The 144179-nt window shown below is 33.5% G+C and overlaps 1 protein-coding gene and 1 long non-coding RNA gene across 4 annotated transcripts; one reads left to right on the top strand and one right to left on the bottom strand.

The window, feature by feature from the left end:
• Window positions 1–32751: 32751 nt before the first annotated feature.
• On the bottom strand, window positions 32752–41634 carry LOC143237078 (uncharacterized). The gene is made up of 2 exons (XR_013019862.1): window positions 40518–41634; window positions 32752–33348 (listed from the first exon to the last, which is right to left on the bottom strand). It is a non-coding gene; the product is annotated as an uncharacterized LOC143237078 (long non-coding RNA).
• A 349-nt stretch (window positions 41635–41983) lies between these two features.
• On the top strand, window positions 41984–107002 carry LOC143237076 (protein Wnt-5b-like). Of its 3 annotated transcripts, none has more exons than XM_076475923.1 (4): window positions 41984–42645; window positions 72229–72485; window positions 79727–80019; window positions 105641–107002. In XM_076475923.1, the coding sequence occupies exons 1-4, from the start codon at window positions 42518–42520 to the stop codon at window positions 106097–106099; spliced, it is 1137 nt and encodes a 378-aa protein (XP_076332038.1). In that variant the 5' UTR covers window positions 41984–42517; the 3' UTR covers window positions 106100–107002. The 3 variants fall into 3 exon arrangements, with proteins under 3 accessions (XP_076332038.1, XP_076332039.1, XP_076332040.1); XM_076475924.1 differs by lacking the exon at window positions 41984–42645 and adding an exon at window positions 45384–45436; XM_076475925.1 differs by lacking the exon at window positions 41984–42645 and adding an exon at window positions 66070–66101.
• Window positions 107003–144179: the final 37177 nt, after the last annotated feature.

The raw sequence follows: 144179 nt of genomic DNA, 5'->3' as shown, positions 1-144179 counted from the left end.
GTAAGCAACTAGGAAGACGATTCTTCTGCCATTTCTATTGTGTAAATAGTAATTGATATTGAGTTGTGTCTGGAAGTTTAAGAAAATGTTTCTCACGAAATAAAGCCATCCGTGCTGGCACCATACTATCAAATGATAGGAAATTTGTTGCAAACCAAATACATAATCATAAAAATGCGCCTGTGGCAACGAACCACAAACCATCCTCTGTATACCACATTTTAACCAAAGGTTAAAGGTTATCTCTCATTAACTTACTTCATCTTATACATCTATCTTTCTAGAGAAAAGAAATACTATTTCTAATCTTACTGATTTACTACATACATTTTACCAGAAATTGCAAAATATTATAACAAATACATAACATACCTAAAACATGCTGCTTAAGAATCCATGACTGCCAAACCTTATTAAAGGTATTCTTGATGTACTTTTGTTTTTTGTTTTCGGACATTTGTACAAAACTACAAAAGGGTTATAAGAATAAGCCGTCCCTAATTTCAAGCTCATAAGGCCCGTCATGGCCAGGTGGGTTAAGGCGTTCGATTCATAATCCGAGGGTCGCAGGTTTCGATCCCAGTCACACCAAACATGTTTACCCTTTCTGCTGTAGGGGTTTTATAACGTGAAGGTCACTCCAACTATTCATTGGTAAAAGAGTAACCCAAGAGTTGGCGGTGGGTTGTCATGACTAGTTGCCTTTCCTCTAGTCGTACACTACTAAATTAGGGACGGCTAGCACAGATAGCCCTCGAGTAGCTTTGTGCGAAATTCAAAAACAAACAAACAAACAAACGTCACTGAAGAGCTATACACACACATACGGGGGATTCATTTTTGTGTTATCACTTGTGGAACTGCGAACAACGTGCTTTGGTATATCAACCGTTATAATGCTGTAGTGTAGATTTTTAGATGAATATTTGTTATATATAAATTAAACGTACATGTTTAATCTATTTCTCAACTGTAATTAAATAGTAAACATTCAAGTATTATGTGCACAGCAGATAAACACACAGGTTCGATTTCTTTATTTCGATATTCAAAATTTGAGACATTCCCTCCTATTTAGTTTATTATTTGTTTATTTGAAATTTAGTACAAAGCTACACAGAAGGCTAGTTGTGCTCTGCCCACCACAGGTATCGAAACCCAGTTTCTAGCGTTGTTTGTTTATTTTGAATTATGCGTAAAGCTACACAAGACCTATCTCCGCTATCAATCCCTAATTTATCAGTGCAAGGCTAGAGAGAAGGTAACTAGTTATCACTACTCACCGCCAACTCTTGGGCTAATCTCTAATCAACGAATAATAGAACTGACCGTCACATTATAACACCCCCTCGGTTGAAAGGGCGAACATGTTTGGTGTGACTGGGATTCGAACTCGCGTCGCTCAGATTATGAGTCGATCACCTGGCCATACAGTGTCATCTAGCGTTGTAAGTCCGCAAACGCGACCGCTGTGCCACTGGGCGACTTTGCTTGTTAAACCGCTTTTATTGGTCTGTATTTTGACCGTGGTAGTCAGTCTTCTATCTCTTAATTTTTAAGAAAACATAGTGTTACAATATGACCAATGACTTTCACGGATTCTACATATGGCTTAAAAGTTTACAAACGTTTTTTACAAACAGTTGATATCGACATTTTAGTGACTAGTATCGTTATTTTGTTTTTTCTTAAACACAAAGCTAAAGAATGGGTTACTTGTGTTCTTCACCACAAATTCCAAAACCAGAATAGTAGCGTTATAAGCTCTAATACTTATCGCTGAAAGGTTCAACTGTGTTATCAATAATTTCTTTAAATACGCACTTTTTATACTGCATTTTCGTATATCTAAATTATCTGCACATTTAGTAGATTCGTTTTAAGTTTACTGACTGGTTAACTATAGTTTATTACAAGTTACAGTACGTGTGTACTTATGAATAATCGAACCAGTGATGGAAACGTTGTATTTGTTTTAGAAACAAATTTTACTTACTGTAAAATCTGTAATTTGTAATAAAATATATGTGCATTTTACAGGGATTCACAACTTTCATTTATGGAAAAACGTAAACAAATTTTATATCCACAAGTGTTGTTAAAAATTATGTTGAAATCGAAGTTTCTTCACTGAACATATAGTAGTATATATCTTTGTACATTTCAACGGAGACGTTTTGTTTATTATTTCATTGTTATTGAAGTCTGAGACGGGATCGTTAGACAGCTGTTATTTTGACAGGTATAAGAAAACAATGTTTAGCCTGATCTAATGAATCCCTCTCACACTTGTCACCATGTTTAAAGCGTGGCATATTTTAACACTTATTATTCTACATCTGAAGCAGATTTTGTAGCTCTTTCATACAGAGATAGAAGTATTTTACGTTTCTCAAATCGTATATACAAAATCATTTGTTTCGAACTAGTTATAAAACTTTACACTAGATGGCAATGCGTCATTAGCTTGTTCTCCATTGAAGTGGTCGGCTCTTTATCAATTTGAATGGCAATATTTAATTTTTTTTTTCTTTTCCTCCTTTTAATTTTATCTTGATAATACGTGGCTTTAGAGACGACTGCTTGAATTAAAATCTCTGGTACCTTACATATGATATCAACTAGAAATAAAAAAACATTTCGTGGGTTTAAATAAAAGTCTTCTGGGCGAAAAATCGCTTGAAAGATAAATAATAGTATAGTAATGACGTGATAGATGACGCTGCGTACTCGTACCACATAAACCTCTAGATCTCTGAAATCATAAAAACAATTGTGAGAATAGTTACAGAATAATTGAGCACACTTTCTGAAAGGGTTCATATTTGCCGGATGTTACAGTATTTGTCTAAGTTATGACAAAGAAGGAAAGTTTATAGTAGAGTAGGTTGTGATATTATTATAAAATAATAAATAAATAAATATTCCTCTAATAAATAGGTTTAATTATAGTTGACTAATAATTCTTAATTATCATTTGTAACAAATACTTAGTTGTTTATTGTTATTTTAGTCAAAAGTTTTTGTTTAGCAATACTGAAGAGACGTTCACGATAAGATACTATTATAGTAACTACAAAACTATTTACAAGGCTAGCTAGGCCTATATTCTCTTGTTTTAGCAAAAGGGCTGACAGAGAACATTTTATTCTTCAATACTTTCTCGCACATCCGCCATCGAGAAATTTAAATTATCCTTTGTTCTTTGAATCTCAGTAGTGCGCACAGTTGTATTTGTGCGGAATTACAACGCTAGAAACCGGCTTTCGACACCCGTGGTGGACAGAGCACAGATAGTCCCTTGTGTAGCTTTGTACTTAACTATCAAACAATCTTCCGCGGCCAGGTTGTTAAGGCACTCGACTCGTTATCCGAAGGTCGCGGATTCGAATCCCCGTCACACCAAACATTTCAGCCGTGGGGGCGTTATGATGTGACGGTCAATCTCACTATTTGTTGGTAAAAGAGCAGCCCAAGAGTTGGCGGTTAGTCTCACACTACTAAATTAGGGATGGCTAACGCAAATAGCCCTCGTGTAGCTTTGCGCGAAATTCAAAAACAAAAAAACAAACTACAACCTTTTCTCTTCAGTAAATCGTAGATTCCTGCTGTTAAGTTTTTGTAAAGTGCTAGCCTACACTGTTGTCACTCCTGCCATACGTTAATCTGCTTGTCATTTCTAAATATTAAACTTATGTCCTCAATATTTTAATAATACAACAGAAACAAATCAGAGACCTGCAACTTATCTGGTCACTGTTTTTTTTTTTTAATTCAGTTTTGGTAAAGAAAATCATATTTCTAATTAAACGTTTTTTATTATTTGAACTTAATAACGAAACTATCGAAATCCAGTTTCTAGCGTTGTAAGCCCACACACATAACGCTATGACACTGTGTGGCTATATGCTTTTCTGGAACAAAATGACCGTGCTTTGATACACTGACAGACTTGTAGACAAATCGATATATTTTTCGTCCATTACAGTAAGCTACAGAAAAACACTAAACAGAATTAAATCTGTTATTTGCTACTGACTTTTCTACATTTCATTAATTTTGAATTATACTTTATCATATTCTAACTTACTAATTCATCAGAAACTTCGTTGGCTTATGTTAGTAGTTAATGTGTTAAACATAGATCAAGAAATAGCTATGTTGGTGTACGAGTTAAAACATTCAATAAGTAGGGGTCACGTGCAAGAAATAGTAAAAACAAATTCAATTCACTTATAAGCAACTCAGAAACAATATTAATGGTATAAAAACTGTCTATGAAAATATCGTAGACTGCTGCCTTTTAATTCGTATCATAACAATGTAAGTCTGGTAAGGCTGGAGTTTATTTTAAATGTGGTGAACCTTTCATATTCAGTACAACAATACAGAAGGCTGAGTATAAATACACTGAGCTATATCCCACGTATTACATTGCTGGGCAGCAAGCATCCTGATTATCACGTGAATGAGCTGTATGTCCTAAATTATTATTATTTATACTAAGACTGAATTATGTCCTGATTATAACGTGACTGAGCTACATCCTGAATATAATAAGGTTGAGTTGTGTCCTGATTATAACGTGACTGAGCTACATCCTGAATATAATAAGATTAAATTATGTCCTGATTATAACGTGACTGAGCTACATCCTGAATATAATGAGGTTGAGTTGTGTCCTGATTATAACGTGACTGAGCTACATCCTGAATATAATAAGATTGAATTATGTTCTGATTATAACGTGACTGAGCTACATCCTGAACATAATAAGGTTGAGTTGTGTCCTGATTATAACGTGACTGAGCTACATCCTGAACATAATAAGGTTGAGTTGTGTCCTGATTATAACGTGACTGAGCTACATCCTGAATATAATAAGATTAAATTATGTCCTGATTATAACATGACTGAGCTACATCCTGAACATAATAAGGTTGAGTTGTGTCCTGATTATAACGTGACTGAGCTACATCCTGAACATAATAAGGTTGAGTTGTGTCCTGATTATAACGTGACTGAGCTACATCCTGAATATAATAAGGTTGAGTTGTGTCCTGATTATAACGTGACTGAACTACATCCTGAACATAATAAGGTTGAGTTGTGTCCTGATTATAACGTGACTGAGCTACATCCTGAATATAATAAGGTTGAGTTGTGTCCTGATTATAACGTGACTGAGCTACATCCTGAATATAATAAGATTGAGTTGTGTTCTGTTTCTTATCATATCTAGTAATGTTGAGTCGTATTCTTAACCTGAAGATGGCCTAGAAAGGTCGAAACGCTGTTCTCTACTTTTCAATAAAAGTGTTAATACCCACACCAGCCATTCTGAGATGCATTTTTATTCCAAGTGGGTTCCTCGTTATCAAGAAAATATCGAATACATATGAAACTTCGCATACATAACTTAATAATGTAAACTAATTCTCATGCGGAATGGTTTTTCTATATCGATTAGGCCTGTCATAGCTAGGTGGTTAGGGTGCTCGACTTGTAATCTGAGGATCGCCTGTTCGAATCCCCGTCCCACCATACATGTTCGTCCTTTCAGCCGTGGTGGCGTTATAATGTAACTGCCAGTCCTGATGTTCGTTCGTAAAAGAGTAGCCCAACAGTTGGCGGTAGATGGTGATGATTAGTTGTTTTCCCTTTTGTCTTATACTGCTAAATTAGGTACGGCTAGCGCAGGTAACCCTCGTGTAACTTTTCGCGAAATTAAAAAAAAAAAGTAGATTGGTCTTTGACAGAATTTTTCGTAATTTTCAATAAGCTGTGTATTAAGAAACGTTCCTGTCGTAAAATCTCGAAACATTTAGCAGTTATTACTCACACTGTATGAGTAATTACACTTCGAAAGTAAAACAACGTTGTTGAGAAATGTATATTCTACGTGAAATATACATTAGACATATGATTAAACCAAACTGTCACCTTGAAACAGAGGCCTGATATCAGTTCAACATAAACATTACTCCCCGCTTTCTAATTACTGCACAATTTGTTAAATGTTTAAATCTTATCAATGGCATACTATACTTACAACGATCTTCTTTACCTTATTACGATGCTGCTTGTGTAAACCATATCAATATGATAATAGGCCTACAACGATTTTCCTTACCCAATAACAACGTTACTTGTTTAAACCATATCAATGGCATACTAGACCTACAACGATTTTCTTTACTCTATTACGATGTTGTTTGTTTAAACCATATCAATATATTCTAGATATTCCACTGTTTTCTTCACCCTATCATGGTGTTGCTTGTTTCAATCATATCAATATGATACAAGACCTACAACTATTTGTTTACCCTAGTTTAAACCTTATCAATGTTATGTTAGGCCTACAAAGATTTTCTTTCTCTAGTATGGTGTTCTACGTTTAAATGATATTAATATGATAATAGACCTGCAACTATTTTCTACACATTAATATGTTAATGGTACATATATTTGTGTGTGTGCAGAGAGAGAGAATGTGTGGTGTTTGAGTGAGTAATTAGAGATATAGGTGGGGCCGTTTCGTCAGTTAGTTTGTAGAAGACATGGGTGCGGCTGTAAAAGAAACTTTATGATAAAAGGACCCTTTACTTGGTTCCTGTTTCACTATTTTAATCATAAGACTGATTTCCTTACATTAAGCTTTAACACTACCATTACATTGTATCATTTTCCAATCCCTTGTTCTGTCTGGCCTTCTTTATCATCGTGACTTGTAATATACGTAACTGATAACTGTTTTAAAATGTAATAGTGTTCATCTTACCAATTACAGTAGGAAAACAATTCCGATTGGTTTAATGTTTTAACAGATCATTGTAATGTGTTTTAGGCTTACCGATATATGAATGTTGTTGTTTACCTCTATTTCTTTTCATCGTATCACACGTTCAAAGTAACTGTTACTGTAACCTTTAGAGACAGCGAAAATAGTGTCTGTCTCTCCTGTCTCTTCCAGCAGGCACGAGTCTTTTCTGTAGCATGTATGTATAAAAATATCTGCATTTATTTTTCGTAAATAACGTAGAAACTGTGTGATATCATATAAAACATACACAGTCCTTATGCCTAAATCATATATATAAAAGGTAATAAGAAAAGACAAGAAGAAGATATGTAAATATACAGGTTTTGTTTGAAGATTTCAGTCTGTCAATTACAGATTTAAAACGCATAAAACCTAAACCGCTTAACAAGGTTATATAAGAATCAAGGGGTGAGAGGCTTTACTTTCAAAACATGCACCTCTATTGAAAGTCGTTAGTGAGATAAAAAACCATGAATGGATATCCTAAAAGCTGACAAATACGGGTCGAAGAACCCTCCTCACTTAACGTATATACGCTCTTTTTTTTTGCTTTTTACCTGTGGCAGAGTTTTTTCAGTATCGACATTACGACGCCCAGCAAAGGCGCCAAGCCTGAGTAAAATCTATAAACCATGACTGACTCATATTGGCTATGAGAAATTATCTCAGTGTTGTACATCATCTGTAAAACATTATAGTATCTACTTATTGGAGAAGCTTTGCCTTCTTCTGTCGGACGCTGCGTGTGTGTGTGTGTGCTATTATTTGTTCACACAGATCCCCAACGCTAGGGCTTTTGTTGATTAAAAACGATTAATCAATATGCCAGCTCTGGTATTCTCCGCAATTCATTCTCCCCGCTCAATTCATTCTCTACATTTCTTCGAGTTCCTCAAACGTAAAAATGTTACATAAAAAAAATGAAAAAGAGAGAGAGAGAGACAGATCAAGTTTTGACATATTTGACCAATGCTTTGTTGTGTCAGAACACATTCAACTACAGTCTGATATAAAATATCAAATTTCTTTCTTGCAAGCCAAGCGATTTGAGTAATATTGCTTGCTTACAACAATCAATAAACTGACGAAACCCTGATTTGTGGTCTAAACCCGATTGGAATCTGTTTTACATTCTTGTTTCGTGTGCGTTGTTAAAGTACAACTTGTTTGTGGCGGAAGATACGAAAGGAATATATCTTTTACTGTACGATTCACTCAACAATTAGCGTCAAGTTTTAAAACAACTGATTGTATGGTCTTTCTTCAGCTTTCCAAAACATTGTTCGCTGCTGCGTCCTGCATCGCTTATCATACTTTAGTGTTTCACCTCACCAGAGCCGGTTGAGGGTCTTGTGTTACCTGCTTGTTTTACTAACTGAGACCTGCGAAACATTTGTGATTAAATTAGTATCTATAATACAACAGTATTTCTTTAAATACAGGATTGATAGAATAATACAAAATAATTCTAATAACAGATACTGTTATCTATAAACCAACTTCTCTTAGGCCAAACATTAATTAAGTCTTTATTAAGTACAGCCTATATTCGATAACGTTTAATTGACACTGTAACTTGTGAACGTTTCTTGCTTCAGTTTAATCTACAGTAAACTATACTGTAGTTACTACTACCGATGAATAATCGTATTATGTTATTATACGACCTGACGTTAGACCTTTTTGAAAACTTTCACAAACTTTTAATACGTTTTTATACAGAATATTTTCTAAAGTATATTAAATCTGCCTTTTATTCACGTCCATTGAAATAAAGTTTACGCGAATTTTCAGGACAGAGAGCAACGGAGTGTTATTATAATACATTGTTATGTATTTGTTATTCCACATGTATTTTTAACTAAGTATTGAACAACATAGCTCTTGGAGCTCAATTACTCAGTATTACACTGTTAATCGCACGTTTCACTAATCTTCAAAATAAAATTATGTGTAGGTTTTTCTTACTGCTAATAAATTTCTATAGGGGCGCTGCAATTACATATTATACTGAACTTTGTACCGTAGAGTTATTTTTTTATTTGCTGTTTAATATTCTGCTGTTATTACAGGTGTGTGTATCTTATGGAATATTATAACATGAAACTCTTTTATAACTATTGCTGTACGTTATTGAACTGAAAGCTAGAACTGGCTCTAATTAGTTCTTTGTCAAATTCTAAATAATTTTAACACATACAATAAGGTTCTATCTTTGACACCCATTATCAATATGACCCACAGCTAAAGGAGTTATAATTTTAGTTCTTGAATTAATATATTATGTGAGTTACATCATTTTCTGAATCCTATTTCAAACAGTTCTTCAGAAGAAAAAAAAAAACACTTCATGTCGTCAAAGAAAGTAGAACATGCACGTTTCTTAACTTAAACAGAAAACTGAGTGACGTTATGATCATAAGAGTCACTGAACTTCTATAAGGTGCTATAAACTGAAAACTTCATGTTGTACCCACTTTTAAAATGTTCTACAGATTTAACTGTACAAGATAAAAATACAGAGGAAGTGAGAATCATTCTGGAACGAATTCTTTGCCAAGAACAACACAACTGCTAAACATTCACTGTTCAGAGAGACTGGTTGACCTTAGAAATGATACAGAAAACATATGTGTATACTTTTTATGTTTATAAGTATCAATATTTTTAAGTGGTCCTCGTGAAGATGCCAAAACCAGCTTTTACTGTCAGGGTTTCGGCGAGAGGCAAAATCATTCCTTCTTTACTTGGATGAGAGTTTAACAAAATAAAACAGTATGGTTTTAATCCATAAATCGTACATTTGTAGTACTTAGGAGAGGCTATCTAGACGTAGTGTGCCTGTAATTTGATTATACAAATAATAGTGAACGATTATCACAAGCTAATTTAAAGGCCACCCAAAGGTTTTATTCACAGTGTGTCTTCTTCGTAAGAGGAGGGTGGGCTAGTTTGTTAAATCGGGTAACGGTGTTTCATCTTTATCTAAGGACTGTATTCTGATGTGTTAAATCAGATAACACTTTGATCTTTATCTAAGGACTGTATTCTGGTGTGTTAAATCAAATGACACTTTGATCTTTATCTAAGGACTGTATTCTGGTGTGTTAAATCAGATGACACTTTGATCTTTATCTTAGGACTGTATTCTGGTGTGTTAAATCAAATGACACTTTGATCTTTATCTATGGACTGTATTCTGGTGTGTTAAATCAGATGACTCTCTTTCATCTTTATGTAAGGACTGTATGCTGGTGTGTTAAATCAAATGACACTTTGATCTTTATCTAAAGACTGTATTCTGATATGTTAAATCAGATGACTCTGTTTCATCTTTATGTAAGGACTGTATGCTGGTGTGTTAAATCAGATGACACTGTTTCATCTTTGTTGATTAATAAATGATATCATACGTCTTACAATCTGGAAAGAGTAAGAGATTCTCCATAGAAGAATATTACTATAAATAACTGTTAACTTACCTAAGTAACGCTCTCCATGTTCGAAGTACTCAACAATAAGTTTTTACTTAATTACTTCGTTCATCCACTATTAACATTATTTATTTGAAAGTGATAATTTGTGTTTCACTAATGTGCTGATTTCCATTCGTAGAGCAGTAAAAATTATGTAATTTGCACACTGAAATAATTAATTCAGGAGATGTTACTTCTAACTCTCTGAAAGCCAGATTCTGAAATTCAGATATATTTATATTTTCATTTTTGTGAAACTCTGTTCGCTCTTTCACTATCGGACGAACCTGTACTTGGAAAGTAAAACTGTCTTCGTTATTCGATTTATGCATTTCTTACATGAAGAATTAATAATCTAGTTTTAATATCAATTATAATTTAGACAAATAATTGGTGTATACACAGAGCACTGGTAAAATTATTTGGGCCATATTTATAACACAGCTATGGGTTTCAACAATTTATAACACAGCTATGGGTTTCAACAATTTATAACACAGCTATGGGTTTCAACAATTTATAACACAGCTATGGGTTTCAACAATTTATAACACAGCTATGGGTTTCAACAATTTATAACACAGCTATGGGTTTCAACAATTTATAACACAGCTATGGGTTTCAACAATTTATAACACAGCTATGGGTTTCAACAATTTATAACACAGCTATGGGTTTCAACAACCAAACGCATAACATCCCAAGTTTAAAACTTCCATTCAGTGTTGATTCTAGAGATTCAACAATCAAACACATAACGTCCTCAATTTAAAACTTCTATTCAGTGTTGATTGTAGGGATTCAACAACCAAACACATAATGTTCTAAGCTTACAACTTTCATTCAGTGTCTACAGTTGATTGTAGGGGTTCAACTACCAAACACATAATGTCCTAAGTTTAAAACTTGCATTCAGTGTCTACAATTGATTGTAGGGGTTCAACAACCAAACACATAATGTCCTAAGTTTAAAATTTCCATTCACTGTCCACAGTCTGTAAGCTGCTCTTTTTTGGGATGGAAGGTAAAATTATTATGTTCTGAAGTTTACGTTTCGGGTCACTTAATATTTAACTATATGTATGAACTTTATAATAATATCGTAATATATACTAATAATTGAAGAAATCAAACTCACATCTACCCTTCACGTCCAGCAATTTTGTGTTTTCTTCCCTTTATTTTTTCATGATCAGTATACGGTTGTATTGATGCACATTTGAGTGAATGATCTTAACTGATCTGTGGTTCCAACTCAAGTTAGTTTAAGTGGGAATTAAAGTGTGAAATATGTTTAGTTCATACATATTTTACTTAACTGATTATTGATAATAATTATACGTAACTTCTCTCTTTATCTCCAAATAAAATCGTGCTATTACGTAAAACGTTATCGATTGTGGTTAGGACCCCTGGTTCGTCGTTCGTCATTATTCGAGATAATGCGTTATATTGTGGTTTAAAATATCTGATTTGTCATTATTTCGCATTTGATTTGTTACGTAATACTTTATCGATCGTGGTTAAGATCCCTGGTTCGTGAATTTTAAAAGTTCCATTCCAATATACTCGTTTAAATTATTTTAATATAATATTTCAAGCAAGTTATGCCATGTTTAGGCTTACTCGCGTTATTCTATGGGACCTTATTTCGAAACGCTTGCCCCTCAGTCTCAACCTACAGCTCTTTCCAGTTGTAAACAAGAAAGGTAATAATTAGTAACTGTAGTATTCATTGATTATCAGTTAGTAATTCACAGCTAGAAGTGTGATCTCAGTGAAGCCAATTAAAGCTAATAAAGTTGATTAAATATAAACATTGTATGTTCTAGCTAAGTTATCTTAGTATATAACATTGTATGTTCTAGCTACGTTATCTTAGTATATAACATTGTATGTTCTACCTAAGTTATCTTAGTATATAACATTGTATGTTCTAGCTACGTTATCTTAGTATATAACATTGTATGTTCTAGCTACGTTATCTTAGTATATAACATTGTATGTTCTACCTAAGTTATCTTAGTATATAACATTGTATGTTCTACCTAAGCTATCTTAACTTGTAACGTTGCATGTCCTCAGTAACACAACTCCTTCGAGCACGTGTTCTATTAACATGTTACATTTCGTCATTTTGAAGTAATTCCCATTTCTTTTGGGGTGAGGGGGCATGACTGAGGGCTTCGTTTACTTTGACCCAACAGTTCCTGGTTTTAATGGTTTTGTTTAACTTCCAACTAATGTTTTTTCTTTAGGTTTAACTATATGTTGTACCGCATGTAACAATTGAAAACACACGTTAAAATGTCACATGTACTGTAATGTTCTCCTTAGTTCTTCAGAACTTACCTAAAGAAGATGGAAAGCTATAACCTGAAGTTACACAACAGTTAGATGTCCTCAACTTATCGATGTAGTTTAAAACTTATAATAATATGTAGTAGGTCAGATGTTAAAGAAGCCCCGCCAAATCCTGCCTAAGAATGACGAAGAAAGCCAACTGCACTCCAAAACTCAAAGTACGCCTGTGTGAGAAAACAATAAGTCTAGTCTGTTATTAGATTCTGTACGGTGTTTAATTAATTGGTGGACTCATATTTATTGGGAGTAATGAATTTTCAGTAAAATCACGGCGAACTAAAACTTAACAATGAAGGTATTGTTTTGTGCCATCACTAATGAAATATGGTGAAATTTTAATTACCGAAATATATGATCTCATTTAGACAGTGTGTACAATGCAACTATTATTTAAGAATGTATGATACAGCATTATAATATATGATTTTACATAAAGCTATATTATCAGAGAGTGGATATAAAGCCATCACTGAGGAAGGAGAAGGTATTTCCTTCATTTGGAGTGGTTCTTTATTATTCTACTCAGAAGCATACAATGAATACATAAGAACTTTACAAATAGAGAACGTGCGTGTACCGTAATTAATTTCATAACGTGGTTTATTCAGTGATGGCGGTACGACACAGTTTTCGAGTCTTCTGGTATTCAATTTGCGTTTTTAGAGACAGGCTCATTTATCACAAGTAGAATATTAAATTAAAGTTTCTATAAAGAAGGAAACCCGTCTGAGATTATGGAGCCTGTCAGATAAAAAGTTTTTTTCCTTAATGAAACGTCTAGCACACTCTGTTCTAATAAGACAATACCTACGAGTGAATATGAAACTCTCAAAACCAGATATGAAGACGTAAAAGTATTACATAAACATTTATTCCACTGGCATTCCTTTTAGACGTAAAAGTGTTGAGTGAACTGTAAGGTTAGTAAATAAGTCATATGTCCACGCCTACTTGTGTAAATCCAGTATGGCTGCAATGCTAGTTATTATATTAATATCGTGTGTAGGTTCGTATCAACTTGAATAAAGATCACGAGATTTCTAAAGAATTGAATCACCGCAACTCAGATGCTACTATTCTATTGGTTTTTATACAAAACACAGGAAAACGGGAATTTTTAGAACTGTTGAAGGCAAGTCGTAGCCTCATTAGTACATAGCCTGAAGCAAGCACACTGTATTTAGCAGACAAGAAGACAACGATCACACAGGCCGAGCCTGTTATTTCGCGTATACAACATATAATCCGCTATCCTCTGGAGAACCGAAAGGTCGACCGTCCCGCCCTCTTCACCATCAAAACTGCTTTTCGCTGGTTTGCACCAATCGTTATTAGCGATACTCTGCTCTGTACTGATTGCTTTAGGCCTGAACATTTCTATATATGGTTGGAGAGGAGAAACTTTTCAAAAGTTAAATTGTTGTATGACTAATATGTTCCCCACTAGAGACACAGCGGATGTCTGTATACTAATATCGCTAGAAACCAGGTTTCGATACTCGTGGTGAGCAAAGATAGCACTTTGTGAAGCTTTGAGCTTAATTCCAAACAGTCAATCAATAAACCAGATATCTACATTATGTATTGTGTTATAATTTTACTATAAATAAACTTAATAATTTTCGTGGAAAGTGTCAAACAGTTTAAAATTATGTTGGTTTGCTTTTTGAATTTCGCGCAAAGCTGCACGAGGACTATCTGCGCTAGCCGTCCCTAATTTAGTAGTGTGAGACTAGAGGGAAGGCAGCTAATCATCACCACCCACCGCCAACTCTTGGGCTTCTCTTTTACCAACCAATAATAGGATTGACCGTCACATTATAACGGCTGAAAGGGTAAGCATGTTTGTTGTGACTGGGATTGAGTAACAAGAAACAAAGAAATGTTAACCAGTTCAATGTGTGTGGTATATCTATCTGTATGGATAGTTATTGTAATCTTCAACACAAATATATGGTGTTATGAAGTGTACTTATCGTTATCAGTACATGGAAATAATTAATAGTAATATCTAATTTAGTTTAAGTTCTATCTTTAGTTTAAACATTTTAAAATGAAAAAAAAAAAATGTTCTGATCAATAGAAGCTAAAATTCCTGCTAGTTATTGTTGTCATGTGCTCGCAACGGATCGATTGTAGAAAGCCTTGATTGATTATACACACCAAATGAATGTCAAATTTATAATAAAAACATCATTCTTCAATTAAGATAGTACTTATGAAGTACTAACAAAAAAACGGGTAACCATTCTGAAGCACCCTACCACCCAGCATTCACACTAAGACATTGACATTCACTATTATAACTCAAATTGGAAAAGACATTTTTTAGCAAAATAAATAAAGAGAAACAATTGTGTGAAAACAAACCTTAAAGAGGGTTCTCAGTTAGGGAAAGAGATGTGCTCTGAATGTAAATGTTGTAAGACAGATACAATATGAGTACATCACGTGTATCTGCTTATTTGGTATTGGAAGTGTCAGGGATATGCCAGATGGAACACGAATATATCAAGCACATGCGGTTCATGTGATATTGGAAGAGGCAAGGATATGTTCCAGATATCAGTGCTCTGGTTAGCTATACCAGATGCAACGTAAGAACACCAACCAACCTTGAGCACGAACGACAATGGAAATACGATACACGTATCATACCAACAGCTCGTGTTGTGTCACATAGATGTCTTGTAAGAAAGAAACCTCTAAGGTCACGTAGTGACTGAAGTTTTATCAGAAGATGGACCTCACCTACTTGAGCTGATGAAGAACATTGATTAAACTTAGACCTAGGAGGGTATGAGAAAGTGAAACAAGTCGCACGCAGCCATACAGTCCCTTTCTGGATGCACGTGCTGCTGGCAACAGAACAAGAGCTATCTGAGAAATTATATACCCTCAACCCGCCACTTCTTTTCGATATTGCATACATTTATATCAGATAACATTGAATTTCACCACCGAAAATTTGCAAAATCCTTCTCATATCCAGAATGATGAACTATCCAGGTCATTTTATGTAGCGAGATTTGGAGTTTTATCCTTAATGTTTCCATGACATTTGATTCAAATACATTCACACTTCACAGAAAAACACGAAAATGTACCATCTTTCCTTTATAAAAGATGCTTCATAGTAATCCAAATCCGGATCTGGATTTGGCGGACTGTCCCATACCGGTTTCCCATCGTGTGTTAAAGTTTAAGTTTGTGAGATTCGAAATAGGCGCGCTGAAACACAGACAAATGGGCACACACACACGAACCCGATTGCAATACCGTCGTCCCCTGAGGGGAGACAGTAATTATTCAGGTTATTAACAATAGCTTAACTTGCAGCCACAGATAACAGGGGAATTATTCCTGAATTTAATTAGTAAGAACGAATTATTAGGTTAAGCGACGAATTTAAAACTGCAAACCAGATATGAAATGCACTTTGTTTGTTTTAAAAATTTTGTACAAAACAGTTACGCAACGGCCATCCGCTATAACCATTTTGAGCTTATAAACTATAGATAAGTTAACTAGTGAACGCCGTTCTTGGGTTACTGTTATCTAACTAAACGGTAGGATATGGATTTAACATTACATTATGCAACAAAATTTTTACTTTTTCTTGTTCCTGGGCAGAAACTGTTATTTCCCAATTGCTTATGCCTAAAGTAAATGGAAAAGACCTATTTTTCTCTTCAAACTTAGCTTTTGTGACCTGCAAGCGTATAACGAAAACATGATGGAAGACTGTATTTGGGGGCTGATACGTGAAAGTGATTTACATTACAGTCGCAAAACCTTGAAAAACTACTCACTTTTAAACATTTTTGTTCATTTTTGGATAACTTAAGTATAAATACATTTCAATCTCGATTCATATGTTGTTTTATTCAGACCTTATGTAAATGAAAATGTGCAAATTTGTCCGCTTTTGCATAGAAAATAGGTTGATTTCTACATTTCATTATCCAGGTCACAAAAGCAAAGTTTGAAGGGAATAATGGCCATTTTCTGTACTTTTACAACATAAGCAATTAAGAAATAACACATGCTATCCAAGAACAAAATTTGTATTACATGGTGTTATAGCACACCTATATCACCAAAGTGCAGAGTAAACTTTTTATTACAATGAGATAAGGACCACAAATCCACAGATTGACAATTTGGGTATACCAATTAATAGGCCATATTATGCCAAATATACAATTTTAAAATATTTTTTTCAACACCTTAATGCCACGAATGGCGACTCGATGGACGAGAAAGTCGGTTACAAAATACATAAAGCCAACACCAAATAAAGTGAAATTAACTACCTCACTTAACTCGGTTACCGTTGCATCGAAAGAATGGTCCGTGTGTTACGACTCAAAGTAGTTACAGGGACGGCCCAAGCCCTTCTTTATAACCTCAATGTTAAAGCCTCGCATTGCGGGGTACCTTTGATAGTTAGGTAAAAAAATAAAAATAAATTTAAAGCCTAAAACTTTAAAAAGAATGTTAAAAGTACGCCTGAAAACGTAAATGATGCTTATCTGACCGTAAGACGAGAAAAACCTTATAAAACATTTTTGGTTGTAATGTTCATGATAAAGGTATAACAAAAGATAACACAGAATCAACAACAAAAGCTAGAGGTTTATTATTGACCAATTGTTTAAGAAGGTCTGAGAATCACACCATCTCTCCACTTGCTTGCAAAAACTGAATGACGGGTGGACATCAAAGGATGAATACATCCTATAGAAGAAACCCAGGAGGTCTCGAGAAAACATTTGAATGGTAGTCACCATAAAACCTTTCAACTTATGAAGGCTGTTCACATATTTGTAACAGATGTACATGTTCCCACGATAGAAACAGGAAGCAAAACAGAAAAGCTCAAGGAAGTATTTGAAATAATTATGGAACCACACAGGTGATACACATACAGGCATGAAAGAACAATCAGTACTGAAACTAAATGGCCAATTTATCATTACAATAATTTGATTTTATATAAAATATGAAAGAATGTTGAATTGTAGTAGAGTGTATTTTTAACTTGTATCTGTTTTAATCTAGACAGTACATTCTGTTACTGTGTTACCATAAGAGCATTAATTTATGGTTGTTAAACATTGTAACAAACGTTGTGTTTTATTCCCCCCGGTTTAGCCCGGTTATTTGGCTACCATTTGGATTTCCATAAAAGTCTATACAACCTTTAATGTTCATAACTGGACTTTGTAGAGGACAATCGTTGGGGAGGTGTTGTTGACATGTTTTTGTTCGAGGTATCTTTTCACCACAACTGCTACATGCATGGGACACTATCTTACTGGAAGATAAATTATTTCCTAACATGTATTGTTTCTGGAGGAAATGACCTGATGCGTAAGAACTAACTTGCACCAACCATCAGTGAGGTTTTCATCAGCCTTATGTAGGTCTCCAATACCATTGGCTGAGATCTAGCCCACATGTACGTTGGTTCACAGGTATAATTCACTGAACATGCCATACGAGGACTGTTATGTCTCTTTTCTGCCAACATTCATCTATAAATAACACATTCCTCTAACGTTGTTTATCCATTTGTTGGAAGTTCGATACCCATTTCAACCTTTCAGTTTGGTTATCTCTGCTAAGCAGTGGTTTTTGTGCAACAACTATACGTTCAATGAGGTTACTTCATTATAACGTGCATCTTGTGTTACATACAGAACGTCTGAATTTCTACTTTGATGGCTTGTATTACTAACAGTACTAATTTCTTCAGAGTTTCTTTACCGATCCTACTGGTACATACAATTTCGTCTCAACCTGCTGGATAGAGTAGCTTTTACGAGCCAAAAATGTGGTTTTTAACATATTTGTCAAATGGGTTCTGGGAGCTTCTAGTGCAGCCACACCACAGTACTACTGGGATAGTATAACTGTCGTAATTTTAATGTTTGTTTGATTGGTTAGATGACAGCTACTCATAGGGTACTCTCTGGTCTAATTCATTGTCACACAACAGATGGGGGAGGAGTCATTTCATAATATTTGTATTTTACGCCATTTTAATCACAGTTTATATAATTATTTCCAGATATATTAAATATGCTGAAGTTATGCAGATAAGGTACTGACATTATTCTCCATGTGGCACAACCTTTTACTTCTTTTCATGGGACAGTTTGTTTACTGTAGAACATCGTCACATTGGCCTATCTGAGGTGTCGACCACGAGGAATCGAACCCTCGATTTTAGCTTTCTAAGTCCGGAGTTTCACCGCTGTCCCTTTATATGTCAGAGAATATGTTCTATATCAGCAGATGAAACAATTTCCATCTTCCACCCCTCTTTTATCATTTCAAACCCATCCTTTGTGTGTGTGTGTTTTTCTTACACCAAAGCCACAACTGGTTATCTGTTGTATCCACTGACGGGAATCGAACCCCTGATTTTAGCGTTTTAAATCCGAAGATTTACCACTGTTACAGCGGGGGATCCCTTCCTTTGTACTAGGCCCGTCGTGGCCAGGTGGGTTAAGGCGTTCGGCTCGTAATCCGAGGTTCGCTAGTTCGAATCCCCATCACACCAAACATGTACGCCTTTCAGCCATGGGAGCGTTATAAGTGATAGTCAATCCCACTATTCGTTGGTAAAAGAGTATCCCAAGAGTTGGCAGTGGGTGGTGATGACTAGCTGCCTTCCCTCTAGTCTTACACTGCTAAATTAGGGACGGCTAGCACAGATAGCTCTCGTGTAGCTTTGTGCGAAATTCAAAACACACCAATTCTATCTACTAACATTTTAGTGACAAAAAAATTTTCAGTGACAAAAATGTTAATCATGTTCACAACATAATTATTTATCAATTGAAACACATTCATCATCTTGTATGACAGATATTAATGATGCGTATTTTTATTTCACACTAATTATTACACCTAATTTTCAGTTGTGATAGATGTCGCCAGAATTACTTAAAATATCTTAAGAAAAACTCATTTTGTCCTGAATATTTTATGCAGTACTCAGAGCTGACCTTACATAAAATCCAATTTAATTCATATTCAACAGCGAAACACCACGTGCTCTGTCTTAAGTCTTAAGAAAGTCTTTTATTTATGTTGTTTTGTAATATAAACGTGTAGATTAAGACCTATTAGCCTTAATTTTTGTGTTTACTAAGCACGGTAAATGAGTGTGTGAGTTTAGGTCCGTTAGACTTAAATGTTTTTCTTACCACTACAGTAAATGAAAGTAAGGTCTGTTTCGTATTAAGCTACACATTTGGCTATCTGTGCTCTGTCCACCACGGGTATCAAAACCCGGTTTTAAAGGTGTGAGTACGCATACATGCTGCTGTGCCACTGGGAGGCAGGTTAAGGTCTATTAGCCTTAAATGTTGTTGTTGCCATACATACATAATAAATGCAATTAAAATATTGTGCTTTATATAACCTCACAATAATGTATTGATATAAGTAGTTGTTTTATATATACTTAAGTTACCCTATAAGGTTAAGAACCTAACAGAACAATTTAAAATTTAATATTATAGAATATATATACAGATAGATTCAGGTCTGCTCTGTAGCCTAAAGTAACCTTAAAAATATTAAACCTATCAAACATGACTGTGGAAGCTTGTATGTTGTCTTACTTGTAAGGGCAAAATTTTGAAGGCGTGTCCATTCCTTTCAATTTGACTTTCACAGCCCGAAAAAAATTTCTGTCGACGCCGTCGTGTGCTTATTATGTGTTATTAACACAACTAGTGTCGTTGTTTTGAGTTTTCTCATTATTCGTCTAAAACATTTTCGCACAATATGAACCGTTAGAATAAAACTCTCAAAATGTATTTTGTAATGTAACTATAAGATGTTTTTTTTTTCCCTAAATCAAATATTCCATGTGATTAATGTATACTCTTGTCAGAAAATAATTTACAAGGCTTGCGTTAAACCCGCAATTGTCTGGAGTAAGGAGAATGCACCGAAGTCCTTCCTGAACATTTCTACATCTTGTTTACTAGAGCCCCTCATTGGCACGGCGGCAAGTTCGCAGACTTGTAACGCTCGAAACCAGGGTTCGGTATTTGTAGTGGGTACAGCGCAGACAGCCATTGTGTTTAACTAGAAACGAACTAACACTTAGAGTACAACATTTACTGGGAAATAACCAAGTTCTGAGCTTTGACCTTGCCCCTAATAGCCATTAAGATAATTAGAATACAGTTTTGGTGTTCGTTGATGATGTAAACGAAGACACTGTTTTCTTTGTTCCACTGAGATGGCGATACACATAGGTAGGTAATTTTAACACTTTGTGAAGAGCTAGGCCTACAGAAGTACAACTCGGCTACGATTTATTAACCTAACCATTCACTACGAATCTACTATCACAACGTTCTCTGTTCGGTCCTCCTACTGGCTGATGTCATATAACTTCAGAAATATATGAATAAATTATTGACTCTTGTTTATAATATCGTTTATTTAGTAATTTATACATCACACACACACAGCATTCTATAGTTTTAGTGGAATAAAATCTAAAGATTTTGTATTTTGAAAGGTGATTTAAATCTCATTAATAGTTGAACGTTTTAGTAAGCAACGGTTATCCTTCCTATTTCATTTTAGCCCTAACACGCAAGTTCTTTTCTCATAAATTTGAGCCCCAAAAGAAACCTTACACTGTTTGTATTTACTGATCGCTTCTTTCTTAGGCTTGTAAAGATTTATAGTGAAGTCAAATATTTTAAGAATAATTAAAACATTTTATTCTCAAGTTCAACTAGAAATGTCATTTAAATCTCCATTTAAAGTACAAAATATATTCACATCTAAAATGTTTGAAATTATTCTCGAACCTGACATGACCTCGCAGGCCGTGGGTTATAACCTCTGTCATCGAACATGCTCGCTCTTTCAGCCTTGAATGTATTGTTATGTAACGATCAATGCCATTATTGTTTGGTAAAATAATAGCCCTAGAAATGGTTATCACTGCTAAATTAGGGACAGCTAACGCAGACGTCTCTCGAGTAGCTTTATGAGAAATTCAAGAATAAACAAACAATCTAAATGCCTCTTTTTAGCAAGGCTAAAAACGTTGTGTCAAGAATCTGTATGCTTTATCTTATAAATACAGAAGTTTTTTATTTGCGTTTCGAAACGTCGAAGTTTCGGTTTGCGATATGCTGCTGAACGCGTTCTGCGCTTCTAGCTTAGTTCAGGTTATAAAAGTGACAGTCAGTTCGGTTATTTGGTTAAGGGCAGCCAACCGTACAAGCCGTATTTGTTGTTAATTACAATTTCATATTTAATTAGTAAATCGAAGTTATATTAACATCTATTCCAGGGTTGGGGTCAATTTTAACCTATTATTTTAAAAGCGGGTCTGGGAAAACTCTTAATTTAGTATAATGGTGAGTACCAAATGTGAAGTCAACAATTACATGGTTTTAAACTCACGCGCTACATTTTGTTCTCGGTATTTTTACAATGGTAAACTTTGTCGGGTAAACTGAACAAATAACAAATAAACAATGGTAATTATGAGCCTCTAGAAACAAGAATACGGCAGAATAAAATTATAGCAAAATAATGACAATCGCTTCAGGGCATAATATAGTCTGATTACGTTTTCTCTTTGGGTTGATTTATATATTCAGAAATCTGTAAATTATATGTATGCGTGACGTGCGTTATTGAAAACTATTGATGAGAGAACCTGTAAGTTACTAAACGTTAGAAGGTTTAGTATATTTCGTTATCTTTTTATGATGGTTCTCTTGTTAACTAATCTTTGTAAACCGCGTACACGGAATTTTTTGTTACATCAAAAGACACCGCCAAAAACGTTCTTTTATATTTCGTATCAATCCGAATTTCCTACGACAACAAGTAGATTAGATCAAAGGCGCCGCATATAAGAATCTATAACATTTCTGTTAATTTCACATGCATGTTATTTGGCTGTCTGAATAAACAGAAACCAGAAACACTGTGTGTGTGTGTTTGTAAGCTTTACTTTGTTCTCACCCATTCATTTCATTGTGTAATATAACGACCACATTTTTCTTTTTTCTGATAAGTCGGGCTTATCTCAGAGGTTGATATGCCGAACTGTGAATCCAAGGATATGTGATTTGCGCTTCACACACTGGAACCTTTGCGTTATAAGAGTGACGGTAAAATCTCACTTGTCTGTTGGTTCAAAATTAGACGTGACTATAGCAACTACCTGCTGTGTAGCTAGCTTTGCATGAATATCCAAAACAAACACAATTTTCTCATACTTCAGAAGTTTCTTGATATTATTATCACTCGCAGAACTCAAGACCTTTGGTTAACAAAGACAGTGATAGAAAGACGAAAAAAAAACTCCGGAAGTAAGGCTTGAACCTAAGACTTGTGGTTAACAGGAACAATGATCTATCGATTTAGTTTCATAATCATGTCAGAAAGCAAATAACATTTACCTTATAGGTAATTGTAAGAGGACTTGTATCTTAGCCGGCGTTCGAAACGTTGGATTGCTGAGTTAGATAGAGCATTGATTTTCTTACTCAAACGTCCTATATTAAAGCCTCACTTTAGGAATGTATTTTTACCTTATCGTCTTATTCGATTACATTGTTTGCTTTTGTGGTTTGTTATGAATTTCGCGCAAGTTTACACCAGGGCTATTTGCGGTAACCGTCCCTTCTTTTGCAGTGAAAGACACCTTGTCAATACTACCCACCACCAACACTTGGGTTACTCTTTTTCCAACGAATAGTGAAATTGGTCGTCACATTATAATGCCTCACCGGCTGAAAGGGTGAGCATGTACGGGGATTCGAACTCGCAATTTTTTAGACTGCGAGTCGAGTGCCCTAACCTCGTGACAATGTAGCACTTTTTCGGTTACAATAATGTTCTTGAGAAAGCGCACTTTCGCTGATTCGTGATATGAATTTCATATAGTAATAATATTATTATATTAATTTTGTCTGAATTTTATTCATAGTCTAACTGAAGTTGACAACAACATCTAAGATATTTATTCCAGTTTTAGCCAGAGGGTCTAACTTAGTCATAGCTTTACTCAAGTTGACAAAAACCTTTGGTTTGGTTTGTTTGTGTTTGATTTTACACAAGATTACACGAGAGCTATTTGCGTTAGCCGCCCCTAATTTAACAGTGTAAGACTAGAAGGAAGGCAGCTAGTCACCACCCATTGTCAACTTTTCGGCTACTATCTTACCAGCGAATAATGGAACTGACCGTAACATTATAACGCTTCTACGGCTGAAAGAGTGAACATGTTTGATGTGACAGGGATTCGAACACGCAACCCTCAGATTATGAGTCGAGTGTCTTAACCGCCTCTTCTAGTCTTAGTCAGGGGGGGTCTAACTTATTGAGTCGTAATCTTACTCTGCCCCACCTGTGGTACAGCGGCATGTCTGCGGACTTACAACTCTAGAATGCGGGTTTTGATACCCGTGGTGGGCACAGAACAGATTGCCCTTTGTGTAGCTTTGTGCTTAAGTTCAAACAAGCAAAAAACTCTTACTTTACTTGATAACAACCATTTAGAAGTTTATTTTAGTCTTAATCAAGTGGTCTAATTTGGTCATAGTTTTAGTTTATTCGATTAAAATGATCAATCATTTAGTCTTGTCTTAGTCCACTGATGTTGTTTTCGTCAGGGTCATCGTCAAGTCGACTGAATGGTTAAACATTTCAGCCCTGTCTTAGTTTTCTGTATGTTATTTAAAGGTAGAGTCCGTAAATTAAGGTAATGTAATTCTTTCAAAACAAACAAACTGTCACATGAATTGTTAACTCATAAAGATTAAGTTTTGTTGGAGCTACACTCCAGCCTTTAGCTTACTTTGTACTTACCAAGAGTTTGTCTCTCATAGGGAATGTTACATTTTCTACAGCTTATATTTACAGTTTTCTCTTAAACTGTGATAACACATAACCTGACATTTATTCTTCCAACGTGTGATAACCCATAACCTGACACAGTGTTATATCTTCTACAGCTGGTATTTCCAGTTATTTTGCCAAATAATTTATAACCCTATCGTGTATTTAATAATGTATATGAATAATCTACCTTCAGGTATATGAATCTATATGAGAATATATACATGTTTTTATTTAAATTTGTAAGGTTTTGTTTTTCATCAATACATTTAGTCGTCACTTTCCTAAAAATAATTCTAATAGAATACTAAAACTTCTGTAATCCCAATAAAATACTAAAAACTTCTATATTTCCAATAGGGTACTAAAAACTTCTGTAATTCTAATAGAATATTCTCTGTCGCAGCTTGTAGCTGTTCAGGTTGTTTATTCCATTTCTTCTCTACTTTCCCCAAAAGCATTATGTGACGTCATGTACACATAAAAATTATCCATACTTTCTCGTCTTTCTAGCCATCTATTGGTATCATAGCTGAACTAATGGTTAACAACGAAAGTTTCATCTCGTTATTGTCATTGTATTCGTTATCGCTAGACTATAAGTTGTTTATTTTGCTGCTAAACCATTAATATTTTATTCTTTGAATATTATTATTATAGGTCGTTACACTAATTAGAAATAATTAAAGCGAAACGTATTTTCTAGTTGTTGTTTAGTTTTCTAAAAAAAATTATAATGTAAACCTGGGAAATTTTAATTTCTGTAAATTTAAATTATTCAGTTTTATGAAACACCAACAACAATATCAGCTATTGTGATTAAATTATTCGCTACCTAATTACTTAATTTTTAATATATCTTATATATTTTAATATATAAGAATGGTCCCCATTTAATAAACTAACCTTTCGCCGTCAGTTTAATTATTTAGATAGCCATTTATCATCGATGTAGTGGTCGCATTTCGGTTTCTTCCATTATGATAATTTCTCTTTTTTAAGCTTTTCGGTATTTACTTCAAATACTTCAACCCATCACCTTTAATTTCATGGCCGCTAATACCGTCTCTTTCGTATCAATTTCAAAACTTTTTTCGCATATTCAGTATCATACGTATTTTTCGTTCAAGCACGAAGTAGATTTTAACTCAGTCGAATAAACGAATCTTTTTTTTTAATAAATTAGTTACGACTGAGCTGGAGAATCTGGACGATGCTTCAATATAATTCTGTTACTTTTTAATTTCAACTTTGCTCGTGAAAGAATTTTTTTTGTTCTGCGTAAGTTTGAACAGATTTTGATTTCAGCATGGTTTTCTCGTCTTTAAAATGACCCCTTGTTGGATTTCCTTTGTTTTTATTTCCACGACCTTTTGATACTTTCAATTTTTCACGTGTAATCCATGCAACACGCATGATAGCAAAATACTTTTAACACAATTTTTTTTGCATGTCGAATGAGGTTTTTCCAGACTTCGCCCAGGTGAACGTTCATAGTGGATTATTAATGGTAACACAAGTTTACGTTTATGGTTTAGACTAAACCAACTTTTTTACTTTGTGCGTTTGTTAGTTCTGGTTAATTACAGTTCCCAGATATCGAAACATTTTGAAATTGTTTCGAAGACGGTAATAAAGAAAGATGTGACTTCTTCCAAACCCATCTTTGTCAGGTAAAAGGTTTCACTTCTTATATGTCTTACAAGTGTGAACGAATAAACGAATCAAATAGAAGTTATAGACTAGAGGTAAAATAGGTAGTCAACAACTATTTCTTGGGCTATTATAATTGAATGGTGGAATTTGAGTGTCACACTTATAACGTACGTGGCACCAAAGTGTGAATCTAGGTTTTGTATGCGTGTGTGTGTGTTTATACGTGCCAACGGAACACGAGCCATTCGATGTCAGATAACTGATTTTTCTCTAGCATATCAGTTCAAAATTAGGGACGGTCACACTTATAACGCATCCATGGCACCAGTTTATAAATCTTTGTTTTTCACATGTGTGTGTGTGTGTAGTAACGAGAGTGGTGTTAAACAACTACTTTTCCTCTAGTCTATCAACTCAACGGTCATGTGCAGATACAACACTTTGTAATATCGCATTAAAATGTTGAACAAGCTCTTTCATTGACCTCTGTAACCCATTAGCCTGGAAAACATCCTTCGTGAACATATCTCTTTAAACACTATAAACGCCAGTGTTTCGTTTACTTTTATGTGGCAACAGTTTTTTTTACCCGCCCCGAGGCCATTTTTGTAACGGAAGATTTGTAGGTACAACTTAATTTGACCTTATGTCCCCTCTCTTGTTAAATTTTGATATTTTTACGAGTTAATGTGTTAGAATCTTTTCTACATTCATTAGATTGTGAATTCTGTAGTTTTCTGTTTTGTTTTTATTTAACTGTATGTCGTAAAGATTATGCAACACATATTTGTTTTTTGTGTTTCTGAGAAACCTTTACTTTTTTGTTTTTAAATATATTATAGTAAAAGTTTCGAATGTGTCTTTCTACATTTCAGTACCATTGTTGCATAACAAACATCATTTTTTGACGGTGAGGGGCGACTAGCTGCCATTCCTCTAGTCTTACACTGATAAGTTAGGGATAGCTAGCGCAGATAGCCCTCATATAGCTTTCCACGAAATTCAAAAACAAACAAACAAAAGAATCCTAACTTTTTCTTTCATTCAGTACTCCTACTGAAACGAACTAGTTTCACTAACTTTACGGTATTTAATGTTATTGGTGTAAAGTACTATACATCTCATATATAAAAAATCTCAATGAAAAACTTTGTGTTGCATTTTAAGCTGATCTAATGAGTTTTCTGGTATTGAGCTAAAGACCTCTTCGGTGGTAGAGTGAATCACATACAGTGTATAGTTGAGCCGTGTTTACGTTTCATCTTTGTATTGGAAGTCCTTTGGTGAGACAGCGGTAAATCTTCGGATTTACAGCGCTAAAACCGAGTTTCGATTCCCTGAGATAGACAGAGCAGATGACCCGTTGTTGCTTTGATATAATGAAGCACACACACACGTTTACTCCAACAGATAAAAAACACTGAATTTTACCATAGTATTGTGTCTTTAATGAGTATTAGTTGATATACACACGTGACACGTATGGCACCAACAGCTAACACACAGACTGGAATATGTTACACGCTTCAAAGCTGCATGAAATCATTCTGTTTACAGATATGGACTAAAGTCCCGTTGCTGTGGCGGGCCTTGTTATCCTGATAAATATCTTCTACAACACTTATCCAATCAAGTTAAACCCTCGGCACAGTTATTAATTACAGCCGAGTACAACTTTAATAAGTGAGGTAAGATCTCAAACTACTGATTAGCGAAGTGGCTTCCAGCTAATTGACTGTGTATAATTCAGTCTCTCTCGATTTCCTGATCCTTAACTAGAAAATGACTTATTAGCAACTCAAATAGTGAACCCTAGTTTGACATTAATTTAATTTAACATGACATACGGAGGCGGAATGGAAACCTTTTGATTCATTTAATTTTTTCATCAGAATTTTTAGATAAAAAACCAGATCAGTACGACCCTCACAAATCCTCACAGATTTATTTGAACAAATTCCGTCTACTTCAACCTAGTTGAGGGTCTATAGCTAATGAAAAGTTACTACGGATGGTTGAACAAATGCCCCTAATTACAGTTCTATGTTTTTTGTTGTTGTACTTTTGTTGTTTTTAGAACTTTCACGTAAAGCTGCATGAGAGCTATCTGCGAACAGTGAACCCTAGTTTTGGAATGACAGACGATAGAAAAGGAAGCAAAAAACAAAACAAAAACAAAACCATATTCTTACTGCTTTGATTGGTATGTTTGTTTTTCTTGTTAAATGTTTGTTGGATTTGACTGTTACTTGCTCTAACCTATATCATGTTCCTGTACCTAAACACAGAGACCACAAATACATTTATTACACTTTTGTTTGTTCGATATAGGTTAGAATGGTTTTACAGTTTGCTTCATACAGTTTAGAATGGTTCTGTAAGTTGTTCTACATAATTTAGGATGGTTCTGTAGGTTGTTTCACATAGGTAAGAATGGTTGTATTAGTTGTTTCATGTAGGTTAGGATGATTCTGTAGGTTGTTTCACATAGATTAGGATTGTTTTATAGGTTGTTTCACATAGGTTAGGATGGTTCTGTGTGAAGACTTATAAAGTGTAACAGCCACAATGTATATATTTTTTTCAAAACATTTAGAACTAACTAGGTGTATATAAGTGTCGATTAATTTTATTAAATTGGTTTGAAAATAAATATTTTAATCCTTTTAAGGTGTTTGACATTTATTTCTGTGCAAACATGTTTTGTGGAAAAAAAAACTTTAGCAGTGGACAAAAAAGCATTAGTTGCGAATCAGTTTACTAGGTGGCTGTGTTAAAATGTTTACTTGACATCTGTTACTCTAGAGTATGTAACCCAGGCACGAATGACCAAGAACGATGGTTTTTTTTTTCTAATGTTAAAGGGGGGGCAATGGGGTTATTCAGCCAGCTATTTTGTTAGCCACGCGGCTGAACGCATTCACTGTCCGCGTCTTCCAAATTTCTTCCGCCTTATTAGACCCAAGGCCATCACTCGTTTACCTTTGTTACATGTGCGTCTCTTGCAGACGTAGGAGTTTTAGCAAAGGAGGGGACGCCAACAGAATGGGTTTCTAGGGTTGAGCAAGAGTCAACCTGTGTTTAAAAAAAATATATTCGAATCAATCACACGAGATCAAATTTCTACCCGAAACTATAAAATTGATGGAACTGAAATAAATTTCTGAGGAACAGTTTGCTGCCGAAATTGATGGCTTTTCTTATATTGGCTCGAAAACAACGTCGTGTATAAAATTCAGTGTTTAATATTAGACCTGACACGAGAGGATCTGAGCTGTTATTGTGTAGGCATCAACCAGACTTTACTGTACTGTAAAGCGCCAGTAAAGAAACTGATGTGGTTGTTATAAAGATAAGACATATTTTTATGTTATAACTAGCAGAAACCTGCAAAAAATTTGCGGTCAAATTAGTTCAGCCTTTAATAAGTTTGGTTTGTTTTGAATTTTTCGCGAAGCTACACGAGGGCTATCTGCGCTAGCCGTCCCTAATTTAGCAGTGTAAGACTAGAGGGAAGGCAGCTAGTTATCATCACTCACCGCCAACTCTTGAACTACTCTTTTACCAACGAATAGGGGGATTGACCGTCACATTATAATGCCCCCACAGCTGAAAGGGCGAACATGTTTGGTGTGAAGGGGATTCGAACCCGCGACCTTCGGATTACGAGTCGAGTGCCTTAACCACCTAGACGTGTCGGGCCCCTTTATTAAGTACGGCCTATGTTCGATAACGAGATAAATTAACATTAACTTGTATACGTTTTTGTTTTTTTTTGCTTCAGTTCAGTTAGGGCTAAACTGTACCGAACTTAACATCATCAATAAATAAATTTATAATGTTATTTATTCTACGTTAGATAGTTTTAAAAACTTTGATAAGCTTTCAATATGCTATTGCACAAAATGTATACTGGGATATATTTACATCTATCTTTTGTTATAGCCAGATAGTTAAGGCGCTCGACTCGTAATCCGAAGGTCGCGGGTTCGAATCTCCGTCACACCAAACATGCTTGCCATTTCAGCCGTGGGGGCGTTATAATGTGATGGTCAATTCCACTATTCGTTAGTAAAAGAGTTGGCGGTGGGTGGTGATAACTAACTGCGTTCCCTCTAGACTTACACTGCAAAATTAGGGACGGCTAGCGCAGATAAACATCGTGTAGTTTTGCGGGAAATTCAAAACAAACAAACAAATCGCCTTTTGTTTTTTCCAATGGAATGAAACGCACGCGCACGCGCATTTAAATAGTATGGAAGCGTACGCATTTTGAGGAGAGACAAAACCCGAGCATTGTTATAATGGATGTTTTCTTCAGAACTAATGTACATCACATTTTGGTTAATACACCTGTTTTATACTCGGCTTAAGAATGGAACTTTTACAATATAATCAGCAGTGATTTATCAGCATTTTCAAAAGTGTTCTGTCTCCCTCTTCCACAGCGAATAAACCTAATTTATCACTGTCTCAGTGCTTGCTCGTGCCTGCTTCAGTACCTGAATTTTCAAGTCAACATTTGAAAGAAAACATTTCTCATACTAAAATAAAATTTATTCTTGACACTTCAGTTTAAACTGAAACGTTTTTTTGGTGTAAATTAACCATGTTTCTACGATGAATCATTCGTCTAATTCAGTATAAGAATGCAGAAATGTTACTATAGCAGTAACATTGCACGTTCCTTACCACGTTTAATGTCACTAATTCCACCTTAGCTTATCTGTTACTAGAGTATTGCTGTTGGTGGAAGACAAGAATCACACATATCTGCAAATTGCACAACTTAACTTGTCTAAATTACACTATATATTCTACACGTTTAATGTATGTTCAATAATTTTTCTAGTCAAACACTAAACATTTCATGTCGTAGGCGTCGCTCGGTGCTTTACTTAAAAGATTCAGGACTCAGGCCCATAAGCGCGGGAATTTTTGGCAGTTCTATATAATATCGATCGCGATTTTCCATTGTGATTTTTCAAGATACCAAGTGGGGATTCCTGGCACTGTCAAGAGCTCTTTATGCTAGTATCTAGCGGCGACCACTGGTGGTGGTATTTACCATAGTTTATATGAGTTTCCAAAGGATACAACAAGTCATAGAAAGTAACCCAAACCCTAAAAGGATTCGGAGGTTGACAAAACAAACACATCTTTTCAGGAGGACAGAGTATTATCTGGTCAGGAAGATATTTTCTACGATTTGTAGAAAGAAACTCATTACAGATTACATACCTGACAAAACGTATTCAGAACATGATAGAATTGAATATTTTGGCATGTTGTACGTCTGAAATATAGAAAAGAGAACGTAGTCCAAACTAAACATTAATAGACCTCCTTACTACTTTATATACTAACAAAGAAACGTACACCTAACAAGACACAAATGGATCTTGTCAGTATAATATACGTCTGAGAAAACAAACTTCAGTCTAAAGAAGATATCAATGGATCTTATTAACATATTGCACTTCTAACAGAAATACGTGGTCTAAAGAAGGGAATCAATATCTTCTTTAACTAATTACACACTAGATATTTATAATAGAAAACACAATAGGCAAACATGTAACATACTATTTATAATATTGGTGATATTAATAACTATATCGAACGTAATTACTTTTATTTTATTTTAATTTACCGATCATTATTATAATTTTATTATAAATATTGATTTCCATTATTGACTTAGAATTTGTGACTAACCTTTAAACTGGCCAAACCTTGTGAGATATTATTGGGTTTATGGCCGAAAATATCATTAACAGTGAGGTTGCACAACTGACGAAACAAAGCATTATAATTGTTATAAGTAGATACGTAAACTATACTGATGGCCAGGCTTATTTTTAGTCTCGATGTACGTACATAGTGTACTCTGATTGAATGTGTTATATTTTATTTGTTACGTCTAAACCAAATACATAAAGCACATCACTCCGATAAAATAACACACAACATATTTAGAAACAACAACAAGAACGGTATATAATACATTAGTTGTCTCCTCCAAACTCTTTTAGTCTGAGGCCTCCTTTATATGAATAAAAACTTTGAACTCTCCTCTCCCACCCTCTATAAAAATGCGATTTTATTAGTTTACACAACCTTATCATAGTGATTGAAAAACAGTGTCAGTAAAAACAATAACATCTCCATTAGACTAATGTATCATGTAGTTAACACAACATAATTTTTCGGCTTATTGTTTATTTAGAATTAGAAGTAATTCAACATCTTTGTTTTAGGCCCCTTGTTTGGCAACTCCCACTTTAGGAAACAGTATAATACAAAACGGATACGAAATTAAGTTTTTAGCAAAATCTTCACTTGCTGAAGACATTTTTAATAATAATAAAACACAGCTATGAATATATCACACATATATAAAGAACATTTTTATACAGTGTAAAAGAAAATGAAACATGTAACACATAATGCTGTAGTCACTGGACTCTTATAAACTACAAAATATACCTTAAATAAGAGAATAACTCACGAAACATCGAACAGAGGCATAAATATTTATTTCAAAGCATGAGATGGATAAATAAATATATACATATATAACACACACACACACATGTGTATGTGTAATGTGAATCTCTACGTCTAAGGTATATCACATGACACTTTAAAGATACACATAACACATCTAGCTCTTATATGGCTTATCACTAATCACATTAACAGTTGATTTTCAACAGGTAAAACAACGACAGGTCACGTAAAAACTATAATTCCCAGCATGCCCATTAGGCAAAAATGTGTTTAATACAATATAACACATTAGACATACACAGTTGGGTCGCAAAACACGGTTCCCGGAGACATTTATCAGCATAGTATCTCTATGGTGCAAAGTTCCTTGTAGTAATGTGTGCCGCCTTGCGGGTGGTGAATATATTATTGGGGAGTGCATCTGTTTCATGGGAATGTGCGACAGTCAAGAGTTAAACCTTGTACGGCCTTCCTCAAGTGGAAAGAAGTAGGATTAGTTGTGGTAGCTCCACCGGATGGTCGCAGTGATGGAATGTATAGCTTTGAAAATAGTATATTCGAAAACCACGACACAGGTGCGATTACAACGCTTCAAGACTCGTTTTCCTGGAACGACAGTGCGTTTGTTAGTTGTATTTTTACTTCTATAAAGCAAAATCAAATAGGACTTTCAGACAAATATGACTGCAACAGTTACAGCTGTTACAATTAGATTATAACAAAATGTCAGTATGACTGTAACAGATGCAATTGTTATAATGATATTATAATAAATAGACCCGGCATGGCCAGGTGGTTAAGGCGCTCGACTTGTAAGCTAAGTGTCGCGGGTTCGAATCACCGTCACACCAAACATGTTCGCCCTCTCAGCCATGTGGACATTATTTAGTTACGGTCAATCCCACTATTCCTTGGTAAAAGAGTAGCCCAAAAGTTAGCGGTGGGTGGTGATGACTAGGTGCCTATCCTCTAGTCTTACACTGCTAAATTAGGGACGGCTAGCGCAGATAGCCCTCGTGTAGCTTTGCGCGAAATTCAAAAATAAACCAAACCAAACTAATTATAATAAATATGAGTATGACTTTAACAGATGCAGTTGTTAAAATGATATTATAATAAATGTCAGTATGACTGTAACAAATGCAGTTCTTACGATGGTATTTTAATAAATGTCAGTATGACTGTAACAGATGCAGTTATAATATTATGATAAATGTCAGTATGACTGTAACAAACGCAGTTCTTACGATGATATTTTAATAAATGTCAGTATGACTGTAACAGATGCAGTTGTTAAAATGATATTATAATAAATGTCAGTATGATTGTAACAAATGCAGTTCTTACGATGATATTTTAATAAATGTCAGTATGACTGTAACAGATGCAGCTATTAAAATGATATTATAATAAATGTTAGTATGACTGTAACAGATGCAGTTGTTAAAATGATAGTATAATAAATGTCAGTATGACTGTAACAGATGCAGTTGTTAAAATGATATTATAATAATTGTCACTATGACTGTACCACATGCAGTTGTTATAATGATATTATGATAAATGTCAGTATGACTGTAACAAACGCAGTTCTTACGATGATATTTTAATAAATGTAAGTATGACTGTAACAGATGCAGTTGTTAAAATGATATTATAATAAATGTCAGTATGACTGTAACAAATGCAGTTCTTACGATGATATTTTAATAAATGTCAGTATGACTGTAACAGATGCAGCTATTAAAATGATATTATAATAAATGTTAGTATGACTGTAACAGATGCAGTTGTTAAAATGATAGTATAATAAATGTCAGTATGACTGTAACAGATGCAGTTGTTAAAATGATATTATAATAATTGTCACTATGACTGTACCACATGCAGTTGTTATAATGATATTATGATAAATGTCAGTATGACTGTAACAAACGCAGTTCTTACGATGATATTTTAATAAATGTCAGTATGACTGTAACAGATGCAGTTGTTAAAATGATATTATAATAAATGTCAGTATGACTTTAACAGATGCAGTTGTTATTATGATATTATAATAAATGTCAGTATGACTTTAACAATTGCAGTTGTTACAATGAGACAGTAATGAAAAGTTTGAGTTGAAATTATTTTTAGTAAAAGATTGTAATTAATATTAAGAAACAAACACTATACATAAAGGTATCTATATTTCTTTCTCCTATCTAAAGGATTGAAGCTTTCATTATAAAAATGTGTATTCAGATGCGTGATACGTTTGATTGATTGCATAACACAAAAAATATATTCAAATGTGCGATTCGTATATGTGTTTGAAAAATACGTACAATGTATTCCAAGGCATTATACGTGTGTTAAATGTTAGATTGTTGCACATGTGAAATGTATTTAAATATGTTATACATTAGTTAAGCTGTAAATAATAGTAAAAATGTGTTCAAGTAGGTGTCAGATTGCATAATACCTAAAATATTTTAAAATACGTATATTGGATTCAAATACACAATACACGTGAGAAATTGTTGAAATAAACTGGAAATAGTTCCACAACCTGATCTTCTTCAGTATCTATAAAGAAACGTACGGTACTGATCGCCTTCAGAAAGAACACATGGTTAGGGCGTTGAACGCATTGTAACAATGCTGTTTAGACTTTTCATAACATTCTTATTCAACTGCCAGCACTCGTTTAATGATCATTAGTTGTCAAGAAATCGTCGCATCAAGTTCCACGTATATGTTTTAATGTTTAATGTCTTTGGGTAAAAGCTGCAGTGAGGTAAAGATGAAGATAAGAAACGAGTCCTAGAATTTAACAGGAAATATTTGATGTGCACACGTTCCCTGACGAATATCTTGACTGAAGAATATGTTACGCTGTGAATGGTAAAACTATTAATTTAAGTATCTGGTAAGTTTATATATTGTATTTGTTCTATACGTGTATGCGAACAACACTGAAACTGGTTGATGTGTTCTATAGTTAGGGCCCGGCATGGCCAGGTGGGTTAAGGTGTTCCAGTCGTAATCTTATGGTTGCAAGTTGGAATCCCCGTCGCACCAAACATGCTCGCCCTTTCAGCCGTGGGGGCGTTATAATGTAACAGTCAATCCCACTATTCGTCGGTTAAAGAGTAGCCCAAGAGTTGGCGGTAGGTGGTGATGATTAGCTGTCTTCCCTCTAGTCTTACACTGCTAAATTAGCGACGGCTAGCGTAGATAACCTCGTGTAGCTTTGCGCGAAATTCAAAAACAAATAATCTATAGTTAGTTACTCTTGACTGCGATAACTTAACATAAACTTGGTCAGGTTTCGCCAAGTGTTTCTAATGTATTGAAAACGCTAATTTTGGTTTGGTTTGAATTTTGCCCAAAGCTACACAAGAGCTATCTGCGCTAGCCGTCCCTAATTTAGCAGTGTACGACTAGAGGGAAGGCAGCTAATCATCACCACCCACCGCCAACTCTTGGGCTACTCTTTTACCAACAACTAGTGAGATTGACCGTCACATTAAACGCCTTCACTGCTGAAAGGGCGAGCATGTTTAGTGTGACAGAAATTCGAACCCGTAACCCTCAGATTAAGAGTCGAGTGCCTTAACCTCCTGTTAACGATAAGTCTCGCCACGTGTTTCTAATGTATTGAGAACGTTAAATGGGCTAATTTGTTTGTCAGATATGACGTTGTTGTTGAAAAAACAGTCATATCTCTGAATATATCCGCTAAAGTTGATTATTAGCGTCGTGTTCATTTTTTGTTTTTTTCCGCCACTCGCTTTCTTCTGTATCTTTATTTGCATGAAGTGTAAGTAATTATTAATTATACGTTATCGATCAAGGGCTCTTTTTTCCTTCACTTCGAACACTTGTCTAACAAGATACCTCTGCTATAGATGTGCCTCAAGGTATAGTTTCCTTTTGTTTGTATATCAGCCAAAGCACAAAGGCCAGAAATAAATACTTGGGTCTTGTTACGCTTTCATGTTCTCGACTTAAGGTTCTCACATTCTGTGTTCTATGTGAGGTGGGTAAATTGGTCATCGCCGAAGCTAGGACGGCCTCAGTACATGAAGTGTCAGCCCTATGGCTCAGAGACCGTGACTTTTCTGTCTCAATAGATTAATGATTGCCCTTCCCACCGCATCGTTCATCCTTAGAGCCTAACACGGGCTCTGGTCGATCCACACGCCCTTTTTGTTTCAAAACTAAGAAAAAAGGAAACATCAGGGCAAACAAAAGAAGGCAGACAGTTGGTGGTACTTTGAAAAATTGTATTCTTTGAAGGAAAGTACAATTAAACACATGTTTAATACATTTGTTCGATGTCAACGAAAAATTATCTAGTCGCAGTTCTAAAAACAGTCAAAATATGAGGTTAAAAAGAAACTCCAAACATATTAATTCGAACGATTTTCTTCAATCATAGAGTAACCAAAGGTTATCTATTGTCTGCTTCTAAAGGTTACCAAAATATAGATTAACTAAAGGTTATCTATTATGTGCTCCTGAAGGGTACCAACAATATAGAGTGACTAGAGGTTATCTGTTCTGTGCTCCTAAAGGATACCAACAGTATAGAATGACTATAGGTTATCTGTTCTGTGCTCCTAAAGGATACCAACAGTATAGAGTGACTAAAGGTTATCTGTTCTGTTCTCCTAAAGGATACCAACAGTATAGAGTGACTATAGGTTATCTATTCTGTGCTCCTAAAGGGTGCTCTCCTGTTAGACTAAAGGGTATTAGCAGTATACAGATGAGAAACATTATCTATTGTGTACTTCTAAATGGTGCCAACAGTACAGAATAATTAAACGTTGTATACTGTGTACACTTAACGGGTTCCAACTGTGTAGAATAACTAAATGTTGTTTACTCTGTACATTTAACGGGTTCGAACTGTGTAGAATAACTAAATGTTATCTGTTGTGTGCTTCTAAATGGTGCCAACAGTACAGAATAACTAAATGTTGTATACTGTGTACACTTAACGGGTTTCAACTGTGTAGAATAACTAAACGTTGTATACTGTGTACACTTAACGGGTTCCAACTGTGTAGAATAACTAAATGTTGTTTACTCTGTACATTTAACGGGTTCCAACTGTGTAGAATAACTAAATGTTGTCTGGTGTGTGCTTCTAAATGGTTCCAACAGTACAGAATAACTAAATGTTGTACACTGTGTACACTTAACGGGTTCCAACTGTGTAGAATAACTAAATGTCTGTTGTGTGCTTCTAAATGGTGCCAACATTTATGAACTTGTTTTGCCTGTCAATTAAAACTACAGTTTATCTTCCTTCATAAAATTTTGTACACATGATAATCTCACCTTCAGGAACGATTCACTTTTGGTGGTGTATCTAGTTATGTTTACATAGTTGCGTTTATTTAAATAATACACCTAAGAAAACGTTTGCTTCCGTCTGTCTCACATCTGATATCAAACAATAATCAACATTGTACTGGAGATTTTCATAGACACTTTCCCTGTGACTGTATTGTTGTTGTTTGTAATCAAACACAAAGCTACACACAGGCTCGCTCTTTCATCCGTCTAGAGGGGCGTTATAATTTCACGGCCAATCCCACTATTCATTGTTAAAAGAGTATTCCAAGAGCTGGTTGTGGGTGGCATTGACTAACTGCTGCCTTCCCTGTAGTCTATCACTTCTAAGTTATGAACGACCAACGCAGACAATTCTCGTTGCAGTCTTGCGCGAAATTCTAAAACAAATTATAAATATTTGGGTTTTCTCCCTTTTTGTTTTCCTCTTTTCTTTCAGAAAATACTAGATGTTAAATGATCATTTTATTTTTTTAATATTTAGGCTAAAAGGAGAAAACGTAAATGAGTTTGTTTGTTTTGTTCTTGAAATTCGCACAAAGCTACTCGAGGGCTATCTGTGCTAGCCGTCCCTAGTAAGACTAGAGGGAAGGCAGCTAGTCATCACCATCCACCGCCAACTCTTGGGTTAATCTTTTACCAACGAATAGTGGGAGTGACTGTAACATTATAACGCCCCCACGGCTGAAAGGGCGAGCATGTTTGGTGCAACCAGGATTCGAACTCGCGACCTTCGGATTACGAGTCGAACTCCTTAACACGCTTGACCATGCCTGGCCCGTAAATAAGTTACTGATAACAGTGCACTTTCATAAAACTTTGATTACATCAATAAAATGAGTATCATACAAAGATTCTTGTGTTAAGAGTAACGAATTAGTTTTTTTTTTCTATATGTTTAAACTGTTTCGGCGAATTTGAATTGCTTCAAATTTGAGAATTAGAAAATTCCAAATATTGACTGACGTCAAGCTATAACTTAAGGTAAAAAGCAAGAAAACAAGTACTAATTGATCAATTTTCTCGTGCATTCTCTCGTGCGTTGTGCAGTAAATAGAATCTTGACCACCTCTTCCAACCGGTTGTAAGATGTCTGTAATATACACTTCAAAATGAAATTCTTTGGAACTTTTCCAGGAAGATGCATTATCCTTGGTCTTAGTTTTTCTTGTATATTGTTTCAACATTTTTTAGGAAGCATTTTAAATGCAAATTCCAGAATACAAGGAAAGTTATAGTACGATATTTAAGAGCGATATAAAATTTATATTCGATTGTCTTTATGACAAACACGCACAGCAAGTATTTGCGGTGCCTAAATGGTAAATACTTCAAAGTTCTGTACTTACGATACCCATACAATAGGTAAACATTTCATATTTTGAACATTAACTGCACTATATCAGTTCGTGAAAATATTGTGTTTATTTTACGTAACGTTTTTGTTTTGTTTTTAGTTTATACCTGAACAGTTTTGAAAGTTCTGACATCGAAATGCTATCATGCCTTCATGACCTATAATACCTGGTTTTCAATCCCGCCACACAGAGAGAAGAGGAAAGGTTTAATTGATAGACACAAGATTAGAGACCGGCTGCTCTATACGTTTCTTATAAAAAGCGATTCTAGGAACTAAGTACTAATATAATGAATTTCATTGGTCCAACCGTTTTGAAAGTAGTGACAATATTTGTCAATAAGCATACGAATTACAATAACTCAGTCTTACGAAACAAAATAGAATCACAGGGTAAAGCCCATGGTCTGACAGCTAGACGTTATTCTTGTCTGTTTATGTTCATTATATCTTACTTTACACACTATATATGTATTTATGATTATTATATCTTATCTTACATACTGTATATATTTATTATTATATGTTATCTTACACACTATATATATTTATTATTATTATATGTTATCTTACACTATATATATTTATTATTATTATTATGTGTTATGTTACACACTATATATATTCATTATTACTATTATATGTCATGTTGCATACTATATATATTTATTATTATTATGACATGTTATCTTACATACTATATACATTTATTATTATAATTATTATATATTATCTTACATACTGTATATATTTATTATTGTTATTATATGTTACCTTACATACTATATGTATTTATGACCATTATACATAATGTTTTAAATTACATTTTAGGTTTTAAAATTATCAAGTGGATATCGGATAAGAAAATGTTTCATTTAAAAAACACGTATATTTAAACTCAACCAATGAATTAAATCAAAATCAAAATAAAACAAAATATCATTAGTTTCAGCCGGTCAGGACGCCAGAGGTCCTCTTGAGGTGCTAGTGGTACGTTACAGTGGAACTATATTCGTGAAGTTATAAGAAGAATACAAAAAAGAATAAACTACACTATTTCACTTACTCAGAGAACACTTTATAGTCCGCTGTTCCATTTCTTCAGATAAACATTGCATGGAATTACTGAATCAGTTCCACGTTTTAGGTAAAATACATGAGGTACATTATAAGAACACTGTTCTGTTCTGATTCTGTTGGTGAAGTACATTGTACGTAACATTGTTCTGTTCTAATTCTGTAAATGAAGTATGATAAAAAACAATAGAGGATACACGATTCCCGGTCTTGTTTTGTTGTCACTTCATTAATGTTAAACAAAACCTGAACACATGATTTTAAAGATATATGACGATCATAACTTTATCATAGAATTTTTATGAATATTCTTGCGTTATATTGCGTGATGTACCTCTCAGAATCCAACACCCACTGCTATTTGGTACCGAAGAAATAGGCTCTTTTAAAATGTTTGAATTGCAGTAAACTAAAAAAAATAAAGGAACAACATTAAATCACTTCGTTAGTTTCTAATAGTTCTCAACTTTACAAGAGGGTGGTTTGTTTGGAAGCCAGGTGAACGTTAACAAATATGTTTTGGAGAAGTGTTCATCAAAAAATAGAAAATAAGGTACTATCAACAAAGTGAGTATATCTCAGGTGATCTCTAATGGATGACACGGTTTTTGTTATTCCCGAGTTGAACGTCCAAACTCTGCTAATCCGCTAATTTTCGGTGCCTCGACAGAGTTGCTTATCCGATTGGCGTTTCTCGCTGTATGCCAACAAAAGAAAATGCCTTTGGTAGTGTTGACAGACCTTCGTGTTTGCAGTATGGTTTCATAATACATCGAGGTCTTTCCAAAGTTTGTTTTGTAGCCCGTGAGGGCTCGGGTGACGGCGCCTTTGTCGTTCTGGAGCCGCACTGTGTACATGTGAACTAGGATGCATAGCATCGGTATCAAATAGAAAGGGGGGAAAACACACTAAAGATTATATACAATTAAATGTTATCATGTACGTTAAATTCGTTTTAAACTGTGCTTACTTTCTGGAAAATAAATGAAATTACATAACTCCTGTTATCTCGCGTTGTTATGTGCGTTCATTGTTGGTACATAAGTGGTTAATCCCGCAGGCTAGTAGTTTGTGTCAGCCAATCAGCACAACGGGTGATCTGAACTCTCCGCTATTCGCTGCAGCGACATTCCGAGACAGCAGTTTCTGTTAACGGACTGATTCAGGCTATTTTGATATTTCGATTCCTGATAGATCCTGATTAACTGAATCCTTTATAGTCTGTGTTGCGTTGAGAGAAATACTCATCATAATATTCATACTTTGATATAAGGCTGCGCCCTGTGGTTTGACAAAGGCTTCGCCTTACGTTAAGCAGGTCAACTAACTCGGTTTTTCACAAAGGGCGTCTTCCTTCTACTGCCGGCAGAGCGACCACTAGTCGTGCTACTGAGGATTTAGGAAGAGCTAATAATTAGTTCTTTGAAAGTGGTAGCGGCGTAGTTTTTTGTGTAACTCAAGTGTACTGTACGGCCCGAGGTCGGGGGGGAAGTTACACAAACCATCTTCCATTTCTTCGAACGTTTTAGTAAGTCAGTACTGTGCGGTTAGGTAGACCCACGTGTCTCTCAGACTTCAAACAAACCTCCTCGGTGTGTTCAGGGACATAGTACTTTAGAATCAGGAGCTTTAACATGCGTGTGCCACAGTAGTGAAGAACTAGCTAGCACACGGCTGCTCTAGTTAATACAACCCAATGTCAGACGAGATTCGAATAGCTGTGTATGGCGACAGAGTGACTTATGACTTCCCAAATCTAGTTGCATTTTCATGACTACCTGTTCAATCGATACACCGTGTAAAATATTCCTTTGTCTCTTGCTGTCATAATTTTGGAAACTGTTTTATAGGTAAAGGGTTTCTATGGTCACTATGAAGAGACAGAGAAGACCAACTGTACTTCTGTGTAGCTCTGTGAGAAGCGAAGGATCGATATAAAGTCATTCAGAACTTCGGTGTAACAGAAAGTTTCTAATCGTCTACTCGGTAATGTGGCAAGACTGGATCCTGCAGAAGACTTCAGGATATCAGAAGAAAGTCATGACGAAGCTTGTTTGTGTGACAGTATTAACTGTTGTGCAGTTATGGACTTACGTTTCTCCACTTGGAACCTGGATGTGAGTAGATTAGTTTCTTAACGGAATAGTAATATAAAGATACAGGTTCCTGTTATTATGTTTGTTAAACTTAGCTTAAGCGTAACACCGCGATAGTTGTAAGATCAATATAACTATGAATTACACAGAAATACAAAAAACAAGTTTGACTTTCTTTGTTCTTAGTGAAGTTAAATGTACTAACACAGTACGATAAGTGTAAATCTTATATGACTATGAATTACACATGTACAGAAAAAATTTTGACTTTCTTTGTTCTTACTAAAGCTAACTGTAGTAACGCACAACAATAACCGTACATATAATGGGTAGTCTCAACTAAAAGAAACAGAGTTACAGTTTATTGTATTTTGTATTTTTATGGAGTAGTCCAATGCACTGTGTATAAATATGTAGTTTTAGGAAACAAATGTTTACAAAAATATATATTTTTAACATTTCTATTTATTGTGTTTGATGTTGTATTTGGAGGAACGAAGTTGTGTAAAACTGTTATCCAATTAAAAAACAACAACAAAAAGGGACATGTATTAAATATTAGAGCCTTAATTGTTGCTAAAGCAATTATTCTACCATATCACGATTTAGTATTGAACCATGATATTATTATGTTTAATGTGAAGTTCCACTTTGGATACTTACACGGCTCTGTGATAACTCTGAAACACTGTTATGTCTTTTATATTCATATCAGAGCAAATATGTCGTTGTTGGTATATAATTTATACACTAATAATAACGTTTACTTTGAAGTTATTATTAAAACTAATAATTTTAAAATAAAAGTATATATTTCTTTTCTTTCTTTATATTTGATCTTCTGACATTTGTCATTTCGTAGCTAATATATTCACGCTCGATATTTATGTCTGTTTTCTGACGCAATGTTTCTTAGGTTTGTTGAAAAACAGGTTAATAATCACGGACTGGACGCTGTGTTCCTACTTTCCGTTTGTTTTTGATTTTCATAAATAAATACCACGTTGTAAGACTAATCTGAGAAATAGTTGAGTTATAAATACAAAGGTTTTATAAATAAAACTCAGACATTTCACTGATAATATTATGAGCCTAAAGATAGCGATTATTTATTTAGTTGTTACACAAGTTTATGGATGATGATTTAAAATAAAACATATTACAATTGAACCTGTGTCTGAAGGACATGTAGCATATTCCTCTGTATTGAACCTGTGTCTGAAGGACATGTAGCATATTCCTCTGTATTGAACCTGTGTCTGAAGGACATGTAGCATATTCCTCTGTTCACAACTTATCACACCGTCTTACGATTTATGGAAAGCAAATGAATATTGAACCACAAATAGTGAATTATAGCCGGACAGTATTATAGTTACAGACTGTAGTAAAATTGAAATATTAATGTAATGTTAATATCTTAACTCTCCTAATGGAAGAATGTGATATATATAATTATTTTTCCAATTGTTCCGACCCATGGAATTCTGGAATTGTTTAAGGACTTTAAGCCAACCATGCTTAAAGTAAACCAGTCTTCTTCGCACGCGTGCTTATATTTTCTTTATTAAATAGTTTGTTTAGTTACATGAAACCAAAAGTTCATTTCACGATTTGTTTGTTTTTCTTTGTTAACGTTTGAAGTTAATTTAAGTACGTAAGACTGTAATAATAAAAAGCCTGTCGTCATCGGATCTGTAGCAACTGAAAGAGGAATACCTCATGAAATTGACGAGTTTTAAGGACAAATGTGCTACGTAAATAGAAAGCGCTGTTAAACTCATTGTAAATACCATATTCGTGACACAGCAAATGGCTTAGCTGGCAATGTTTTAGCAAAACGTGTTTTTACGATGTCATTAATGTGTCGATATATTATGGGCAAATTAAGATTGCAATGCTTTTAAACAACGTATTTAGCAATCGTTTTGGGGAAAAAAAATTGTTCTTTTTTCAAATATTAGTCTGATTAGGTCCTATATTTCTATGGTCATTTTCTAAAGTACTCCAATGTTTCTATTGTACTCCCTATACAGCTAGTATTAAAAACGTTCATTTGTTTTGAACGACCTTTCTAAAATACTGACGTCCGAATAATAGATGCTTTTGCGCTTACAAAATTACTTCTAATGGTCACTAGGCATAGAAAAATATATTAGGTAATGTCATTACCCTCATGAATAACCATTTCTATTTCCATCTTTAATGATGTTGGAGTACAAAAACGTTTGGGATTTATCTATCGTATCCTAAAAACCATATATGTTTTTTTTCGTTGCAAGATGAAGCGTTTATCTATTTCTTGAATTTCGAAACAAAGCTGCGATAGCTGTTGTACCATAATTTTGAAGTAATAGATTAGGGGGTAAAGCAGCCGATTAACACTGTTCGCCAACTCTTGGACTACTCTATACCAAAGAATCATGGGGTTGACTGCATATTATAACGCCCCCGCAACTCAAAGGGCGAGCTTGTCGGGTAACTTTTGAAATATTCTCAAGCTCGGATATCTACGTCACAATTCTTAGTCATGTGAGGTCTGTTCAAGGAACGGTGTATCTACAACTGGCTTGAAACATTTTTCCTGCATTTTATAAAAGCAGTTCATAAGAGAAACTTTGAGAAATTGGTTTTGAATATTATACTTTAACTGAGAATGTTACGGAAAGTTAAAATGTATATAAATTTTATTTTATTTTATAAAATATAAAAGGTATATTATAAATAAAGAAAGAACCCGTTCGACCTAAATTTGTGACAAAGTATTCCTCTGAATGTATTTTCTGTTCTTTTCTCTCAAGGACAGCCGAAGGTGAGTTACGTTTCTACGAGTTCTTCAGTTGACAATTCTAGTGTGTGTATTTCTGTTTGCTACTTTACAACCGTATTATGAAGTTGTCGCAGCACCAAGGACGCTACAGTTCGTTTTACATCTTCAAACAAATAGCTATAATCCATCTTATCAAGAGTATCGTTATTTGAACAAGGAGTAACCTAACTTCTTTTTAATGGCTGTCTGGGGGTTAAATTACGACGAGGTTTAGCGTTATCACTTTCCTTGGCGTCAATGTGACTTAAGTATAGGGCTTTAAAACTAGCGGAGCCAAATTTTGTTTGTATATAAAATGGAATATGTATACTGTGTCAGTCGAAAGGATCGAGCCCCAAGTTTTAGCCTCATAAATTTCCTAGCTTGCTGCTGAACCACCAGGGGTATAACTGATGTTGAGTTGGTAATACGAACACTCTATAGTTCTTTGCAGACAATGCATTAAAGATTCTATGCATTTTAGATTCATTTAATAAGTGGTAAACGGGTTTGCTACTTATCCAGTAAGTGGGTTGCTTTATAATGTCAGATCACTACTGAAACTCTTTTAAATAACTTCTTTATGAAACAGTTCCGGATTTTAAATACAGTTTAAAAATATATGCTAGGTTGGAAGTCATTATTCAATTACGCCTTACATAGTAGTATATTATAAAATGTGTTAACTAACAGCCCACCGTTTGTATCTTCTGTACTGTCAATTATAACGTGAATTGTCACTCTTGGTAATATCTTGTGGTAGTTAAGTTCGAATACCTACTGTTATATGATATTTTGTAGATTGCATACTGTGGGATATATCTTATATTGTTAGATATGCCTTCTATTTCTTATTGTTAGATGCAAGTTAAATTGCTTATTGTTGGATGTATCTTATATTGTTAGATATGCCTTTATTTCTTATTGTTGGACACAAGTTAAGTTGCTTATTGTTGGATATATCGTTGGATCTTTATTCCATAGAATAGGCCTGTGAATCAGTCGTAGTTATATTATAATAAAAAGGGGTAAAAATATAACTGAATCTTCACTACACATTAAAAAAGACAGAATAGTCTCAGTTAATCAAAACTGGAGTTCACAAGAGGCCCCATTATGTCTTCACTTCATAAAATACCACTACTAAGTAAGCTATACATATATTAATTACATATTATATTGCGGTCATTTAAATTAAACGTACTCTTTAATTAAGATTAAAGTATACCGAACACCACCATTTAACATATGCTTGATGAGCTAAGTAACCATTAATAATATCTGATCAAAATAAGGTCATTATAAAAGCTAACTTTCTGTGTTCGTTTACTCAGAATATAGACCTACTGCAAAGCGTTAACAACAGAGAACTGTAAACGCAATTGTTAACAGTTTTTAATAACTGCTGTTAAGCATCTTTTAAAAAATATAAATACTTTCTCAATCACATCTACATCTGTTGTATTCCATCCCGTTTGAAGAGTCCTGGCATTTGCGAAAGACCCCGTCGGCACTGGATATATCAAAAATAGTATAGCTGATGTATTACTGTGGTCTCCTCTTTAGTTTCACTCATAATTCCTTATTAACAGTTCCGTATAGTAAGTTTAGCCTGACAGGAGAACAGTAGAATGAGTATATACATAATACTGGACTGGTTCTCTGCATCTCATTGGATGTTTAAAACAGTACGTCATATAAGACAAGCTTGCCTTTTATCTTAAACCCCCTTTCACGGTGAGTTTCTTACCGCTGTCGTTCGGGGACGATCTCCTCATAATTTACTTCAAACAGCCTTTTTTTTATTTTTTTGCTTGACTCTTATACGTGGTCGGGAACATCTAAAGGAGTTGCATGCGTCACAAAACACATCGCCTTAAGAGCAGGCACCTTAAAATTACTTCCATTTAGCTGTTAACAATAATTATTGGCTATCACATCTAGCCAGCGTAAAAAATTTGACCAAATAGACTAAAGGTAGGCAATCACTGACGTTGGCACCATTGGATGCAGCTCTTTAGTAGCAGATAAATGTATACTTTAACGCCTGATCTACAGGAGATATAAGTGTTCCAAGTCTGGACTAATCGAAAATGATGGCATCACTGTTAATGTCACTTATGTAAGGGTAAAAGTGTCTTCCTGGTTCATGCAATGTATAATACGCGTGGTCTGTTTATTCATACAACAAAAAAACTCGAGCCTATTTGGGTTCCACTTAAACTAACAACATTTTGTATATGATACGATCTGTCACTTCACCAACTGGCTTAGTTGAAAACTAACTTCAGAAACTATTGTTGCCTTTTTAAACATTCAACTTTAAAAACTATCACTGCCTTACTAAACATTTAACTTCAGAAAATACTGTTGTCTTACTAAACATTCAACTTTAAAAATTATCACTGTCTTACTAAACATTCAACTTCAATAAATATTGTTGTCTTACTAAACATTCAACTTCAAAAAATATTGTTGTCTTACTAAACATTTAACTTCAATAAATATTGTTGTCTTACTAAACATTCAGCTTCAGGAACTATCAATGTCTTACTAAACATTCAACTTCAGGAACAATCATTTTCTTACTAAATATTCAACTTTAAAAACTATCACTGCCTTACTAAACATTTAACTTCAGAAAATACTGTTGTCTTACTAAACATTCAACTTTAAAAATTATCACTGTCTTACTAAACATTCAACTTCAGGAGCTATCGTTGTTTTACTGAACATTCAGTTTCAATAAATATTGTTGTCTTACTAAACATTCAACTTTACGAACTATCAATGTCTTAAAACATTGAACTTCAATAACTATTGTCATCTTGCTCAGTGTCAAACTTCGGGAAACATAGCTGTCTTACTAACTGTGTAAAGTATATTTGGGTTGCATAACATTTAAGTATCGAAAATAGTGTTCTCTTTTCAGTACCAGAAAAAGTTTTAAAAAGTTTTGTTCTAACCACAATCTGAATGATTTGAAGTAACACTTTTTTTCTTATATTGCATTTAGCCTCGTATTATTATTTTACTTATTACTTATTATTTTGTTTTGTTTGTTTTTGAATTTCGCGCAAAGCTACTCGAGGGCTATCTGCGCCAGCCGTCCCTAATTTAGCAGTGTAAGACTAGAGGGAAGGTAGCTAGTCATCACCACCCGCCACCACCTCTTGGGTTACTCTTTTACCAATGAATAGTGGGATTGAACGTCACATTATAATGCCCCCATGACTGAAAGGGCGAGCATGTTTGGTGCGACCGGGATTCGAACCCGCAACCCTCGGATTACGAGTCGAACGTCTTAACACACTTGGCCATGCCGGGCCCAATTAAAAGTATATATAACGTTTTACCTTTCTGAAACTTAAATAGAAACAAAAACTATAGAAGGTTAATGGGCACGTTTTCACTATAGTGCATTTCGATATATGATTTAGTCCAGGAATTAAGTAAGCTATTTCAAAGTATAACAATTAGGATACAAACATTTGGTAAGCAACGAAATAAAAGGGGTATCAATATATTTTATTGCCACATACTTAGACATATATATATTTTATTATGAGAAGATTTTCAATTTATTCGGTAAAGGAATACTACTTTCGCGCATTTTCTATGATTATGAGCAGTAAATCGAATGTATAGTACCGCTTTATAAAAGTACTCATCCATTAAGGGGCCTAGCTGTCACAAAGAAGAAAGAGATAAAACAAAGCTGCCGACACGTTTTAAACAACATGAAATGGCTGTTAAAGTTTAATTGAGCTGAGTTTCTATGCACTAAAAACTGCACCGTTCTTCTGTTAACATGCACATCTTCGTGATGGATTCACATCTCTTTTTATTGTCCCTCACGGGCTGAAGTTCACCATCCTTCCAATGTCTAATTGATCTGCGGGTTGTTATTACGTTTTCGAGGCTGCGCCTTCCCTTACGTCACGTGTATACGTGTGGAAAGCCTCCAGAAACATGAATTTATACGAGTTAAGGGGTGGGGACTTAGAAGTTATGCTCATTGTTTGATTGAAAGTACATCTGAGCGTGTAATGTATATAATATCTAAATTAACAGTCCAGTAATTCTTTCCTAACGGATGGTTTACTTGTTCCAGAAACTTGTGTTTTGAAGTTTGTACTGACCTGTAAACTGGTCAAAGTACGAAACGAATAAATATACGTAAATTAAACGATGTGGTAGATTTTGTCACGAACTGAGAAAGGGCGTATTACACTACGTTGAAAATACATACGTGTGTTTACAGTTTAAATCTCAAAGCTTTATTAAGCCTAGTTTGTTTTGTTTTTTCAAATGCACACTAACTGCCAGTATGAATGATTCGATGCTTACGAAACCCCTAAAAACAAGAAGTGAGAACCATTATATCATGTATTATGTCATTTATTCGTTTCGTGTTCTCTTTAAAATGTTGTTTTGTAAATGCGAAGATTAAAATGGATATTTGCAAAGTCTGGAAAACCTAAAAGGATAATACGTTGCTTAGAAGAATGGACGTATAACTAACGAGGTTCAATTTGCAACTTGGTAAGTATAAACCTTTCTAGAGATTCCTCGTTACTACCTTTGTTGAACCAATAGCCATTATGATATCTGAGACCGGTAGAACATACTGGTAAGAACTAACAAACAGGCATCCACTGGAAGTGGTTTTGCACTCCTGAAAGCTCGCTATTCACTAACACTTGTAAAAAGCTTCAGGCCTTTACATACCCCTATTTTGTTGTCCCGGGAGTTTGGAGTATTGTGAAGGTGACGACAACTATCCAGTCCAAGACAAAATGCCATGGTGAGGCCTCTCCCCATTTTTTATGACCTCACTACTACCTGAACCGACATGACTTTGATGTCTCTATGCGACATCTAAGCGACGGCATTTGTATGGATAATTGTGAAATCAGGCTACTGTCACTTACGTAACTTATTGCCACAAGAGGGAGCTGATAACATCTGAGCTACATCGGGGTCTTCTTAATTTGTTCACGTGAACGTAAGCGACAATTATAAGACAGTATTTCTTTGTTGTTAAATCGAAGTAACCTGTTTTGTTACTATTAAAAATGCTCAGCATGGCCAGGTGGTTAAGGCGCTCGACTCGTAATCTGAGGATCGTGGGTTCGAATCACCGTCACACCAAACATGCTAGCCCTCTCAGTCGTATGGGCGTTATAAAGTTATAGTCAATCCCACTGTTCATTTGCAAAAGAGTATCCCAAGAGCTAGCTGTGGGTGGTGATGACTAGCTGCCTTCCCTCTAGTCTTATACTGCTAAATTAGAGACGGCTAGCGCAGATAGCCCTCGTGTAGCTTTGTGCAAAATTCAAAAACAAACAATTATTAAAATTTATATCATTAAAAAAGTATCCAAAGTAGCAATATCACATTGTTAGAATACTACGATAAAGAGTTAACATTGTTAGGAATTTTGATAAGTTAGTCGTAAGATATATAATTTCTTGCGCAGTAAGAATGTGTATAGTCATAGAGAAATCCGTTTGCCTCAAGCACAGCACAGTGAGCATGGTCAGTTTAAGCCAAGTCGAGTGTAAAACAACCAACCCTTTTGATGGGCACAGAAAAATGTATGTAACTGATGAATAGGTAATAATAATAATACAGTTTGTTTACAATAACGTTTGATGGTGAAATATAAACTGTATTATGAAACTTTTTAAACATAGAGGCGTCAACCAGAATTCTTAAAACACGTTGGCCTGACATGGTCTGGTAGTTGAAGAGCTCGACTCGAAATTCGAGGGTCGCAGGTTCGAACCGCCTCCACTAAACGTGCTAGCCCTTTCAGACGTGAGAGTGTTGTTATGTGACTGTCAATCCCTTTATTCGTTAGTAAAAGTGCAGGCAAATATCTGACGGAAGATAGTGGTAACTAGCTGTCTTCTCTCTAATCTATTAATTCTAAATTAATGAAGGCTACTGCAGATAAAACGCAAGTGATATCGCTCAAACTCAAAACTTAAGATCATTTTTTCATTGGTAGTTTTCTACATAGGTCGTTTCGGATGTCATTGTTTGTTCAAGAACATAAATCATTGTGTTTGTGTTCGGAAACTTTTAAGCCAATATTCTATCGGTTGTTTTAACTACTTCATGGGAAGGAAGAAACGAAAGATAATATTAAACACTTTATGCAAGTTACACAACACACATGTATATATAGTTACATATATACAGTTATATATAGTTACATGTACATATACATATGTTAACCAAGACAGTATCCTTCATCTGTTTCTTAGCGCAATTAGCGCATTTACTAGTGTTTACTGCCAGACTCTCGTTTTGTAATTAATTTTATCGTTCGTTAATACGCTTTGTGACTATGATAACTGTCAGTTGAAAAGACCTGAACTACAAAGACGTGTTTCAGGAAAACCGGATTTTACATTGATGTTTCACGCAAAGCAACCTTGGCAGAACACGAGCTAACGTAAGGTTTTGTGACGGATTAGAAGTATCAGCAGAAGCCAGCGCTGGTGAAGTACATTCTCAAGAAGTGTTTTTTTTTCCTTTTTGTACAGAGAAAATTCAATCATGATGAATGGTGGTGTGTACAGATACGACAGAGACTGAATAACGATGCACAGTTTAGTACAAGGTATTCTAATATAGGGAAGCACAGATACAAATAATAACTACTTATGTAGAGAAGTACAAACGCAAACTAAAACTCTTTATATAGAGAATTACATAATTAAACTAGAACACCTTACATAGAGAATTACAGGATTAAACTAGAATACCTTCATAGAGAATTACAGGATTAAACTAGAATCCCTTATATAGAGAATTACAGGGTGAAACTAGAATTCCTTATATAGAGAATTACAGGATGAAACAAGAATTCCTTATATAGAGAACCGCAGAATGAAACTGAAATCCCTTATATAGAGAATTACAGGATGAAACTAGAATCCCTCATATAAAGAATTACAGAGTGAAACTAGAACTCTTTATATTGAGAATTACAGGCTGAAATAAGAGCCCCTACTCTAAATAAGCAAAATTTAAACAATAATTCCTTATATAAAGGAGCAAAGACTCGAACAAGAACTTATATATACATAAACATAGGCTTAAGTTAAAGCTCCTTACTGAAGTTCAGATTGAGAAAAGAATTATTTAGTATAATACAGGCACATACACTAATTTCTTAATGACATTATATAGGCTCAAGTAAGAGCTCCTTCGTGAGATATAAACTCAAACAATAGTTTCTTTATGAAGTTTAGGCCCAGGTTCAAGATTTAGGGATTCTTTGATTTCTATTTTTATGAAGATCCGATGCCAAGGTACTCATGGAGAAATAACCTAACTTCAGTGAAATATCTTTGTAAAGTACGAAACACTAAAATGAATAAATATTAATGGCGTTAACTAAGTTCCTAAATGTTAACTGAAAGTTAAGAGTCACTCCCAACTGGAATAGTAATCGGATCTCTTCGTCAGTTATTTACCTAATGATACGCTGGAAGAACTATTTTTTTATTGAGGAAGATAATGTTCGTCAAACGTATAATCAGAACAGAAAAAGAAAAGTAGTAAGTAAGACATCACTGACACGAAATCTATTTTTTCACGAATTTTTCTTTTTTCAGATTACAATATTTATACAGTATAGCTAGTGTGAGAAAATAGAAATGATTGATATCTATTAACCTGATTGATTAATTACTCAAATAATTATCACACGAAAAATGTACAAACTAAATTAGTTAAAATAATAGAAATATAATATAATAGAAATAATAAACTTTGAGAAAAAATCTTATTTGCCTTTTCAATAAGTTGGTTTGTTTTGAATTTTGCGCAAAGCTACAAGAGGACTATCTACTCTAGCCATCCCTAATTTAGCAGTGCAATACTAGAGAGAAGGCAGCTAGGCATCACCACCCACAGCCAACTCTTGGGATACTCTTTTACCAATGAATGGTGGGATTAACTGCCACATTATAACGTGTCCAGGACTGAAAGGGCGAGCATGTTTGGTGTGACGGGGATTAAACCCCGCGACCCTCAGATGATGAGTCGAATGCCTTATCTACCTGGCCATGCCGGGCCTTTTCAATAAATAATAGCAAAGAATAATTTATTATTTTCGGCTACACAGTTAACATAATTAATTACTTGCTAAACCTTTCCTATTTAACTATGCTTGAAAACTATTGCTATAAAAGCAAACGTAACTGTGTGACACTTATCATCAAGACAAGAAAACTTGAACGAAAAATTATAAATTGTGTACAAAAAAGTGATGGAGGGGTGTCGTTTAGAGAGGTTTATAATATTTCATTATAAGAATAAAAGTATTAACACGTCCTTTTCATCCTATGTCACATTAAAAGCAAGTCTTTAGTTGTTACGTAATATGTATGCACTGTGATATGTTGTTTTTTTTAAGTTTTTTTCTCTGGCAGGAAAATTAATGAACTCCGTATCAAGTAATCACCACGTTTACGTTTATGGCAACTTGGCCGCGAACTCCAACAAGGTGAATCGAGTCTATTTCCATTCAGTGACGTTGTCACCAATGTTTGCACGGTTTAAAAGCTATTTCTTCTTTCTGTTGTTTTTATTGTTATTTTTCAATTTGCATTCAAACCGCTTTCTCGCGAAACATATAAAATGCTGTTAAGGTATCAGACTTTGTTTTTATCTCTATTTTCTTTCTGAACGTATGGAGATTTCCAGAAAAGTAAAACGTGATTCGAAAAGAAAACTTGTTTTTGTTCAGTTTATTTAACTATCTGGTAGTTTCTCACAAGGCTTGATGTACAATAAAATACATCATATATCAAAGGATAATTTTTTCTTGCACAATTAACGTTTCAGTTTCTCCAAGAAATTTTAATATTTAATTAAAATCACTTAGTTGACAGTAAGATGTAATTATTTTACTAAGCCTAAAATGTTATTTAAAAAACTACCAGCTCCATTTGACTCAGCTGTGTGTGTCTGAAGATTTATAATGCTAATAACTGGGTTTCAATACCATAGTACAGGTAGTTCATTTCGTAGTTTATTTTTTAATAATAAATAAAAAGAATATAATTGCTATTTCTTATAATAGTCTCAGGCGTATAGAAGCAACATGCTAGGATTGAAAAAGCTAAGAAGTCTCCAGTGACTTCTTAACATTTGATAATAACTCATTTCAAGCAAACAAACCTTGTTTTTGCTTGCGTAAAACTACAAGATCATGACTACATTAGTCATGACAGAAATTGTTACGTCATAAAATTGTTGCTAATCTCTGTTTATTCGTAACTTGACCCCCCTCCCAGTAACCCAGAAGCATATCTGCGGAGTTACAATTTCGATACTGCTTGCGGGTAGAGCGCGAATAGCCCAATGTGTAACTTTGTATTTAATTGATCCATTTCTGTTACTGTAAACACATTTTAAAGATAAATAAAAAAAAGGAACAGCTGGATTGTTTCTAATAATCTGGTGAAGCTTTAAACGTATCTATTTATCTGAAAAAAATAAGTTATGTTTCAGATGAGAGATATGATAGATGTTCAGGCTTAACTTTTTACATTTGGAAACTGTTTACGTCTCGAGATTCTAAATGTTACTGTTTATACAATTTCCATTTGAAAGTGGTACTTCTGCCTCAAGTTAGTTCTTCTTAGATATGTAACTGCTAATATATGAAGTTGAGTAATGTAAACATTCTTAGAAAATAGCGAACACTTAGAACATAAAGCACCTTTCCCTTCTAAATTTAGTGCTAGTCTAAATAAGTCTACATGAAGTTTACAGCCAGTTAAATATCAGTCTTGCCAGTTTCTATCACTGACCTGAAGAGCATGTGAGAGGTCAGCACGTGATGCTAACGTCCTCCTCGTGCTTTAGTATAAGCAGAGAAATTAATAAAACTTAATTTAAATGTTGTTCATTCAGAGGAAGGGCGATCATTAAACATGGCATCGTTGTTGTGTTTGACAGCCTTCATTTTAATCCTTGAAACAGTTACACAAAATCCAAACAATCTGCAAGAGATCATTCTTTGAAACAGTAACACAAAATTCAAACAATCTGCAATAGGTCATTCTTTGAAACAGTAACACAAAATCCAAACAATCTGCAAGAGATCATTCTTTGAAACAGTAACACAAAATTCAAACAATCTGCAATAGGTCATTCTTTGAAACAGTAACACAAACTCCAAATAATCTGCAAGAGGTCATTCGTATTGCATTTCTTCACGTTACTACTCTAGCGTTATGGTACCCAAATATTATTTGACAAAATGCGCGTTTACTTGCGCTTATAACTGACGAACTATTGGACCAATTATCTATTTGCATTTCTTTGTTATGAATTTTGCGCAAAGCTATACGAGGGCTATCTGCGCTAACTGTAGCTAATTTGGCAGTGTAAGACTAGAGAGAAGGCGGCGAGCTATTCATCACTACCCACCACCAATTTTTGGAATACTCTTTTACCAATGAATAGTGGAATTGACTGCCACATTATAATGTCCCCAGGACTGAAAGAGAGAGCATGTTTGGTGTGGCGGGGATTCGAACCTGCGACCTTCGAATTACGAGTCAAGCGCCTTAACCACGTGATCATACATGATCCAGGACCGATTGCCACTAAATCTGGTATATACTCTTGGGACTTTAAGGGAGACTTCGTTTGCATTTTATCCCTTTTTGTCATCCCCAAGGGTCCTGTAATTTATCTGTGTTTTGTGTCCTTTTATAAGTAGTGAAACTCTGTACCAATTGAAATAAAATATGGTACGTATCATCAGAGTCCCCATAGGAGTAACATAGGAGTGACAGCGCTCTGATATGATCAGTCTTCCTCATGCATTGAATTGGTTCGTCAGATAGAAATAAATATTCTATTTCAGAATACGTGACTGGGGAGTTACTTAATAAGTATCACCATTCTGGACGTTTATCTTATAATCCTGAATTCACACAACTGATTTTTTTCCTCTTAGTTTTGAGTTATCACAGTTAAATAAAACCCTACTTACAGCCTGTGCAAATATGTGCTACAAACTAAACAACGACTGCAATCGACGATATAACGAAATATTCAATGATATCGTTATTATTAGCGCCACGGTATTGTGCATTGTTTAACCATCTTAGTTAGTGTCTAAGATTTATTTTAATGAAAACGCCTCTCACTCTCTTTTAGAACTCAATTTCTTTTACTTCAGAATCTTGGAGATTACTTTTGGTGTAGGCCTACAGTCGACACAATGTGTACGTCTTTCATTCTTTAACTGGCGATTTGGGCAGTATGTTCACGATCATGACGAAAAAGTGACAATGGACGCCAACTACCTTACAAATGTAGCAAAAGTTAATGTTTTCCATTCGTTACTCGATGTGTTTAGAAGGGTATATGTGTAATTGGTGCTGCGTTGTCTTATGCAACACATGTCTCTAGTATGGTAATAATCGAAAGTCCTCGTCGGCGCTTGATATAGCTTATGTAGTGTGGTTGGCATATTGTTATACATACTTCATGACTCTCGCTCGTACGTTCCTAGAAATAAATATATATATGTACTCATTTGAACGAATCTCTTATATGTAAGTTTACTAGAGAGTACTTATACATAAATATCTTTCTTGAAATTTTACGTGACGCAATATAAAAACTCGAGACTGCAGTAGTTGAGTAACACTTCATCCCACACGCCTAGTTCCTGTTCAATCTGTTGAACTGTTAGAACAATAGTGTAGGACTCTTAACGGAACACTTCGATAGTGTTGGCTTGTTTTTTCAGATGGAAAGACCGTAAGATATTTTATGTGCAGTGATTTCAATTTCCAACAAAGAAAGCAGAGAAAACAACTCTTACGTAACCCTATAGCCAAAGGAACCATGATTTGCTTGGGCTACTGTGGTACTTCCAACCCGAGTTGTTCGGTACGTGTTTCAAAAAGAACCCAACCTCAGACCGTGGTGGGATCTCTGCGGGGGGGTTTAGTGGAACGGCTGGTGCTGTTGTTAAGTTTACTATCAAACATCGGACGAGCAGGAGATGGTCGAGAACCAAAAATGGCATTTTGGAAAGATTTTATTAGCAGGAACATTTGTATTTTATGGTTAAAGGCTGGTGTAAAATTTAAGTCGGAGAGAGAGAGAAATCGACCCGGGAGAGGACTAATTAACAGCACAGAAAAAGAGAAGAGGAAAACCAGTCATGTCCTGACTTGAGGCATAAATAACGTATATATTGCTGAATAAATATGTTTATTGGGAGAACTTTAGTTGGCTATTAAACCTAAAGACTATGGAGAAGTCGAAGTCGCATAATTTAGAGCAATCAAGGTTGAAAACGCTGTTTGAAGCCAAGTTTTTATTTTACTGGGTGACGTTTTTACATGTAGTAAATAAATAATACATTTAACAACGGTATATAAAAAGGTATTAAAATTTCAATTAAGATTTCCAATTAAAGTGTGGTTCTGTTAGTTTTTTTTTGTGCTCAACGACAAACAAAGCGACCACATTCATAACTGATTTTACTTTATTTAATATTGCATAATTCATTGTTGTGAGCCACCAATACGACGAAGCTAATAAAGCAGTGCTGAAAATATTTACAAAGTTATTGAAGACATGTTTATTTTGTTGGTTTGTTTGCTTTAGGACCAAGCCACTTAATTCGCTAACTGCATTTTATCCATCACGAGAAATCGTACCACAAATTTTAGCACTATAAATAAGTCCGTCAAGTTATTGCTAGTTATCTCCGTCATACCACATATGCTCGTCCTTTCGGCCGTGGGGGTGTTATAATGTGACGGCCAGTTCCATTATTCGTCGGTAAAAGAGTAGCCAAAGCGTTGGCAGTGGGTGGCGATGACTAGCTGCCTTCCCTCTAGTCTTACACTGCTAAATTAGGGACGGCTAGCGCAGATAACCCTAGTGTAACTTTGCGCGAAATTCAAAACAAACCAAACCAAACCTATTGCTAGTTATTCAATCACTTACTATTTGCGGGATTTCTAATTTTATATTTTTAATCATTAAAGCATGTTCGTGGAGTGTCTTACTACATATTTGATGTGAGTGCTTGTGTTTCCAAAAGGAGTCATACATATATGCGTGTTTGCTTCTTTCATGTAAACTTTCATTTCGATACGTATGAGAACAAAGAAAGATAACCTTCATAAAGGTTATAATGCTTTTTTAGCAGAGTTAAAAGTGTTTTGAGAATGGTCTTTCAAGCTCACAGCAGAGACCAGTATATTTCAAATAATGTTTGTATATTGAAGCATAAATGGTTCCCATTCACCTTTACAAGGGTTCTGGATAGAGGCTGTCACGTCTTAAAACAGAGATAGAGGACTTCAAGAATGTGTTTTACATAGTAGAACTTTGAACAGGGGTCGAGAACCGGGGGGACTCCAAAATAGTTTACTTGATTTAGGGCAAATATTGAACACTTTAAATATTGTTCCAATGTCTTAGAATAATTAGATTGTCGAAGCGAAACTTTACATGATGGCTGTGATACGTTAGAACAACAATTATGGAAAAACCTTAAAGCACTTTCTTGTCTAAAACAGAAGTTGATAATTTTTGGAATGCCACTCGTGTCTTTGTGTGTAGAACAAGGGATTAAGTTGGTTTTTATACTTTAGGCATAGACTGTGAGTCTAAAAATTATATTGTGGCCCTTATAAGGAGGCTAAGAATATCTCACATAATTCTTATACTTTAGAACATTTAAGGGAATTTGATAGCCAGAAACTTTCTGTTTTCGATCTTTGTTCTCAAAACAGTGGAACGGTCTTATTGTATCTGATTACAGAGATCGAAGATATACAGCAAGGACAACATGTCTTAAAACAAGGAACGGAATTTATTGGCCATTAGAATGATTTTATTGCATCGAAGAACAAAGATAGAAGACCTCTATAAGAACATAGAACAGTGTTTGATATTTACTAAGTTAGTTTTATTGTATCAGGGAACAAAGGCAGAAGACCTCCAGATGAACACGTAACAGGGTTGGATAGCTGCTACATTAGTTTTATTGTATCAGAGAAAAAATGTTGAGGACTTCCACGGTGGTTTCAAGGAACACAGTTTGATCGCCACTACTAGAATGGTTTTGATGTCTGTGAGAATACATACAGAAGACTTCGAAAAATAGCTCATATAGTTTAAAACAGTGACCAAGAGCGAAATCGTTACTTTTCCTTAAACGTATATGAACTTCCCACATAATTTAATTAATGCTTAATTGCATAGCTCAAGGGCTTTCAAAGTGATTCTCGTATCTTATGCCATAAATAATGTTCATGCCTTGGAACAGAGAGGTCTTCAAAATTTTTCAGTTGAAATATTATCCTCTAGTAATAACATAGCTTTGAAGTAGACAGTACAGAAGCTGTATTATCCTCTAGTAATAACATAGCTTTGAAGTAGACAGCACAGAAGCCGTATTATGTACGTTTAGTGACATTTTACTGGAAGAAAAATGTCTAGAAAGATAACGACAAAGACAACTTTACAAGAAACGAGGAAAACAACAACTGATCACTTCATGTATGAAATGCATCTTGTCTCTAACACGTCAATTTTTTTAATTATCGTATGTAGTGAGTGACCAGCATTAGTGATAAGAGTAAACTGATTTTAAACCCCTTCCTCTAGCACGATCGTCACTTGTTCCACAATTTAAACAAACGTAACAAGTTACGATTAAACTTTTTTCGTACTGTAGTTAACAAATAAATTATAATATATTTGTCTTTTTTATCCTTTTCATCGCTACCCCGTCCCGGGACAAGGAAAGATTATTTGGTTATGATGTTAAAATATTATTAAATGGCTTTATGGTTTAGCTACCGTATTTTGTTGGTTTTGAATACGAATAGTACTGTAAAAAAGAGTGATGTGTGATAAACTCCCGCACTTTACTTATCGCGTAAAATGTAAAGTGAATAAAAAATCTTTTGTAATTTATTCCGGAAGATGTTACAATAAGATGTTTCAAGTCGTTTTTTGTGTACTGGGGTTTAAAAATATAAGTAATTTTTAAATGAATTTTGATTTAAAAATAAGTATCATAATTGTCATTATACTGAGTAACTTAAGTTTGTTGGAATCGAAGTTTACTGAAGCCCGGCATGGCCAGGTGGTTAAGGCACTCGACTCGTAATCCGAAGATCAAATCCCCGTCACACCAAACAGGCTCTCTCTTTCAGTCGTGGGGGCGTTATAATGTGATGATCAATCCCACTATTCATTGGTAAAAGAGTAGCCCAAGAGTTGACGGTGGGTGGTGATGACTAGCTGCCTTCTCTCTAGTCTTACACTGCTAAATTAGGGACGGCTAGCACAGATATGCCTCGTGTGACTTTGCGCGAAATTTAAAAAAAACAAACCAGGTTCACCGAATTCCCTAGTGAAAATAATTAGAAACGTCATTTAACTGCAAATTTTTAAAAAGGTATAACTCGTTATGTTGTTGTTTTTTCCTGAGAGAAAGAAGGATACATTTTACAGATTTATTTATTTTTTTCAAAATGATCTAATTTTTTTTTTAAAGTTTCAACTGCATTACCGGAGAATACAGAGTAGCTCTAGGAAAGATGTAATTACATTACGAACGAAAGCGTCATCTAGTGAATAATTTGCTTTACCTGCTTCTATGCTTGAGGAGATAGAATTCTGTTTTAAATATATAGGAGAGTGTGCTTGACGGGAAGTCATCAATTCATCATCAGATTACAACTGAACCTGACTGTTATTTAGGCCTCACTGATCATCACATATCGTATAAAGTTTCATGGTAGCTTAGCCACTATAACATGATGTCATCATCGCGTGACTGATTCAGTTTATTTTCTCATTTTCAACTTTACTCCTAAATCTATTTCTTAGATTAAATAACATAATTTATTTTCCGTACAACAACAAACCAGTGCTATTTGTGTATATTCTAAAAAAAAAGAAAGAAAAAATAATAATTTGTTAAAAGTTGCTTTTATATTTGGACTTGCAGTTTATTGTGTTCCTTAACAAAATCTAGTCGACAATAATTTAACTTCCTTAATAAAAATCTAGTCAACAATAACTTTACTTCTTTATCAGATCTAGTCAACAATTACTTAATGTTTTAAACAAAATCTAGTCAACAATAGCTCAACTTTCTTAAGAAAATCAATTTCACAATAACGTATCTTTTTACCAAAATCTAGTCAACAATCTAATTTGTTTCAAACTACTTGATATGCAGTTGAGTTTTGACTTTCATAACAAAGCAAGAACATTAGCGTTATTAGATATTACTCAGTGGCGGTTTGCTTGTACTGTCTTGTGTACATAAGGATGTCAGTTAAGACATTTTATCGCGAACTTCCTAATAATATCACCTAATATTACGTAAAACGTAAGCTGTTGCCAATAACGTGAACGTATGTAAGACATATATCACGTATGTAGTCAGGTTGTTTTGTCTGACTTATGCCTGACAAGGCCTGGCATGGCCAAGCGCGTAAGGCGTGCGACTCGTAATCTGAGGGTCGCGGGTTCGCGCCCGCGTCGCGCTAAACATGCTCGCCCTCCCAGCCGTGGGGGTGTATAATGTGACGGTCAATCCCACTATTCGTTGGTAAAAGAGCAGCCCAAGAGTTGGCGGTGGGTGGTGATGACTAGCTGCCTTCCCTCTAGTCTTACACTGCTAAATTAGGGACGGCTAGCACAGATAGCCCTCGAGTAGCTTTGTGCGAAATTCCAAAACAAACAAATAAACAAAACAAAATATGCCTGACAACACAGTTATTTATACTACATGTACTTCCGCAGAGTCCCCGAAAATGTGTTGATTTAATAGTAAATAAAACCAAAACTAAACGGTACAAATATTTTTATTTCTTCCTTTTGAAGTTCATATGTCATGCGGTATTGTAGCCTACAGAGTGCGTAATTCTTCTCGTGATTCGTGACATATGAACGTTTTACTGACGTTACGGCAGTACAAATTGCAACATCAAGCGTCCATTATGTGACGTAATTTTAGTGTCTACTGACTGACTGATAAACAACGCACTACTGTATTGTGGTACGAGTGGTTAAAAGAGGCGGTCTCTTCCCGGTAGATCTCGGCCCCCTTTTGGGAAGATTACAACTTAAATTAAATAAACATGTTTTAAAGGTGATTGTTTAACGATTATGTTAGATTCTCTTGTATTATATGTGTGGGTAATAGAGAGCTTTTTTAATTTTTGTAATATAACCGTACAAATTAAAAAAATAATAAGTTATTTATTACTGGTAGTGGTAGGGTGAATGTCTTACATTTAATCGTGCTCTGTATTGAGGGGTTGAATTATGTTATTTTATGTTCTTGCAATTCTGAAATGAAAGACTTACACATATGAAACAATAGGCTGAGGACAATTAATAGTAATCGAATTCCAGGGCTTGTGGCTTCAGGCAACTAGGCTTTACTCCTTATTCGACTGTTTTTGTTCTTGTTTTTTCGTAACTAGTTTCTCACCCTCGTTTGTAAAACAAACTGAAAGACGAAATATTCCCAACAATTTATGGACACTATCACATTTTTCTAGAATTACAACAATTACAATTAGTATCAGTTTTATAGGATTTTCACTCCGTTTAAAACAAACGGACTCAAAATTCCATAGGTATTTTGTACACACCGCCGTTATAAGATGCCTAATGGCTTTTCTATGATTTGCTGACCCAAGCTGTACTGATGAGCCTTTAAGGGATGAAACAGCAAGTCACAGCAGAGGATATGACCAATCAAATAATTCACTGGGTTTCTACGTCACAATTTTTTTTCTTCAGTTTTATCTCTGAGGAAAAAGAAACCTTTAATATACATATATAACCATTAAACAACTGGTATACTTTCTGTTATCTACGCAATTTAATTCTAGTTTGTTATATATATCCGTAAAGCATCTTAGGACTTAATGTTTTGAATGGTTCGTTTCTCTTAATGATTTGAAGTCAAACACGTATTGAACAGATTACACGTTCAACAGTCACGAGACTCGCGAATTCAGAAGAACCATGCGCTATGCTTCAGTTTGATACAATAACTGAAAATACGAATATTTATACTTAGTTAATTCTTACTTACCTTTATCTCTTCTCTTTCAAAGTATTTTAATTTTTAATAAATTGGATAAACAGGCTTGTCTTCAGTCGCCAACCTGAAGTTATTTCCCACGTATTATTTATAAAACAAGATTACATTCGAGTCAGCACGTGACATTTAATGTTCTTCAAAAAAGAAAAAAGAGAGAAAAAGTGGATGATAGCAGAAGAAGCAAATAATAAGAAATTAAAAAACATAACATAATCACGACATTCTTGAATGGATCATCACGCTGGTTCATGTTACATGCAGTGTGTTGATAATGGGGAAGACATCTCCAGTGACAACACGTGGACCATGTTCAACATGAATCTGAACAAAAGATAAGGAAGGTTTCGTACGTGTTTTTTGTTTGTTTCATTCTGGCGTTAATTAATCACAACAAACTACAGCGCACACCGAGATTCAGTTTTAAAAACAACTCGGACCACGGCATGTTTTTATGTTACAGAAGTAGTCTATGTCCGTATTTCATTGTTTTATGAAGTTCACCAATCTGTTTTATTCAAAGTTTTGTAGGAGGGTGGAGGTGGGGTATTCGAAGATTTGTAAAGCAGATATCTGAAGTTTATCCTTAAGTTATGTTGGTCGAAACAGTGGGAAAATAATCATATTAATAAACCAGGATAAACCCAAGGGAAGTATTATTATTAGCCTCAGTTCGTCTGTATAAATTACTTATCATGGTAATGATAGATACAACTCGTCTTTTTCTGATGGTACAAATGAAAGCATGTTGGCACGTCTGACTTATAAAAATAAAACTTTATGTGAGTAATACGAACGTATACTTTCAAGGTAAAGTTAAAAGTATATATATATTTTCTACGTGTTTATACATATATAAAAAGAAGGGTTACAGACTATCTTAGTTCTGATATCTTGTTTTGGACTCATAATCAACATTCTTTATAAAATATTTAAAAATCCTAACTTACGAAGATTTTATTGTATTATGAATTTCTAACAAAACTGTTCAATGGCTATCCGTATTAGCCGTCCCTACTTTAACAGTAACAGTCTAGAAGGAAAGTAGCTAAACAACATCACCCACCGCCAACTCTTGGACTACTTTTACCTAGGATTAGTGGAATTGGCCGTAACATAATAACGCTCTCACGGCTGAAAGGGCGAGTAAAACACCTTAACTACCAGGCTTCAGGAGGTTATGTATAACCTTCTAACAGACATTTTTATTGATTCCTGCAGGGGGAGATAACATCTCGGGTTTTGTTTGTTTTTGAGGTGTAATGTCTTATATGGCGCCAAATTGTGGAAAAACTCTGAAATGTGGTTTCCTCAGAATCGCTTACGTTGAAACGACAGAAGCGCAGCATCTCAAAGATTTTACTTAATTAATTAATGAGTTTGAAACGATTAATATTTAGGTGCAAACATTAAAAAACTATTTTTAGGCTGTCAAAGGCCCCATCACCAACATTCTAATGTGTTCGACGTATATTCACGTCGTCCTTTAAAGTCTTATATCATAAATAAAGCGTTTAACTGTTTACCTAAAAATGTTGTTTGTTCGACCGTTTTAGTTATTTATTTACACAATTCTTTGTATTCAAATGCTTTGAAACATAGTCTTACCAACTTATACATACCCAACTACTTATTTGTTTTTGTTATTTTAGTTGACTTTCGCTATGAACGGTACAAATTTTGTACAAAATACAGTCTCATACCATTGAAGACATATTGGTAGAAGAACAGTTATGACACCTCCTAGAATAATGGCCCCAGCATGGTCAAATGATTGAGGTACTTGACTCCTAATACAAGGGTCATGGGTTGTTATATTTAAACTTTCTGGCCCGGCATGGCCAGGTGGTTAAGGCACTCGATTCGTAATTCGAGGGTCGCGGGTTCGAATTCCCGTTACACCAAATATGCTCGCCCTTTTAGCTGTGGGAGCGTTATAGTGTTACGGTCAATCCCACTATTCTGTTAAGGAATTTGTAAGATGTTGTTGATTAGTCAAAGATAATATGTCGTTTAAACTTAAAGAATTTACAAGATGTTTGGTGATGGCTAAGTTTATGCCCTCTAGTCTTACACTGCTGAACTAGGGATGCGTAGCGCAGATAACCTTCCTATGTCTTTGTGCGAAATTCAAAAACAAGCCAAACCTAGAATAATGGTGTAAGTATGACGTCACATCCTTGTAGCTGTTCACCAAAATAAAAAAAATCTTTATCTTAATTGAAAATTTCATCAAACTTCCTGTTAACATTTCCTGGATAATTGTAGTCCAATGAAAAGGGATTTTTTATATCTACAAAATGTGTTGTATAAAAAAGCAGTATTTTACATATATGTATATAATTATCAGATTCTTCTTTTTAAATAAAACGAGCCATTTTTTAAAATTTCTGATTTAAATGTTAACAAATTAGACCGTATTGGCGCTCACCTAATTTCAAACCATGAAAACTGACACGAACTGCTTGAAAGAGAAAATAAGAAATCATCTGGGTTGATGATGAAAAGTTTACAAAGGTATTTTATAACTAAAACATATGTAAGAGAAGCTGATTATAGTCAAGAGTAGCATGTTATTTAAAGTTTGTACCTGTGTTACTTAATTAAAGAAGATGTTGTTGATTAGTGAAAGGTAATATGTTGTTTAAAGTTAAGGGATTTACAAGATGTTGTTGATTAGTCAAAGGTAATATGTCATTTACAGTTAAGGGAATTACAAGATGTTGTTGATTAGTCAAAGGTAATATGTCATTTACAGTTAAGGGAATTACAAGATGTTGTTGATTAGTGAAAGGTAATATGTCGTTTAAAGTTAAGGAACTCATAAGATATTGCCGTCCCTAATTTAGCAATGTAAGACTAGAGGGAAAGCAGCTAGTCATCACTATCCATCGCTGATTCTTGGGTTACTCTTTTACCAACGAATAGTGAGTGACCATCACATAACAACACCCCCACGGTTGAAGGGGCGAGCATATTTGTGTGAGGGGAATTTGAACCCGCGACATTCGGATTACGAGTAGATTGCCTTAACCACCTGGCTATGCCTGGCACTTAAATTCAAGGCAGCCGATGTATTCTCACGTGCATTTGAAAATACAATCTTTAATTATACTTATATAGAATCTCAGCACTACACCCTTTAGAAGTTCATTTTGTCACTTCCATTATTCTCACTAAGTAAGACAGAAATTATTGTAACTTTTCATAATATAGAGCAATGATTAAAAAGCCCCAAAAAACAACACTTTCTTTGAAATTCAAGCATAAATGTTTCCTTTTATCTGAAGCAAACGAAATCAGGAATGCTTTTACAAAATATACACACATAACATCACATCGAGATGAAGAAACAAGAGATGGACAACATTCCTTCCTGCAAATTAACGAGGTAGTGTTCAGAGATTTCAATAACGTGAGTTAGTCGTGAGGTAGAGCTGGTAACGTGGATTCGAATCTGCAGGATGCCACAAAATGTTTCCCATAATCCAAGCTGTGGGTCCATTGTAAGAGTGGATTTTAACTTGGATGGTGGGTGCTAGAATATTACTGTTCACTCACTGCCTTTTCACTTCTCAGTAGTTTAAAGTTAGGGACGGCGGCGTATAACCTTAACCACCTTGCCGTAACTACACAGGACAAATACAAAAACATTTGCGTTGACTGATTTATTTTTTTCATATTTTGCGGAGTGGCTTTTCATCCCTACTATTTTGAACTTTCATGTCCACCCTAAAGATTAGTTAGCCTTAAAAGGAACCATCCGTAATTACATAATGCCTGTAGAGACACCTATTGGCTGCGGATATCACCTAACTTGTAAACAGAAACGCCTGTTTTTCTAAAGGGTGTTATTACTAAGGGATGGATGTTATAACTTCAGAGCCTCATCATTTATATTGTGCCCTAAAGCTTCGTTGTCCGTGAGAATTCTTTAGTTAAACCAAGCCGGGATGATCACGGACAATAAGTCGACAATTGAAGGGCGAGGTTTATACTTAGAAAACTTTAATGCGGGCCTTACCTGAATGGGTAGGTAACCCTACAGATCTCTCTCCTTCCTTCAGAGAAGAGGGCGGATTTCCTCCCATCGCTCGTGAGTTTAAACCGACTGATGTGTAGCACGATTATTCAGGATAAGGATCAAAAATATCCTCAAAATGAAACTTTCCTTGTAGGTTGTTCAGGGATCAGAAAAGCCCAGTCGGTGAACCAAGCCTCAGTGATGGTATCAACCCGAAGTGTGGTCTGTGCTATTTTTCTTTCTAATTAAATTGTTGACATATACGCCCTTTTGCATACACAGGAATGTAACAGGTTGAAACTTTATGAGTAAATGACAATATTTTATTAATTAATATGATGTATGAGGCGCTGTATTACCTTCTGCAACTTAATTACATTCTGACGAATAACCGTGGAAGAGGGGAGGTTTAGTTCCTCTAGTTAACACACGTGTTGTCAGTTGTTTGATTAGATAAAACCTTAACTGATTTGTTGTGCTCTTCTTTGGTAGCCATAAACTGTGGAAAGTTTATGTGTATTAACGTTAGTCCCTATTACACGATGTAAGTCAAATGAGGAAACCTTATAGTTCATTTATCCAGTGGCTGTTTTTGTAGAAAGGTTTCTTTGTAACTTGAACTGGTAATGGTAACCCTTGGTGACTGTAGAAATTGTACAACTGACGTGTGTGGTAGAGCAGATATCTATCGGAAATGTTCAAGTTATAAGGACACTAATAACCTGTAGATAGTTTTAGCTTTCCAGTCACCGAACAACGACAGTAGGAAAACATTTTATGTAAGGTTTTGATTTTATAATGGCGTCGAAAACTGTATAATAGAAATGTTTCAAAGCAATGTTCCCCGTCTTGTAATCTGCCATATATTATTAAAATGTAACTTTTAATTATTTGTAAAGGTGTATGTGTCCATAATTATATTAAAACATTTACCTACATAATTTAATAATTCGAATATTATATATTACATATAATATATTATATATTCCAGACCCCTTGTAATTCACACCTTTCCTCTTAACTACTACCTGATCAACAACAGAGGTATATCACTATTTCTGATCATTAATATAGTTATACCATTATTTCTGATAGTTAATACAGGCATATTATTATTTATTCTTATCAACAGGGGTATATCACTATTGATTTTCATTTTCAAAGTTTTAATATATAATCTGTATTTTTAATAAAAACATTCATGTCTTTACTACAAAAACTCCTTCCTGTAACAAAATTGAATTTTTTAGACATTTCTCTGATATGTTTTACTACATCTAGGGATTTTCTCCACACTTTTTGTGACCCTAAATGTAGCATGCAGACTATAGGTTTGTTTAGAACAATCGAGCTTCACTACAATAACAAGCTGTTGATCTAAGAGTGCTTGTAGTATGTATGAAATAGATTCACACATGAGTATTATAACCTGAGAGTGCTTGTACTTATGTATGAAATAGAATCACACATGAGTATTATAACCTGAGAGTGATTGTACTTATGTATGAAATAGATTCACACATGAGTATTATAAACTGAGAGTGCTTGTACTTACGTATGAAATAAAATCACACATGAGTATCAACCTGAGAGTGCTTGCATTACGTTTAAATAAGATGTAATTACATTCTCAGTGCAACAAACTGAGGCTGTTAGTAACAGTTCAGTCTTAGAAAAGCTACAACATTTTAAGATTTATCTTGGAGAATCAGTGTTCGCTTATAATCATTACTTTTAAAAATAGTGGTTGATTTGTTTAGTGTTTTTTGGCACAAAGCAACTCGGTTGTTTGTTTCTTGTATCTAAGACCACCAAAGAAACGCTATGTCTAAGTTTTGGCAGGAGCAGATGAAATTACACATGGGTGAGCGGATGGTTGTTTTTTTTTTTTTTGTGGTTAAACACAGTGCTACACAATAGGCTACCTGGTGCCTACCACGGTTATCGAAACCCAGTTTCTAGCGTCATAAGTCCGCAAATATGGCGTTGTGCCAGTGGAGAACTAAGTAGATTGATTGGTCATCCAGGGCGATGCCTTGCCAAATTTTTACGTGATCTATTGATTGTAAATAATTTATCCACCTCTATTTTAATCAATAGAAAAGTTTTCGGGAATAACTTTAAACAAAGTTGTGAGAAAAGTTTTAAAAAATTCCAGAGACAAAAGTTAAGTTTCAAGTATGCCACCAGGGGTTGAAAGAAAGTCACATAGGACTATCTGCCGTGTCCCCGAGGGGAAACGAATCCCTGATTTTAGCGTTGTAAATCGGTAGATTTACCGCTATACCAATGGGGGACATACATCGTGTAGATTCGCGCTTAAAAAATGAAAGCCAGTGATTAAACTTATTCTCTCCACACAAATAACTTATGACTACAGTTTTTGAAATAGTTTTCAACGTCGTTAACACGAATGACAATGTATCCAGTGGCTCAACAGTACGTTTATAGGCTTAAAACGCTAAGAATCAAGTTCCGATACTTATGATTGGCACAGCACAGACAGACTATTAGCTTTTCGATTAATAACAAGAAGTGACGAAAATATGTAAAGTTACCATATTACTATTATTTCATCAGTTCCATGGAATACACAATCTTCGATCGTAAATAGAACCCAAAGAACCATGACGAAGATATTAGATATTTCCTATTCTGCTTACGTCACAAGCTTTTGTCACTTCCAGAACATTCAAGATTGATCGTTTCAGATCGTTGAAACATGATAGACATAAATAGGTTCTCATGCCAACGTTTACTGAGATATCGTGGATATAGCCTTCATATAGCCCTCATGTTACCAGTTATTGAAACGTAGTGGATATAGCCCTCATGCCCTATATAATTATTGAAGTTGGATATAGCCCTCGTGCTACCAGTTATTGAAACGTAGTGGATATAGCATGCTAGTAGTTATTCAAACATAGGATATAGCCCATGTTACCAGTTATTGAAACGTAGTGGATATAGCCCTCATGCTAGTAGTTATTCAAACATAATGGATATAGCCCTCGTGCTACCAGTTATTGAAACGTAGTGGTTATAGCCCTCATGCTAGTAGTTATTCAAACATAATGGATATAGCCCTCGTGCTACCAGTTATTGAAACGTAGTGGTTATAGCCCTCATGCTAGTAGTTATTCAAACATAGTGGATATAGCCCTCATTCTAGTAGTTATTCAAACATGGTGGATATAGCCCTCGTGCTACCAGTTATTGAAACGTAGTGGATATAGCCCTCATGCTAGTAGTTATTCAAACATAATGGATATAGCCCTCGTGCTACCAGTTATTGAAACGTAGTGGTTATAGCCCTCATGCTAGTAGTTATTCAAACATAGTGGATATAACTATCAAATCAGTGGTTATTGTAACATCAAGTATTGAAACATTATGTATATAGCTGTCATACATGTACTTGAAATCTACTACTTATACCGCTTTGAAGAGATGCTGTTTATTTTTGGTAAGCTGCCCAATAGGCTGGTTATATATGCTGTGCCCATCAGGAGTATCGAAACCCGGTTTTTAGCGGTACTAGTTTTCAGACGTTTCAGCGAACCTCTGACGGGTGCATAGCTTATGTCCTTATATATCCTTCTGTGTTCTACTGAAAGGTTATTATTGGTTAATGGTGATCAAGAGGTTCCAACACATCTTCCACAGCTGTATATGATGTAAGCTACTCCTTCAGGTCCAACGTAAACGTTGTAAAAATCCTTCATGGACTCCAACCTTACCCAAGATTATACCGAATCATGTTGTCGCCTTGTCTTAACTGAACTTATCATTTCTATGTACTAACTATGAGTTGAAAGGTTACAGCAAACTCTGTTAACGTGCCACTTATTTTTACTGCTTTAAACACAAACTGGGTAATCGATTCTAGATAATCAGTTTTTCCTATAAAATTGAGAATGATGCAAATTCTTAAGTTATAAACTTAAAGTTTTCTATCCATCCTTTTGATAGGCACAACAATGTGTATGTTGGTTCATTCTGTCGGCAGTTGTCTTCTGACTCGATGTTTGTAAACGAGAAAGCATTTAGTGTCAAATGTTGACACAAAATGTGCAGTAAACCAATATACTGATTATTTAAACTCTTGCACTCCCAACCCACATTTAACAAATTCTACTCAATTAACTGGTTTTGATACTATAGCTTGGTGGAAATATTGATCCTGTGTTCAGATCATTTATAATTTTATACATGTCAGAGCTACTACTATAGCTTGGTGGAAATATTGGTCCTGAGTTCAAATAATTCATAATTTTATATAAGAGCTACTATTTCCGGTGGAAATATCGATCCTAATTTCAGATCATTTATAATTTTTTCATGTTAGAGTTTATTTTGCAAGAAAACTGATATTTATGTCTGGTTGGTTATATGTTTTAACATACGAGTGATAGACTTCATCATATTTCTTAGTACACTGTACTAAGAATTCTGAACTGATGGGATACGATATGTATTTGTTGGTCTGTTGAATTATGCAGTGTTTTCAAATCCAGAAAATAAATATCTCTTGCGTATGCTTAATCCTCTGTAACTATTTAAATTTTTAATTGAGAAGCCTATTCACACAGTCCAGTTACTCTTTGTTTTTCTCAACAGGAACCTGGGTTTTCAAGCTATCGATATTCTTCGGAATCCCCAGGCTTATCTTCTCGGAACACGGCCGCTCTGCACACAACTCGCAGGGCTGTCTCGTGGACAGACCAAGCTCTGCTACCTCTATAGGGACCACATCCCGCACGTGGGCCACGGAGCTCAGCTGGGTATAGCTGAATGTCAGTGGCAGTTCAGATATCGTCGCTGGAACTGTTCCACAGTTGACGACTCGAGCGTTTTCGGTCCCGTCTTAAACATAGGTAAGTTTTTTGAAATGCTGAAAATCTTAGGGTAACAACTATCACAATATGTATACCATGTATCTGTATTCCCCAAAACGAAAGAAAAAAAAAGTAATATATATTCCCTCTTTTACAAAATCTCGCTAAAATTACCGTCACACGCATCTTACACTTGTGGCATTTCAACGATAAATCCTGTTTAATAATCAAGGAAAACGCGCCCTGTATAGAACGTCACATTCATTCACTTGAAAAACGTGTTTCAGAAGAGAGATACGCATTAAGTGTTTCTGATATTCGTGATTAATACCATGTATGTTGGACTGTGTCGTGCTCAGTCATTGTGTGTGAACATTTTTGTTTTGTAGGTGTGCACTCTTTTATCAAGATCACGTATCCAAGTGCCCTAAGAAATAATAATAATAATAAAAAGATCACGTGATGGTAGCTTACAATCTTATTAATGTTCAAGCAGTTTCATTATTAATCACTCCGAGGATTCCTAAGCCTTGAAGTCTCGTGCTCTGTGATATATGTATTTCGTAAAAGTGTTTCGTTTTGTCTCGTTTATAAATGAGTTCAGTACAATATACAATATTTTCTTGTGATGTACTGCCCATGAATTATTTATAACTTGTGAAAACACACACACACGCACACAAAACTAGAAGTGAAACTTCAAGCTCAAAGTAAGCTTCACTGAACATACAGTAGCTCAAATATATCCTCTTTATTTAAATTCAGTATGTCCGGAGCCTACTCATGCTCTCTCCTATTAGTCACAACCAAACTCTAACTAAACACGTTACCACATATCTTCGAACGGCGGCACACCGTGATTTGGAACGAGTAATTCATTCATATCAAGACAGCCTGCTAGTGACACTTCTATGTTCCAAGTGGGAGCCAGCTAAGTGCACATGGGATGAAGGGCAAAACTTTAGTAGAATCATCATATTCTCATTCCTCATCAGCCACGCTTGACTGACAAAAACTCTTTTTGTCTCCGAAAGATGTAATCAGATTATCTTCTGTATCACGCGGCGTCGCTTCACAACGAAGTAGATATTAAATTAACGTGTTTCAAAGTTGATTAATATTAGCATGGGGAGACTTGGAGAAGACAGCTTTATTCCAGTTGTGCTAAATGTATCAAAGAGCCAAAGCTACAAAAAAGCGATGCCTCATTTCATGTAATATACGGGAAGTCAAGAAGTTCGGTTTTGGAAAATTCTATAGAAAGGAATTGAAAAAAGTTAAACGAAGTTTGAAGATGGGTGAAATTTTATATGTAAACAGAGGGCAAACAGAGACTACTGACATATGTAAACAGAGGGCAAACAGAGACTACTGATATATGTAAACAGAGGGCAAACAGAGACTACTGACTGACGAAACAATCGCTACACTCACTCACTAATCGTGAAATAAACACCCTAAATTCATGTGGAGATGTAGTTTCTGTCTTTAAAGATAATCTCGAGAAGTCGGTAAGTTGATGATTTCTGGGTCCCACATGATAAGACACTGATATTGTTAAGTTCTTTAGTCCTGGTAAGAAACTATGTGTACTTTGATGCCCTGCAGCCATGAAAACATTTTACGGGGGTGAACCAAGATGAACAGCTTTAAGATATAGAAGGAATTACCTAGATTCATAATATAGTCTTGGCAGCTCTGGATCCTTCATGTGGACATGAAATTTAAGCTCAAGTATTTGTGGGTAATTAAAAAAAAATTAAGTTTAAGTAATATTTGAAGAGACTGGGTTGTTTTGGTCCTCAAGAACTTCATCTCACGAAAGGCTTAAGGAGGTTTTAGTTTGTTTTAAATTTTGCGCAAAGCTACACGAGGGCTATCTATGCCAGCCGTCCCTGATTTAGCAGTGTAAGACTAGAGAGAAGGCAGCTAGTCATTACCACTCACCGTGCACTTTTGGGTTACTCTTTTACCAACGAATAGTGGGATTGACCATCATATTGTTGGTGAAAGGACGAGCATGTTTTGTGCGACAGGGATTCGAACCCGCGACTCTCACATTACAAATCGAGTGCCTCAACCACCTGGCCATGCCGGGCCTACTTATGGAGGTAAAAGAAGATTGATCTCACATGCCCTTTCCTCCCATATTAGTCGAGGGCTCTGTGCTATGGCATAATTTGTATGTGTGTTAATCCGATTTCACTAGAAATGTGTTAGAGAGATTAACATTTAGTGACTCTCCTCTACCCCTGTACGAAAGGGGACTACTCCCTGATCTTCCTCTATACTTTTATGTTTGTAATTTTCAGCAGAATGTTTTATGTTCACTTGTTGTTCAAAGTAGTTTATGAAATTAACTTTACTTCAGTTATATAAAGAATCACGTGCACCTGACACCCAATAACAGCAGGTCAACCACCCTTACCAGCCCTTTCATGTAACACACTGACGGCTTGTTGCAGTATGCAAATATTAGAGCTCATGTGGCTTCGTGTGCGGTAGAAACTGGATGTGGGTTGGCAGATGTTTTAACTTCTACTTCTTCCAGAGTACGGATGCAGTGTGGTCAGGCTTTGAAACTTACCATGTCTATAAATTACTACTGGTAATGAAGACATCTAATTTTGCATTATACTACGATCAATCACGAAATCTGATGTTATGTTGGCACGTGAAGTTCGTTTACAAGCAGAATGTATCTTAAAGAAGGACTGGCCTGCCTCAAGCAACCTTGTGTATAGTACTGGTTCACCGTTAAATTACAGGGCCCAGTATTTTACAAACGGTTTAAAGATTTATTTGTTCCGCTAACAGAGACGGGCGCCATCAAACTCCCACTAACGAAATCATTCAGATGAGAATACGAAAAATAACTCCATTACAATAACTGTGGAACTCACCACAGTTAGTAAACACGTGCATAAGAGACGTATCTAAACAACAGCGCTTGAATATCGCAATTAATAAAAACAATGGGTTTGAAGTAGGCTTTTTGTTTTTACAAATTCGTGAATATCTTGCATAGTTATTAACCCTAGGGTTGTTATGGAAACAGGTTAGGAACTTCCAAAATAATCATTAACCCAGCTGGAAGTGGATCACACTGGTAGCGACAATGGTTGTTCCTGAACAGAACCACGGGTTATTGCTTCTATTACTAAAGTGTATTTCATTCGATCACAAAGTAGGCCGACACTACAATATTTCAATGTATTTGAAGGTTACAAATGGTATTTTGTTCAGGGGAACTACTGAGGCGGTTTTTGTTTGGAGATATTTGATTCCAGCATGAACATCATCTACTCACTGTACGCATCCTTCTCTGACTCTGAATCATCATATTTTATTAAGAAAACACAATAAAAGGCCTAATATTCGTAATGAAAATCACGGTAGACCGCAGATGTTTCCATTCCTTTTCGTTTTTCCGTAACGAATTTCCATACAGAGGAGTTTAAAAGTCGGCATTCAAATCTTTACTTAAAAGTGAAATTTTTATTTTGAATCTAGATTCATGCCATTCGGATTTCTACTTGGATGAGGACGCTGGAGGCGCCACATATCTCTATAATTTACCTCATGATGGCAGTGTTTTGTCATTGGCTAATAAACTCCAGAAGTGTGGTAGGTTGACAGGATTCGTCGCCCATTAGACCAACGCCTTGTTTGATATGACAGGGTAGTAATTATTATGTCACGCATGACCTGTACTTCATACATCATTGATATAAACGAAACTGCCCTACAAGTGTTGATCTTTATGTTTCGTTGTTTAATGCTCTTATTTCGGCGAAAAACTGTATATATTTTCCATTACAAACTCTGTTGTTGTAATTTCGTACAACCAGACTCACGACTATACATACTAACATCGGTTTCCAACTGTAATGAGTACCCAGAACGGTTATTTCTAGGCTAAAAGATAACAATTACAAGCAGTCGAATAGAACAGTTGTGTTTCCATGTTAAAAACTAACTGTTACAATTAGTTATAAAGAACAGTTGTGTTTTCAAACTGAAGGTTAACTGTTACAAGTAGTTATATAGAACGGTTGTGTTTCTAGACTGAAAGTTAACTGTTACAAGTAGTTATATAGAACAGTTGTGTTTCTAGACTGAAAGTTAACTGTTACAAGTAGTTATATAGAACAGTTGTGTTTCCAGACTGAAGGCTAACTATTACAAGTAGTTATATAGAACAGTTGTGTTTCTAGACTGAAAGTTAACTGTTACAAGTAGTTATATAGAACAGTTGTGTTTCCAGACTGAAGGTTAACAATTGCAAGTAATTATATAGAAACGTTGTTTTTCTCTATTGAAGGTTATATAGAATAGCTGTGTTTCTTAACTGAATGCTAACTATTAGAAATGGTTTGGTAGAATAATTGTGTTTCCCAACTGAAGGCTAACTGCTACAGGAAGTCAGAAAAAACAGTAGTGTTTCCTGACTGAAAGCTGTCACAGATACAGTTACGACAAAAAGTGTTCGTACACCTGCATCTCAAGTAGTTTTTGCTCATAACTTAAAAAGCATCACGATCAGGCTAATAGACGTATGTTATATTATAAAAAAATATACTAACACACATCTACATAATTTTTTATGTAAATTAAACGAAAAATAAACTGTTTATAAACAAATAATCAAAAATAGGAGGAGCAGAAAGTGTTCATACAGTTCAGAAAGTGTGAAAAAAATGATATTCCCGTAAAAATTTTGTTTAGTTTGACGAATAAACTACATTATGCCATTCCACAACTAGACACTTTGTTCATAATTATTGGAATTTAGCCAGTGAAAAATGTACTTCCGGCAATTTAGCGCCTTCTCCGTCATTATCTGCTTGATTATCATGGCGAACAGGAAACAACTGTCCAGTGATTTAAAAATATGAATTATTGTAAAATACAAGTCTCGTGTGTCTCTTTCAGTATTGCTACAGAACTTAATGTGCTGAAATATACTGTTCAAAGCATAATTGCCAAGTTTAAGCTTACAGGATCAACTGCTAGCCTCCCTCGTTCCGGACGCCCCACCAAAATTCCAGAAAGAACCAAGAGGAAGGTTCTCAGTGAAGTTAGTAGGAACCCTCGTTTAACAAGTAATAACATACAGAAACTGGTAAGGAAAACTGGGGTTGAAGTAAGCACCTCTACAGTTACGAACATGTTACACTCTTCTGGGTTCAAAACATGCCGTCCATATTAAAGCCTGTTCATTTAGAAGCACGATTGAGGTATGCAAGAAAGCATGTAGATAAACTCTTTACCTATTGGAAGCGTATTCTTTGGTCAGACGAGACTAAAATCGAGCTTTTCGGCCACAATGATGTTCGCAATATTTTCCGTAAAAAGGGGGAACGAAATCTTCCAAAGAACACCGTCCCTACAGTTAAACACGGAGGTGGCTCGATCATGCTATGGGGTTCCTTCAGCTCTTCTGGTGTAGGCAGCCTTCACCGCGTCATCGGAATCATGAAAAAAGAAGAGTACGTTGATGTATTAGGCACATGTATCAAGAATGATGCTCGGAACTTGTGGCTTGGGCGTCGTTGGATCTTCCAGCACGACAATGACCCTAAGCACACATCGAAATATGTGCAATCCTGGTTGCAGAGGAACCATATAAGCGTTCTGGAGTGGCCATCGCAGTCACCCGATCTCAACCCAATTGAAAACGTTTGACATGAGTTGAATACCAGGGCTCATCAGCGTCATCCAAAAAACTTGCAAGAATTGGAGGCCTTCTGTGAAGAAGAATGGAAGAAAATACCAATCGAGTATCGTCAAATGATCATGGAAGGCTATGAGGAGAGATTGCACCAAGTAATTCATCTGAAAGGCTACACAACTGACCATTAAAGTAGACGCACAAACACTTTCTGCCCCGCCTATGTTTCGTTATTTGTTTATAAACAGTTTATTTGTCGTTCAATTTACATAAAAATTTATGTAAGTGTGTGTTAGTATAATATTTATAATATACTGTACTTTAATTATCCTAATCATGGTACTTTTTAAGTTATGAGGACAAAACTACTCATGATGCAGGTGTACGAACACTTTGTGTCGTAACTGTAGTTACGCAGAATAATTGTGTTTAGTGTGCACATGAGATTGCAATAGCAAAATACAATATGGAATTAATAAATAATGATTAGATCACACTAGGAAAACTTTACTGAATTCCGATGTGTGTATTAGACACCAGATAATGAATGTGTTATCAACCTAGTTACAGAACCAGATTAGATGAGTTATCTTTTTCTCTTTACAGCACCAAATTATGTGGTTTTTATTGCTATCTTTACAGTTCATGTAATTACTACATCAAATAGTGTGTTTTTATCAAAGTAGTTATTAGAAAAACAGATACGCTACGCTTTATCGTTGTAATCTCATCACGGCATAGTGTATGGTTTATCATTCTAATTATAACACCAGCTAATCTGTAATTTATCGTTCTTGTTACAACGCAATAATGGGTGAATTATCGTTTAATTACAGCACAACATTAAGTGTGAAATATCTTTCTGGTTACAACACAACATTAGGTGTGGATTACAAAACATTACGTATGATTTATTGCCCTTGTTTACAACACAACTTTAGGTATGGATTATCGCCCTTGTTTACAACAGAACATTAGGTATAGATTATTGTTATAAACTATATAACAAGTAATCTGCAACGCCATTTGAAATGTAATTTTGAATTAGAGGGAGGGGTTACTGAATTTCAGGGAAACTCTTGGGTCTCCCTAAATTGAGCGGTCAATAATATAGTAACATATGACGGGCATCACACAGTATAACTGTGAAACTGGTAAATTAATGTAAGGTTTTATTATATTCTAGTAAGTAACAGTTTATTCAGTTAAGGTGAGATTAAATAACACCTGTCTGTTTATAATTTAATAGTCCATTTGTAGAGTGTTACGTAGAAATGAAAAAGGTCCTCAAAACTAAAATAATATTAGGTAGTGTCTTCGTTATCAAATATTAACACTCTTTGTTTACTGAATTCCTAGTGTTGTTTGTATGACTTCACCTATTGTGGTTTTTAATTTATTCCATTTTGATATTTAAGAAAGTACGAATTTAGCGGTTTTCTGCTTGTGTTTATGTGTAAAATTACGCCCTAGTTTGGTGGTATCTAGTTTATTTATATGCCTTAAATGTTGTATGTTGATGTTTCCTACGTTTCTGCTTGACCAGACGTATAACCACCAGACATACTATGTAATTAGTTATTATTCTCTTGATTACCTTTCGCAGCCAGCAGGGAAGCGGCCTTTACTCACGCGATCTCCGCAGCGGGGGTGGTGCACATCATTTCCAGAGCCTGTCGCGACGGCCAGCTGTCGAACTGCGGCTGCAGCAGAGCTCTCCGCCCTAAAAACCTGCACCGTGACTGGATATGGGGAGGCTGCGGCGACAACATAGAGTATGGCTACCGGTTCACTGAAGGGTTTGTCGACGTCAGAGAACGAGAAAATAACTTTATGAGAGGTTCTACAGAACAAGGAAGGAAACTGATGAATCTTCACAATAACGAAGCCGGAAGAAGAGTAAGCATATAACCAATGTAGAACCGGGTTCTTTTCAGGCCAAGTACAATAAATTAAAAAAAGGAAATCTTTAGTTTAGAAGCATATTTTTTCATAAATTAAATAAGCCACCCGATACTCTATATCACTGATCTATTATATGTTTTTTATTTTATTTTATTTACACTTAACAAATTTTGTATATGTACTGTGTTGGCCCAATTATAGGACGATTTCCAATATAAGGCGACCCCCATTTTCAGAAACTATGGGAAAGAGAGAAAATGAGTGTCATAACAGCCTTTTTTAGATTCCAAAAATCAATACTATAAATGAATAGCAGGTGGATTAGTGCGTGAATTAGCGATTACCTTGAGCGAACATCTGGTGCGCATGCGTAGATGGATGCTATCTGGAGATTTAATAATGTGACAGGCTAAGGAATATGTGGTGGGTTATAAGCCGACTAAGAATTTTATAGCCTAATTATTAATGAAAAATATCTCTTTATAATCGGGTCAATACAGTATATAGCTTTTCATAATTTTAAAGTCATAGTTATTTAAATCCTTATTTTTAAACAAACTGACAGTTTTGTATGTTTATGCAGTTAATCAGTCACATATACGTTTGTTTGTTTTTTAAATTCCAAAGAAATAGATACGTCTCGAAACAAAAATTCCTTTATCGCAAAGAAAAAGTTGAAAGTATTTTGAGCGAGATTTTTTCTTCCTCTCGAATCACGAGACGGATATGAATCGTTGAAAAACAGTTGTTCACTGTGTTAATTAACAAAATGTTCTGGTAACGACAGTAATAAACACTTGTGCTGCTCATATTTATTTTCACTGCACTTTGCGTGTTATTACTGTCCTCTGACAGAAACAGTAAGTGATGAGACGATAGACCATCAGCCCATCTTTGGCTTGTAGTTATTATTTTATTGGGAAATAAGTTATATTTTTCAACTTTTCATAAGTCGGTGGAAATAAAAGGAAACGTGCTGTTTTTGTTTCCGCTTTGCTTGTAGGTGGTGACATATTTATTCATTGGATTTAGCTGTAAAAAGGAAGTATTTGTAATTCCATTAAATAAGGATTTCACATCGTCCTCGGATAAACACCTGAACAGCCTAACGATCAAGTGATTAAAAATACAGCCTTTGTTACCACTTTGTCGTAACGGTGTTTACTGTATCCTTAGGAATTAAACATACAAACGAAGTTTACAGAAACAAGTCTCCAAGTTGATCGGATACTAAAAGAAAACGGTTGTTATATCATAGTTGTTGGTGAATATACTGCGTGCGTTTCATTCTGTGGGCTATGTAGTTACAGGGGAGAACGTTTCTGTGCCCTGGAAAGTACAGAGAAATGTTAAGATGAGAACATCTTAATTAATTATAACATTTAAAGGAATGAAACGCACGATTATTTCGAGAAACAAAGAAACATAAGCGTATACAAAACAATGCGCATGCGTTCATTGAGTTATATATAATTTCCAGTCAAGTTAATACACGGAGAGAATGAAACAAAACAACAATCGAAGGCATTTATTGTTACCTTGATTGTAAGGTAAAGAATTTCATTTTTCATTTCTTCTATTATACTGAATATATTAAATTTATCTATATAAAAGGTTGAATAAGTTATATTCAAACTATTTTGGAATCTCACCAGGTCGTTAAAGTCCATGCTACCATATCTTGCCATACTTTAATGTAATGTGCATCTTGACAAGAGCTTTATAGCGTATTTTCTATTGCAAAAAGCTCCCTTGAAAGACTCTCATGTCCAAAGTACAGCCCTCTTCTCTGATTCCTTTCTATAACCCTTCTAGTATACGAGTATGACGGTTGCCCAGCATCAGTTGAAACAGTGAAATCTTACAGCAATCCTTAGGCACTTCGAAGGGAAACTTTACCAGTATGACATTAATGTTCGGTTGAAGCCTTATTTTAGTAAACCCATACTCTCTTGGTTTCTTTTTCAAAAGAGATCCTTCTTGATCATGTTTCATACTGTTGCCTTGGTCAATGTGAAAGGCTTTTGCCATTGATTTTTGTATTTGTTGATTTCCATCTTTTACAAGATGCCACACATTTTGTTTACCGCGACTATGGTACAAGTTATTGAAGATCTATTTCTAGAAGGTCGTGGTGCTCCAAGCTGATCAATATTCCTTTGTTTTATAATGCCGTTAAGTACAAAACGATATCTCCATTTTGGAAATTCAAAATTTCTTATATGAACACGTTTCTACGGTGTGAATGTTTGAATATTTTATGTTGGTAAGAGCTGTTGCATATCCTTCTAAAAGTGGTCATCACATCACCTACAAAACGGTAAACATTGCCAAATTATAGTTTTTATACATGCCATTCCTCCATAACATTATATCAGCATATTCAAAATCGATTTCGCATAAAGTACTGAACATCTATAGTATTTAACTAGTTATTTATTTGTAACTGTTTATTTCGCTTCAAGGAATTTAAATTGTATTTATTTATAAATTGATGTGTATTATATAGTAGGCCTCATAAAGCCTGATGATTAGGGCACTCGGCTCGCAATCCGAGAGTCACGGATTCAGATTGGCTGTGGATTGGCTGTTCATATATATATCATGACTTTCATAATTCATTACTTCGCTGTTCACATATATATCATGCCTTCAATAATTCATTACTTCGCTGTTCTTATATATATATATTACATCAAGAGTTTTCCTCAAAGTATGGTAATAAATTAAAACTCTAGAAAGACTTTCTGATATTTTGACTTTTTAAATTAATTCAAAATTCTATAATTCAATGATTCCCGCTTACTTCTGTTGTTTTGTTAAATGCATATTAATAACATTTTATCTCTTAGGGGAACTTGTATATAAATTGAGCCTTGGTATTTCCTAGTCACTACGTAATCCAACCTAAATGTGACAATGAGTTATGCATATTGGAATTCAGGTCATGTCACACATATTTTAGATGCGTCGGAACCAGGTTCGCTTTAACACCCCCACTTTTACGTATTTGACTTATATATCAAACGTATGTTATATTATCAAAGATATTTTGATCATACATTAATGTAATTCATAATTGTTATATAAAAGAAATATGTAAAAGTGTGGCGGTTTCGACGCCTCTGCATTTTACTCAATCACAAATTATATCACTAATTGGTTTTTCAACAAAGAACATACACGTGAAATTAGAAGCGATATTTACAGTGGCGACGTGTTACCGACATCCTAGTTTCGTGTGCTCGGTATACAAAGTTGCTGTTCTACCCGGTAACTCGCAGTCTACGTGACTCCGCCTAGTTCCCGTGGATCATATATGTTGCCTAGGTATTACTTTAAAATAACACGTCTTATCTACAAGGCCTAAAGGCTATGTTGGCCACAATTACAATGGTGACTTCATCTGTTTTTTATGCAGCTGTGAAGTTGCAGAAATCGGTTCCGGCCAGTAACGTTTTGATTTATATAACAAGGAAACGTTTATACAATAGTACGTGAATATTGTCAAAATTTACTGAGTTCGTGCGGGTTGGAGCCAACGCCCAGTGTCTAATATTTTTATAAGAAAGATAATGCATCTTTATTAGATGCTGACTTTAAAATCGATCTGCTCTGACGTTTACAAGCTAAATATGAAACAACGAGTTACGTAACAACTTTTACCAGATCTGCTAAAAATATACAATAATAATAACAATTAATAACAAATGTTCTTTATTAGGAGTAACAAGAAAACTACATAAATGTCTATGACCAGTCGGTTCTAGATCATCAGTTAGCTACTATAGTGTTGTTTTTGGCCTTCAACCTAAGAACACCTTATCAAGTAGGGAGATGTTTCCAAGCACCTTTCTTGAAACAGAAATGTTGCATGTTAATCTCCATATACCACAACTATCGCATTTGGTTCAGTACATTATTTCAAATAGTTATCATTTCATTTTACCATTGAAGTTATCACTATTTAAGATATTTAATGTTATATATTAATCTAGCTATTACACTAAATGATCGCAAAGTTACAGGAACATATACCAACTTACGTGAAATTTATTATATGGGAAGCTCTGGCTATATATCAAACATATATATATGTGTGTCTGTGTCTGTGTATATAGCTCTAAACAAAATAAAGTCGAAAAAAACCCAAAGAAAAACTCTGCACCAATTGAAAGGATCCCCAGGGCACAAGTTATAATGTGGAATATAAAATGTACCCTAGATTTTGGAGGTGACTGAAGAAGTAGGACCACAATGCGCTGGGGATACACCGTCTATCAGTCTTAACCTCCGTTCGCCAATCTCACTTAAAGTATAATTAAAGAATAAAAAAAGCAAAGGAATAGAAATAGAAATTTGAAGAGTGAGATGTGGTTACTCAAGCTCACAACGTTCTACATCTATGTCATTCTTCGTTTTGTTTTTGAATTTTGCGCAAAGTTACACGAGGGCTATCTGCACTAGCCGTCCCTAATTTAGCAGTGTAAGACTAGAGGAAAGGCAGCTAGTCATCACCACCCACCGCCAACTCTTGGGCTACTCTTTTACTAACGAATAGTGGGATTAACCGTGACATTATAACGCCCCCACGGCTTAAAGGGCGAGCATGTTCGGTGCGACGGGGATTCGAACCAACGACCCTCAGATTACAAGTCGAACGCCTTAACCCATCTGGCCTTGCTGGGCCCATCACCCTTCACTGCCTGCAGATAGATTTGGGAAGGTGACTGCTCTCCAAAGGAAATAATATTAAGAATAAGGTATCGCCACGTGAGGAAAAGTAAGTTAAATAAACTTACCTGCTGAAGTTGACATTCCAGTCTCCATCATGGTGGTAAGACACTAGTAGACAAATTATACTAGTATGAAAGTTTCCAAACTTTATTTTAAAGTAGCTAGTATAATTCTCAACTCCAGTAGTACCAGAGAAGGTTGCATTGATTGGACAAACATCTACTAGTTGTTATTCTGGTATAAACTGTTCGTCAAAACATACATACAAACCCCCTCTTTTTTGTGTGAATAAAATAGTGTAATTTTGGTATAATCGTTTTCAAAACAGATTAATGCTTTGCTCAGATAATTTGTCGTCAAATTATTCGAATATTCAGAAATGATATGAAGCAAACGGACATTGCTAGAAGAATAGGGTACCTCATTATACTGCATCCAGAATCCTGAAATTCCATCGGGGTACAGTAAACGTTGTTCTAGGAAAGTCTACTGGTAAGCGCCAAAATACTACTGCTCGAAATGACTGTCTTTTGATCAGGTAAACAGGTCAAGATCGAAAGAAGTCTTGTTACACGTTTGGACATCAATAACATTAACACATTCACTCCAGGGTATCCAGAAAAACATGGAATATGAGACTGACATGACAAAATAATATTTTTTGCAGGAAAGGCTACCTGCAAATCAATATTAACCATAATTCCCCGCCGTCACTATGTTACTTGGACAAGATAGCGTGCCAACTAACAGTTAGGTACTGCCTATCTGCCATCTTTTTGGATGAGTCCTGTTTCCGGTTTGTTAAAGCTGATTATAGTATCCATGTTCATCGCTTACTTTGAGAACAGATGAGAGAACCACTGGGAACCCACAGAAGGTGGTGCAGTATATGTTTGAGCTGCTGTCCATCATGGTGGAAAAACTGTTCTTGATAGTATCCAGGGAAATGTCAATGACGCCTCCTACAGGCATCACATGGAGGCGATATTTCTGGTATATGATAAGCCGAGATTTAGCAATAAGCTTGTGCTCCAGGATGACAATACTGCTTTCTACAGTGCTCTTATTGCACAGAATTATTTCGACCAGAAGAACGTTGAAAGATTGCCACGGCCATCAAAGTATCTAGAGTGAGCCGGAAAATTCCTAATCAAGAATCTAAATCAACTACTGCAGTTCAGCGACGGCGCCGTCTAGTGATAAGCTGGGAAAAAATAACAACAATTACATCAATAACCTTATCGATAGCATGCCATCGCCTTGCCGAGGTTATTAGAGTCCGAGGAGGACCAAACAAGTTTTGAATGTTTAATATGAACTAAAGTAAGATTAGAGACACTGTCTCTATTTTGTCATTATGCATGTTTTGATAAGATTTTGTTGTGACAGGTGAAATGGCGAATCATACATCTTTCTAACAATTTTCATAAAATTGTTTGCTGCTCTAATAAATCATTCATTACGTCCATAGAATCTGTCTCATTATACAGATTACATTTGTAGATATTTAACATAGCACGCAATTTTCAGCCTTAAGTGTATCAAGTATATTTGTTTACACCCAAAAATAATGATCTAATATGTTCCAAAATATACAAACATTTTGGCCAAGACTGTATAATCATAACTTTGTCACTAACCTTAAAATAATATAATGTTGATGTCAACTTAAAGATTCGTTTTAAGTAGGTTTTCGTTTTATATTGTTTGTAACGAGATAAGCTATTTTATAACCTGGGTTTAAAATATAAGTTCATAAAAATGGAGCTGTTATAGCTTTATTTAAATTATAACTTTTAAACGTTAATCCTTTTCAAAAACGTTGTACTTTTTCTTTTCATTTTTATGCAAACAAACTGGTTAAATAAAGAAGCGTTTGATGAAAAAAGAAAACATTCGAGTTTTCTTGTATGTGAGTGTTTGTGTGCAGGATAACAGTATAAGTACTTGAAAACTAGTGTACCTGATGTAGTTCCACTCGTTTCAGTCAACCATAGCGTTTTTGTTTTAGCTTGGCTTGACAATATTACATTCAACCTGATTCCGGTTAACCTGGCGTAAATGGTATAGGTGAATATCTCACGGTTACTTATCGAACAAGCTGAAGCACGTGCTTCCTGAAATTCTTGTAGTTTAAGAGTTGTCCACGAATGATCCGTATCTTGCTGCCAATTTTAAGAAAACTGCTTAGAATAAATTGTTTCGTGAGCGGTTAATATTCCGTTGACACTGAATCCAAAACGATAACACCTCAGACACGAAGCATTCTGAAAGAACTGATAAGATTAGGCCTGTGTGAACCAACACAGTTCGAGGAAAATCTGTTGACTCAGCATCTAGGTAAAAGTATTTCTTTTCGTGTGTGTTTTTGTTTTATTGTGAAAATACGCAATAACAAACGGCGAAAGGAGTGAAAGTGTAGCAACTTTCAAGACTCGAAATGTGTGACTAGGAAGCTTTGTCCTGGGTTCACTGGTTTAGATCTTTGTCTTACCTCATGATTTGTTAGTCCATTAACTGAAATCTGTGTCTTAGCTCATGATTTGTTAGTCCATTAAAACTAAGATATTTCTCTTAGCTCATGAATTATTAGTTCATTAAAGCTGAGATATTTGTCTTAGCTCACGAATTATTAGTTCATTAAAACTAAAATATTTGTCTTAGCTCATGAATTATTAGTTCATTACCTGAGATATTTTTCTTAACTCATGATCTGTTGGTCCACTAACTGAGGTCTGTGTCTTAGCTTATGACTTGTTAATAATTAGGTTTCATTTGAATTTCCTGATGTTTTCAACATGTAGCAGTATGTTACAGTTCACTTGGGCCGTAAACGACTTTTTATCACTTTATACAGTTTCCAGATGTGCTAAATGGTCAAGAGAGAAACATTTTTATTAAACAAATGATTACAAAGTTAAAATGTGACTCAAGGCAGTTTTCTAGCTCGTGTGACAGGATGGCCGAGTATGTGTGTTGCTGAACTGCGAGAAATGCACAGTGAAAGGTTTGCACTTTGAGATGTCGTGCACGACTTCCGGTGATTTCACTGTTGACTTGAAACTGATCTAAAAGTACCGAAATGAACGAGAACTTCAAGGCTCGAGGTCTATTGACGTGAAAACGCTTTTTGCATTTTGGGGTTGTTCAAGTGCTTGAAGAATGAAGATCAAATGTCAATTATTCGGTCACACAAGAGTTCGTGACGAGTGGTGTGGAGTGTAGAGTGTAGAGCTTGTGATAGGTGATGTTGACTGTAGAGTTTGTGATGGGTGATGTTGGCTGTAGAGTTGTGGTGGGTGATGTTGACTGCAGAGTTTGTGATAGGTGTTGTTGACTGTAGAATTTGTGATGGGGTCGTTGACTGTAGAGTTTGTGATGGGTGTTGTTGACTGTAGAGTTTGTGATGGGTGATGTTGACTGCAGAGTTTGTGATAGGTGTTGTTGGCTGTAGAGTTGTGGTGGGTGATGTTGACTGCAGAGTTTGTGATAGGTGTTGTTGACTGTAGAATTTGTGATGGGGTCGTTGACTGTAGAGTTTGTGATGGGTGTTGTTGACTGTAGAGTTTGTGATGGGCGATGTTGACTGCAGAGTTTGTGATAGGTGTTGTTGACTGTAGAGTGATTGTGACTGTAAAGTGGATGGTGTTGTTGACTGTAAGTTTGTGATGTTTGTGATGAAAGTTTGTGATGTTTGACGGTAGTTTGTGATGGGTGTTGTTGACGGTAGTTTGTGATGGGTATTGTTGACTGTAGAGTTCGTGATGGGTGCTGTTAATTGTAGAGTTTGTGATGGGTATGTTGAATGCCCGCCTTTTGTATAGCTGTGTGCTAAGATACTGAAATCAAATTAACTTTTTAAAATAACGAGATCGTAGTTGGAGAAACTTAACTTACTGTAAAATATCGTTGTTTTTTTATTATTATTAAGTGATATATACATCAGTATAAACTACAAAATATACTACGATATTCTTGTAAGAATGTAATTTTCTCCATCTTGACAAATATGTGTTTGTTTGTTTCAATATAGTTAAATAAAGAGTTAGGTAGCTAGCTGTTTAAATATGTATTAACTAGTCAGAGATTATATAATGGTTAAAATAAGTTAAAGAGATCTTTTACAGAAATAAAATTAGTTAATTATTTATTTGCAATAAATAATAATTTCAGGTGGCAGTAAAGACTGCCTGACGGATTAAGAAACGTCACGCGAGTACGGATACATGACTTTCAACAATTCATGTCAAAATCTTAAACAACTTTGAAAGCACGTTATTACATTAAATGAACGTTTAAAATCTAGTGTATAATAACCTTGTGTCACTTAAATTTTATGTCCCACGATTGAGACGTCATGTAACTAGTCGATGTTGCTAAAAAAATAGATATGTTGTGTTTTAACGAAACTCGCTCTGTTGCCAAGTTTGGGCTGACGAAGAAAGACCTCTAACGCTTGAAAGAACGTAATGTGAAGTGGTTCTAGTCATGTCGATATAAGTTTGGTCTGAACGACCTTCTTTCGATTGAAGAGGCGGATATGACGAGGCCTAATATAATTAGTTACCTAGAGCGTGTAGAGTGGAGGACAGTGACCATGGCTTGTAGAGTGGAGGACAGTGACCATGGTTCGTTGCTTACTAATAGGTTTGTGTAGTTAGTTATCCAGCCTTGGTTGGATCTATAGACCCACGGTTACGTTCTGTAGACCCACAATTACAACTTTATCTCCGTAAATGGGTCAACCAATTAGCTATAAGTATTAAGCATTATATATATATACTTTAATATTCTATAATGTCACCTCTGTCTCGTGCTCATAGAAAAGACGATAATGAAGGTTTTCAAAACAATTATGTTGTGACTCAGTTAGTAACCGACCTCAACGTTTGCTAAATTTCTTTCGTGATTCACTACTCGTTCAGGCAGGTTTACCAAACAATTCATTTATTACTCACTACTGGACCTGACGTATCTGTTAAACATATTTCTTATTACTTAGTACTTAACCTAACAGATCTACTAAAAACTGTTTAATATCTCAGTACCCAATCTGACAGGTTTGCAAAATTATGATATTATAACAGACTACCCGACCTTACAGATTTGCTAAACTGTGTATAATTTTATAAATTATTACCCGACCTTATAGATTTGCTAAACTGGGATCTTATAAATTATTACCCGACTTTACAGATTTGCTAAATTGTGATTTTATAAATTATTACCCGACCTTATAAATTTTATAAACTGTGATTTTATATCGGGTAATACCCGATCTTACAGATTTGCTAAACTGTGATCTTATAAATTATTACCCGACCTTATAGATTTGCTAAACTGTGATTTTATAAATTATTACCGTCCCCCGCTAGTACAGCGGTAAGTCTACGGATTTACAACGCTAAAATCAGGGTTCAATTCCCCTCGGTGGACTCAGTAGAGAGCCCGATGTGGCTTTGCTATAAGAAAACACACACACATAAATTATTACCCGACCTTACAGATTTGCTAAAATATGATAACTAATTGCGTTCCCCTGTAGTACAGCGGTAAGTCTTCGGATTTATAATGCTAAAATCAGAGGTTAAATTTCCTTCGGTGGACACAGCAAATAGTCCGATGTGGCTTTGATTTAACAAAATACACACACAAATAATGACCTGGTAGATTTGCTAAACTAGGATTTGATAACTGATTGTTCGACTACACTATAATAGGCTGTATGCTGAATGAATTTCCTAGTTGAATAGGCTACGTAACATCTAAAGAAAACATCACTGACAAATTTCAACCTTGTTGAATCACGAGAAATAAAACTTCTGGAAAGCTGGTTATGTGTAGGAAGAAATGGTTGAAATTGTGCATGACTGGTCATGTTATAGAATATTTCTTCAATTTGTACATTTGTTGTATAGTATTTGTTATTTGTGTCATGGATTCGTTGTTGTGAACATCTGTTGTTTTTTTTTATCCAATATTTTATATAAGTGTGAAACAAATATATTGTCTGGGTTTGTCATTCTCTCACCCTGTAATTTTTTTCTCAAATATAAACATTATTTTTTTTTTATGTAGGGTAAGATTTAGTCGATTATTCATTATAGAAGAAACTGTTTGATTTTAGACTATAAAGCTCTAACCCTAACCGTGTATTTTGACTGCAAATTGCAGCACTGTTACCCTAACCGTATATTTTGTCTGTAAACTTTTGTGCTGTAGCTCTAACCGTATATGTTGTCTGTAAACTTTTGTGGTGTGACCCTAACTGTATATTTTGTCTGTAAACGTTTCTGCTGTAGCCCTAACCCTGTATGTATTTCTATACATCAAATTTCTTATTTAGAATATAAGAATACAACTAATCAGTATAAATATATATCCTTTAAATATGAAATGATTTATGGTTTCTACTCACGTGAGACTGAATGGTTACACCCTCTGTCACAGAATCCGCATTTATGATCTTATATATATATATATATATATATAAAGGTTTTCCTAATCTCGACACTTTCTTTTATCTTTAACTTAGAAACCTCGTCTACCTTCTATATAGTGTGTTCTCCAGATGAAACTTCAAAGTTGGTAAAGGGGACTTACAATAAACAACTTGCTGGTTGGGGTTATTATAAAAATGACGTTTCGATAAACTGAAATCAGATCCACGAAAGCGTATCGAAACGTTGTTTTCAACAAAGAAGCTTTTTGGACAGAGTCGATCATTATAAATCCACTTTACCAACTGTTAACCGTATTCTTCAATAATAGATTTTAGGGTTCATTCACCGCTTTCAACCAACTCGTATGAGAAATTTCCTAATTATTCACAGCTTCTGTAACTTCTTCTCCAAATGTTGTTTTTATATCTTTATTAAAATACCAATCCACGGTTGTCATTCATCTTTATCTCGAGATAGAAAACACTGTCACATCCACGTGTATAGTGGTGGCTACCTATATTTTCGCGGTTAAGTTAGCTGTGTTAAGCACACCTCAATACAAGACGTTTAACCAAAACTGTCTACATATAAACATAAGCGAAGAATCCTATGGGAAAGCCTAATAAAATTAATTCAGTATAAACCAAAAAGCGCATAAAACCTACGGAAATCTATAACAATAACTTGTATCGACATATGATACATATAGCTTACGGAAATCTATAACAATAACTTGTATCGACATATGATACATATAACTTACGGAAATCTATAACAATAACTTGTATCGACATATGACACATATACATATAACTTACGGAAATCTATAACAATAACTTGTATCGACATATGATACATATAACTTACGGAAATCTATAACAATAACTTGTATCGACATATGATACATACAGCTTACACGAAACTATAACAATAACTTGTATCGACATATGATACATACAGCTTACAGAAATCTATAACAATAACTTGTATCGACATATGATACATACAGCTTACAGAAATATATAACAATAACTTGTATCGACATATGATGCATACAGCTTACAGAAATCTATAACAATAACTTGTATCGACATATGATACATACAGCTTACAGAAATATATAACAATAACTTGTATCGACATATGATACATGTAGCTTACAGAAACCTATAACAATAACTTGTATCGACATATGATACATATAGACATATGATACATATAGCTTACAGAAATCTATAACAATAACTTATATCGACATATGATACATATAGCTTACAGAAATATATAACAATAACTTATATCGACATATGATACATACAGCTTACAGAAATATATAACAATAGCTTGTATCGACATATGATACATACAGCTTACAGAAATATATAACAATTGCTTGTATCGACATATGAAATGTTTTAAATAAGAATGTGCTGACTGCCTGTTTTTATTCTTGTAGTTTTTCAGCCTTACGTCAAAATTGTCACATGACCATTTGTAATTGTGTGTCTTTCTTAAAGGTCCCCCAGTGGCACAGCGATATGTATGAGGACTCATAACGGTTTTCGATATCCGTTGTGGGCAGAACACATATAGACTTTTGTGTAGCTTTGTGTTTATTTGCAAACAAACTAAAAAACTTTCTTAAATAAAAAAAATCATCCAAAAAACACCAATCAACTTGAACTTGTGTAACCTTTGAACCCATAATTTGGATGAAGTTCCAACGTATATAACATGCTCATTTCGAAAAGTCTTCTGTTGTACAGGTTTGAAGGATCCAACAACAGGTTTTATATCTAATTTACTTTGTTAGATATCGTTTTACCAAGAATATCGCCTTCACTTCATAAACACCATTTTGTTAGGGGCACAGTCGTGCCGAACGAACTCGTACCGAAATATATAGGACATTCACATCTTGAACATAGCTATAATATAAAGGTCTATGACACAAGTTAGCTCTAGTATAGAACCTGAGTAAAACAGTCGCCCCCTCTTCATGGTGTAATAAGGATATTCGATTTATCAGTCGTTTTAATCACGTAATTTCAAACTAAGGAAAGTGATCAACGTCACATATTAAGATAAATGACATTATATGGATTAAACTTAATGGGGAAATTGATCCTGCATAATTCACTGTGTTTATATAACACAAACATTTGTCACTTTTAATACAATGCATTCAGAGATTCATACCTGAAACCATCTGGACGTTTTGCTGACCGTACATCGTTTCTGTTAAAGGTAATCTTTAAAGTCCCCGAAACGTTGTAATAAAGTTTTTTTCCGCGTTGTTTGCAATACTGACTGTTGTCAAGCGTAATTACAGAGGGATGAATATATTATGTTGAAAAGAATTTGTATGTATATATCAGCAAGTTACGTGACAACCTCAGTCGATATAAAGTCGTGGTGGAACAGAGGATATGTGAATTACGCCAGTCATAAAAATTAAAAGATAATATTTTGATTTTTCAAAACTTGGAGAAAAACATTAATAACAGAGGTAAATTTTCAATATTAACGAAACTTGTTGTAACAAATAATATAAATAAGAAATATCCAGATAATCGAAAAATACATTCAAATAAAAAAAAGCAAATTTAACGAAAAATGCTAACAATTTATTGCACTAAAGCCAAAGGAAAATACAACTTGTTAGATTTAGCTAATTTAACGAAACGAGTCTTTTACTAACTGGTTGGTCTTCTTGTGTTGTTTCTGGCTTATCCACACCTGTTACTTTTACTGCTGATGACATTTTGAACGACTCTGCTGATGTAGCTCTGAGCTCCTGGACAGTCGTAGGAGCTGGTTGTCTGTTTCTAAGTGCTCTCCCTAATACGTCCCACGTATTATCAAAGGGTCTATGTCCAGTGACCTAGCAGCCCAGTCTAGTAGCTTTATTCCTTCGTCCTGAAAATACTGATGGATGGTTCTAGTGGTGTGAGGAAGGGTCTAATCCATGTCACCAGAAAAAGAGCGAACAAAGAGTAGTGGGATCTCATCCACGTACCGTATTTGCTGTTGGGGTTCACCAATAAAGGTCTTTACGTCCCTACATGCAGATATTAACCCAAAGGCATCATGGTGGGCAATGTCACAGGACGAATATCGCTCTTCTTTACATCCCAGACTCTCGAACGTCCACTACTTGGAGATGACCAGACTTTTCTGTCACGTCTGAACGGTACAGGGGTCCGTTACTGTTGGGTCCAAGTGACATGTTCCTGGGCAAACGCTAACTGGGCTCTTTGGTGCCCTGGGGTAACCTGCATCTGATTCTAGACTCATGAAGAGTTGGCGGTGTGTGGTGATGACTAGCTGCCTTCCGTATAGTCTTACACTGCTAATTTAGGGGCGGCTAGCACAGATAGCCCTCGTTTATTTTGTCCATAGTTTTGCAATGTAAGACTAGAGGGAAGGCAACTAGTCATTACCCATTGCCAATTCTTGGTCTACTCTCTTATCAACGAATAATGGGATTGACTATCACATTATAACGCCCACACGGCTGACAGGGCAAGTATATTTGGTATGATAAGGATTCGAATCCGCAACTCTTAGATTAAGAGCCGAGCGCCCAAACCACCTGACCTTATCCCTTTCTCGATTCTATACTGAGCTTAACGTTAGGGTTAAATCATAGTTTTTGAATTTCGTTTGGTGATACGATAAGTGATCAATCAGTAAGGATTATTATCCAATTTCACTTCTTTTTTTTTTAGCGGGTTTTACCTCACAATTTTTCTTCTTCACGTGAAACTTATTATTCGTATCAAATATAGTATGTTATTCTAATTTAACGTATTTTTCCTTCACAAAACTAGTCTACCGTGGACTCTTGTTTATTTAAACTATAACCAATCTTCTCTGTTGGTTTTTCTGCATAAAGTCTCAATTTTCCTGTCACTTGTGATGTATTGTTTTCAAGACACGTTTTGTATGTTGTTTTTTTCGACATAAAGACGTACTGTTCCTACAAACTGTGATTTATAACTTATTCAGAGCTATAGCTAACTTTCATGTGTTTTTATCAACATAAAGACTTACTGTTCCTACCAACTGTGTTCCATTATTTTTTTTCAAAACTCTAGCTAACGTTTCGTGTTTTTTTTCTTTCTTTACAAGACGTTACTGTTCCTATCAACTGTGGTCCATTACTTATTTAAAGCTATAGCTAATTTTCGTGTGTTTTTTGCACATGAAGACAAAACTGTTTTCTATTATTTTTTCAAAGCTTAAACGTTTCGTGTTGTTTACAAGACGTACTGTCCCTATCAACTACGATCTATTGTTTATTCAAAGTTTAGGCTGACCTTTCATGTTTGTTTTCTACATAAATACTTAACATTCCTACTAATTGTGGTCCATTGTTTCTTCAAAGTTTTAGCTGACGTGTCACTTTATTTCATATTTTTTCTACATAAAGACGTACTGCTCCTATTAACTGTGTTCTATTGTTTACTCAAAGCTATGCCCTAACTTTTTGCGTGTTTTTTTTTCCTCGTTGTATTTTCAGCTTTGCTTTCTTGATAAATGTCTTGCTTTTGAATAAGTTGCAGTAAGTACATTTGACTGTTATTAAACACCGTACTGTACATTTTTAGATTTGTTTCAGTGTTTTCCAAGTGGAGTTGAGCGCCTACTATCTCTAGCATACTAGTAGCTGTGAACAACATAAGAACGGTTTTTTTTAGCAGTAATCAAATCCTCAGTAGCTGAGTTTAAAGGTAATGTGTCGTTTTTACCCGTCAACTTTTCTTTCTTTGCTAGCTAGTCTCGTCAACGGAGCGTGGTTTGAATAGCGTTCGTATAACATATTTGAGTTTGACTGTTTAATAACGTTATAAGCTTAGACGTAGGAACCTGTTATTTTACTATAGCCTGGCTACATTTTGACTTTTTATACAACTCAATATTGGAACTTATTAATACCTCCCTTGACAACCATCACCGCCCAACATCGCACTTCTGATTGTAACCATGCTAATTTTGTTATTGCTTCTTTCGTATGTGGACACAAGTACGTGATAATTGTACATATATTTCACTTGGTTGTGCTAGAACGTTAAATAAAATTTTAAAAAATATCCAAGTTTAAATTTTGCCTTTAGCTATACGTTATTCACTGTCTTTTCTCGTGAAATCTAACACTATTCTTCTAAATCTTATATTTAAAAATTCACAGCGGGAGACTACATTCATTTGTCGTTGGCCTTGAATTTTGTCAGTTTGGTGCCGTAATTGTACTCTTCTAGTAGGAACGGTCTTTTGGGTAAATCATTTGTTGCTGGTAATTTTCAGACATTCTGCAGCCATTTTGGATAAGTTGGCCCTTTCTGTGGGTGCGACCATGTTTGATGAGCCCTCTGGCAGTGGTTTCAGTCATTCTTCAGCCGTATTTAGAAACACATAATTAAAACTGTTCTTGGGTTGAACCCCTCCATTTCATTTGATCTAAATGCACAATGAGACAGAAAGAAAAACCTATTCATGACTGTCAGATGCTTTTAATATAAGTCCGCATGTCAGTTTAAAAGCAGAACTACTTTATGAAGAGAGTGATTACCAAACTACAGAGAACAAAATAACCGTGCGCACAATGAGGTTAATTCTTATTTCATGCCACACACTTAACCTTTTATTGAGTCTGTACATATTTTACAAAAACCTGTAACCTTTTATTGTCATTATAAAGAGTTTGTACATATTTTACAAAACAGTTCATGAAGAACATGATTCAAATGCATCATGACTATCGTCGCTAAGACAGAACATGAAATCTAAAACCTATAGAATCAATGAAAGCGTTTTATATCTAAAAATACTAGATCTTGTTAATACAAAAACAAATTAACAGATGACAAACCAATGTGTTATATTTGATGTATGAAAAAAATTTAATACTAAACCCAATTGTTTCACATTAGCTAGCAGAATCATTTCATATGCACCCCATGACTGTGGCTATGAGCTATACTAGTTATCATTTGGTTCAAGGTAAAAATTGTATTTGTTTGATTTTGAATTTTACGCAAAGCTACACTAGGGCTATTTGGGCTAGCCGTTTCTAATTTAGCAGTGTAAGACTAATGGGAAGGCAGCTAGTCATCACCACCCACTGCCAACTCTTGGGCTACTCTTTTACCAGCGAATAGTGGGATTGATCATCGCTTTATAACGCTTTCACGGCTGAAAGGGCGAGCACGTTTGATAGGTAAGAAATGTGATTAGACTGAACTTTCTGCGGGGGAGAGTAACAAAGTTTAACCGGAGGATATGTGTAAATACTGAACAATCACTTATAACGTAAGCTTCATATGTTTCATTTCGCCCATTGGTGTTTTCTGTGGAAGTCAGGGGATGTGACCCCCCAGAACATGTACTATATATAGTCTTCAAAGTGAGTTATTTCTAACATATGTATGGGAAGACACAAACACAAACTCTAGAGCAGTCTTAAAAGTATGAACATACATTAATCACTCCCCACCAAGCATAGACCTGGGGGACTAGCCCCCTTCTCCCTTGTCTTATCCGCCTATGATAGTAGCTCCACACAATCAAAGGGATAAGAAAACACAAACACTCGCTCTCGCTATTTATCAGGAATACAGAACACGAAATATTGTGAAACCATAACGTTTTAAACTACTCCTATATTCAAATCATAGACACAAAGATATCAAACAGTCCCCCTCTGATACAGCGGTAAGTCTACGGATTTACAATGCTAAAATCAGGGGATTCAAACCCGCAACTGTCACATTTCGAGTGCAGCATCCTAACCACCAGGCCAGGCCCAAAACCCCATACATTTCAACATTTCTTCGTGCTGGTTCGGTATTCATATTACACATAAACATAAAAGTTGGCTGCAACTTAAAATCCAGTGACCAACGAGGGTTATTATCTGTCAGGCCGTTGCTCTCACAACTGGCCTATGATGGGACTCTCTCTGTGTGACAGTAACTTGTCCGTGTTATGTGCCACTTGTCACTAGAGCGCTTAGTAGTCGATTGGAAAAAAACAAACCCTCAGTAATAAGTAGCTTGAAGACGCTACCTCTGATTAGAAAATATCTCAACATGATAAAGTTGTGGATATGGGCAAACAGCTTTTTGAATTCACCTGTGGTACTCATTGATATACGTTGACACGGTTTGTCAATTTCTACCACATGCCCATGTTCGAGCACACGTTGTTCACTAGGCTGTATCTCGTTGCAGTTTCGTGTCCACGTAATACAATGTTTTACGACAAGGCTTATGTCGTTATTAGTTGAAACCAACATCATGCAGTCTACGGATTAAAGAACGTTACATTTGTAATGTTTGTATGTAAACAATGCTTGCAGGAAGACTCTGAAATAGATAAACAGATGAAAAGAAACAGAAAAATATCATTGATGGGTGATAGAACTGGATTTTCTGTATGGTTTCACTATTATCAATACAAATCCAGTATTACGATACTGATATAGGCATTCGAATAGCTGTTAATATCAATGTTATCATTTACTTATACAGTATGACGTCTTTCAGAGTATATCTGTTGAACCGGGTTTTATATCCGACCTACAGATCTGTACCGGAAACTACAATGAAGGAGGTTTATTTGATGTTGTCTTATGAAGTGTATGGACAAAAACAATCATTAAAATATTGACACAAAATAACATATTTGATGTGTATGAATTCTTACTTTAGATGAATATTACAAGTGTGATACAAGTTTTCTGTGTATGTGTGCTAACTATATATAATATTATTGTTGTAACAACATGTTTTTGTGTGTATGTATGCCAGCTTTGGATAATATTACTATTGTAACAACATGTTTTTGTGTGTATGTATGCCAGCTTTGGATAATATTACTATTGTAACAACATGTTTTTGTGTGTATGTATGCCAGCTTTTGGTACTATTAGCAGTGTGAATGAATGTAAAGTAAGTCGTAATATGGAGCACACAGTAAACAATAGCCGACAGCAATCTGTGGTTAGAGTTGAGGGGGGGGGGTTCATACAATAAAAGAACAGTGTCATGGTCTGCTCTAAAGCTGCTTTTCCAGATAGATCATAAATCAGCATTTCCGTGACAACCGTAAGGAACTGCTACAGTCAGTGAGCACAATGTACAACTTTCACTAGCTGTTATTACTTGTTAGTGCTTCCATTAGCGTACAGGCGTCAGCAGTGTTCGTCCAGCATGAATAGAATCGGTTTCAACAGATTAATTCAGGACGTTTGTTAGCGTCAATTTGTTAGGAAATTGTCATGCAGCGATCACCAATAACTGGCACAGGAGGGTAGAAGACTTCTTTCTATAGCATGCTTGTCTAACTCAGAATCTGGATATTAACATAGGCCCGACTTTCCAATTAAGACGAGTTTACACCACTGATGTTCTTTACAATTTACATTTTAGTTTAAATATAGAAAGAAAAACTCGTCAAAATTTGTAAAGTTTACAGAGAACAAAACAATGTATCAATTCACACTAAGATATGCAATTTAAAAGTCAGTCGACCATGTTAGAATACGTAGTAGGTATCAGAAACGGTTGCTTTCCTGAAGAATACCCATCCAATGGTTTTAACATTATAAGTCTGTAGGTTTATGATGCGAAATCCTGGATTTCGATACACGTAGTGGGCACGGAATAGGTTTATCATTGTGTAACTTTGCGCTTAACAACAAACAAATCTTAACTAATGTTTCAAGATATGTAGAACTTCTTTCTGAGCAGTTCCAAAAGTGCTGGCCAGGCATGGCCACCTGGTTAAGGCGTTCGACTCCCTGTCGCACCAAGCATGTTCGCTCTTTCAGCGTTATAATGTGACGGTCAATCCCACTATTCGTTGATAAAAGAGTTGCCCAAGAATTGGCGGTTGGTGGTGATGACTAGCTGCTTTCCCTCTAGTCTTACACTGTATAAATGAGGAAGATTTTAGTAGTTTTAAACTAACCAGGTTCAGGCGTTAATGGTGAGACAATTAAACGTTACGACTGGATAAGTGAGAAAGGTTTTTAGTAGTTTTAAACTAGCTTTGTTCGGGTGTTGTCAGTGAGAGAATTAAGCGTTATGACTGGACAAGTTTGAAAGTTTTTTGTGTTTTTTTTTAAACAACAACAACAACTAGACTAGTTCAGAATGGTTTAGGTTGTATTAAAAGAAATACGTGTAAACATAAAATAAATTCCCTTAGCTGGTGTTAAAATGATATCTAATCAGAAAATTGTAACAAGGACAACCAGTTACGTGATAAAATCCTGATTAGTTTCGTGATAAAACTATATCAGATGACCTGGAAGACTCGAAACTTGTTATGCAACCCATTGCCCCTCCACTGCCCACATCGACTGGTATCGCTGTCTCTATTTCTTAGTTATCATTATCTTTTTCATGTTATCAAAATCAACTTATTTCTCTCGTTTACTGAACAGGTGTTGTGAAAATGACTTAGTTTTAATGACATTCTGTGTACCTGTTGTTCAATGTCGTCGTCTCATTTAGTTTGATGTTTAAAACATGAGTGAAAGTAGTGTACTGTTCAAAACTAATGATTGGTCTCGTTTATTTTAATTTCGCGCAAAACTACACGAGGGCTATTTGGGTTAGGTGTCTCTAATTTACCAGCGAACGACTAGAGGGAGGGCAGCTATTCATCACCACCTCTAAGGCTACTATTTTACCAATGAATACTTGGATTGGCCGTTACATTATAACTCTCCCGCGACTGAAAGGACGAGCGTGTTTCGTGGGACAAGGATTGGAACATTTGACTTTCAGATTGTGATTCAAGCGCCCTAACCATGAAATGTCTGCCGCAGATTTACTGCTGGGCCATTTTGAGAAGAGTTTGTTTTTTGAATTTTGCACAAATCTACTCGAGGGCTATCTGTGCTAGCCGACCCTAATTTAGCAGTATAAGACTAGAGGGAAGGCAGCTAGTCATCACCACCCACCGCCAACTCTTGGGGTACTCTTTTACTAACGAATAGTGGGATTGACCGTCACGTTATAACGCCCCCACGGCTGAAAGGGCAAGCATGTTTGGCGCGACGGGGATGCGAACCCGCGACCCTCAGATTACGAGTCGCACGCCTTAACACGCTTGGCCATGCCGGGCCATTTTGAGAAGTGGGTGGGGGTTACAAGAGAAAACAAAAACAAGAAATTGTATCTTTAAAATGTGTAACAAACTCTGAAAAGGCTTGTATTTTGTGTATTTTAAGTACAGTAGTACTTAATATTAAGAATGGAGGACTCCGAATAATTCATGCGCCGAAAAACAACCCTACCTAGTTCCCAAGCGAAAAACCGACCATACAAAGCATTGATTACGATATATTATGCGCATATATACTAATAATAGACTAAAAATGTCTATAACATTTCCAGTATAACAATTCAAAAATTTCTGAAATAGTAAACTTTTCGTTTACTCACCACCAACCTGGTCACGTCAGCGAGGCTAGTCTCTGTACGGCTTGGATTATCATTATGAGATTTCTACAAATCACTTGATTGGTATGTGGATATCCGCTTTTGGCATTCCAGATGGCGCTACATAAAAATGTTCATATATGCTACGGTTTGTAAAATTAAAATATGTATTTGTTACAGATATAACACAAAAGTAAATAAACAAGAATATTAAAGATTATGAATTTTAAAACAAAGAATATATTCTGCTACAAAAGGTAATGAAATAGAAATTAAAACCACAATTACAAATTTAATCTTTACTTTGGTAGCTTCATCTGTAGACCAACGTACGGATTACAGCTTATATACTCATCTGTACAGATTACAGTTTATATACTTATCTGTACGGATTACAGTTTATAAATTTGTGATTGGGGTTTTAATTTTTGTAAAAGCCAAAGCTGTAAAGGATATGGCTATACTGAAAGTTTATATATAGAGATTGTGTGTGTTTTCTTATAGAAAAACCAGATCGGGCTATTTGCTGTGTGTCTATGAAGGGGAATCCAACTCCTGACTTTAGTGTTATAAACCCGAAAACTTACCACTGTCCCAGCGGGTAACATAGAGCTTACGTTCATTACATAGATATATAAAAAACTGAAATGTTATAAATCCGTAAACTTACCACTGTCCCAGCGGGTAACATAGAGCTTACGTTCATTACATAGATATATAAAAAACTGAAATGTTATAAATCCGAAAACTTACCACTGTCCCAGCGGGTAACATAGAGCTTACGTTCATTACATAGATATATAAAAAACTGAAATGTTATAAATCCGAAAACTTACCACTGTCCCAGCGGGTAACATAGAGCTTACGTTCATTACATAGATATATAAAAAACTGAAGTGTTATAAACCGGAAAACTTACCACTGTCCCAGCGGGTAACATAGAGATTATGTTCATTACAGAAAAAACTGAACGAATGAAAAGGGAAATAAAACAAATTAACAGAAAGTACGGATCGCTGGTTATTCGTAAAATTGCAATAAAAAGTAATGAAAACAAAATAAATACTACAATAAAAAGTTAAACGACTTTCGACTGCTTCATTTAGCTACACGAATCACATTACCAAACACAGTGGGGACTGAAAATCGTTTTGATATCTTTATAACTAATATTTTGCTCGTTAGTATGCTTTTTATTGTTGCATTCATTTGTTTTGGTTCTTCTTATATCAATTCTACAAATGACCAACGAACCCTACATTATATTAAAAATGTAATATATTTCTCTTATTTGTTTTATTTTTCAAATTTACGTAATGAAATCCAATTTTTGCCAGAGTACGTACGACAAATGACGTAAGTAATTATTAACGTAATTTCATTCTGTTCGGATATAACATAGGCGTTACAACAGGAACAAAATGGACATCGCAATGAAGCGATTCATAAAAATAAATTAAACGACCATAAATTTAAAAAGTCCAAAATTAATGTACCGTCAAAGTTTAAAGTTAGTGGGGAAAAAGACAATGGACTTTTTAATTTTTTTTTTCTGTTTAATCACATTATTGGTGAAGTGGGCAAAAATTCCTAATTTATTTTTGAATTTAAAAAAAAAACAATTTATATTATCAAGAAAATGATTAAATTATTAAACTAGTAACGAACAATAGCCTTGAAATGTCACGTGCCTTCCAAATTACGTAGGCGCGACATGAAAAGTTGTGATGAATCGACTGATAAAACTAAATTAAATAAGAATGTTTGTTGGTTTTTTCAAATTTAAAATTATCAAGGCTAGAAAATCGATCGCAAGAGAAGGCCACCTAGCTCGTTATTATCAAATTAGTTTCATCGGATTTATTTTGATGAGTGACGTTTGTGTGATTACGTTTGTCTCAACAGTATCCACGCTTCAAATTCAATTTCATTATATTTATTTCGATGAGTGGCGCTTGCATGAATACGCCAAAATTATGTACTATTGTAAAAGTAGTACTTTGACAACAGTAAACAAATTTAAGTGATATTTTCGAACTTTAGTGTTCTCGAAAAAGTTGTTTTTTTCAATGTGTAAATTTAAGTTGCTCGAAGGTTGAATCAATTTCCTTTTCGAAACATCTTGCAAAATAATTTGTTCGGAAATTGTACTGACGTCAGAAGATTTTTCATTTATTCTAAAATGTGACCAGAGAAAATTAAATTCTTCTTCAGGTGTAATTAGTCAATATATTTTTTGTCGTTATGGGACCAGAATGACGTAATCACAGCTTCATTACTGGAGTGACGTTTTTCTGTATACAAGCTAATGCACGCCACGAGTATGTGGTATTTTAAGACACTTTGCAAGTTTTGTATGACTTCGCTAGGCCTTAATTATTTTGTTCTGATTAGTTTACCTCTGATTCTCTAGTTAAACCTAATTATCTTTATTGAACGTTGAGCGTGTGTACAATATTTAGCTTATAGCTGGTAAACGTGCAACGATTTATGTTATTTGATAAGTACATTACAAATAATATATATGGATACTAAATTTTGTTTTCAACACATTACAATACACGTTTACTAGAAAATTTACAATAAATTGTTTGGCGCGTTTTCTTATTGTTGTTTTTAATTCATATTACTTCGACTCAAGAGAAATAGACACAAAGGTGCAACAATAAAATGTTTGACAATACAGCGCAAGTAATGGGAAAAGAGACTGAATTCGAGTTAAATCGACGCTCATGTACATGTCCACATAGATCCGAGTTTGTTTGTTTGTTTTTAATTTCGCGCAAAGCTGCACGAGGGCTATCTGCGCCAGCCGTCCCTAATTTAGCAGGGTTAGACTAGAGAGAAGGCAACTAGTCATCACTACCCACCGCCAACTCTTGGGCTATTCTTTTACCAACGAATAGTGGGATTGACCGTCACATTTTAACGTCCCCACGGCTGAAAGGGTGAGCATGTTTGGTGTGACGGGGAGTCGAACGCCTTAACCACCTGGCCATGCCAGGCCTGGATCCTTGTTTGACTAAGCTCTTAAAATATCAAGTAATTAGACTAAAATATGGCAAAAACATAAATATTTTCCAAGACCCGAGAGATTTTGACAGTTATAATACGAAGTACAGTGTAGCGAACTCTAAAAGACCTGGTTGATTTAAATATTTCATAATTTCTTTTCTCTTTGTGTCTTTAACTGTTTCACAGCTACAAGACTCCAAAATTGGCAACATTTATCACCATCCTGAATTGTATCTCTCTTATTACAAAGAATTCTTCTCGAACTGATTGGTTTTTTGTTTGAAGTCCCACTCGAACAAACCTCTTGAAGGTTTACCTCAGATCAAAAATCTTGGTGTAGCACTACGTGCACTGTTTCAGATGGTCAGGATTGACGTCATGTCGTAGTGACGCAACAAAATTGTTCCAAATATTTCACCCAAAATGGGAAAACTTGTTTTGGAACTGACCTTAAGAATGATAGGCGTGAAATATTACAAAAGTATTTGTATTATTCATTGAGATACGCCACCTAGTTAGTCTGATCATATCCCGAAACGACATGGCCAGGTGGTTAGGGGGCGCTTGACACGTAATCTTAGGGTCACGGGTTTGAATCCCCGTCACAGCAAACATGCTCGCCCTTTCAACTAAGGAATCGTTATAATGTGACAGTCAATCCCTCTACCCGTTGGTAAAAGAGTAGTTCTAGAGTTGGCGGTGGGTGCTGATGAGTAGCTGCCATCCCTCTAGTCTTACACTGCTAAATTAGAGATAGCTAGCGCAGATAGCCCTCGTGTAACTTTGCGCGAAATTCAAAAGACAAATAAACAAACAAGATCCAGAAATAATAAAAAATTCACCGGCAGCACGCTGTAAAACATAATGCATTTAGAGTCCTCTTATTGGTCTAATGTTTGACATTAATTACTTTTAGAGTCCTCTTGTTGAACAAATTTTGAGCTCTTTTGTAATTCTTCACAGGCTGTCATCCGTAAGACAAGAGTCACGTGCAAATGCCACGGAGTTTCCGGTTCCTGTTCTCTGGTCACGTGCTGGCAACAACTGGCAACTTTCCGCGAGGTCGGGGATCACCTGAAAGATAAATATGACGGTGCCACGGAGGTGAGGATAAACCGACGAGGAAAGCTTCAATTAAAGAATCCTCACTTTAACATTCCTACAGCGGAGGACCTGGTCTACCTGGAGGAGTCCCCCGACTATTGTGTTAGTAACCACACAACGGGATCGTTGGGTACCTACAGTCGCGAGTGTAACCGCACGTCTCCGGGCACGGATGGATGTAACCTTATGTGTTGTGGTAGGGGATATAACACACATAAGGCCGTGTTGAAACAAAGATGTAAGTGTAAGTTTCATTGGTGTTGCTACGTAGAATGTAAAACATGTACAAAGGTCGTGGATCGGCACACGTGCAAATAGACACAACACCAGCAGCTGAATTAAATCGTAGAGTTAAGAATACACTAGAAGGGACAAATGTGGGACTTTTAACCGTCACAGTAACTAGGCCACCACAGTTTCGTTATTAATGTCTGTAACCAGCATAAAGGGTAGACAGAGAAAAGAAGAAAAACATCTGTCACAGCTGAAAGTATTAAAGATGTTTTAATTTCCAGTCTGTCCGAGAACGATTGATGTTACATAATAAAGAACGCGTTTTAGTGATCGGAAATTAAAAACTCAGCTTGTAGCTAATTGTACGATAACAATGAAGCCAATGTATTATAGAAGTACTGTGTGGAGATACGGAGTGTCACATCTCTTTTCTAGTAGGATTCTTTGTTTTTAGTCTTAAGTGTTTTTGCTCTTTTTTGTTTGTCATAAAAAAGGCAAATGACATTTGTTTGCTCGCAAGTTCGCTATCTTGATGTGTATATTAGGTATTAGTATTTGAATATTGTGATTTGGAACTTCGTTACACTCGTTTACCAAGTAGTACAAGAATGATTATTTCTATGAGTTAGTACTGTAGTGGGTGTCCGTTAAGAAGCTGTTTGGAGTTTTGTGGATGATTTGCGTTCGGATCGAAATAGTGTGAAATTTGTTGTTCGAATGTTTCGGGGAATTTTAGAACAAATGTGTGTAGATTGTGTGGTAAAAACACTAACATAGCTTGTAGAATAGCGTATATATATATATATATTTCTTTTTTTCCTAATGCTTCCATCTTGGAGAACCCAAAATAAACTAAAGAAGTAACCATGTATTGCATCATTCATTTAATCTTCATTACAGCAGCTTAAATTCCAGTTCTTATAATTAATTGGTTTTACTTGCTTGTATATTGTTACGTGTTCAATAAAATAATTGAAAAATTTTCAACTGTCTGTCCTAAACGTACTAAACGAGTTTCACACAAATAAACTAAAAGAGTTAATTTCACACCTTGGAGATATTCGACGTATCCTACATGGCATCTCTTTCGTGGCAACTGAATGCTGATATACTATTTCGGTCTTCCAACAGTACAACTACACGTGGAACACAATTCTGGACTAGAGGACCTAAAACTAGCTACAGACTTTATGTAAGTTTATCTTCACCTTGCTATTACTTTTAATTTTTTTATGTTTCAAATTCAATAAGTTTTAGGCTCAACGGATCGCTTTGACTTAAAAACGTTAGTTCGTTATAGATGGATTTGTTAAGCAAAAATTGGCACAAATAGTATAAAATTTAATGAGACGCAAGGATCGGTTTTAGGATGTTTCAGAGACATGGTGGACAAAAAAAGAATAAACAGGTAACTTCTGACATTTACATCTTCGTTTTTCAGCATCTGTAGGCAAAGAAGAACACAAATTTATTGTTCCTTCTTTCAATTATATGTTTTGACGACACTTGTTGGTTCTTTCTTCAGAGTCCCTGGACAATGAAAATAAATTTTTAAACTTTGTTCTTTTAATATTATTTTTTCACGACGTTTCGGACATTTGCTTATTCTTTCTTCAGCAACGCTGAGTAAAGAAAATATAAATTCGTTGTTTCTTGTAAGTAACGGAATGATGGCTCCAATAACCAATATCAACGAAATCATTAAATAAGTGATAAGTACATTTACGTAAAACTGAAAAATAATTACCGACATTCGCACAGAAAGCTTTTTATATCAGTCATCTACAAGGTATCAATTATTATGTCACATAACGCTATATGGTGGCAAAGCGTGATCTTTCTTCGCTCGCCCTACATGACGATAACAGCATCTCTGACGCACACCTGATTAAAAATGAGTATCATAGAATATAATAATAAAAACTCAATCGGGTTCTTATTTTCAAAATCAGATTTTAGTCATCGCGAAATAAATGTTTTTAAAGTCCCAATAAAAGCCGCACAATTTATATCTCGGTTGCAGCACAAACGGTAACCATCTTTACAACAATGCATTGCTGTAAGCGCCAAACATGGACATTAACCTCGAAAAACGAAAGGAAGGTTGACAAGTCAGAAATGGGGTGCGTCAGCAAAATACCTGGTGTTAGTAGCACAAACACAATACGTAATGACCACATAAAAGTGAAGGTAAGCAGCGAACCAACCTTGTCATGCATCAAGAAACAACAAGTTAAGTGGTGCGGACACAGTCATACAACATCCATATTCTCTGCCACAAAGAGAATTCAGTACAAATGTAACTGGATGGAAAGCACAAGTATGGCCACGCAAATGTGGATTAAAGGTGTCCTTAGCTACCTCGAGAACATGACAATACAGAAGTCGGATAAGGGAGTAAGATACTGTTCCTTATGGCTTCAAGGCATCAGATGAAAAAAAAAAAGAGATGTTACTGGAGTATTATCATAGTTTGTCAGTTGTTGTAATTCTATATCTATTACATCATATCTCATTATCGTTGTATTGATTTTGTTTGTATTTTGAATTTTGGGCATAACTGGACGAGGTCCCTCTGCTTTAACCAAGAAGGAAGGCACCTAGTCATTACCGCTGACCGTCAACTCTTAGGCTACTCTTTTACCAACGAATAGTGGGATTGACTGACACACGATAACGCTTCAAAGGCTGGAAGGGCCAGAATGTTTGGCGAATAGGATTCGAACCCGCGACCCTCAGATTTCGAGTCAAGCGCACTAACCACTTGGTCATGCCAGGCCATATAAATAAGTCGAAGCGACAATTATTCTTGCCAGAAAAAAATAAAATGCTTGTCGTAACACATCAGTTAGGTCGATTACATTTTTAAGCATTAGAAACTTAATCGAGCTTCTCAATGATTTTTAAGAAGTACAAAAGAGTGTACTAATAGTATCCCAACCACATTATATTTGTCGTATCCGTTGACGACAGCGCATTGTAATCTTTCTTAGCTGGCTTGGAAAAGACTCGCGTGTGTGTTTTTTACAATAAAACCACTTAGGGCTGTGTGTTGTGTCCACCTAGGGGAATCGAACCTTTCGTTTTAGCGTTGTAAATCGGAAGACTGGTTTCAGCTGTCTGAGCGAGGGATTGTAAAAGACATATATAGCATAACAACTATTATTGTATCGAATGACTTGTATAAATTGTGTTTCGATCACTGCTGTGTTTATTGTATATCAGCCGGCCTGAAGAGCTATGGATTGAGCGACACGTGTTGTCGGCAATGGATATGACAAATATAGTGTGGTTGTAATGTTATTATTGCATTACACTTTTTTACTTCTTAAAAACCTTTAGGGAACTAGGTTAAGAATAAAGCGTTTAAAAATGTATTAGGCCTAATACTGATATTTTATGAGAAATATGAAGATAATCGTTTTTCGTCGCTTTGTAAAAGGCGTACACAACATATTCATAGACGTGCTTGTTTTTCTATTAAATACAAGATACAACAAGGCATAAATATTTTTTAACTCTTTAAGTACAAGTGGGAAAAAGATTGTTGCTAATCGACCTAGCTGAAACTTACGACGGCGGTAAAAGAACAATATATTGTTCAATATTGAACAATATAAAAGGTCTAGCTAACGTGTCTACCACACCAGTCGCAGATCTTTCACGAGATAGGTTCTTGATTTCCAATTCACCCTATCGATAATTCTATTGTTTGACAGCCATAAGATCTATAATTTACGACGCATATAACGAACGATAAATACAAGTTTGTGGTTAAGGAAATAATCTATTAAATTAATCATGGTCTGACTCGTATCATGAATTCAAGTTGTGATGGTTTGTTTAACAACAGCTTTAACCGGATTGTGAAAGGCTGACTTCACTGTTTGTTGTCTGCTGTGGAGAAGCAAAACGACATGTTTGGATCAAAGATTTTTCTTTGCTTCCTTTAGCACAAAACCGCATTTGGCTATTTTTTGTGCCTACCGCGGGGAATAGAACTCTAGATTCTATGGTTGTGATTCCTTAAACTTACCGCTAACCCACTAAGAGAGAAAAAAGTTAAAACAAATTGTGTTGGAGTTTTTACGAAATATACGTTTAAATTCTTAGCTTGCTTGTAGTTAAGCAGAAAAATACACAATGGCGTATCTATCTCGTGCTCACCATAGTATCGAAACCCAGTTTTTAGCGTTATTTGCCCACAGACTTAACACTGAGCATATATTTAAACCTGTCTTTGTACAATAAACTGTTTGACCTCGGAATTAAGTGTGATAAAGATAAGTATCTCATTAAAATAACATGACATAATCTGAACAATTATATCAACATTATGGTATGAACAAGACTGAATAAAAGTAAATAGTGTAATTTGTTTGGTAGACTGTTTCATATCTGGTAGACTGTATTTTGTTTGGTGGACTGTTTCATATCCAGTAGACTGTATTTTCTTTCATGGACTGTTTTATATATAATAGACTAGTTTGTTTGATGGACTGTTTCATATCTAGTAGACTAGTTTGTTTGGTGGACTGTTTCGTATCTAGTAGACTGTATTTTGTTTCGTGGACTGTTTTATATATAATAGACTAGTTTGTTTGGTGGACTGTTTCATATCCAGTAGACTGTATTTTCTTTCGTGGACTGTTTTATATATAATAGACTGGTTTGTTTGATGGACTGTTTCATATCACAATGTAAATCACTCTCACGTATCAGATCCCAAATATAGTCTTCCATCATGCTTTCGTTATACACTCCCAGGTCACAAACTTTACACTACACTACACTATAGATTCTTTTTTTCAGTTTCACCTATGGTGAAAAAACAGAAACTTTGAACATGTATATCGGGCCGAAAGGTCCAACGTGATCGAAACCTGTGGTTCACAAAGGATATAACAAATGAAGTGTGGTTGTAATACTATTATTACACATGTCTCTGATTCTTGAAAATTCCTAAGGGATTAAGTTAAGAACGTAGTGTTTAAAAATATAATAGGCCTTAAAACACTGTCTTTATCTATTACACTTTACATCTTTAATGGTTACGTATATATGTTACAGTTTTCTTTTCAGTTTCACCAAAAGGATAAATTGAAAGAAAAATCTGTGACGTAGAGGTCTTTGATTGGCTGTGCCCTGTCAGTACAGTTTGAACCGGCAAATTAAATAAATACAGTTAGGCCTTTTACAACGGTGATATGGATACAAAATTTAGCAGATGGTACATCCAATCAAAGGAAACATTAGATTCCTACGTTTAATTTCACCTTTGGTGTCATTGAAAAGGAATTTATAATATAGATATGTGATCATTAAATACTCGGAACGATATATAATTTGTAATGATGATTGAGGCACAAGTTCTAACATTATCAAAATACCTAAATTAGTTTAGGTTACTTCATTATTGATTGAAAACAACTTTAAAACCCATAAATCTTACATCTTTGTTCCATTGAAATATCCCAGTAAGAAGATGGAGAATTTTGTTTTAACAGACACACTTATGAACGCAAGCAGAAACTTGATACACATTACAGGCAATGAAGAGTAACAAATTAATGCTTATAAAAACTTTAAAAAATCGGTAATTGTTAAGCACAGCTTACTACATATTAAACAATCCACGAAACAAAATACAGTCTACTAGATATGAAACAGTCCACGAAACAAAATATAGTCTACTAGATATGAAACAGTCCACGAAACAAAATATAGTCTACTAGATATGAAACAGTCCACGAAACAAAATATAGTCTACTAGATATGAAACAGTCCACGAAACAAAATATAGTCTACTAGATATGAAACAGTCCACGAAACAAAATATAGTCTACTAGATATGAAACAGTCCACGAAACAAAATATAGTCTACTAGATATGAAACAGTCCACGAAACAAAATATAGTCTACTAGATATGAAACAGTCCACGAAACAAAATATAGTCTACTAGATATGAAACAGTCCACGAAACAAAATATAGTCTACTAGATATAAAACATTCCACGAAACAAAATATAGTCTACTAGATATGAAACATTCCACGAAACAAAATACAGTCTACTAGATATGAAACAGTCCACGAAACAAAATATAGTCTACTAGATATGAAACAGTCCACGAAACAAAATACAGTCTACTAGATACGAAACAGTCCACGAAACAAAATATAGTCTACTAGATATGAAACAGTCCACGAAACAAAATACAGTCTACTAGATATGAAACAGTCCACGAAACAAAATAGTCTACTAGAAATGAAACAGTTCAAGATTTACAAGTATTTATACTAAAGTTATACAAAAATGTTTAGAAGTGAGTAGTTTTTCGAGATTTGCGACTGTAATGTAAATCACTCTCAAGTATCAAACCCCAAATATAGTCTTTCATCATGTTTTCGTTATACGCTCCGAGGTCACAAAAGCAAAGTTTGAAGAGAAAAATTTTAATTTACTTTAGGCATAAGCAATTGGCAAATAACACTTTCTGCCCAAGAACAAGAAAAAGTGAAAATTTTGTCACATAGTGTAATTTATAAGTTTTTCGATTTCCATTCCGAATTTCACCTTTTGAAAAGTACAGTTACGTTATTGGATTTTCAGTTTCTTTGTTTTTGAATTTCGCGCAAAGCTACACGAGGGTTATCTGCGCTAACTGTCCTTAATTTAGCAGTGTAAGACTAGAGAGAAGGCAGCTAGTCATCACCATCCACCACCAACTCTTTTACAAACAAATAGTGGGATTAACAACGTCCCCACGGCCGAACGGGCCAACATGTTTGGTACGACGGGGATTCAAACCCGCAATCCTCAGATTACGAGTCGAGCACCCCAGCCACTTGGCTATGTGAGACCTGGATTTTCTGAACCAACTGTTTGTGGTGTTAGAGATTTAGTATCTGTGGTACCTGTCCGTCCTTTATTTTTTTCCTTACATCAATCCATTTTAAACTCACTTAACCATAATATTTATTTTTTAACATTATTTTAATGAATAGTGGTACTAAAAGGCATTTCTTAATAAATATCTACGGCTTTTAATAGTGGTATATAATAAAAACCAATGACCGCCATCATGGAAAATCCAGCATTATTATTAAGACAGAGAAATATATATATGTATATATAATGATTTAGTTTTAAATATCAATTTAAATTTCATGATGTTTGGCTTGTATAGGTTGATTGAAGATCAATAGATCTCTGGGTTTACCATGATAAAAAGCAGTGTTCATTTCACTTTAGTTAAGATCGCAAGTAACCGGAAGTGACTTTGTTTTCTTTTAATGAAAAACACAAACCTACGTATTTAGCTGGTTGTTTCAAATACCAAGGCCCGGCATGGCCAAGCGCATCCCCGTCGCGCTAAACATGCTCGCCCTTTCAGCCGTGGGGGCGTTATAATGTGACGGTCAAACCCACTATTCGTTGGTAAAAGAGTATCCCAAGGGTTGGCGGTGGGTGGTGATGACTAGCTGCCTTCCCTCTAGTCTTACACTGCTAAATTAGGGACGGCTATCAGAGATAGCCCTCGAGTAGCTTTGTGCGAAATTCAAAAACAAACAATCAAATACCAAACATGCTGTGTATGGATTTCGCTTAACACGTAGCAATGTAATATAAGAAATAAAAAATAGAAATTTAAAATTGAAAGTAACGAAAATGAATTATATTTCTCTCACAGATGTATAATTCCTTATTATTTATAGTTCACACGTTTTAATAGTCATTGTTTATTAATATAAACATATGAAATACAATATTTGTAAGTCTCACACTTAGAATGTTATCACCGAAAACTATGTAGTTTTAAAACTATAGTAAATTCCAGATAAGAGGAAGAGTAAAAAATTACTTATTTCTGCATAATTTTCCTCCTTTCTGAAACAGTGGTTCTCAGGTCGTGAGGCGCCCTCTAGGATGAGCAACCGTATTTCTATTTTATTTTTTGTTATGGGGTCATAAGAAGTATCAGGAATTTGTCTTTCGTTTTTTGTTTTGTTTTTTAAATCTAAGTTTATTATTGTCCATCATTGACTGCATTTATATATACATCACAGTTTAAATTAATCGCATATTTGTTTTTGGGGTGGGGGGCTATTACACAAAATAAAAGGGGGTGACCTAAAACGTTTTAAGAAACACTCCTCTAAAAAGTACTTGGGGCTGTGAGTGAGTCATATGTAGTATAATATGATCTTGAACTTACATTTGTTATATATATTTTGCCATCTAGTGGTGACTTAATAAACCTTTTTTTAAGTATTCGTATATATCAATATAATAAATGTATTACTGGAAGGTATTTCAAAATTTATAGTAAAATTATATCACAGTTTATGCTTCAAACTTTAGAAGAAAAAAAGGTAAAACATTTATTTCCCAAGATCTCAGATGATGTAAACATTACAAGTTATTTCTTTGTTATGATTCTCAAAAAATAAAAATAAATAAAATATACATAAATGAAGTCATTTTCAGTTACGTTGAAGTTGGAAAGAAACAATAAAGGAGTATTTTGTGTGCGTTTCAAAGGAAAGGAAAAGAACTTGAACATTATACGAAAAATTATAAATAAATAAAGTAAAGAGAGTAAACGTATGTACATATTTTTGACAACCTCCGGCATCGCCAGGTGGGTTAAGGCGTTCGACCCGTAGTTCAAGGGTCGCGTGTTCCAATTCCTCTCCAACCAAACATGTTCCTCCTTTCAGCCGTGGGGGCATTATAATGTCACGGTCAATCCCACTATTCGTTGGTAAAAGAGTAGCCCAAGAGTTGACGGTAGGTGGTGATGACTAGCTGCCTTCCCTCTAGTCTTACACTGTTAAATTAGGGACGGCTAGCACAGATAGCCCTGGTGTAGCTTTACGCGAAATTCAAAACAAACAAACAAACAATTTTTGAAAAAAGAAAAAGAACTAAATAGGAAGAGACTCTTAAAATATGTCCATACGAAAAGAGAATGATAAACAGAAGTTATGTTTTCAGGATAACTCTAGAGGAGATAAGAGTTGGAAATTAGGCATAATATTTTAAACGATTGTTCTAAATTATAAACGAAGATAAAAAGTGACTTTTTCAAAATAGTAATATTGGTATAATGCGTTCTATCGTTTGAAGGGTTATCTGGGATTATTTAATAATCCAACCTACGTAACAATAATTAATTTATTTTATCAATAAACTTTTAATACAGGCTATATTCACTTCGGCACAACCTTTAGGCTTAAGTTCACAAAAACAAAACAAACGAAAACGTTTAAACAAATACTATTGGTAGGCCTAATTCGTGAATAAATTTACTTGCTGAGCGATGGAGGAAGTGTATAGCAGAATAGACGAGATAACGCTTTTTTCTAACGTTAAATAGTTTTTGTGATTCTGAACGGAATCACTTATTAAAATACTCAGTAAATGCTCATTACTTCTACGGTCCTTGGTTTTATAATGTATCCTCATTTCCACTTATTAAATGAAACTTCTCGTATCTTAACCTTAATGAACATTCAAGGCCTTAACGTCATCATAGTGACGAGATCACTTTATCAAACGTCTACATAAACACAATAAAATTAGATCTTAAAACCACAGAAATTATAAAAGCGTATAATATGAAATATACAATTGTAGATAGATTTGTTTACATTGTCAATTCGAGAAACGAAAAGATAGCACGTTTGATCTATTTTATGGAAAGAAGAAAAGGTGGCAGTAAAGTAGTAATAAAAACAGAAGATAAAATAAATAAAGTGGAAAAAAATGATTAAACACTTTGTTTGTAAAGAAAATAGGAAGGTATTTTTAAATATAGTCCTACAGAAAATGAAAGGTAGAAGGTTTGTTTGTTTCTTGAATTTCGCGCACAGCTATATGAGGGCTATTTGCCCCTAATTTAGCAGGGTAAGACTAGAGGGAAGAGAGTTCGTCATCACCACCCACCGCCAATCTTGGCTGAAAGGGCGAGCATGTTTGGTGCGATGGGGATTCGAATTCGCGACTTTCGGATTATAAGTCAACTGCCTTAAGCATCGGGCGATGCCGGGCGTGTGTGTATGGGGGAAGTACTTACTAATTTACACAACAACTTGAGAGACCATCAGACTTGAACATTTTTATAATTTTAATCATTTTTATTACCTTCTTGGCAAAATAAATTAGAAAAAAAAGATGTGTTTTAATTTTGAAACACTTTTGAAGAACCACCAATCATAAGCATTACAAATAAGTTCCCTTCCTTTTCCACTTCCTTTCTCCCACTGGCACTGCGATACATCTGAGGACTTAAAAATCTAGAAACCGAGTTATGTTTGTTTGTTTTGTTTGTTTGTTTTTAATTTCGCATAAAGCTACTCGAGGGCTATCTGTGCTAGCCGTCCCTAATTTAGTAGTGTAAGACTAGAGGGAAGGCAGTTAGTCATCACCACCCACCGCCAACTCTTGGGATACTCTTTTACCAACGAAGGATTGACCGTAACATTATAACGCCCCCACGGCTGAAAGGGCGAGCATGTTTGGCGTGACGGGGATGAGAACCCGCGACCCTCAGATTACGAGTCGCACGCCTTAACACGCTTGGCCATGCCGGGCCCACCGAGTTATGACCCAACTAGTAGACACAGCAGACATCACACTGTGCTGGTTTGTGCCTCTTTACAAACATACAGATTGTTTACTCAGAATCACAACCTAGTATTCAAGGTTCGTAAAAATTCCATAAAAGGATGCAGTTTCGTTATAATTCTTGTTCCTTTTTTCATAACTTGGCGCAAAACAAATTTTAGGCCTGGTATAGCCTGGTGGTTAAGATGATGTAGTCGCAACTTCAGAATGTCAGGATCTACACGCGATGCCAAACGTGCTCACCCTTTCAACCAGGGAGCATTATATTATGACGGTCGAGTAGTCCAAAAAACGTCTAGTTGAAACTACGTAGGCGACAACGATATTGAGATTAAATAAAAGTTTGAAAAATCGCCAAGTTTTTTAAATATTTTTATTTGAAGAAGGATGACATTTCAAGCTACGACTCTTCGTCATATTGTACAGCTTACGCCAAAGGCGCATGCATAGTATTTTGAAATTCCTGTACAAAGTTACATCTATTACATAAAAATTACAAGTGTGGAAATATAAAACAGATGGAAAAAATCTACAAGAAAGAAAAGCGTTCATTTAAACCAGATGGTTGTAGGTTGTCCAGGTTGTATTAATCTTCTTTCCTGCCTTTCTATTATGTGAATGTCTGTTGGACCACTAATAAGTCCAAGAATCTGAAAGTCCTCAACTGTATGGTCGTTGATGACGAAATCTTTGCTCACTGGTGTATCCTATATATGGTATGAATGGTCTCGTGCTCGATCACTAAGTCGGCAGTGTGTTCGTCTAATGGTTCAAATGAGTGCTTTTCTTTTCTTCAGATTTTCATTTCATTTTCCCATTTTTCTGTTTAAATCTTAGTTGCTGTCTGTTGGACCTTTTCAAAACTTATTATATTTATGTAATATATCTAATTTTGCACAGAAATTTTACGTTCAGCATCTCAAATACAACGCACTCAAGTTCTTTGAATTCTGCTCATCCGCCTTCGTTGTAAAATGTACGATCCGATATATCAAAATGTCATCCTTCTTTAAATAAAAATTTAAAAACCTTGTCGGTTACACAACCTTTTTAGTATTTAATTTCAAAGAGTATCCCAAGAAATGGTTGGCTGGGGGTGTTGTGGACTATCTGTCGCATCTCTAGTCCATCACTTCAAAATTAAGAACGGCTAACGCAAGTAAGACTCAAACAATTTTGCGCGAAATTCAGGAAAACTTAAGAAATTTTAAAATAGATTATATCTTTTAATGTTTGAAAAAACGTCAATAAATTCCTAGAATACTATAGACTCTCGTCAAAGTTATGTATACAGAGAACTTACGCCAGCATTATGGCTGGTATACTATTATCTTATTATAGCGATTTGTTTTGTTTTGTTTTTGAATTTCGCGCAAAGCTACTCGAGGTCTATCTGCGCTAGCTGTCCCTAATTTAGCAGTGTAAGACGAGGGGGAAGGCAACTAGTCATCACCACCCAGCGCCAATTCTTGGGCTACTCTTTTACCAACGAATTGTGGGATTGAACGTAACACTATAACACCCACACGGCTGAAAAAGCGAGCATGTTTGATGTGACGGGGATGCGAACCCGCGACCCTCAGATTACGAGTCGCACGCCTTAATCCACCTTGCCATACATGGCCTATTATAACGGAACTTTCGATGTGTAGTCCTAAACTCGATCTTGGAAACGACAACTTCGATGATCACCAATTGCAAGTGGGTAATATTTTTATAAGTAGGCAATATTTTACTAGCTGAGCAACAAATAAAACAATCAAAATTTCTACAAAAATGCTATGTTTCAGAATTAACCAATAAAAATTACAAACAAAAGCGAGTAAGCTTAAGATTTAACCAATAAAGATTACAAACAATAACGAGAAAGTTTCAGATTTAACCAATAAAACTTACAAAAATGATTTAATTTTAAATATAAAACAATCAAAAAAGAAACTTTAAAAATATATTTTTCTTTGGTGAAAAATCTCATAAGTATTGCAAGAGAAAATCAAGGTACTTTCATTGATAAGTAAATGTGTCTACATAGAAATACTTCAATAAATCCTGCTCTGTGATTTAATACTGTGATGATAGCTCATTTGTAAACTAAATTTTCAATAAAATCGTTTTTCTCATTGATGGTGAACATTACTGAGTGTAAAGTATGAGTAGATTGTTGTAGAACTATCAGACAGTTCCAGAAAAGGCCACAGACTTAATAGTCTTCCTTAGGAACTGACAGTTATATCAAGTAATCCCATAAGTAATGTCATTTGCGTCAACAAGACTAAAAAGGAGAAAAAATAACTGAATAAAATTTAATAAGTCATGTATTTCCAATCACTTTTAATAACGGTCTCTCAACGTCTCAAAATATTTTCAATACCACACTTATAAAAATCAGGTGGTTTAGAGACAAAAAAGGTACAAAGGCTATTTTTTAAATCATCCTTAGAAGTAAACTGTTTTTCACTCAGATGATTCTCCAAGCTTCTTAAAAGATAGAGATCTGAAGGAGCAAGATCAGGAGAACGAGGGGGATGGGGAAGATTCTCCTAACCAAGCTCTTCAAAGTTTCTGGAAATGATCCTAGCGGTGTGAGGAAGTGCATTGACATAATGCAAAACAACACCTTTCTGATGCAGCAAAGCATGGCTCTCTTTTTTTTTAAATGCATGTTCAATCGATCCAGTTGTTGACAGAATATCTCAGCAGTGTTTGTCTGATTTGGTTGTAACAATTCAAAGTGCATTACACCACCTTTATCCCATAAAACACTAAGCAAAAATAGTAAGGAAACGAACTTGCTTACACTTAATGCTATCAAGTCATCCCATATAACTTATAAGACTTTGAGAATAACTTCATTCAGCCAAGCAATATGCATTTAAACTTATTATACACCAAACAAATGACATCACTTATGGGATGGCCTGATACCTTCTCGCAGTGGGGTATTTCTGTCAGTTCTTCTTATTTTTGAAAATCCTGAAGGGACTAGATTATGAATGAAAATTAGTTAATAAACCTAGGGTTAAGTTCCAGAATTTAAATCAGGAGGGTAAAAAAGGTTTCGGATACGAAATTAAAAAATACCCTTTATTTCGGTCTTCATGAATTATGAATAGGACAGAACCATACTCATTCCCTCATTTCATTCCTGGAACTAGATAGAGAATGTATTGTTTAAAATATAATTAGCCTAATACTAAGTTCTCATGAGACGTCCAACGATTCAAATCTTTTTAAAATACTCCGATACCCATTCGTTTTCTGTTATACTTTATGTTCTTATGTTGTAGTCGGTTTCATGAAAATTAAAACAGTGACCAATCTTTTGTGAAAATACGAATACTTGCTGAAACATTATCAAAATTAAAATAATAACCAATCTTTTTCTGTGAAAATACCAACAATCTTGAAACATTATCAAAATTAAAATGATAACCAATCTTCTTCCATGAAAATACGAACAATTGCTGAAATATTATCAAAATTAAAATAGTAACCAATCTTCTTCTATGAAAATACGAAAAATTCTTGAAACATAATAAAAATTAAAATAGTAACCAATCATAGTCTGTAAAAATACGAACAATTCTTGAAACATTATTAAAATTAAAATGGTAACCAATCTTCTTATATGAAAATACGAACACTTGCTGAAATATTATAAAACTTAAAATAGTAACCAATATTCTTCTGTGAAAACACGAACAATTACTGAAACGTTATCAAAATTAAAATGGTAATCAATCTTCTGTGAAAATACGAACACCTCCTGAAATATTATTTAAATAAAATAGTAACCATTCTTCTTCTGTGAAAATACGAACACCTATTGAAATATTATAAAAATTAAAATAGTAACGAATCCTCTTCTGTGAAAATACGAACAGTTGCTGAAACATTATCAAAATTAAAATGGTAACGAATCATCTTCTGTGAAAAAACGAACACTTGCTGAAATATTATCAAAATTAAAATAGTAACCAATCTTTATCTGTGAAAATACGAACACATGCTAAAATTTTATAAAAATTAAAATAGTAACCAATCGTCTTTTGTGAAAATACGAACATTTGCTGAAATATTATCAAAATTAAAAAAGTAACCAATCTTCTTCTGTGAAAACACGAACAATCGCTGAAACATTATCAAAGTTAAAATGGTAACAAATCATCTTCAGTGAATATACGAAGAATTGCTGAAACATTATCAAAATTAAAATGGTAACCAATCTTCTTCTGTGAAAATACGAACATTTATTCAAATATTATAAAAATTAAAATAGTAATCAATCTTCTTATGTGAAAATACGAACAATTCTTGAAACATTAAAAAAATTAAAATGGTAACCAATCTTCTTCTGTAAAAATAAAAACACTTGCTGAAATATTATGAAAATAAAAATAGTATCCAATCTTCTTCTGTGAAAATACGAACAATTGCTGAAACATTATCAAAATTAAAATAGTAACCCATCTTCTTCTGTGAAAATACGAACAAATCCTGAAACATTATCAAAAGTAAAATAGTAACCAATCTTCTTCTGTGAAAATACGAACACCTTCTAAAATATCATAAAAATTAAAATAGTAACCAATCTTCTGTGAAAATACGAACACCTCCTGAAATATTATAAAAATTAAAATAGTAACCAATCTTCTTCTGTGAAAATACGAAAACCTCTTCAAATATTATACAAATTAAAATAGTAACCAATCTTCTTCTGTGAAAATACAAAAACTTGCTGAAACATTATCCAAATGAAAACAGAAACCAGTCTTCTTCTGGAAAAATACGAACACATGCTGAAATATAAAAATTAAAATAGTAACCAATCTTCTTCTGTGAAAATACGAACACTTCTTAAAACATTATCAAAATTAGAATGGTAACCAATCTTCTTCTATGAAAATACGAACAGTTGATGAAATATTATAAAAATTAAATTAGTAACCAATCTTCTGTGAAAATACGAACAATTGCTGAAGCATTATCAAAATTAAAATAGTAACCAATCTTCTTCTGTGAAAATACGAACACCTTCTGAAATATTATAAAAATTAAAATAGTAACCAATCGTCTTTTGTGAAAATACCAACATTTGCTGAAATATTATCAAAATTAAAAATATAACGAATCTTCCTCTGTGAAAACACGACAAATTGCCGAAACATTATCAAAATTAAAGTGATAACCAATCTTCTTCTGTGCAAATATGAGCACTTGATGAAATATTATCAAAATTAAAATAGTAACCAATCTTTTTCTGTAAAAATACGAACAATTCTTAAAACATTATCAAAATTAAAATGGTAACCATTCTCCTTCTGTGAAAATACGAACACCTCTTGAAATATTATAAAAATTAAAATAGTGATAAATCTTCTGTGAAAATGTGAACACCTCCTGAAATATTATAAAAATTAAAATAGTAACCAATCTTCTTTTGTAAAAATACGAACACCTCTTCAAATATTATACAAATTAAAATAATAACCAATCTTCTTCTGTGAAAATACGAAAACTTGCTGAAACATTATCCAAATTAAAACAGTAACCAGTCTTCTTCTGGAAAAATACGAACAGTTACTGAAATAATGTAAAAATTAAAATGGTAACCAATCTGCTTCTGTAAAAATACAAACACTTGCTGAAATATTATAAAAATTAAAATAGTAACCAGTCTTCTTCTGTGAAAATACGAACACCTTCTGCAATATTTGAAAATTAAATAGTAACCAATCGTCTTTTGTGAAAATACGAACACTTCTTGAAACATTATCAAAATTAGAATGGTAACCAATCTTCTTCAATGAAAATACGAACAGTTGATGAAATATTATAAAAATTAAATTATAACCAATCTTCTTCTGTAAAAATACAAACACCTCCTGAAATATTATAAAAATTAAAATAGTAACCCATCTTCTTCTGCGAAAATACGAACACATCCTGAAATATTATAAAAATTAAAATGGTAACCAATCTTCTTCTGTGAAAATACGAACAGTTTCTGAAAAATTATCAAAATTAAAATAGGAACGAATCTTCTTCTGTCAAAATACGAACAATTGCTGAAACATTATCAAAAGTAAAATGGTAACCAATCTTCTCCTGTGAAAACACGAACACCTCGTGAAATATTATAAAAATTAAAATAGTAACCAATCTTCTTCTGTGAAAACACGAACAATTACTGAAACGTTATCAAAATTAAAATGGTAATCAATCTTCTGTGAAAATACGAACACCTCCTGAAATATTATTTAAATAAAATAGTAACCAATCTTCTTCTGTGAAAATACGAACACCTCTTGAAATATTATAGAAAATAAAATAGTAACGAATCCTCTTCTGTGAAAATACGAACAGTTGCTGAAACATTATCAAAATTAAAATGGTAACGAATCATCTTCTGTGAAAAAACGAACACTTACTGAAATATTATCAAAATTAAAATAGTAACCAATCTTTATCTGTGAAAATACGAACACCTCCTGAAATATTATAAAAATTAAAATGGTAACCAGTCTTCTTCTGTAAAAATACAAACACTTGCTGAAATATTATAAAAATAAAAATAGTATCCAATCTTCTTCTATGAAAATACGAACAATTGCTGAAAAATTATCAAAATTAAAATAGTAACCAATCTTCTTCTGTGAAAATACGAACAATTCCTGAAACATTATCAAAAATAAAATAGTAACCAATTTTCTTCTGTGAAAATACGAACACCTTCTAAAATATCATAAAAATTAAAATAGTAACCAATCTTCTGTGAAAATACGAACACCTCCTGAAATATTATAAAAATTAAAATAGTAACCAATCTTCTTCTGTGAAAATACCAACACCTCTTCAAATATTATACAAATTAAAATAGTAACCAATCTTCTGTGAAAATACAAAAACTTGCTGAAACTTTATCCAAATGAAAACAGTAACCAGTCTTCTTCTGGAAAAATACGAACAGTTACTGAAATATTGTAAAAATGAAATAGGTAACCAATCTTCTTCTGTAAAAATACAAACACTTGCCGAAATATTATAAAAATTAAAATAGTAACCAATCTTCTTCTGTGAAAATACGAGCACTTCTTAAAACATTATCAAAATTAGAATGGTAACCAATCTTCTTCTATGAAAATACGAACAGTTCATGAAATATTATAAAAATTAAATTAGTAACCAATCTTCTGTGAAAATACGAACAATTGCTGAAGCATTATCAAAATTAAAATAGTAACCAATCTTCTTCTGTGCAATTACGAACACTTGCTGAAATATTATTAAAATTAAAATAGTAACCAATCTTCTGTGAAAATACGAACAATTGCTAAAACATTATGAAAATTAAAATAGTAACCAATCTTCTTCTGTGAAAATACGAACACCTTCTGAAATATTATAAAAATTAAAATAGTAACCAATCGTCTTTTGTGAAAATACCAACATTTGCTGAAATATTATCAAAATTAAAAATGTAACGAATCTTTCTCTGTGAAAACACGACAAATTGCCGAAACATTATCAAAATTAAAGTGATAACCATTCTCCTTCTGTGAAAATACGAACACTTCTTGAAACATTATCAAAATTAGAAAGATAACAAATCTTCTTCTATGAAAATACGAACAGTTGATGAAATATTATAAAAATTAAATTATAACCAATCTTTTTCTGTGAAAATACGAACACCTCGTGAAATATTATCAAAATTAAAAAAGTAACGAAAATTCTTCTGTGAAAACACAAAAAGAATTGCCGAAAATTATCAAAATTAAAATTGTAACCAATCTTCTTCTGTGCAATTACGAACACTTGCTGAAAAATTATCAAAATTAAAATAGTAACCAATCTTCTGTGAAAATACGAAAAATTATGAAACATTATGAAAATTAAAATAGTAACCAATATTCTTCTGTGAAAACACGAACAATTACTGAAACGTTATCAAAATTAAAATGGTAATCAATCTTCTGTGAAAATACGAACACCTCATGAAATATTATTTAAATAAAATAGTAACCATTCTTCTTCTGTGAAAATACGAACACCTATTGAAATATTATAAAAATTAAAATAGTAACGAATCCACTTCTGTGAAAATACGAACAGTTGCTGAAACATTATCAAAATTAAAATGGTAACGAATCATCTTCTGTGAAATAACGAACACTTGGTGAAATATTATCAAAATTAAAATAGTAACCAATCTTTATCTGTGAAAATACGAACACATGCCAAAATTTTATAAAAATTAAAATAGTAACCAATCGTCTTTTGTGAAAATACGAACATTTGCTGAAATATTATCAAAATTAAAAAAGTAACCAATCTTCTTCTGTGAAAACACGAACAATCGCTGAAACATTATCAAAGTTAAAATGGTAACAAATCATCTTCAGTGAATATACGAAGAATTGCTGAAATATTATCAAAATTAAAATGGTAACCAATCTTCTTCTGTGAAAATACGAACACCTATTCAAATATTATAAAAATTAAAATAGTAATCAATCTTCTTATGTGAAAATACGAACAATTCTTGAAACATTAAAAAAATTAAAATGGTAACCAATCTTCTTCTGTAAAAATAAAAACACTTGCTGAAATATTATGAAAATGAAAATAGTATCCAATCTTCTTCTGTGAAAATACGAACAATTCCTGAAACATTATCAAAAGTAAAATAGTAACCAATCTTCTTCTGTGAAAATACGAACACCTTCTAAAATATCATAAAAATTAAAATAGTAACCAATCTTCTGTGAAAATAGGAACACCTCCTGAAATATTATAAAAATTAAAATAGTAACCAATCTTCTTCTGTGAAAATACGAAAACCTCTTCAAATATTATACAAATTAAAATAGTAACCAATCTTCTTCTGTGAAAATACAAAAACTTGCTGAAACATTATCCAAATGAAAACAGAAACCAGTCATTTTCTGGAAAAATACGAACAGTTACTGAAATATTGTAAAAATTAAAATGGTAACCAGTCTTCTTCTGTAAAAATACAAACACATGCTGAAATATCATAAAAATTAAAATAGTAACCAATCTTCTTCTGTGAAAATACGAACACTTCTTAAAACATTATCAAAATTAGAATGGTAACCAATCTTCTTCTATGAAAATACGAACAGTTGATGAAATATTATAAAAATTAAATTAGTAACCAATCTTCTGTGAAAATACGAACAATTGCTGAAGCATTATCAAAATTAAAATAGTAACCAATCTTCTGTGAAAATACCAACAATTGCTGAAACATTATGAAAATTAAAATAGTAACCAATCTTCTTCTGTGAAAATACGAACACCTTCTGAAATATTATAAAAATTAAAATAGTAACCAATCGTCTTTTGTGAAAATACCAACATTTGCTGGAATATTATTAAAATTAAAAAAGTAACGAATCTTCCTCTGTGAAAACACTACCAATTGAACAAACATTATCAAAATTAAAGTGATAACCAATCTTCTTCTGTGCAAATATGAGCACTTGATGAAATATTATCAAAATTAAAATAGTAACCAATCTTTTTCTGTAAAAATACGAACAATTCTTAAAACATTATCAAAATTAAAATGGTAACCATTCTCCTTCTGTGAAAATACGAACACCTCTTGAAATATTATAAAAATTAAAATAGTGATAAATCTTCTGTGAAAATGTGAACACCTCCTGAAATATTATAAAAATTAAAATAGTAACCAATCTTCTTTTGTAAAAATACGAACACCTCTTCAAATATTATACAAATTAAAATAATAACCAATCTTCTTCTGTGAAAATACGAAAACTTGCTGAAACATTATCCAAATTAAAACAGTAACCAGTCTTCTTCTGGAAAAATACGAACAGTTACTGAAATATTGTAAAAATTAAAATGGTAACCAATCTGCTTCTGTAAAAATACAAACACTTGCTGAAATATTATAAAAATTAAAATAGTAACCAGTCTTCTTCTGTGAAAATACGAACACCTTCTGCAATATTTGAAAATTAAATAGTAACCAGTCGTCTTTTGTGAAAATACGAACACTTCTTGAAACATTATCAAAATTGAAATGGTAACCAATCTTCTTCAATGAAAATACGAACAGTTGATGAAATATTATAAAAATTAAAATAGTAACCCATCTTCTTCTGTGAAAATACGAACAGTTGCTGAAAAATTATCAAAATTAAAATGGTAACGAATCATCTTCTATGGAAATACGAACACTTACTGAAATATTATCAAAATTAAAATAGTGACCAATTTTCTGTCAAAATACGAACACCTCCTAAATTATTATAAAAATTAAAATAGTAACCAATCTTCTTCTATGCAAATACGAACACTTACTGAAATATTATAAAAATTAAAATAGGAACGAATCTTCTTCTGTCAAAATACGAACAATTGCTGAAACATTATCAAAAGTAAAATGGTAACCAATCTTCTCCTGTGAAAACACGAACATCTCCTGAAATAATATAAAAATTAAAATAGTAACCAATATTCTTCTGTGAAAACACGAACAATTGCTGAAACATTATCAAAATTAAAATGGTAACCACTCTTCTTCTGTGAAAATACGAACACCTCTTTAAATATTATGAAAATTAAAATAGTAACCAATCTTTTTCTGTGAAAATACGAACACCTCCTAAAATATAAAAATTAAAATGGTAACCAATATTCTATTTTGAAAATTTGAATAATTGCTGAAACATTATCAAAAGTAAAATGGTAACCAATCTTCTCCTGTGAAAACACGAACATCTCCTGAAATATTATAAAAATTAAAATAGTAACCAATATTCTTCTGTGAAAACACGAACAATTACTGAAAGGTTATCAAAATTAAAATGGTAATCAATCTTCTGTGAAAATACGAGCACCTCCTGAAATATTATTTAAATAAAATAGTAACCAATGTTCTTCTGTGAAAATACGAACACCTCTTGAAATATTATAGAAAATAAAATAGTAACTAATCCTCTTCTGTGAATATACGAACAGTTGCTGAAACATTATAAAAATTAAAATGATAACGAATCATCTTCTGTGAAGAAACAAACACTTGCTGAAATATTATCAAAATAAAATAGTAACCAATCTTTATCTGTGAAAATACGAACACCTCCTGAAATATTATAAAAATTAAAATAGTAACCAATTTTTATCTGTGAAAACACGAACAATTGAAGAAAGGTTATCAAAATTAAAATGGTAAACAATCTTCTGTGAAAATACGAATATCTCCTTAAATATTATAAAAATTAAAATAGTAACCCATCTTCTTCTGCAAAAATACGAACACCTCCTGAAATATTATAAAAATTAAAATAGTAACCAATCTTTTTCTATGCAAATACGAACACTTACTGAAATATTATAAAAATTAAAATAGTAACGAATCTTCTTCTGTGAAAATACGAACACTTGCTGAAATATTATCAAAATTAAAATAGTAACCAATATTCATCTGTGAAAATACGAACACCTCCTGAAATATTATAAAAATTAAAATAGTAACCAATTTTTTTTTTGTGAAAACACGAACAATTGCTGAAAGTTATCAAAAATAAAATGGTAAACAATCTTCTGTGAAAATACGAATACCTCCTGAAATATTATAAAAATTAAAATAGTAACCCATCTTCTTCTGCGAAAATACGAACACATCCTGAAATATTATAAAAATTAAAATTGTAACCAGTCTTCTTCCATGAAAATATGAACACTTGCTGAAATATTATCAAAATTAAAATAGTAAGTAATATTGTTCTGTGAAAATACGAAAAATTCTTGAAACATTATCAAAATTAAAATGGTAACCAATCTTCTTCTATGAAAATACGAACACTTGCTGAAATATTATAAAAATTAAAATAGTAACCTATCTTCTTCTGTGAAAATAGAAACACCTCCTGAATTATTATAAAAATTAAAATAGTAACCTATCTTCTTCTGTGAAAATAAAAACACCTCTTGAAATATTATAAAAATTAAAATAATAACTAATTTTTTTCTGCAAAAACACGAACAATTGCTGAATGGTTATCAAAATTAAAATGGTAAACAATCTTCTTTGAAAATACGAACACCTCCTGAAATATTATAAAAATTAAAATAGTAATCCATCTTCTTCTGTGAAAATACGAACACATCCTGAAATATTATAAAAATTAAAATGGTAACCAATCTTCTTCTGTGAAAATACGAACAGTTGCTGAAAAATTATCAAAATTAAAATGGTAACGAATCATCTTCTGTGAAAATACGAACACTTACTGAAATATTATCAAAATTAAAATAGTGACCAATCTTCTGTCAAAATACGAACACCTCCTAAGTTATTATGAAAATTAAAATAGTAACCAATCTTCTTCTATGCAAATACGAACACTTAGTGAAATATTATAAAAATTAAAATAGTAACGAATCTTCTGTGAAAATACGAACAATTGCTGAAACATTATCAAAATTAAAATGGTAATCAATCTTCTGTGAAAATACGAACACCTCCTGAAATATTATTTAAATAAAATAGTAACCAATCTTCTTCTGTGAAAATACGAACACCTCTTGAAATATTATAGAAAATAAAATAGTAACCAATCTTCTTCTGTGAAAATACGAACAATTGATGAAACATTATAAAAATTAAAATGATAACCAATCTTCTTCTGTGAAAATACGAACACCTCCTGAAATATTATAAAAATTAAAATAGTAACCAATTTTTTTCTGTGAAAACACGAACAATTGCTGAAAGGTTATCAAAATTAAAATGGTAAACAATCTTCTGTGAAAATACGAACACCTCCTGAAATATTATAAAAATTAAAATAGTAACCCATCTTCTTCTGCAAAAATACGAACACATCCTGAAATATTATAAAAATTAAAATGGTAACCAATCTTCTTCTGTGAAAATACGAACATCTCCTGAAATATTATAAAAATTAAAATAGTAACCAATCTTCTGTGAAAATACGAACAATTACTGAAAAGTTATCAAAATTAAAATGGTAATCAATCTTCTGTGAAAATACGAGCACCTCCTGAAATATAATTTAAATAAAATAGTAACCAATGTTCTTCTGTGAAAATACGAACACCTCTTGAAATATTATAGAAAATAAACTAGTAACGAATCATCTTCTGTGAATATACGAACAGTTGCTGAAACATTATAAAAGTTAAAATGATAACGAATCATCTTCTGTGAAGAAACAAACACTTGCTGAAATAATATCAAAATAAAATAGTAACCAATTTTTATCTGTGAAAACACGAACAATTGATGAAAGGTTATCAAAATTAAAATGGTAAACAATCTTCTGTGAAAATACGAATATCTCATGAAATATTATAAAAATTAAAATAGTAACACATCTTCTTCTGCAAAAATACGAACACCTCCTGAAATATTATAAAAATTAAAATAGTAACCAATCTTTTTCTATGCAAATACGAACACTAACTGAAATATTATAAAAATTAAAATAGTAACCAATCTTCTTCTGTGAAAATACGAACAATTGCTGAAACATTATCAAAATTAAAATGGTAACCAATCTTCTTCTGTGAAAACACGAACACCTCCTGAAATATTATAAAATTAAAATAGTAACCAATCCTCTTCTGTGAAAACACGAACAATTGCTGAAACATTATCAAAATTAAAATAGTAACCACTCTTCTTCTGTGAAAATACCAACACCTCCTTAAATATTATGAAAATTAAAATAGTAACCAATCTTTTTCTGAAAAATACGAACAATTCTTGAAACGTTTTTAAAATTAAAATGGTAAAAATCTTCTGTGAAAATACGAACACCTCCTGAAATATTATAAAAATTAAAATAGTAACCAATCATCTTCTGTGAAAATACGAACACCTTTTGAAATATAAAAATTAAAATGGTAACCAATATTCTTCTTTGAAAATTTGAATAATTGCTGAAACATTATCAAAAGTAAAATGATAACCAATCTTCTTCTATGAAAATACGAACACTTCCTGAAATATAATAAAAATTATAATAGTAACCAATTATCTTCTGTGAAAACACGAACAATTACTGAAACGTTATCAAAATTAAAATGGTAATCAATCTTCTGTGAAAATACGAACACGTCCTGAAATATTATTTAAATAAAATAGTAACCAATCTTCTTCTATGAATATACGAACACCTCTTGAAATATTATAGAAATTAAAATAGTAACTAATCTTCTTCTGTAAAAACTCCGAACATTTGTTAAAATATTATCAAAATTAAAATAGTAACCAATCTTCTTCTCTGAAAATACGAACAATTGCTAAAAAGGTTATCAAAATTAAAATGGTAACGAATCATCTTCTGTGAAAATACGAACACTTGCTGAAATATTATCAAAATTCAAATAGTAACCAATCTTCTGTGAAAATACGAACACCTTCTAAAATATCAGAAAAATTAAAATAGTAACCAATCTTCTTCTTTGCAATTACGAATAATTGATGAAATATTATAAAAATTAAATTAGTAACCAATCTTCTTCTGTGAAAATACGAACACTTGCTGAAATATTATCAAAATTAAAATAGTAACCAATCTTTTTCTGAGAAAATACGAACAATAGCTGAAACATTATTAAAATTAAAATGGTAACCAATCTTCTTCAGTGAAAATACGAACACCTTTTCAAATATTATAAAAATTAAAATACTAACAAATCTTCTTCTGTGAAAATACGAACACCTCCTGAAACATTATAAAATTTAAAATAGTAACCAATCTTCTAGTGTGAAAATACGAATACTTCTTGAAATATTATAAAAATTAAAGTGGTAACCAATCTTCTTCTCTGAAAATACGACCAATTGCTTAAACATTATCAAAATTAAAATAGTAACCAATCTCCTACTGTGAAAATACGAAAAATTGCTGAAACATTATCAAAATCAAAATAGTAACCAATATTCTTCTGTGAAAATACGAACACATCTTCTGAATATTATAAAAATTAAAATAGTAACCAATCTTCTTCTGTGAAAATACGAAAACTTGCTGAAACATTATCAAATTAAAAGAGTAACCAGTCTTCTTCTGGAAAAATACGAACACTTACTGAAATATTGTAAAAATTAAAATGGTAACCAATCTTCTTCTGTAAAAATACAACACTTGCTGAAATATTATAAAATTAAAATAGTAATCAATCTTCTTCTGTGAAAATACGAACACTTTCTGAAATGTTATAAAAATTAACATAGTAACCAATCGTCTTTTGTTAAAATACGAACATTTGCTGAAATATTATCAAAATTAAAATAGTAACCAATCTTCTTCTGTGAAAATACGAACAATTGCTGAAACATTATAAAAATTAAAATAGTAACCAATCTTCTTCTGTGAAAATACGAACACCTTGTGAAATATTATAAAATTTAAAATAGTAACCAATCGTCTTTTGTGAAAATACGAAAATTTACTGAAATATTATCAAAATTAAAAAAGTAACGAATCTTCTTCTGTTAAAACACGACCAATTGCCGAAACATTATCAAAATTAAAATAGTAACCAATCTTCTTCTGTGCAAATACGAGCACTTGCTGAAATATTATCAAAATTAAAATAGTAACCAATCTTCTTCTGTGAAAATACGAACAATTGCTGAAACATTATAAAAATTAAAATAGAAACCAATCTTCTTCTGTGAAAATACGAACAATTCTTAAAATATTATAAAAATTAAAATAGTAACCAATCGTCTTTTGTGAAAATACCAACATTTGCTGGAATATTATTAAAATTAAAAAAGTAACGAATCTTCCTGTGTAAAAACACGACAAATTGAACAAACATTATCAAAATTAAAGTTGTAACCAATCTTCTTCTGTGCAAATACGAGTTCTTGTTCAAATATTATCCAAATTAAAATAGTAACCAATCTTCTTCTGTGAAAATACACACAATTGCTGAAACATTATCAAAATTAAAATAGTAACCAATGTTTTTCTGTAAAAATACGAACACTTGCTGAAATATTATAAAAATTAAAATAGTAACCAATCTTCTTCTGTGAAAATACGAACACCTCTTTAAATATTATGAAAATTAAAATAGTAACCAATCTTTTTCTGTGAAAATACGAACAATTCTTGAAACGTTTTTAAAATTAAAATGGTAAAAATCTTCTGTGAAAATACGAACACCTCCTGAAATATTATAAAAATTAAAATAGTAACCAATCATCTTCTGTGAAAATACGAACACCTCCTGAAATATAAAAATTAAAATGGTAACCAATATTCTTCTTTGAAAATTTGAATAATTGCTGAAACATTATCAAAAGTAAAATGATAACCAATCTTCTTCTATGAAAATACGAACACTTCCTGAAATATTATAAAAATTAAAATAGTAACCAATCTTCTTCTGTGAAAACACGAACAATTACTGAAACGTTATCAAAATTAAAATGGTAATCAATCTTCTGTGAAAATACGAACACGTCCTGAAATATTATTTAAATAAAATAGTAACCAATCTTCTTCTGTGAAAATACGAACACCTCTTGAAATATTATAAAATTAAAATAGTAACCAATCTTCTTCTGTAAAAACTACGAACATTTGTTAAAATATTATCAAAATTAAAATAGTAACCAATCTTCTTCTGTGAAAATACGAACACTTGCTGAAATATTATCAAAATTAAAATGGTAACCAATCTTCTTCTGTGAAAATACGAACACTTGCTGAAATATTATCAAAATTAAAATAGTAACCAATCTTCTGTGAAAATACGAACACCTTCTAAAATATTATAAAAATTAAAATAGTAACCAATCTTCTTCTGTGAAAATACGAACAATTGATGAAATATTATAAAAATTAAAATAGTAACCAATCTTCTTCTGTGAAAATACGAACACTTGCTGAAATATTATCAAAATTAAAATAGTAACCAATCTTCTTCTGTGAAAATACGAACAATTGCTGAAACATTATCAAAATTAAAATAGTAACCAATCTTCTTCTGTGAAAATACGAACACCTTTGAAATATTATAAAATTAAAATAGTAACCAATCTTCTTCTGTGAAAATACGAACACCTCCTGAAACATTATAAAATTTAAAATAGTAACCAATCTTCTAGTGTGAAAATACGAATACTTCTTGAAATATTATAAAAATTAAAATGGTAACCAATCTTCTTCTATGAAAATACGAACACTTGCTGAAATATTATAAAAATTAAAATACCAACCAATCTTCTTCTGTGAAAATACGAAAAATTATTGAAATATAATAAAAATTAAAGTAGTAACCAATCATTTTGTGAAAAATACGAACAATTCTTGAAACATTATCAAAATTAAAATGGTAACCAATCTTCTTCTATGAAAATACGAACACTTGCTGAAATATTATAAAAATTAAAATAGTAACCAATCTTCTTCTGTGAAAACACGAACAATTACTAAAACGTTATCAAAATTAAAATGGTAATCAATCTTCTGTGAAAATACGAACACCTCCTGAAATATTATTTAAATAAAATAGTAACCAATCTTCTTCTGTGAAAATACGAACACCTCTTGAAATATTATGGAAATTAAAATAGTAACGAATCCTCTTCTGTAAAAATACGAACAGTAGCTGAAACATTATCAAAATTAAAATGGTAACGAATCATCTTCTGTGAAATAACGAACACTTGCTGAAATATTATCAAAATTAAAATAGTAACCAATCTTTATCTGTGAAAATACGAACACCTGTTCAAAAATTATAAAAATTAAAATAGTGACCAATTTTCTTCTGTGAAAATACGAACACCTCCTAAAATATTATAAAAATTAAAATAGTAACCACTCTTCTCCTGTAAAAATACGAACAACTCCTGAAATATTATAAAAATTAAAATAGTAACCAATCTTCTTCTGTGAAAATACGAACAATTCTTGAAACATTATCAAAATTAAAATGATAACCAATCTTCTTCTATGAAAATACGAACACTTTCTGAAATATTATAAAAATTAAAATAGTAACCAATCTTCTTCTGTGAAAACACGAACAATTACTGAAACGTTATCAAAATTAAAATGGTAATCTATCTTCTGTGAAAATACGAACACCTCCTGAAATATTATTTAAATAAAATAGTAACCAATCTTCTTCTATGAATATACGAACACCTCTTGAAATATTATAGAAATTAAAATAGTAACGAATCCTCTTCTGTGAAAATACAAACAGTTGCTGACACATTACAAAATTGAAATGGCAACGAATCATCTTCTGTGAAAAAACGAACACTTGTTGAAATATTATCAAAATTAAAATAGTAACCAATCTTTATCTGTGAAAATACGAACAAATCCTGAAATATTATAAAAATTAAAATAGTAAAAAATCGTCTTTTGTGAAAATACGAACATTTGCTGAAACATTATCAAAATTAAAATGGTAACCAATCTTCTTGTGTGAAAATACGAACACCTATTCAAATATTATAAAAATGAAATTAGTAATTAATCTTCTTATGTGAAAATACGAACAATTTTTGAAACATAAAGAAAAATTATAATAGTAACCAATCTTTTTCTGTGAAAATACGAACACTTCTTGAAACATTATCAAAATTAGAATGGTAACCCATCTTCTTCTATTAAAATACGAACAGTTGATGAAATATTATAAAAATTAAATTAGTAACCAATCTTCTTCTGTGAAAATACGAACACCTCGTGAAATATTATAAAAATTAAAATAGTAACCAATCTTCTTCTGTGAAAACACAAACATTTGTTAAAATATTATCAAAATCAAAATAGTAACCAATCTTCTTCTCTGAAAATACGAACAATTGCTAAAATATTATCAAAATTAAAATGGTAACGAATCATCTTCTGTGAAAATACGAACAGTTGCTGAAATATTATCAAAATTAAAATAGTAACCAATCTTTTTCTGAGAAAATACGAACAGTTGCTGAAACATTATCAAAATAAAATGGTAACCAATCTCCTTCTGTGAAAATACGAACAAATGCTGAAACATTATCAAAATCAAAACAGTAACCAATATTCTTCTGTGAAAATACGAACACTTACTGAAATATTATAAAATTAAAATAGTAACCAATCTTCTTCAGAAAATACGAACACCTCTAAATATTATAAAAATTAAAATAGTAACCAATCTTCTTCTGTGAAAATACGAACACTTGCTGAAATATTATCAAAATTAAAATAGTAACCAATCTTCTCTGTGAAAATACGAACAATTGCTGAAACATTATCAAAATTAAAATGGTAACCAATCTTCTTCTGTGAAAATACGAACACCTCTTGAGAATATTATAAAAATTAAAATGGTAACCAATCGTCTTTTGTGAAAATACGAACAATTCTGAAATATTATCAAAATTAAAATGGTAAAAATCTTCTGGAAAATACGAACACCTCCTGAAATATTATAAAATTAAAATAGTAACCAATCTTCTTCTGTGAAAATACGAACACCTCCTGAAATATATAAAAATTAAAATAGTAACCAATCTTTTTCTTTGAAAATAAGAACAATTGCTGAAATATTATCAAAATTATAATAGTAAATAATCTTCTTCTGTGAAAATACGAACATCTCCTGAAATATTATAAAAATTAAAATAGTAACCAATCTTCTTTCTTGAAAATACGAACATTTGCTGAAACATTATCAAAATTAAAATGGTAACCAATCTTCTTCTGTGAAAATACGAACACCTCTTCAAATATTATAAAAATTAAAATAGTAACCAATCTTCTTCTGTGAAAATACGAACACCTCCTGAAATATTATCAAAATTAAAATAGTAACCAATCTTCTTCTGTGAAAATACGAACAATTGCTGAAACATTATCAAAATTAAAATAGTAACCAATCTTCTTCTGTGAAAATACGAACACCTCCTGAAATATTATAAAAAAAATAGTAAAATAGTAACCAATCTTCTTCTGTGAAAATACGAACAATTGCTGAAAATATTATCAAAATTAAAATGGTAAAAATCTTCTGTGAAAATACGAACACCTCCTGAAATATTATTTAAATAAAATAGTAACCAATCTTCTTCTGTGAAAATACGAACACCTCTTGAAATATTATAAAAATTAAAATAGTAACCAATCTTCTTCTGTGAAAATACGAACAATTGCTGAAACATTATAAAAATTAAAATGGTAACCAATCTTCTTCTGTGAAAAAACGAACACTTGCTGAAATATTATCAAAATTAAAATAGTAACCAATCTTCTTCTGTGAAAATACGAACACCTCCTGAAATATTATAAAAATTAAAATAGTAACCAATCTTCTTCTGTGAAAATACGAACAATTGCTGAAATATTATCAAAATTAAAATAGTAACCAATCTTCTGTGAAAATACGAACACCTCCTGAAATATTATAAAAATTAAAATAGTAACCAATCTTCTTCTGTGAAAATACGAACACCTCCTGAAATATTATAAAAATTAAAATAGTAACCAATCTTCTTCTGTGAAAATACGAACACTTACTGAAATATTATAAAAATTAAAATAGTAACCAATCTTCTTCTGTGAAAATACGAACAATTGCTGAAACATTATCAAAATTAAAATAGTAACCAATCTTCTTCTGTGAAAATACGAACACCTCCTGAAACATTATCAAAATTAAAATAGTAACCAATCTTCTTCTGTGAAAATACGAACACTTCTTGAAATATTATAAAAATTAAAATAGTAACCAATCTTTTTCTGTGAAAATACGAACAATTCTTGAAACGTTATCAAAATTAAAATGGTAAAAAATCTTCTGTGAAAATACGAACACCTCCTGAAATATTATAAAAATTAAAATAGTAACCAATCTTCTTCTGTGAAAATACGAACACCTCCTGAAATATTATAAAAATTAAAATGGTAACCAATCTTCTTCTGTGAAAATACGAACAATTGCTGAAACATTATCAAAATTAAAATGGTAACCAATCTTCTTCTGTGAAAATACGAACAATTACTGAAACGTTATCAAAATTAAAATGGTAACCAATCTTCTTCTGTGAAAATACGAACACCTCCTGAAATATTATTTAAATAAAATAGTAACCAATCTTCTTCTGTGAAAATACGAACACCTCTTGAAATATTATAAAATTAAAATAGTAACCAATCTTCTTCTGTAAAAATACGAACATTTGTTGAAAATATTATCAAAATTAAAATAGTAACCAATCTTCTTCTGTGAAAATACGAACAATTGCTGAAACATTATCAAAATTAAAATGGTAACGAATCATCTTCTGTGAAAATACGAACACTTGCTGAAATATTATCAAAATTAAAATAGTAACCAATCTTCTTCTGTGAAAATACGAACACCTCCTAAAATATTATAAAAATTAAAATGGTAACCAATCTTCTTCTGTGAAAATACGAACAATTGCTGAAATATTATAAAAATTAAAATAGTAACCAATCTTCTTCTGTGAAAATACGAACACTTGCTGAAATATTATCAAAATTAAAATAGTAACCAATCTTCTTCTGTGAAAATACGAACAATTGCTGAAACATTATCAAAATTAAAATAGTAACCAATCTTCTTCTGTGAAAATACGAACACCTTCTGAAATATTATAAAAATTAAAATAGTAACCAATCTTCTTCTGTGAAAATACGAACACCTCCTGAAATATTATAAAAATTAAAATAGTAACCAATCTTCTTCTGTGAAAATACGAACACTTGCTGAAATATTATAAAAATTAAAATAGTAACCAATCTTCTTCTGTGAAAATACGAACAATTGCTGAAACATTATCAAAATTAAAATAGTAACCAATCTTCTTCTGTGAAAATACGAAAAATTGCTGAAACATTATCAAAATTAAAATAGTAACCAATCTTCTTCTGTGAAAATACGAACACATCCTGAAATATTATAAAAATTAAAATAGTAACCAATCTTCTTCTGTGAAAATACGAAAACTTGCTGAAACATTATCAAAATTAAAAGAGTAACCAATCTTCTTCTGTGAAAATACGAACACTTACTGAAATATTATAAAAATTAAAATGGTATCCAATCTTCTTCTGTAAAAATACAACACTTGTTGAAATATTATAAAATTAAAATAGTAACCAATCTTCTTCTGTGAAAATACGAACACTTTCTGAAATATTATAAAATTTAAAATAGTAACCAATCTCTCTTCTGTTAAAATACGAACATTTGCTGAAATATAATCAAAATTAAAATAGTAACCAATCTTCTTCTGTGAAAATACGAACACTTGCTGAAATATTATCAAAATTAAAATAGAAACCACTCTTCTTCTGTGAAAATACGAACAATTGCTGAAACATTATAAAAATTAAAATAGTAACCAATCTTCTTCTGTGAAAATACGAACACCTTGTGAAATATTATAAAATTTAAAATAGTAACCAATCGTCTTTTGTGAAAATACCAAAATTTACTGAAATATTATCAAAATTAAAAAAGTAACGAATCTTCCTCTGTGAAAACACGACCAATTGCTGAAACATTATCAAAATTAAAATAGTAACCAATCTTCTTCTGTGCAAATACGAGCACTTGCTGAAATATTATCAAAATTAAAATAGTAACCAATCTTCTTCTGTGAAAATACACACAATTGCTGAAACATTATCAAAATTAAAATAGTAACCAATGTTTTTCTGTAAAAATACGAACAATTCTTGAAACATTATCAAAATTAAAATGGTAACCAATCTTCTTCTATGAAAATACGAACACTTGCTGAAATATTATAAAAAAAATAGTAAAATCTTCTTCTGTGAAAATACAATCTTCTTTAAAATAGTGAAAATACGAACAATTCTTGAAACATAATAAAAATTAAAATAGTAACCAATCTTTTTCTGTGAAAATACGAACAATTCTTGAAACATTATCAAAATTAAAATGGTAACCAATCTTCTTCTATGAAAATACGAACACTTGCTGAAATATTATAAAAATTAAAATAGTAACCAATCTTCTTCTGTGAAAACACGAACAATTACTGAAACGTTATCAAAATTAAAATGGTAATCAATCTTCTGTGAAAATACGAACACCTCCTGAAATATTATTTAAATAAAATAGTAACCAATCTTCTTCTGTGAAAATACGAACACCTCTTGAAATATTATGGAAATTAAAATAGTAACGAATCTTCTTCTGTAAAAATACGAACAGTAGCTGAAACATTATCAAAATTAAAATGGTAACGAATCATATTCTGTGAAATAACGAACACTTGCTGAAATATTATCAAAATTAAAATAGTAACCAATCTTTTTCTGTGAAAATACGAACACCTGCTGAAAAATATTTAAAAATTAAAATAGTAACCAATCTTTCTTCTGTGAAAATACGAACACCTCCTAAAATATTATAAAATTAAAATAGTAACCAATCTTCTCCTGTGAAAATACGAACAACTCCTGAAATATTATAAAAATTAAAATAGTAACCAATCTTCTTCTGTGAAAATACGAACAATTCTTGAAACATTATCAAAATTAAAATGATAACCAATCTTCTTCTATGAAAATACGAACACTTTCTGAAATATTATAAAAATTATAATAGTAACCAATCTTCTTCTGTGAAAACACGAACAATTACTGAAACGTTATCAAAATTAAAATGGTAATCTATCTTCTGTGAAAATACGAACACCTCCTGAAATATTATTTAAATAAAATAGTAACCAATCTTCTTCTATGAATATACGAACACCTCTTGAAATATTATAGAAATTAAAATAGTAACGAATCCTCTTCTGTGAAAATACAAACAGTTGCTGACACATTACAAAATTGAAATGGCAACGAATCATCTTCTGTGAAAAAACGAACACTTGTTGAAATATTATCAAAATTAAAATAGTAACCAATCTTTATCTGTGAAAATACGAACAAATCCTGAAATATTATAAAAATTAAAATAGTAAAAAATCTTCTTTTGAAAATACGAACATTTGCTGAAACATTATCAAAATTAAAATGGTAACCAATCTTCTTGTGTGAAAATACGAACACCTATTCAAATATTATAAAAATGAAATTAGTAATTAATCTTCTTATGTGAAAATACGAACAATTTTTGAAACATAAAGAAAAATTATAATAGTAACCAATCTTTTTCTGTGAAAATACGAACACTTCTTGAAACATTATCAAAATTAGAATGGTAACCCATCTTCTTCTATTAAAATACGAACAGTTGATGAAATATTATAAAAATTAAATTAGTAACCAATCTTCTTCTGTGAAAATACGAACACCTCGTGAAATATTATAAAAATTAAAATAGTAACCAATCTTCTTCTGTGAAAACACAAACATTTGTTAAAATATTATCAAAATCAAAATAGTAACCAATCTTCTTCTCTGAAAATACGAACAATTGCTAAAAAGGTTATCAAAATTAAAATGGTAACGAATCATCTTCTGTGAAAATACGAACAGTTGCTGAAATATTATCAAAATTAAAATAGTAACCAATCTTTTTCTTAGAAAATACGAACAGTTGCTGAAACATTATCAAAATAAAATGGTAACGAATCATCTTCTGTGAAAATACGAACAATTCTTGAAACATTATCAAAATTAAAATAGTAACCAATCTTTTTCTGAGAAAATACGAACAATAGCTGAAACATTATAAAATTAAAATTGTAACCAATCTTCTTCAGTGAAAATACGAACACCTCTTCAAATATTATAAAAATTAAAGTGGTAACCAATCTCCTTCTCTGAAAATACGACCAATTGCTAAAACATTATCAAAATTAAAATAGTAACCAATCTCCTACTGTGAAAATACGAAAAATTGCTGAAACATTATCAAAATCAAAATAGTAACCAATCTTCTTCTGTGAAAATACGAAAACTTGCTGAAACATTATCCAAATTAAAAGAGTAACCAGTCTTCTTCTGGAAAAATACGAACAGTTACTGAAATATTGTAAAAATTAAAATGGTAACCAATCTTCTTCTGTAAAAATACAACACTTGCTGAAATATTATAAAATTAAAATAGTAATCAATCTTCTTCTGTGAAAATACGAACACTTTCTGAAATGATATAAAAATTAACATAGTAACCAATCGTCTTTTGTTAAAATACAAACATTTGCTGAAATATAATCAAAATTAAAATAGTAACCAATCTTCTTCTGTGGAAATACGAACACTTGCTGAAATATTACAAAATTTAAAATAGTAACCAATCGTCTTATGTGAAAATACCAAAATTTACTGAAATATTATCAAAATTAAAAAGGAACGAATCTTCCTCTGTTAAAACACGACCAATTGCCGAAACATTATCAAAATTAAAGTAGTAACCAATCTTCTTTTGTGCAAATTCGAGCACTTGCTGAAATATTATCAAAATTAAAATAGTAACCAATCTTCTTCTGTGAAAATACGAAGAATTGCTGAAACATTATAAAAATTAAAATAGAAACCAATCTTCTTCTGTGAAAATACGAACAATTCTTAAAATATTATAAAAATTAAAATAGTAACCAATCGTCTTTTGTGAAAATACCAACATTTGCTGGAATATTATTAAAATTAAAAAAGTAACGAATCTTCCTCTGTGAAAACACGACCAATTGAACAAACATTATCAAAATTAAATTAGTAACCAATCTTTTTCTGTGCAAATACGAGCACTTGCTGAAATATTATCAAAATTAAAATAGTAACCAATCTTCTTCTGTGAAAATACACACAATTGCTGAAACATTATCAAAATTAAAATAGTAACCAATGTTTTTCTGTAAAAATACGAACAATTCTTGAAACATTATCAAAATTAAAATGGTAACCAATCTACTTCTATGAAAATTCGAACACTTACTAAAATATTATAAAAATAAAAATAGCAACCAATCTTCTTCTGTGAAAATACGAAAAATTATTGAAATAAAATAAAAATTAAAGTAGTAACCAATCATTTTCTGAAAAATACGAACAATTCTTGAAACATTATGAAAATTAAAATGGTAACCAATCTTCTTCTATTAAAATAGGAACACTTGCTGAAATATTATAAAAATTAAAATAGTAACCAATCTTCTTCTGTGAAAACACGAACAATTACTAAAACGTTATCAAAATTAAAATGGTAATCAATCTTCTGTGAAAATACGAACAACTCCTGAAATATTATAAAAATTAAAATAGTAACCAATCTTCTTCTGTGAAAATACGAACAATTCTTGAAACATTATCAAAATTAAAATGATAACCAATCTTCTTCTATGAAAATACGAACACTTCCTGAAATATTATAAAAATTATAATAGTAACCAATCTTCTTCTGTGAAAACACGAACAATTACTGAAACGTTATCAAAATTAAAATGGTAATCTATCTTCTATGAAAATACGAACACCTCCTGAAATATTATTTAAATAAAATAGTAACCAATCTTCTTCTGTGAAAATACGAACACCTTTTGAAATATTATGGAAATTAAAATAGTAACGAATCCTCTTCTGTAAAAATACGAACAGTAGCTGAAACATTATCAAAATTAAAATGGTAACGAATCATTTTCTGTGAAATAACGAACACTTGCTGAAATATTATCAAAATTAAAATAGTAACCAATCTTTATCTGTGAAAATACGAACATCTGTTAAAAAATTATCAAAATCAAAATAGTAACCAATCTTCTTCTCTAAAAATACGAACAATTGCTAAAACAGGTTATCAAAATTAAAATGGTAACGAATCATCTTCTGTGAAAATACGAACAGTTGCTGAAATATTATCAAAATTAAAATAGTAACCAATCTTTTTCTTAGAAAATACGAACAGTTGCTGAAACATTATCAAAATAAAATGGTAACGAATCATCTTCTGTGAAAATACGAACAATTCTTGAAACATTATCAAAATTAAAATAGTAACCAATCTTTTTCTGAGAAAATACGAACAATAGCTGAAACATTATAAAATTAAAATTGTAACCAATCTTCTTCTGTGAAAATACGAACACCTCTTCAAATATTATAAAAATTAAAGTGGTAACCAATCTTCTTCTCTGAAAATACGACCAATTGCTAAAACATTATCAAAATTAAAATAGTAACCAATCTCCTACTGTGAAAATACGAAAAATTGCTGAAACATTATCAAAATCAAAATAGTAACCAATATTCTTCTGTGCAAATACGAAAACTTGCTGAAACATTATCCAAATTAAAAGAGTAACCTGTCTTCTTCTGGAAAAATACGAACAGTTACTGAAATATTGTAAAAATTAAAATGGTAACCAATCTTCTTCTGTAAAAATACAACACTTGCTGAAATATTATAAAATTAAAATAGTAATCAATCTTCTTCTGTGAAAATACGAACACTTTCTGAAATGATATAAAAATTAACATAGTAACCAATCGTCTTTTGTTAAAATACAAACATTTGCTGAAATATAATCAAA

Source organism: Tachypleus tridentatus, chromosome 13 (genome assembly GCF_004210375.1).
Source record: "Tachypleus tridentatus isolate NWPU-2018 chromosome 13, ASM421037v1, whole genome shotgun sequence".
Classification (NCBI taxonomy): Eukaryota; Metazoa; Arthropoda; class Merostomata; order Xiphosura; family Limulidae; genus Tachypleus; species Tachypleus tridentatus.
This window is presented reverse-complemented; position numbering and strand designations above follow the sequence as displayed.

Excerpts from the sequence above, each read along its gene's own strand:
- LOC143237076 (XM_076475923.1), top strand. The coding sequence starts at position 42,518 with ATGTGGCAAGACTGGATCCTGCAGAAGACTTCAGGATATCAGAAGAAA. Across the intron at positions 42,646-72,228 it reads TCTCCACTTGGAACCTGGAT|GAACCTGGGTTTTCAAGCTA; the intron begins GTGAGTAGATTA and ends TTTTCTCAACAG. Across the intron at positions 72,486-79,726 it reads CGGTCCCGTCTTAAACATAG|CCAGCAGGGAAGCGGCCTTT; the intron begins GTAAGTTTTTTG and ends TACCTTTCGCAG.